Source organism: Dendrobates tinctorius, unplaced genomic scaffold (assembly GCF_039654945.1).
Source record: "Dendrobates tinctorius isolate UK_male_01 unplaced genomic scaffold, ASM3965494v1 ptg000035l, whole genome shotgun sequence".
NCBI lineage: Eukaryota > Metazoa > Chordata > Amphibia > Anura > Dendrobatidae > Dendrobates > Dendrobates tinctorius.
Window position 1 is genome coordinate 50463327 of NW_027361703.1, and position 144179 is coordinate 50607505.

Consider the following 144179-nt stretch of genomic DNA (forward strand, 5'->3'; position numbering starts at 1 on the left):
CCATTAAGCTTGATTTTTATTTGGGTACACATAATTCTCTTTGTTTGTCTGTGCTAATGAGTCTCTTTCCTAAAATGTTCTTTGCTTAGCAATTAGTAATGTTTTTTCGTCTTCCTACTTTTAGGACTAAATCAGAAATTTTGTCATTAACATTTATGGATTCAATTAAAACTAACTCCAAGGTAATGTATGTCCTGATTATAATTTCATGATAAATACTGTGCTGTAGTCATCTTCTTTAATAACTGTGACTTGCCAGTAATTTAGAGATTGAAATAAAGTTTATATGCATTGTTGTCCTCCAACAATTAGAACCCTAATAAAAACTTTAATAGGGTTTAATGTTATGGACAAATGATATGCAGAGTATCATGAGAATTGTTATTTTACGCAGTTGACCTTTACCAATGTTCTAGTCATTTAGAAAGTTACTGATGAAATATATTTGATTTTATTGAAAATGAAATATGAAAGAACTACAGCTGAAAAATATCAGATAGGAAAATAATAATCAGAATTGCTGGAATTTGCCCTGAAAATGCAACCCTTTCATCTGACCAAATGTTTAAAGAGGACCTGTCGACACCGTTGTATTTTTAAGTTATGTTGTCCTATAAATAAATAAATAAACTCACTTTTTCTTTAAAAAAAAATTCAATAAATTGTCACAGCTCATAGAATAAAGGGGGGTTGTATAAGATTTTAATATTTACTAAGGGCAGGGGATTTTGTAAAATAAGAATAGCAGTTTGTTCTCACAAGGTAATTCCCCTCCTGCACCAACTTCATTACTCAGGGGTAGGTAACCAGTCTTATTGACTTCTGTAGAAATAACATGCTGTACTCTTCAAGGGATCTAAGGGGTAAAGTTTCTCCTTGTGGAGAGTGACATGCCTAGCATGTCAGTGTAAGTAGGCTTATACCCCATGCAACGCTCCTCTGGGAAATCATATATACAAATTGCCTTTTCAGAAAGGAAGAAGACTTGAAGTCTAGTACCACCTATTGGAAGTTGCAATCCTAAAAGTCAATATGTCAATATTGATCTTTTAATGAGCCTTGCCTTATGTCTTAGGATAAAAGCTAAACTAGAATTTGAATTTACAGACATGGTGTTTCGGGGAGTTACCCCTCATCAGTGCAAAGCATGAGATGTAAAGAGGCTACTGACTGGGATCTAAGGGTTTGTCCTTGTGGAGAGTGACATGCCTGGCATGTCAGTGTGAGGATGCTTATGAGTCATGCAATGCTCCTCTGGGAAATTAGATATGAAAATTGCCTCTTCAGAGGGGAACAGTACTGGAACTCTAGTACCAACTATTATCCCAAAACACTGTATCTGCAAATTGAGATTCTTATTTGGCTTTTATGCCAAGTCAGATGGCAAGGCTTAAAGGGTCGTTATTGACCTTTCTCTCTGAAGAGGCAATTTGCATACATACTCTACATGTGCACATGGCTATTTCAATCAAAACTAGCCTCAAAGTTGATGCCTGCATGTAGACAAAAAACTGGGGTGTGCCAGTGCAAAGGCTGGGAATACACAGCAATTTCAGACAGAGACGTGGCTAATGAGATCCAAACTCGCTCTAAGCCACTGCAATATTTCAAAGTAATGCTGGTGCATCAGGTCACATTGTGAATCACAAGGTATTGTGTATGACAAAAAAATTCAACTGGTTCTAATTTTTTGTAACTTACTTGTTGTTGTCTTGGTACCCTGTTGGTTGCAAAAAGAGTTCATTCACTGGTATCATGCTGCAATGTAGCAGCAGTGTAGAGCGATTTTTGCCTAGGTAACCTGTGTTAAGGTCAATATTGCCAGGTAACTGCAGCCATAATCTGTTACTGGCAGCACTGATGGAATTTGCAGTTACATACATTCCCACAGTTGAAAATAATTCATAAATTTCAAGCATAAATGTCATAAATAGCAGCTAAATGGTATAAAGAAACTTATCAAAAAATGTTCTAATGTTGTAGCATTAGGCAAAAAACATTATTTACTAAAACAGACATGTCAAGGGAGCTGACAGGCCTTCTAAAAGTAAGGACCACCATTACAGGGGTATATCCATCTCAAAGATCCTATCCCAATATGTAGTAGGTGTAAAAATAATAATAAATGCAAATACTTCAATTATAAAAATAGTATAGTTTTTTTTATTCACTATGTCTCTTTCCTCATGTGCAGGCATTGCAGGTCCTTAGGTATCCATGGTTGCTACCACTGATAAAGTGACTAAACTGACTAGCTACTTGCTAGTGGTCATGACCATGGATACCTAACGTATTGCAATGCCTGCACTTCAGGAAAGAGACACATCGAATTAAAAAATCTATACTACATTTCTAGTTGGAGGTAATTGCTAATGTTATTACAGTATTATTACACCTACTACATACCAATCAGTATAGGGGCCAGCCAACCAGTAAATAAGATAGGGGCCAGCCATTTTATGCTCTCACTGTGGAGGGAAAGGAATTAAGTATGCACAGCATAGGGACAGAAAGGCCTAATGTGATTGTAGTATAATACTTCAGTGCTGATGTACCAGATTAATAATGGTAGCTATATAATGAATGATTGTAGCTGTAATGCCACTGTGTGACTGTAAATTGATTGTTCTGAGATATACTGCAATAACAGCACTTTAATTGCTGTATTTTTTCACACAGTGCAAAATGGGTAAGGCTGGAGTCACTCAAGCATAAATTCTCTCTGCGAGAGAATCGGATCAAATATGTAACTGACACTCAGATCAAACTCTGATCTGAGTTTACTCAGTGTCAGCCAAGTGTGGTCCAATTCTCTTAGATGGGTAGGAAGCAGAGAGAGTAAAGGAGCATATGTTCCATCAAGCATCTCAATCACAACAGGATGTTGTAGCCTCTGACAACGACATAATCAACTGGAGTCAGTGTTCTGCTCAATTCAGCTCTTCCACCGCCATAATAATTTAACGTTTGTACATAGCAGAGTTTCCAATCCACCTGATTCTGTTCTTCCCCATAGGTCTCTGACAGAATATTTAGGGTAAAGGAACACACTACGCCAGAAAAGCATCTTACAGTTGCTTTTTGGAAGAGATGAACAGTTATCTTTTGTTTTCAGAAGAAATGGTAGCAGAGGAAATAGAGAACACCATTCTAACAACAATGTCATGCTACTGCAGTGCAGTATAGCGCAACCTCCACCAGCGAGTGCTGTGATGGAGGAGAGGTTGCACACACAGCGCAGCAACCCTGAGCAGCAGCACATGCGCCACCAGGTGGTGAAAAAGTGGTCAAATGTGCTGAGTCAGAAACAGTCAGGAGCAGAAGTACCAGAGGTCACAGTAGTACACGTGGTCAGAAACAAGTCAGGGGATCAGCAATGGCCGGAAGCAGATAAGACAAATACAAAAGACAGAAGCAGGTCCGAATGCAAGGCAAGTCAAAACCAGGGAGTCAGCACACTAAAGGGAAACACTGAGTCAGGACAGACAGAGGGAATAAACAGACACGGGGCAAGTCAGGGATCACAGCAGACCAAATCAGGATATACGAGTCAGATACACACGCCGAAGGCAGAACTATAGCTGACACCGCCTGCAGGATGCAGTAGAGCTAAATAGCAAACCTGAAACCAGACTGAGGCTGAGAAAAGTTAATCCCTGAAATGACCAGACCGGGAACATGGAAAGACAGGACTCAAAACCCGGTCTGGATCATGACAGTACCCTCCTCTCAAGGGGGGCCACCGGACTCCCAGGCTTCCCAGGAGAAAGTGTATGAAACACCCAAACCAATCGATCAGCATGGACAGATCTCGTCAGGACCCAAGATCGATCATCAAGACTGTAACCCCTCCACTGGAACAAATACTGAAGTGAACTGAGGACCATGTGAGAATCCACAATCCGTTCCACTTCATACTTAAAAATATAAGAGGGGTGCTCACTGCAATAGATAGTTGCTCTGGAGAAAGTAAAATAATTGCATATAGTAAACGCCGACAGACTAAAAGTTCAAGAAAATATCCAATTTATTGAAAAAATGTTTTCAACTCGGTACAGGTACATAAATCAACCTGTACTACCTGTATTTTTTGTTGTTGCCGAGTTTAAAACATTTTTTCAATAAATTGGATATTTTCTTGAACTTTTAGTGTGCCAGAGTTTACTATATGCAATTATTTTATTTTCTCCAGAGCACCTATCTATTGCAGTGAGCACCCTTTTATATTTCTGCTTATTGTTTTTTTGGGTTGTTTGTTCCTGCTCATCTGAAGTAGATCAATAAAAAGCTGGAAGGAAAGTAAAAGCGCAATAGGGTCTTATCTGGGTATTAAGAGATACCTCTAATCAGATTTTACTCACCAGATAGAGCCCAAACACAGGCTCATAGAAATATTAGCTGCTGCAGATCCACCAGTCTCCTCGTGACCAGCCAGAGTAAAAAAATGGGATAAAAAGGTGGATTAACTCAGCGCAGCTTGAAAGATAGAAGTCCAAATGGATATTTAGATGAAAAAGTGACTTTATTCAACGCATTTCAGAGTACTATGACTCCTTCATCAGGAAACTACAAAAGTATATATGTTCTTGAAAGATAGAAGTCCAAATGGATATTCAGATGAAAAAGTGGCTTTATTCAATGCGTTTCGGAGTACTATGACTCCATCAGGAAACAACAAAAGTATATTTGAATAAAGCCACTTTTTCATCTGAATATCTATCTATTTGGACTTCTATCTTTCAAGCAGCGCAGTGTTAATCCACCTTATAATCCCATTTTTTTATATCTGAAGTAGATGTCTTTTTCAATGCTATTGTACAACCTTGAGGAAGCATCCAGCATCATTCCACAGGTCACGACCCAGGGACCTTTTTGCATACTCCATCCGAAGAAATACGGACTAGAGACTTTGAAAGGGATCTACGGAGATTAACTGCACTTGATTTACATTATCATAACATTGGCGGAATATCACCAAGTGCAACGCATCCCACGAGGTCTGAGGGTTCCTTTAAGGCCTACTTTATTTCAAGATAATATTGATTATTGTGTCAAATTTGAATCTATTCTCAACAAATGTTCCATGGACCTTATTGTTTTGATCATTGATTATTTACACAGAGAAATTACAGAACTTAAAACTTAGATCACTACGACCGAACAAGAGTTAATTAATACCACTTCATCTGAGGACTTTAACCCCTTAAGGACCGGGGTTATTTTCGTTTTTGCGTTTTTGTTTTTCGCTCCCTTTCTTCCCAGAGCCATAACTTTTTTATTTTTACTTTTTTATTTTTCTGTCAATATGGCCATGTGGGGGCTTATTTTTTGAGGGACGAGTTGTGCTTTTGAACAACACCATTGATTTTACCATGTCATGTACTACAAAACGGGAAAAAATTCCAAGTGCGGTGAAATTGCAATCCCACACTTGTTTTTTGCTTGTCTTTTTTGCTAGGTTCACTAAATGCTAAAACAGACCCACCATTATGATTCGCCAGGTCATTACGAGTTCATAGACACCAAACATGTATAGGTTCTTTTTTATCTAAGTGATAAAAAAAAATTCTAAAGTTTGCTAAAAAAAACAAAAAAAAACCACCATATTCCGACACCCGTAGCGTCTCCATTTTTCGTGATCTGGGGTCGGGTGAGGGCTTATTTTTTGCGTGCCGAGCTGACATTTTTAATGATACCACTTGTATGCAGACACGTTGATTTGATCGCCCATTATTGCATTTTAATGCATTGTCACAGAGATTAAAAAAACTTAATTCTGGGGTTTTGACTTTTTTTTCTCGCTATGCCGTTTAGCAATCGGGTTAATGCTTTTTTTTATTGATAGATCGGGCGATTACTGTTTTATTTTGATTGGGGCGAAAGGGGGGTGATTTGAACTTTTAGGTTTTTTTATTTTTAAACATTTTTTTTTTACTTTTGGCATGCTTCCATAGCCTCCATAGGAGGCTTGAAGCATGCACAACTCGATCGGCTCTGCTACATATGGGCGATGAGCAGATCGCCCATATGTAGCAGATTTACCTCTGTGCTTTCAGCGCCGACCACCGGGCGGCGCTGAAAGCCATCAGCCTGGAACAACCATAGAGGTCTCTATGAGACCTCTGGTTGTCCAGGCAACATGACGCCAACCCCTGATCACGTGACGGGGGTCGCCGATAAGCTCACTTCCGGCCCGGCGGCCGGAAGTTCTATTTAAATACCCATTGTCTGCTTTGACAGTGGGATTTAACTAGTTAATAGGCGCAGGCGGACGGCGATTCTGCTCACGTCTATTGCGGGCACATGTCAGCTGTTCAAAACAGCTTACATGTCCCGGCTTTGATGCGGGCTCAGCGCCGGAGCCCTCATCAAGGCATGGAAGATGTCTGATGACGGACTGTGCCCGTCATTGGACATTAAGGGGTTAAGTCACTTAAAACCAAACTTGATAAAACTATCTCTGATTTTCGCAACAGCCTGCAAAATAAAAAGCGGACCAAGTTTTTAAGGGACACGTATGATTATAAAATTAATCAAGTCTACCGATGGCGTTCTACCTGCTTTTTCAGTAATCAAAGATCATCTCAAAAGGATTACAGTTCTTTTTTTACAAGTTCAGACAGCGATCTTGGAGCTCCACATTCTTCTTCTTCTTTTTTAGAAACATGCTGGGCTCACCAGTATCATAGAAAACACAGAGGGGGAAGAGACAACAACGCGATCAACCGTCAGAAACTGATGACGAGATCTCAGGTAGGAAGATTTCCACCAACCTTGTTTACAACATCTCGTCACAGATTCTCTCCCCTGCAGAAATTACTTTGTTACAGAAAGGCCTATCTTTTTGCCTGGTTCCCAGTTTTGATACTTTTCAAGTTTACCAAGAATTGCACCGCTTTTATAGAATTTTGAGACTCAAAGCACATTTTTCTAATTAACCCTTGGATGCAGTTCCTGATCAGCCATTATCACAATCTTGTTTCTCACTGAGAACATTGGGTTTATGGATTCCTAGTACTTTTCAGCCTCCCCAAACATATCACTCTATTGAAACATATATTGAGTTGGTTCAAAGAGTTGTTAAAGTTCAATTGGAATCCAAAGTTAGGGGACAACTTAAGGTCAAGAATAATTGAACAAATGAGGAATATAGATCACTACTAACAATTGACCAGAAATTGGGGGAATTTCTGATTAACTCACACCCGGTTATGCCGGTTTTTTATAGCCTCCCTAAAATTCATAAGAATTTATTAAAAACCCCCGGTAGACAGATAGTTGCTTCTACTAATACTATCTTGTGCCCTCTAGCAATAACGTTAGAAAAAATCTTGTCTCCTTTGGTCCCTCTCATGGAATCATATTTAAAAGATACTAAAAGGTATAGGCACACTCTCACAGGTTCCTTGTTAGTGACTATGGACGTCAACAGTCTGTACACTAGCATTGGACATCAAAAAGGTATAGAAGCAGTGATCAAGTTCTTCAGGAAGCACACTAATTTCAGTGATTACAAAATACATTTCTGAGGACCAATTTTACATATAAAAGAGGAGTACAGCTATGGGGTCGAATATGGCACCTGCATATGCTAATATGTATATATGGACTTCTTTGAGACATCCTTTCTATACTCCCACCCTCTATTTGCATCTAATGCGATTTATTGGAGGCGTTATACTGACGGCATATTCCTGATTTGGATGGGTAATGTGGAAACCTTTCTCCTTTTTCACAAGGACCTAAATTCCTATATTCCTGGGATTACCCTTTCCATTCAACATAGTAATAATTCTATCAACTTTCTGGATACATTGGTTATTATCCAGAATGAAGGTGTTATAGTAACTGATTTGTATGTCAAACCCACTGATAAAAACAGTCTCCTTCTGTATACCAGTAGTCATCCACTACATATCAAAAAAGCATTACCCAAATCGCAACACGACAGGATCAACAGAATCGTTTCTATTGAGTCAACCAGTCACCTTAGACACATTGAAATGGATACAAAATTACATTAGCTACTACTTGAGGTAATGTAGGCCACTTTATTTTCCATCATTTGTTTAGGTCACCTTATTCACTAAGTGTTTGTTGGGTTGCCAGCCTCAAGGATTTTTTTTCCTCCTTACTCTTGCTTACTTAAGCTGTAAACAACACGCTTTCAGCCTATACTCTTATGTTTTTGATGTATTTATATCTGGGACCTATTTTTCAATATTGTAAAAAGGGGGGTTATTTCCCATCCATTTTGATCCTCTTTTTCAAGCCTATTTTGTGTGCACATATTGCAAGTGAGGTTTTTCCCACAGTTTACCTAAATATTTATGGGCTTTTTTATGACGGCTTAGTGGCTAGCTTACTTCAGTTGAGTGGTTCATTTGCACATTATGTCTCCATTCATGATATTTTTTATGTACTTCTTTTAATGTTGTCTCAATAAAATTTTGCTGTTTTATCATTTTTTGACACATAGCTTCTTTCAGCTTTTTGGATATACACTTTCAGTAGTAGTTGCACTCTGACAAAAAAGACAGCTGACATACGCTGCAAACCTATTACCCCACTTGGCACCACACCAGGGCAAGTTAGAAGAGCCGGAATAATTGCCAGAATTTGTGCATGTAAGATATGGTTCTTTTCTGAGGCGGCTGCCAGCTGCAATTTTTAGGTTAGGGAAGGCCAATATCCATGGCTCCTTCACAGTCTGAGAATAACAGTGACCCGCTGTCTGATTTAACTTGGCTGGCTGTCAAAAATGGGGGACCAATGGCATGGGACCCCTCTCTTCTTGATAATCAGCCATAATTAAGCCGGCAGCTGGTGTTTGCAGCCCACAGCTGTTGGTTTTGCCTGAGCTTGTTATCAAGCATAGAAGAGACCTCACGTCATTTTTGTATTTATTTATTGCACATGTGCCACCTGAAGAATACTCTTACCAGCCTTGTCTGCTCTCGATATTATCTGTGATAGTGTTGATCTTTTTTTCTGTCATTTCTTTAAGGAGGTGATTAAGCATCTTAACCCTTTGATATGGAGTTTAGTGTTTCACCATGTTCGCGTGCTTTCAGATGTGATGTTTTCTAGCATTTTTTATACCAAAGCAAATAGTGGATAGAAACTGGCCAAGGATTATTTAGAAAATCTGTTTTTTGTCATTGTCTATCAAAAAGCAAATACGTATCACTATATATACCTTTAGGAGGCATTACAAATGTCATTAACATGAAGCACTGTGGCTAGTACTCTAATTGGAAATAAGGATAACACTGATTCAGTAACATAAGTGCTTCAGTGTAAGGAGGGTAGCAGGATAGTATGTGTCTCTATGCCTTAAAAGCCTACTTTAACACTTTAAATATACTCTGCAATATATTTTAGGATACATTTTACTCACAATAAAGCTACCACCTCTAAAAATCTTGCAATTACTTCAACTTCATTATTTAACCACTCCCGATATGTTGATTATTTGTCTTTGCATTTTTAATTTTGCATTGACAAAACTGGTTTGGATTTTATGGGACAAGTTGTGTTTTTGAATGACACTATTTTATCATGCTATGTAATGGAAAGTGGAAACAAATTTCAAGTGTGAAAAAAGCACAATTTTGCAATTGTTTTTTGGGGGTTTGTTTTTACAGTGTTCATTATAAAGCAGTATGAGTTTCTGGTCAATTCGGTGATGCCAAACATGTATAGTTGAAAATCTATGTTGGTCACCATTCCAGGACCAGTAATGTTTTCAATTTTTAGTCAGTGGTATGTATAGGGGCTTTTTTTTGCATCCTTAGATGATGTTTTTACTGATACCTTTTTGGGGTAGATGCAATGTTTTGATTGCCTCTTATTGCATTTTTTTCAGGTATTGTGGCGATCAAAATACTACATTTCTGACATTTTGAGTTTTTTCTTATTACATTCTTCAGCAATTGTGTTAATTAATTTTGTATTTTGATAAATCAGACTTTTATGGACGTAGCAATGCCATGTACAGTTGAAACCAGAAGTTTACATGCACTATATTAAAAGACACATATGCATGTTTTTCTCAATATCTGAAATCAGAATAAGCCTTTCCCATTTTAGGTCAATTAGGATTACCATAATTAATAATAATTGCCAAATGCCAGAATAATGAGAGAAATATGGGCTTAAAGTTTTTGGCTGGCAAACCATGAGACAACAGCATGAAGATAATTGCAAAGAGAGAGAAAGGAGGTTCCAGCACTTACTATGCTAGTAGAACTTTGATGAAGAGTATCCTCTCACCCAAAAAAAATAAATAAATGGAAAGTTACAGTCCAAGAGAATAAGTTCAGCTTTTTATCATATTAGACTGATGTTTGCACAAAAAAGTTTTAATTTTTTGTGAGGGGTAAGGGTAAAATAAACATGTCTTTACTGTAACGTTGAATGAAATGAGAGGTGCACTTTAATTTTCAAAGATTTCATCTTTAAAAGTGCAATTATTGCATATTTCAGTATCCCATTTTCCCTAATTCAACATATATAGTTACATAAAATCTAAATAATTCAAGATGCACTAAATGATATACTATAAAACAGTATGATTAAAAGTAAAGAAGAGTTCAAAAAAGTAATTTCAGAAAATATACTGTAAAAATAAACTGTCTACCCATCAAAGCTTAAAAAACATTTCTGAAGCTAAGCAGAATAAGCAAACACATGGTAGACTCATAAGTCAACACATGGTGAGAAAATATGCTTCTGTTATAGGTCATAGAACAGTCACAAGTGTAAAAAAGCAATTATGGAGAGAAAAAAGCTTGCGCATGATTATGTAATTGATGAATTTATTCACATGATACAAAACATACAGTGCACAGTAGAGCTCAAAATCAAAGAAATATATTTTATATAGAAAGTTTTTTTTAGTACATTAACAAATATGAAGATGCTTTTTGCAAAAAAAATCAAATGCAATAGTTGAAATTTGTTCAGCAAGGCTTTAGAAATAACAATGTAACATTAAAAATGTCTTCTGTGTAGTGTTGAGCGATACCTTCCAATATCGGGAAATATCGGATCGGATTGGATAGGACTGATACCCAAAAAATATCGGGTATCGCCAATTCCGATACCGGAAACCCATGCAAGTCAATGGGGCACAAATATCGGAATAAAAATAAACCCTTTCTTTCCTTGCACATCCAGTTCGGGAGGGGGAAGAGTGTGGGCGGTGCATGGGCGGAGACTGTGCGTGTCTGTGTGGGTGGGGTCTGTACGGGCCTGCCGGGGGTCTGTGTGGGCCTGCCGGGGGTCTGTGCGGGCCTGCCTCGGGTCTGTGTGGGCAGCCAGGGGTCTGTGTGGGCTGCCAGGGGTCTGTGCGGGCCTGCCGGGGGTCTGTACGGGCCTGCCGGGGGTCTGTACGGGCCTGCCGGGGGTCTGTGCGGGCAGCCGGGGTCTGTGCGGGCCTGCCGGGGGTCTGTGCGGGCTGCCGGGGGTTGTGTGTGTGTGCAGGCATCGTCCGATGGGACTACAAGTCCCATCAGGCTATGCCTGCTACAATGACAGTGATTGACACATTATCCAATGATGGGACAGTAGTAGTCCCATCATCCGGCTAATGTGTTGAATGTAAAAAAAAAAAACCATACATACTACATACATACTACATATATACAACATTCATACAACATACATACATACTACATACTGCATACATACTACATATATACTACATTCATACAACATACATACATACTACATACATACTTCATATATACAACATTCATACAACATACATACATACTACATACATATTTCATATATACTACATTAATACAACATACATACATACTACAAACTACATACATACTACATATATACTACATTCATACAACATACATACATACTACATACATACTTCATATATACTACATTCATACAACATACATACATACTACATATATACTACATTCATACAACATACATACATAGTACATACTACAGTACATACATACTACATACATGCAACATACATAAAACATGCTACAGACATACATCATATATACTACATACATAGGTAAAAGGTAAGGGAGAAAACAAGGGGAACTGCTACCTTGGATCTAATCCTTATAAACAGGGAGGAAATGGTTGAGGAGGTAAAAGTGGCTGGGACCCTAGGAGGTAGCGACCATGCTATTTTAGAATTTTGGATAACAAGAGACGGAAGACCTGTGAAGACTCAGACGTCAAGGTTAGATTTCAGAAAGGCAGATTTTAAGGGATTCAGAAAGAGAATTGGAAGGATCCAATGGCTGGATATCTTAAAGACAAAAATGTCCAGGAAGGATGGGAAATCTTGAAAAATGAAATTCTCAAAGCACAGTTGTTAACAATTCCGAAAAGAGGGAAGAATAGGAAGCAGTTAAGGAAACCAGGATGGATGAACACAGAACTTAAGCACATGCTAAAAAGGAAGAAAAAAATGTTTATAAAATGGAAAGAGGGAGGCATATCTAAAGAAGAATATAATGCTGTCTGCAGAACCTGCAGGGCACAAATCAGATTAACTAAAGCTGAAAATGAATTGAGGCTTGCAAGAGATGTCAAAAGAAATAATAAAGGATTTTGGGGATATGTCAAAAGTAAAAGAAAAGTCAAAGATGCTATAGGATTTTTACAGGATGAAAATGATGAAATGGTAAGACAGGATGTTGAGAAGGCTGAACTTTTAAATTCCTATTTTGCATCTGTTTTCTCTCAGAAAGGAAATGTAACATCAACTGTTATTCACTGTCCTATTAAGGGAATAGAAGATTCCAGGATATCTATAAACAGAAAGATAGTGAGGAAACACTTAGCTAACCTAAATGAATTCAAGTCTCCAGGTCCAGATGAATTACACCCCAGAGTACTGAAGGAGATAGCAGAAGAAATTTTTGAACCCCTCTCCATAATCTTTGAAAATTCTTGGAGAACAGGAGAAGTCCCAGAAGACTGGAGAAGAGCGAATGTTGTTCCTATCTTCAAAAAGGGGAAGAAGGTGGACCCAGGCAACTATAGGCCGGTGAGTCTGACTTCTATACCAGGAAAGATCTTTGAACAAATTATTAAACAACATGTATGTCAATACCTGGATAAGAATGAAGTGATTAAACAGAGTCAGCATGGGTTTGTAACTAATAAGTCATGTCAGACTAACTTAATTTCCTTCTATGACGGTATCACTGATTGGGTGGATCAAGGAAATGCTGTAGATATAGTATATCTTGACTTCAGCAAAGCATTTGACAAAGTCTCTCATACAATCCTTATTGAAAAAATGACTAAGTATGGAATGGACAAGGCAACTGTTAGGTGGATTCATAACTGGCTTAGTGATCGGACCCAAAGAGTGGTCGTAAATGGCTGCACATCCAGTTGGAAGAATGTCTCAAGTGGGGTACCACAGGGCTCTGTCCTGGGCCCTGTATTGTTCAACATCTTTATCAACGATTTAGATGAAGGAATTGAGGGTAAACTGATTAAATTTGCTGATGACACAAAGCTAGGAGGGATAGCTAATACTAGAGAAGAGAGAGAGAGGATTCAAAAAGATTTAAATAAACTGGAGCAGTGGGCAGCAACTAACAGAATGGTTTTTAACAGGGAGAAATGCAAAGTACTACATCTGAGCAATAAAAATGAAAAAAGCATATATAGAATGGGAGGAATAGGGCTAAGTGACAGCACATGTGAAAAAGACTTGGTTATACTAATAGATCACAGACTGAATATGAGTCAACAGTGTGATGCAGCAGCAAAAAAGGCAAATGCAATTCTAGGATGTATTAACAGAAGCATACAGTCTAGATCACGTGAAGTCATTATTTCCCTCTACTCCTCTTTGGTAAGACCTCATCTGGAATATTGTGTCCAGTTTTGGGCACCACATTTTAAAAAAGACATCAACAAACTGGAGCAAGTTCAGAAGAGAGCGACCAGAATGGTGACCGGTCTGCAAACCCTGTCTTATGAGGAAAGGTTGCAGGATTTGGGAATGATTAGTTTGCAAAAGAGAAGACTGAGAGGAGACTTAATAGCTGTCTACAAATATCTAAAGGGCTGTCACATTGTAGAAGGATCAACTTTATTCTCATTTGCACAAGGAAAGACTAGAAGCAATGGGATGAAACTGAATGGGAGGAGACACAGATTAGATATTAGAAAAAACTTTTTGACAGTTAGAGTGATCAATGAGTGGAACAGGCTGCCACGAGAAGTGGTGAGTTCTCCTTCAATGGAAGTCTTCAAACAGAGGCTGGACAGACATCTGACTTGGATGATTTAGCAAATCCTGCTTTGAGCAGGGGGTTGGACCAGATGGCCCAGGAGGTCCCTTCCAACTCTACGTTTCTATGATTCTATGATTCTATAGTACATACATACTAAATACAATACATTCATACAATACATTCATACATTCATGCAGTACATACATATAGACATACAGTACATATAACATAGAGTACATAGTCACCATCACTTGTCACTTTGATCCCCGAAGCCAGTGTCATCTGTAAAAAATATTAAAATAACAAACAACCAATATACTCCCTGATCCGCAGAAATCCACGAGTGTCCCACGATGATCTCCCGTGGAGAACAGCAGCATCAGCTGATGCGACCGCTCTCTAGGGGCCCCAGGAATACAATGACGGGAGGTAGGTATCCTTCCGCACTGTATTCCTCCGCCACTGTAAAAATAGTCCCTAGTCTCACTTTTGGCATTGCTGTGTGAGAAAGTTCCCACGCAGCTTTTGCCATAAAGTGAGACCAGTGAACTATAGTAACCTCTCAGTGATGCACTGCAGGAAATTGTCATGGGACACTCGAGGATTTCTGCGGATCAGGGAGTATATTGGTTGTTTGTTATTTTAATATTTTTTACAGTGAGAATGACACTGGCTTCGGGGATCAAAGTGACAAGTGATGGTGAGTATGTACTCTATGTTATATGTACTGTATGTCTATATGTATGTATTGAATGTAGTATGTATGTAGTATGTACAGTGGGACTAAAAAGTATTTAGTCAGTCAGCAATAGTGCAAGTTCCACCACTTAAAAAGATGAGAGGCGTCTGTAATTTACATCATAGGTAGACCTCAACTATGGGAGACAAACTGAGAAAAAAAAATCCAGAAAATCACATTGTCTGTTTTTTTTTCCTTTTATTTGCATATTATGGTGGAAAATAAGTATTTGGTCAGAAACAAAATTTCATCTCAATACTTTGTGATATATCCTTTGTTGGCAATTACAGAGGTCAAACGTTTTCTGTAAGTCTTCACAAGGTTGCCACACACTTTTGTTGGTATGTTGGCCCATTCCTCCATGCAGATCTCCTCTAGAGCAGTGATGTTTTTGGCTTTTCGCTTGGCAACACGGACTTTCAACTCCCTCCAAAAGTTTTCTATAGGGTTGAGATCTGGAGACTGGCTAGGCCACTCCAGGACCTTGAAATGCTTCTTACGAAGCCACTCCTTCGTTGCCCTGGCGGTGTGCTTTGGATCGTTGTCATGTTGAAAGACCCAGCCACGTTTCATCATCAATGCCCTTGCTGATGGAAGGAGGTTTGCACTCAAAATCTCATGATACATGGCCCCATTCATTCTTTCATGTACCCGGATCAGTCGTCCTGGCCCCTTTGCAGACAAACAGCCCCAAAGCATGATGTTTCCACCACCATGCTTTACAGTAGGTATAGTGTTTGATGGATGCAACTCAGTATTCTTTTTCCTCCAAACACGACAAGTTGTGTTTCTACCAAACAGTTCCAGTTTGGTTTCATCAGACCATAGGACATTCTCCCAAAACTCCTCTGGATCATCCAAATGCTCTCTAGCAAACTTCAGACGGGCCAGGACATGTACAGGCTTAAGCAGTGGGACACGTCTGGCACTGCAGGATCTGAGTCCATGGTGGCGTAGTGTGTTACTTATGGTAGGCCTTGTTACATTGGTCCCAGCTCTCTGCAGTTCATTCACTAGGTCCCCCTGCGTGGTTCTGGGATTTTTGCTCACCGTTCTTGTGATCATTCTGACCCCACGGGGTGGGATTTTGCGTGGAGCACCAGATCGAGGGAGATTATCAGTGGTCTTGTATGTCTTCCATTTTCTAATTATTGCTCCCACAGTTGATTTCTTCACTCCAAGCTGGTTGGCTATTGCAGATTCAGTCTTCCCAGCCTGGTGCAGGGCTACAATTTTGTTTCTGGTGTCCTTTGACAGTTCTTTGGTCTTCACCATAGTGGAGTTTGGAGTCAGACTGTTTGAGGGTGTGCACAGGTGTCTTTTTATACTGATAACAAGTTTAAACAGGTGCCATTACTACAGGTAGTGAGTGGAGGAAAGAGGACACTCTTAAAGAAGTTACAGGTCTGTGAGAGCCAGAAATCTTGATTGCTTGTTTCTGACCAAATACTTATTTTCCACCATAATATGCAAATAAAATGAAAAAAAAACAGACAATGTGATTTTCTGGATTTTTTTTTCTCAGTTTGTCTCCCATAGTTGAGGTCTACCTATGATGTAAATTACAGACGCCTCTCATCTTTTTAAGTGGTGGAACTTGCACTATTGCTGACTGACTAAATACTTTTTTGCCCCACTGTATGTTGTATGTATGTTGTATGTATGTAGCATGTTGTATGTATGTTGTATGTAGTAAGTATGTAGTATGTATGTATGTATGTTGTATGTATGTTGTATGAATGTAGTATGTATGTTGTATGTATGTAGCATGTTGTATGTATGTTGTATGTATGTAGTAAGTATGTAGTGTGTAGTATGTATGTATGTTGTATGAATGTAGTATATATGTAGTATGTATGTAGTATGTAGTATCATAGAATCATAGAATCATAGAATCATAGAATCGTAGAGTTGGAAGGGACCTCCTGGGCCATCTGGTCCAACCCCTTGCTCAAAGCAGGATTCGCTAAATCATCCCAGTCAGATGTCTGTCCAGCCTCTGTTTGAAGACTTCTATTGAAGGAGAACTCACCACTTCTCGTGGCAGCCTGTTCCACTCATTGATCACTCTAACTGTCAAAAAGTTTTTTCTAATTTCTAATCTGTGTCTCCTCCCATTCAGTTTCATCCCATTGCTTCTAGTCTTTCCTTGTGCAAATGAGAATAAAGTTGATCCTTCTACAATGTGACAGCCCTTTAGATATTTGTAGACAGCTATTAAGTCTCCTCTCAGTCTTCTCTTTTGCAAACTAAACATTCCCAAATCCTGCAACCTTTCCTCATAAGACAGGGTTTGCAGACTGGTCACCATTCTGGTCGCTCTTTTCTGAACTTGCTCCAGTTTGTTGATGTCTTTTTTAAAATGTGGTGCCCAAAACTGGACACAATATTCCAGATGAGGTCTGACCAAAGAGGATGTTGTATGTTGTATGAATGTAGTATATATGTAGAATGCATGTATTATGTAGTATGTATGTTGTATGAATGTAGTATATATGTAGTATGTATGTAGTATGTATGTATGTATGCTGTATGAATGTAGTATATATGTAGCATGTATGTTGAATGTATGTAGCATGTTGTATGTATGTTGTATGTATGTAGCAAGTATGTAGTGTTTAGTATGTATGTATGTTGTATGAAAGTAGTATATATGTAGTATGTATGTATGTTGTATGAATGTAGTATATATGTAGTATGTATGTAGTATGTATGTTGTATGAATGTAGTATATATGTAGTATGTATGTAGTAGGTATGTTGTATGAATGTAGTATATATGTAGTATGTATGTATTATGTAGTATGTATGTATGTTGTATGAATGTAGTATATATGTAGTATGTATGTATGTTGTATGAATGTAGTATATATGTAGTATGTATGATGTAGTATGTATGTTGTATGAATGTAGTATATATGTAGTATGTATGTATTATGTAGCATGTATGTATGTTGTATGAATGTAGTATATATGTAGTATGTATGTATGAATGTATGTATGTTGTTTGATTGTAGTATATATGTAGTATGTATGTATTATGTAGTATGTATGTATGTTGCATGAATGTAGTATATATGTAGTATATATGTAGTATGTATGTATGTTGTATGAATGTAGTATATATGTAGTATGCATGTAGTATGTATGTTGTATGAATGTAGTATATATGTAGTATGTATATATTATGTAGTATGTATGTATGTTGCATGAATGTAGTATATATGTAGTATGTATGTAGTATGTATGTTGTATGAATGTAGTATATATGTAGTATGTATGCAGTATGTATGTATGTATGTTGTATGAATGTAGTATATATGTAGTATGTATGTTGTATGCATGTAGTATATATGTAGTATGTATGTATGTTGTATGAATGTAGTATATATGTAGTATGTATGTATTATGTAGCATGTATGTATGTTGTATGAATGTAGTATATATGTAGTATGTATGTAGTATGTACAGTATGTATGTATGTATGTTGTATGAATGTAGTATATATGTAGTATGTATGTTGTATGAATGTAGTATATATGTAGTATGTATGTATTATGTAGTATGTATGCTGTATGAATGTAGTATATATGTAGTATGTATGTATGTTGTATGAATGTAGTATATATGAAGTATGTATGTAGTATGTATGTAGTATGTATGTTGTATGAATGTAGTATATATGTAGTATGTATGTAGTATGTATGTATGTATGTTGTATGAATGTAGTATATATGTAGTATGTATGTTGTATGAATGTAGTATATATGTAGTATGTATGTATGTTGTATGAATGTAGTATATATGTAGTATGTATGTATTATGTAGCATGTATGTATGTTGTATGAATGTAGTATATATGTAGTATGTATGTAGTATGTATGTATGTATGTATGTTGTATGAATGTAGTATATATGTAGTATGTATGTTGTATGAATGTAGTATATATGTAGTATGTATGTATTATGTAGTATGTATGCTGTATGAATGTAGTATATATGTAGTATGTATGTATGTTGTATGAATGTAGTATATATGAAGTATGTATGTAGCATGTATGTATGTTGTATGAATGTTGTATATATGTAGTATGTATGGAGTATGTATGTTTTTTTTTACATTCAACACATTAACCGGATGATGGGACTACTACTGTCCCATCATTGGCTAATGTGTCAATCACTGTCATTGTAGCAGGCATAGCCCGATAGGACTTGTAGTCCCATCGGACGATGCCTGCACACACACACAACCCCCGGCAGGCCCGCACAGACCCCCGGCAGCCCACACAGACCCCCAGCAGCCCACACAGACCCCTGGCAGGCCCTCACAGACCCCCGGCAGCCCGCACAGACCCCTGGCAGGCCCGTACAGACCCCCGGCAGCCCGCACAGACCCCCGGCAGCCTGCACAGACCCCCAGCAGGCCCGCACAGACCCCCGGCAGCCCGCACAGACCCCCGACATGCCTGTACAGACCCCCGGCAGGCCCGCACAGACCCCCGGCAGCCCGCACAGACCCCCAGCAGCCCACACAGACCCCTGGCAGGCCCTCACAGACCCCCGGCAGCCCGCACAGACCCCTGGCAGGTCCGTACAGACCCCCGGCAGCCCGCACAGACCCCCGGCAGCCTGCACAGACCCCCAGCAGGCCCGCACAGACCCCCGGCAGCCCGCACAGACCCCCGACATGCCTGTACAGACCCCCGGCAGCCCGCGCAGACCCCTGGCAGGCCCGTACAGACCCCCGGCAGGCCCGTACAGACCGCGCATCATGATGACATCATTTCAGCAGCCAATCACAGCCATGCCATTAGTTAACATGGCTAACACAACTGGCTCATTGCATTATGGGAACTTCCAATTCCGGTATTCGATATTGTAAAAATATCTGTACTCGGTATCGGAAATCCGATACAGCGAATATCAGCCGATACCCGATATTTGCAGTATAGGAATGCTCAACACTACTTATGTGTTATAATAAGGTGACGAGACAGCAAAAATTTCAAACAAGGTTGATAAATTATAAAATTTGCTTATAATTGACTTACATAATTATGAATAGAACAGACATGAAATAGTAACGATAGGTTTTTATGGAGATTCACTATACCCCTGTATGCCTGTCGTTTTATAAGTAGGTTCTAGTGTTGATCGGGCACTTAAATGCTCAAGTGCTCAGTACTCGAATTCAGCACATCAGACGCTCGGACGTGCTTGACTCAAGTAGCGAGCATAATGGAGTGAATGGCATTTTTCTGCAGGAAATAAAATTTTTCTCTCTATCACTAGCTCTCTCTTGCTCTCTGCGCGCTGCACAGATAATTCACTTACGGGACCCTCAAGCACCACGCTATGCTTGGCACTTTTCACTACACGATTGAGCACCCAGATGCTCGATAGAGTATCAAGCAGTATCTATTTTTCTCGATAAACTTTGGGAGATATTTATCATTGTGTTTGCTTCACAATGTTTTCATAAATTGAGACATTTCATTGTCGTGCATTCCCATAAAAAAATTCAATTTCTTAAGGGAAAATAATAGCTCATTTACATGAAAGTAAAATGTGGTTTTCGATGGAATAAGACATCAGATTGCAGATATCAAGGTATCATTTTACTCAGCTTTGTATGACCTATATACCCATATCTATATGCCCATATAGATAGCTTAGGAGGATTAATCCTACTGATGGAGTCCTTTTAAGTCATTTCCACACCAATTTTTGTACCTATGCCAAAAATTGTATTTTTCTAACACGTTGGCCCTATCTCATAAATTTTAGGACTGCATTTCTACATAAATGTTGGAAAAACTTGAGTAATCTGTAAAGGTCAAAGATGTCTTAAAAAGTCATCAAATACAGTTATATTGCTACTGTACAAGAAATTGATGTGAGTAGTCTTGAAAGCTTACAATTTGTTACCATCTTTTCAGTTAGCCATTAAAAGGTATCACGCACTGAGGACTCTCAATTCTGAATATTTTTCTACAAGAAAATTGATGATTTTTTGAGTTAATTTTTCCATGTCAATTCTTGCTGAAAATTTTTCACAGACTTGCATCTCTTTTCCTATTATGTTCAATGCAAAAGTAAATGTCCACAACAAACCACATTGTTTAAAATTTTCTGATAGCAGAATCAGCAGGTCCTAAAAAAAGCAACTTTCCAGAAATGTTAAAAATGAAAAAAATGAGTCCAATGTATCAAGATTGGCTTAGCGTTCTCTCATGCAATGCCAGTCATGCTAGAGTAAAAGGTGCCAAATTCATTAAGAGGTGCATGCCACTTTATTTAATTCAATTTGGCATCTCTTCTGAGCTATATGCACCTATGTACACCAAGTCAGAAATGCTCCTCCAGTCAGGAGTAAAGCCCCTGTCACACATAGTGATTTCGCTAGCAAGATCGCTGCTGAGTCAAAAGTTTTGTGATCGCTGATCGCTGGTGAAGCTGCCTGTTTGACAGCTCACCAGCGATCATGTAGCCACTCACCAGCGATCCTGACACGTTGATATCATTGTCGGGATCGCTGGTGAGTCGCTATGTGTGACGGGGCCCTTACACTTCTGATATACAAACGTTGACTCTCTAGATAAACTCAGCCCGGCTCCTTCCTTGCTCCACCCATTTTGGCAGAGCTGTCTCAAACGGGCATGAAAATGTCTCCCGTTGCACAAGAATAATGAGACTTTTTAAATCTTTTAGGCTAGTTTCACACTAGCGTTTTTTGCCATCAGCGCACGCCGCCGCTAAGCCCCGCCCCCTGCCAGCCTCCTTCGGTCATCTCCGCCTAGTATTGCACACAGCTGCATGCGATCTGCACACCCTATCTTTAGCATAGGGTGTGCAGACCGTGCGCTGACCATGCGCTAGTAGAATTTAGCATGCGCTGCGTCCTTTTGATGGTGCGCTGGTGTATGCCGAACGCACCATGTTGCATTTTGGTGCTCAGAGCACGTGTCAAAAGGGTGCAGCGCACGCTAAATTCTACTAGCGCACGGTCAGCGCACGGTCTGCGCACCCTATGTTAAAGATAGGGTGTGCAGATTGCATGCAGCCGTGCGCGATACTAGGCGGAGATGACCGGAGGGGGTGGGCAGGGGGCGGGGCTTAGTGGCGGCATGCACTGCTGGCAAAAAACGCTAGTGTGAAACTAGCCTTATATCAGTTATCTGGCATAAAAATTGTGACGAATCAGCCCATACACCATACCCCACCAACCCCCACCAGAGCTTCCATGACTTTTTTGACTGATGATCTGTATGATCTGCGCTGATGTTTTTCATCTCATGAGACAACAGCAATCAATCAGAAGCTGCACCAGTCACATTAAACAAGATGGGTAAGACTTCATAAGAGCATATTGATTCAAAGAAAATCAAACTTGTTACAATTTTCCCACAAATTCAGATTCTGTTGAAACTTTTGGGATTTGATTTCCATGAATCTAGGAAAATGGCAGCCAACCAGTATAAGAAGTGGAAAAAATAGTAAAAAATTATACTCACCTGTCATAGTCTAGCCCGTCGTGAACATCTGAGACCTCATCAGTGTCTCATGAACACTGACAACACTGAAGAAGGTTAGGTCAAAGAAACGATCAATCTGACACAGACAACTGTATGGTGAGTTATGGCTTAAAGACAAGTATGGGGTGTTCCGAGGACAGGTGTGTAAAATCTCCAATTATTTTAACCCCTTCTTGGGGTCAAATGCTTTAGGGTTTAGAGAGACTTAGGAACATAATAGAAATATTTTAATTTGCTTATTTAAGCAGATTGAATTCCCCTGATTGTACCTGGAACAAATTGTGGCCAATTAACTCAACCATAGAGGAGAAATCATTGCAGTAGGCCAGGTTTTACAGATACCTATGGGGATTCAAGCAAAAGTGCCAATGAACAACCAGTGAACATAATTATACTTGTACTTGTTTAATTTCCCATGCTGTTGTTTTACACAGGAAAATCAGCATAAAGGTAAGCATGTTTACAATGAATTTTCATCCATGTTTTAAATATTCAATTCAGTTGTTTGGGGGAAACATTGCATACATTAACCTTTCAATAGAAAGTATACTCGAATAAGTAGAAACTAAACCAATAAAAGAATCTATCAAAGTATTTTACATTTCTATTATACAGGGTGGGCCATTTATATGGTGTGGTGTAGTGACCACTGTGTCCGCTAGGGGGTGCTGTGTGGATGTCCGAGGAGAGAGGATGAATGGCAGAGTCATGAATGACCATTATGTATCTCAAGGTGGGTGGCCTTGAGCTGGAGACTGATGTGTGTGTTGATCAGCAGCAGTGATACTGCTGACGTGTTGTGTTAATGTGTCCTGGAGAAGACTTCAGGTAGCTGGGGAGACAGGCGGTCCCAGTTACCTACAAACCCACCCAGGGGGTGTGTTTAAGAACGCTGCTGCAAAGTGTGTGTGAAGGGTTCAAGGACCTGTGATGAGGTCACAGCCATGTGACCTGGTGGGCATGGCTACGGACCATATAAGGTGGCCAGGGTAGGTCACATGTGGTGAATGCAGGGACCTGGTTGGTCCGTTGTGAAAGGTCCCGCTGGGAGATGTGTCTCCTGGCTAACAGCATGTGGAGTGGCTGTGTGTAATGGCTGCACATGCCTGGTGATTCCCAGGAGGGAATGGATGTCTGCAGCATGGATAAATAGCCATGAGGAAACCCGGATGTGGGTGAGATAACTATGAGGCTGAAGAGCCTGTGTATGCCAACCTGTGTGACCACAGGTAGAAAAGAGAGAAGCTCTGTCAAGGACGCTATGCTGATATGAACTTTATGTTGCTTGCTTTGGTTTATGCTGCATAAATAAACCACATGGACTATAATGGTTTTATGGAAAACCCATGCCGGATCTGGTTTTGTGGCGGCTAAGTGAGTGATCCCCTATGTGAATGACAGCGCTACCTCACAATGGATACACCTAAATAAAATGCGAATGGTTGGTGATGTGAACTTCCTGTTTGTGGCACATTAGTATTTGGGAGGGGGAATCTTTTCAAGATGGGTGGCCATTTTGAAGTCGGCTATTTTGGATCCAACTTTATTTTTTCAATGGGAAGAGGGTCATGTGACACATCAACCTTATTGAGAATTTCACAAGAAAAACAATGGTTTGCTTGGTTTTAATGTAACTTTATTCTTTCATGAGCTATTTACAAGTTTATGACCACTTATAAAATGTGTTCAAAGTGCTGCCCATAGTGTTGGATTGTCAATGCAACCTTCTTCTCCCACTCTTGACATACTGATAGCAACACCACAGAAGCAATGCTAGCACAGGCTTCCAGTATCCGTTGTTTCAGATACTGCACATCTTGTATCTTCACAGCATAGACAATTGCCTTCAGATGACCCCATGGCCAAACTTGAACATTTCTATTGGTGGATAAGGTGAAGACAATACACAGAAAAAGAAGACTTTTGAGATAAGCCTGTTGACCTATTACTTCTTTGGATATATTAGGTGGTCTAAATTCACTTTATTCCACAGCCAGTAAATGAGGTAGTGTGAATTATTCACAATTACATTTCCACATTGCACCCTGAAACATGGACTGTATATTTTTAAACATCTATTATTACATCATCAAAACACTGAAACCAATGCATGCTAATGAATTCTTCATTGAGAATCCTTGCCTGACTTCACATTTATCACACGCTGCTGCATTTGCTGATTAGGTAATTTGCATTCATTTGAACCAGGATAATTATGAAACTTTAAAATGTCAATCATGTTCAAAGTAAACAAATACAATTTCTAACTGACCTTTGTGTAAGCAATTTAGACAGATAAGAAAAAAAATGTAACATGTTTAGAAAATCAGCTAAATTGCAAATATTACAAACATTCTAATTAACTCATATTATCCATGTCTGAAAAAGACCCAGACAGCAAGGTGTATTTAATAAGGTCCAATACAAATCATGTATATTTGTATCAAATCTAACATAATATTTATAGCATAAGCCTAGCATGCATTAATATATAATTAGTGGGTGATTTGCCACTGAGAACCCCATCAATCATTATTGTCATATCCAAGAAATATACCATAAATAATATATCTCATAAACACTATGAATGATACCAGCTACAAGGAAGATGTGCTCAGAAACTTATCTGTGTGTAGAGTATTGTTATCCTGCATTATTTAGGCCTTAGGTAGTACAATAAAGCATGTTATTAGATTTCCTGCCCTCTACCAACCCTATCTCAGTATGCACAGTTAGGCCTCATTCAGCCGTCAGTGATTTTTAACTCTTGCAAAAAAAACAGTCTGAGTTTTTCACTGTTTTTATCAAAGTGTCATCACTTTGGTCAATTTGTCAGTTTTTACTATCAGAGTTTGGTCAAAGATTCTTCTGTTTAACTAGGATGAAAAAAAAACCATGGAAGAATTTCAAAATTTTCAGAATAAATAGTCCGTGAAAAAGAATATACTGCACACGGATAGCACATGAGTGCTGTCTGACTTTTTTACGGATCCATGGACTTACATTGGCGAGCGTGAACCAAGACTTCTATCAAAACCAGATTTGATCTTGTGCAGTTTACTCAAGCCAAGAATACACTGACTTGTGAACAGATCCATAGAGTGTAATAGGTACAACTGCTATCTATAAAAACTACCGATGGAACTGGAATGAGAACGTGCCATCTCAATGCTCTAGCGGCCATCATAAAATCGGAAAGTATTTCAATTGTTTTTGCACTGTAAAAAAAATGCTTAAAATATGCAAGCTTGAGTCATAGAATATGTCAGTTTTTAATTACACATTTCTCTTAAAGCTGAGTGTTTTAGGTACTCAGTCATAACTTGTGTACAGTATTTATTTATATACTTCTGCATGGGAATCATTGCAGGTCCAAAATTTGCCAGGAAAAAGATATGAAAGGAAATATTGTGAAATCTCAGTGTCATATGTCCATTGCAATGATTTTCCAATGTAAAGGGGCAATAATTGCAAATACAGTATGGATACAAAAGGCAATGACGCTTTCTGGGACCCATCAGTGCTGAGATGACTTTAACACATTCGCCTGCACTGTAAACAAAGCACGGACAGTTATACGCAAAAATATACACACAAACTGCACACAAAGTATGTTTTTAATAGTGGTCTATGGAAGACAAAAGCTATTTTATGCAAGTATATATTTAGAACTCAATGCGTGACTCAACTTCAGCCTTAGAGTAAGAAGGCAAGTTTTACACGTCGCAGAGAAGCCATTATCATCCACGTTCATATGCTTAAAGGTAATGTATCAAACTGTAAAATGTTAGAAATATTCGATGACGGTATGCCTTTTCCCAAACTTCAGCGCCAACAATTCTTTTCTACACAAAGAATGTTGCGAAATGAGATTATGCCGCTTTCTCCCATACCCAACCTTAATTAGCACAGATCCTTTTTTATCCCTGGCACTACAAAGAAGGAATTGCTGCTCTGATTTGTAACAAATTGCTCTGACATTTTTGGTAATAGCACACTAGTTTCTGTAATCCTTTTATTGAATGAGCCTAAGTAAAAGCGTTACCTGAGCCTTTGAAATATTGACAAATGGAAAAGAAATCAAACCTTTGGAGAATCTTCAGTTGTTAAATGAGGCAATGTGCTATGAAATAGATTGAAGATATTTGCTCACTGAATACAAAATAAATGTATGAGTCTACATTTCATTACAAATATTTTACTTCCAAGGTCTTGAAGAAATTGCATATACCTCTACTTTAATAAATGACATCAATTTGATTTTTTTATATAAATGCAAGATGTTGACAAGATCACCAAAGCTGACTTAGTCATTCATTCAGAAGCAGAAATTCTTGTCTAGCTCTAAAAACGGTAATTTTATTATTTTTTTTACTCGGTGCCCACAAAAAATATACTATGTTTTTATTAAGTTCTGAGCATGGGACATTGTGAACACAACAGATTCCAATAAACAGTAATATATAACCTAGAGATGAGGAAAACATTGTTTCTGATATGGCAATTCTAAAGTGACAACTAATATGTCTACAGCTCTTGATCACTTTCTAGAAATAATTGTCACAGCTGAATAAGAGAATGTCAATTTCTAAAAGAATAAGCAATAAGCTTCTGATATACTATTATTTTATAGTTTTACAATTTGGATAAAAATCATCTTTAGATATCGAAAAAAAGGAAGCACAACTGATCACAGCAAACAACTGAAGAGGATTCCCTCCTCATGTACAAGAACTGAAGGATCTGCAAATAGCCACCAATTTGATTAAAGCTTTAATCTCTACAAACCACTAGTGATGAGCGAGTATACTCATGACTCGAGATTTCCCGAGCATATGCTCGGGTGATCTCCGAGTATTTGGATGTGCTCAGAGATTTAGTTTCTGCCGCCGTAGCTGCATGATTTGCAGCCGCTAGACAGCCTGAATACATGTGGGGATGGCCTATTTGTTAGGAAATCCCCACATGTATTCAGGCTGTCTAGCAGCTGCAAATCATGCAGCTACGGTGACAGAAAATAAATCTCCGAAAACATCCAAATACTCGAAGATCACCTGAGCATGCTCAGGAAATCTCGAGTCATGAGTATACTCACTCATCACTACAAACCACGTCTGAAAAAGAATGCACTTATGAATTGAGTGGTAAGAAAGGAAAACAATATATAAAGAAGCTGTATCATCAGTAAAAATGTATTATTTAATGATTGTGCAAGGGCTCATAGTTGCCACATGATTGATTTTGATCCCTGCGTAGCAAAACTCCATAATCATGATATAAATCCTTCTCTTTCTTTAACTACCCAATGTCTAGTGTAATTCAAGTTCTAAATTTTGCCTTAAAAAACCCCAGAACATAACATTAATCAATATGATCTATTTTACAAAGTTACGACCCATTTTTCTAGATATTGTTTTCACAATTGTTCAGGTAGATGTCTAAAACATACTATGCATTTTGGCACATTCAAAGTGCACCATTTTCTAGAGTGTGCATGCAATTTATACAGTTTTTATTATGGAAATCGTATAATTGCATAGCTCTGAGAATTATGTACGGTATGTATATACAGTACTATACAAAACTATAGTATTTAGGTAGATATGAAAAATGCTGCAAAATAGAAGTGACTATAGTTTATTTTTATAAATTAGCAAAATGCAAAGTGTACGAACAAAAGAGAATTCTAAATTAAATCAATATTACTACCTTTTGTGTTCAAAACCGCATCAAAGCATCAATTCTTCTAAGTACACTTTAACACAGTTTTGGAAGGAACGCAGTAGGGAGATTGTTCCAAACACCTAGGAGAACTAACCACAGAGCTTCTGTGGATGTAGGCTTGTACAAATTCTTCTGTCTCTTCATGTAATCCCAGACAGACTCAATGATATTGAGAACAGGTGCCCTGTCTGGGTCATATCATCATTTTCAGTGCACATCATTCTCCTTTATGCTGAAGATAGATCTTAATGACATTGGCAATATCTTTGGGGTTATTGTTTTGCTGCAGAATAAATTTGGAGCCCCAATGGCATTGCATGATGGATAAGCATCTTTCTGTATTGCTCAGTAATGGAGACATCAAGGATTAGGAAACATGGAGGATGATGAAAGACACATCTTGCTTGCTTCCCTTTGCATTCAGAAAATGTCCAGGAGTAACATCAGCTCAGAACTGGCTACAATCAATGGGAGTCAGTTACATTTAACTACCCTTCTGAGAAGTCTGGCCAGAAGTGTTTTAAGGAAAAATTTTGACCAAAGCCATACCTTTGACCTGAAGCCAAGTAGCTCAACTATTCATGAAAGCTTCGGAACTGAAGGTGAAGTAAACTGGCAGCAGGTGATTTGGGCTGATGAGCCAAGCTTTTAAATGTTTGGTAGTAACAGAAGGGAGCTTGTCTGCTGGAAGGCTACAAAGTAGCACAATAATGAGTTTCTGTAAGCAAGAGTGAAGTTTGTGTCTGCATTTCAACAAATGGTTTTGGGAAATTGCTCAAGATTAATGTGTATCAATGCTAAGAAATACAAGCAGATTCTTATCAATCATGCAATACCATCAGGGAGACATACGATTGACACCAAATAAATTCTCCAGTAGTAAAATGACCCTAAACATATAGCAAACGATCTTCGGCTTAAAGGTTTTATCTGAGCACTATAATAAAACAATACACATTTAAATATTAATCATTTTTCGAACTATCCTCAAAAGAAAATAAGTTAGTATAATAAAAAATAACCTTTAATATCATTCCATTAAAATCTCATAACTAACCAGCTGCAAATCTAAAACTTGGCAACAAAATGTGATTCAGACAGATAGGGACACAATAGATGCAAAGGTGAATAAAGTAGTGGGATCTAATATATAGAATACTCCACTGATTGTGGTCAGTCCTTGTCAAGGTGGTCCGCGTAGGAAGAGACCCATGTGAGACAAGAGACCCAAATATAATCCACACCAATATTATAATACAATTAGCATAACCACAATGGAATAAGAAAATAGAACAATCTCACCCATCAAGGAAGTTCAGCACATTCATGTCATATAAACTCAAGTGATGTTGACTCCTGTTCCTCATCCTTGATGGAACAGGCCCTATTAGAGCCCTATCGGCTATTGTCAAACTGGTCAATCTCAAAACTCTCGCCCTGTGTGAATCACATTATTGCTGTGAATTTGTAGATTTGAAGCTGCTTATAGATGATATTTTAATCTGATTATATGAAAGGCTATGTTTTACAGTATTACACCTGCTTATTTGCTTTTATACGCTTGAAAAGTAGTTGTATTTTGTCATTAGGGGAGACTGGTTTCCTTCTCCATTGTGTTTCTAGTAGTGATGAGCGCGTGTACTCGTTGATCGGGTTTTCCTGAGCATGCTCGGGTGATCTCCGAGTATTTTGGCATGGTCGGAGATTTAGTGTTTGTCCACACTGCTGCATGATTTGCGGCTGCTAGACAGGCTGAATACATGTGTGGAATTCCTATCAAACAGGCAATCCACACATGTATTCAACCTGTTTAGGAGCCACAAATCATGCAGCTGTGCTAAAATACTCGGCGATCACCCAAGCAACGAATATACTCCATCTTTGAGTCTGTCTGGGATTAACTGAATAGATAGTAGGATTTGTACAACTACATCTACAGAAAATCTGTGGCTAGTACTCCAGGATATTTGGAATAACCTTCCTGCATAGTTAATTCAAAATCTATGCAAGTGTACGTAGAATTGATGCTTTGATGCTGTTTTAAAGACAAAGGGTGGTCACACAAGCTATTGATTTAATTTAGATTTCCCTTTTGTTTGCTCACGTCACATTGTGTATATTGACAAAAATAATCTAGTGATACATCTATTTTTGTAGTTTTGAAGGCATCTTTACTTGCAGCATTTTTTACACACCTGTCTAAATCTTTTGCACAGTACTGTATATATAGATTCTTATATATAAAGTGACTTGCAAAAGTATTCGGCCCCCTGGAACTTTTCGACCTTTTCCCACATATCATGCTTCAAACATAAAGATGCAAATGTAAATTTTTGGTGAAGAATCAACAAGTGGAACACAATTGTGAAGTTGAACAAAATTTATTGGTTATTTTAAATTTTTGTGGAAATTCAAAAACTGAAAAGTGGGGCGTGCAATAATATTCGGCCCCTTTACTTTCAGTGCAGCAAACTCACTCCAGAAGTTCATTGTGGATCTCTGAATGATCTAATGTTGTCCTAAATGACTAATGATGATAAATATAATCCACCTCTGTGTAATCTAGTCTCCATATAAATGCACCTGCTCTGTGATAGTCTCAGGGTTCTGTTTGAAGCACAGAGAGCATCATGAAGACCAAGAAACACAACAGGCAGGTACGTGATACTGTTGATGAAAAGTTTAAAGCCGGATTTGGATACAAAATGATTTCCAAAACTTTAAACATCCCAAGGAGCACTGTGCAAGCGATCATATTGAAATGGAAGGAGTATCATACCACTGCAAATCTACCAAGACCCGGACTTCCCTCTAAACTTTCATCTCAAACAAGGAGAACACTGAACAGAGATGCAGCCAAGAGGCCCATGATCACTCTTGATGAACTGCAGAGATGTACAGCTGTAGTGGAACAGTCTGTCCATAGGACAACAATCAGTCGTGCACTGCACAAATCTGGCCTTTATGGAAGAGTGGCAAGAAGAAAGCCATTTCTCAAAGATATCCATAAAAAGTGTTGTTTAAAGTTTGCAATAAGCCACCTGGGAGACACACCAAACATGTGGAAGAAGGTGCTCTGGTCAGATGAGACCAAAATTGAACTTTTTGGCAACAACGATATGTTTGGCATAAAGGCAACACAGCTCATCACCCTGAACACACCATCCCCACTGTCAAACATGGTGGTGGCAGCATCATGGTTTGGGGATGCTTTTCTTCAGCAGGGACAGGCAAGATGGTTAAAATTGATGGGAAGATGGATGGAGCCAAATACAGGACCATTCTTGAAGAAAACCTGTTGGAGTCTGCAAAAGACCTGAGACTGGGATGGAGATTTGTCTTCCAACAAGACAATGATCCCAAACATAAAGCAAAATCTAGAATGGATTGGTTCACAAATAAACGTATCCAGGTTTTAGAATGGCAAAGTCAAAGTCCAGACCTAAATCCAATCGAGAATCTGTGGAAAGAGCTGAAAACTGCTTTTCACAAATGATCTCCAACAAACCTCACTGAGGTCAAGCTGTTTGCCAAAGAAGAATGGGCAAGAATTTCAGTCTCTCGATGTACAAAACTGATAGAGACATACTCCAAGTGACTTGCAGCTGTAATCGCAGCAAAAGGTGGCGCAACAAAGTATTAAGTTATAGGGGCTGATTAATATTGCACGCCCCACTTTTCAGTTTTTGATTTTCCACAAAAATGTAAAATAATCAATAAATTTCATTCAATTTCACAATTGTGTTCCACTTGTTGTTGATTCTTCACCAAAAATTTACATTTTGTTTCTTTATGTTTGAAGTATGATATGTGGGAAAAGGTTGAAAAGTTCCAGGTGGCTGAATACTTTCGCAAGGCACTGTATACTGTATGTATATATACAGTATATAGATACACAGCTCTGGCAAAAATTAAGAGACCACTGCACAGTTTTATAAAAATCAGATTCTCTACATGTCTGACAACCATTTCTGTTATGGATAATTCACCGAAGGAGGAAAAAACAACAATACAAGCTAAGTCCAGAAAACCGGAGAGGTTGGTAGCTATCAGATTGCAGACCCCTGATCCTATTCACACAACTAACAGTAGCCATGGGGGGTTCCTACGGTGCCCTAGACCCCTCGTTCACAGCCGGAGAACTAAATAAGCCTAAAGAAAGAAAGGGGAAATCTAAACTGCCCCAGAGCAGACCTAAAAGCAATAGACAGCCCCCAACATGTATTGTCGGTGAAAAGCAGATGAAAACACAAACACAGACAGAAAGACAGGTTGAGCAAACAATGGGGCCCAACTAACTAAATAGGAAAGGACAGAAAAGATACTGGCTGCAATCCGCAAAAATTCTGCCAAAATAATGTCCAACACGTCTGATAGAATAAAGGCCCTGAAGTCACTAGACTTCAAAATCACTATATCAGCACTCAGGAATATTCTGAAGACTGAGCAAAAGATCTACTTGACCAGAGACAAAAATGGAGCTCAGCCTGTACCAACAAGGGCAGGTAGAACACAAACACTAAGAAAACAGACAATATCTCATGGAAAAATAAGAGAGCAAATACTTAGCTTTCAGAAGACAGGTACTGAACTGGTTTGCAAGAGCTCAGAGCAGAAAGGATCACCAGCACCCCTGTAAGGCGTCGGCTTCCTTATATCCACTCAGTGATTCCGGGTGTCCAATCAGGCTCCACCTGTTCAAGTGACAGGTTCTTCCCAACCCAATCAATTTCACTACCTCTCTTCACCATCAGAGGGAGTTCATCAGACATCAATGGTGAAGGGGAAAATGAACTCACAACAGTACCTCCCCCTTGAGGAGGGGTCACCGAACCCTCATCCACGCCACCAGGACGATCAGGATGGGCCCGATGAAAAGCACGAACCAATCTTTCGGCATGAATATCAGATGCAGGGACCCAAGAATTATCCTCCTGGCCATAACCCTTCCATTTAAACAAATACTGGAGTCTCCGTCTAGCCAGGCGAGAATCCAGTACCTTCTCAACCTCATATTCCACATTACCTTCCACCAATACAGAGTCAGGAGGTGCCACCACAGGAACTATTGGCTCAACAAACCTCTTTAACAGAGACTTATGAAACACTTTATGGATCTTAAATGTAACAGGAAGAGCTAATCGAAAAGAGACTGTATTAAGAATCTCCAAAATCCTGTAAGGTCCAATAAATCTAGGTTTAAACTTTGGAGAAGCCACCTTCATAGAGATATTCTTTAATGACAACCAAACCATATCACCCACCTTAAACTGGGGACCAATGGTCCTATAACGGTTGGAAATCCGCTGTGCCTTTTCCTGGGAGAGAGACAACCTATCCACCACTTGGTCCCAGATCTGGTGCATTCTCTCCACCACAGTGTCAACACCTGGGCAGGCAGAAGACTCCACCTGCCATGAAGAGAATCGAGGATGAAACCCAAAGTTACAAAAAAAAGGTGACATCAAAGTGGCAGAAGTAGTTCTATTATTTAAAGCAAATTCGGCCAAGGGCAAAAACGAAACCCAATCATCCTGATCAGCAGAAATAAATCATCTCAAATACGACTCCAAAGTCTGGTTTGTTCTCTCCGTCTGCCCATTGGTCTGAGGGTGAAACGCAGAGGAGAAGGACAACTGAATTCCCAGCTTGGAACAGAAAGTCCTCCAAAATCTAGAAATAAACTGAACTCCTCTGTCAGATACAATGTTCTCAGGAATCCCGTGCAAGCGAACCACCTGTTGCAAAAACAAGGGCACCAACTCTGAGGAAGATGGCAACTTAGGGAGTGGTACAAGATGGACCATCTTATAGAATCTATCACAAATCACCCAAATAACAGTCATTCTCTGAGAGACAGGCATATCAGAGATAAAATCCATTGAAATATGGTCCATGGCCTCCTGGGCACCGGCAAAGGCATCAGCAACCCACTAGAGCGAGAACAAGGTTTAGACCGGGAGCAAGTCCCACAGGACTGCACAAAACCCATGACATCACGAGACAAGGCGGGCCACCAAAAAGACTGACTCACCAAATCTCTAGTACCAAAAATACCTGGATGACCAGCCAATGCAGAGCAATGAACTTCAGACATTACTCTCTTCCTCCACTGGTCAGGAACATACAATTTTCCAATGGGACAACGCTCAGGTTTGTCCTCCTGAAACTCTTCCAGAGCACGTCTCAAATCGGGCGAGATGGCAGAAAGAACTACCCCCTCACCTAAGATGGTAGCAGGCTTGGTCACAACAGGAGAATCAGCAAAGAAACTCCTAGAGAGGGCTTCTGCCTTGACATTCTTAGTGCCCGGAAGAAAAGAGACCACAAAATCAAAACGTGTGAAAAACAAGGCCCACCTAGCCTGTCTAGGATTCAAGCATTTGGCCGACTCCAGGTAAATCAAATTCTTGTGGTCAGTAAGGACCACGACTTGATGTTTAGCTCCCTCCAACCAATGTCTCCACTCCTCAAATGCCCATTTCATGGCTAACAGTTCCCGATTCCCCACATCATAGTTAAGTTCAGATGGGGAGAACTTTCGGGAAAAGAAAGCACAGGGATTCATCTTAGATGTTACCAGATCTTTTTGGGACAAAACAGCTCCTGCACCAATCTCAGAAGCGTCCACCTCTACCTGAAACGGGAGTGAGACATCAGGTTGCCGCAAAACCGCAGCAGAAGTGAACCTTCGCTTCAGCTCCTGAAAGGAAGAAACAGCCTCCGGAGACCAATTCAGCACAACAGCACCCTTCTTAGTCAAATCAGTCAATGGTTTGGCAATACCAGAAAAATTAGCTATAAATTTACGATAAAAATTAGCAAAACCCAAAAACTTCTGGAGGGCCTTCAAAGAAATGGGCTGAACCCAATCATAAATGGCCTGTACCTTGGCCGGGTCCATTTCAATAGTTGACGGAGACAAAATAAATCGCAAAAATGAAATCCTCTGTACCCCAAAAAGGCATTTCGATCCCTTGACATACAGGGAATTCTCCCTCAAAATCCGGAACACAATCTGAACATGTTCCACATGAGAGTCCCAATCCTTGGAAAAGATCGAAATATCATCCAGATAGATGATCAAAAATTTATCCATAAAGTCTCGGAAAATATAATTCATGAAGCACTGGAAGACAGAAGGGGCATTAGTGAGCCCAAAAGGCATCACCAGGTACTCAAAATGTCCCTCTGGAGTATTAAACGCCGTCTTCCATTCATCCCCATGCTTAATGCGAATAAGATTATACGCCCCCCTGAGGTCAAGCTTGGTAAACCAGCAAGCACCTTTAACTCTAGAGAATAGATCAGAAATCAGGGGTAACGGATACTGATATTTAACAGTAATTTTGTTGAGGGAACGATAGTCAATACAAGGCCTTAATGAACCATCCTTCTTGGCCACAAAAAAAAACAGCACCTAAGGGTGAAGAGGATGGTTTAATATGACCCTTCTCCAAAGCCTCCTTAATATAGGATCGCATAGCCTCGTGCTCGGGTACAGATAAATTGAAAATTCGACCCTTGGGAAATTTACACCCAGGGCTCAGCTCAATTGCACAGTCATAACTCCTATGAGGAGGCAAAGACGCAGACTCATTCTCACTAAATACATCATAAAAATCAGCCAAATAGTCAGGAACATCATGCGACTGGGGAGAGGTGGAGAAAACAGGAGCGTCACTAAGGGCACACCGACAACCCCAACTCACCACAGACACAGATTTCCAATCCAAAACTGGATTATGGATTTGTAACCAGGAAAACCCCAGAACAATGGTATCATGCAGATTATGCAACACCAAAAATCTGCAATTTTCTTGATGATCTGGGGCGACCCGCATTATCACCTGGGTCCAAAACTGAGATTTATTCTTCGCCAAAGGAGTAGCATCAATACCCCTCAAAGGGATAGTGTCATGTCGGACGCTGTTCACACCACAGCATCCGGCAGGCAGAGGTAGTTCCACCTCCAGCCACTATAGCCTCAGTGGCGCCGGCCTGATCTTCAGGCTCTCGGGGGTTAATCCTGCTGGAGACCAGGTTGGATGGTTAGTCACGCCCACGGTCTTTAAATAGTCATGCTGGCCTATGGGCGTCGCCGATTATAGCTTGTGTTTCATACCAAGTGGTTCCGGTCTGGAGTGGAGGTGTTCAAGAGAGAGAGATTCATATCTGGTGTCGTATGATCCGTCGTTATCCTTTCTCCTTCCCATATTTGTGTTTAGTTGTGCCCTGTTCACATTACTGTTTATTCCTGTGTGTGTGCGGCGCAGTGCAGTTTAAGTTCTCCCTGTCTGTCATTATTTGTGTGGGAGCTTTGGTGGTGACTTCTCACTGGGTGGAGGGTGGAGGGTTAAGTGCAGGGCTGAGCAGGAGATAAGGAAAGGTCGGAGGCTCAGGCATTTGCACCTTCAGCAAAAACCCTGGGTTGAGGGTCAGACAGGGTTTCCCCTAGTAAAGGGACACCACAGGGGCCCCGGGTATTTCAGCCTTAGTTGAACTAAGCCCCCGTGACAGATAGGCATCCACAGAGGTGTCATAGGAAATCCACAACGTTTATCAAAATCCAAGTCCATCAGGTTCAGAGCTGCTCCCGAATCCACGAAAGCCTTAGCGGAAAATGTGGACAGGGAGCAGATCAGAGTAATTGCCAGAAGAAACTTAGGTTGAACACCGCCCACAGCAAATGTGTGTGCAAAACGTTTCTCTCGTTTAGGGCAGACAGAAATAATATGCGAGGCATCTCCACACAAAAAACACAGCTTATTACACCTTCTGAACTCCTGACGTTGCGCCCTAGACAAAACTCTATCACATTGCATAGGTTCAGACATTTGTTCAACAGGTGGCAACACCTCTCGTGCAGTTTTGCGTTCACGCAAACGCCGATCAACCTGAATGGCTAATGACATAGAATCGTCAAGACCAGAGGGAACAGGAAATCCCACCATAGTATCTTTTACGGTTTCTGACAAACCCTTCCGAAAGAGAGCTGCCAAGGCACCATCATTCCAAGTAGTAAGGACCGCCCACTTTCGGAATTTTTTACAGTACAACTCTGCAGAATCCTGACCCTGGCTCAATGCCAACAGGGCCTTTTCAGCCTGATAAATAGCATTAGGTTCATCATACAACAGCCCTAAGGCTTGAAAACATGCGTTCACATTAGCTAGAATAGGATCATCAGGTTTCAAAGAAAATGCCCAATCCTGAGGATCGCCGCGCAGCAAAGAGATGACAATTTTAACCTGCTGCGCGGAGCTCCCTGATGAGTTAGGCTTCAAGGCAAAAAATAATTTACAATTATTCTTAAAGTTCAAAAATTTAGACCGATCCCCAAAAAACACATCAGGAGTAGGGATCTTTGGTTCAGCAACATGTGAATGAGCAAGATAGGCTGAAATTCCCCGCACTTCAGCAGTGAGCTGCTCCACACGATCAGACAATTGCTTCATCTCCATTGAGAAGAAAAAATTTCCCCCTACGGCCTCAAAGACAGAGAGGAAAAAATATGCAAAAAAAAAAAATTCTGACACTTTTTTTTTTTTTTTTTTTTACAATTCTTTCCTGCTATTGAGTACCCTAGAATCTACGGTATGGCTGGTGATTCTGTTATGAGTCACCGATGGAGGAAAAAACAAAAATACACGCTAAGTCCAGAAAACCGGAGAGGTTGGTAGCTATCGGATTGCAGACCCCTGATCCTATTCACACAACTGACAGTAGCCGTGGGGGGTTCCTACGGTGCCCTAGACCCCTCGTTCACAGCCGGAGAACTAAATAAGCCTAAAGAAAGAAAGGGGAAATCTAAACTGCCCCAGAGCAGACCCCAAAGCAATAGACAGCCCCCAACATGTATTGTCGGTGAAAAGCAGATGAAAACACAAACACAGACAGAAAGACAGGTTGAGCAAACGATGGGGCCCAACTAACTAAATAGGAAAGGACAGAAAAGATGCTGGCTGCAATCTGCAAAAATTCTGCCAAAATAATGTCCAACACGTCTGATAGAAAAAAGGCCCTGAAGTCACTAGACTTCAAAATCACTATATCAGCACTCAGGAATATTCTGAAGACTGAGCAAAAGATCAACTTGACCAGAGACAAAAATGGAGCTCAGCCTGTACCAACAAGGGCAGGCAGAACACAAACACTAAGAAAACAGACAATATCTCATGGAAAAATAAGAGAGCAAATACTTAGCTTTCAGAAGACAGGTACTGAACTGGTTTGCAAGAGCTCAGAGCAGAAAGGATCACCAGCACCCCTGTAGGGCGTCGGCTGCCTTATACCCACTCAGTGATTCCGGGTGTCCAATCAGGCTCCACCTGTTCAGGTGACAGGTTCTTCCCAACCCAATCAATTTCACTACCTCTCTTCACCAGCAGAGGGAGTTCATCAGACATCAACGGTGAAGGGGAAAATGAACTCACAACACATTTCATTCCAGAACGGCAGAGGGCGAAAACGACTCTCCACTGACCTTGATGACCATCATCTTATTCGAATGTCACGCAGCAACCACAGGATGACATCAAGTGACCTATAAAAGGAATGGCAACCCCATTGAAAACCTCTGGAATGTAATCAAGAGGAAGATGTATAGTCACAAGCCATCAAACAAAGAAGAACTTCTTAAATTTTTTTTTACCAGGCTTGGCATAAGGTCACCCAAAAACAGTGTGAAAGACTGTTGGAAAGTGTAACAACCCTGTCAGCACTAGCGACTAAACATGGCTGAGCAGGGTAACTCACCCACCAATACGAGGGGGCCCGAGGTCTGTCATCACGGAGGAGTATAGACGGATGAGACCTAAGGAGAGCGGTACGTTGGGTTGCTGTGAGGTACTGGGAGTAACAAGAACTGTAGTCATGAGACTGTGTGTTAGAAGAGTGGGCGGAGTCCCTACTGCGGTACAGGAGGGACAGACAGAGAATGGTCAAGACGTAGCCAAGAGGTCATACACAGAGAGGGCAGCGCAGCACTAGAGGGACAGGCAGAGAATTGTCTGGACGTAACCAAGAGGTCATACACAGAGAGGGTGGTGCAGTACAGGAGGGGCAGGCAGAACTGTTGTGAGTTCATTTTCCCCTTCACTACTGAGGCCCGAGGAACTCCCTCTTCTGGTAAAGAAAGATAGTGAGCCTGATTATCAAACACCTGAGTCTGATGATGATGACTGGCTGAGTGGAGTTACTGACTGGATATAAGGCTGCCGACGCCCTTCTGCCCTGCGGGTGATTTCTCTGTGGGATCCTTGGAGACCAGTCTGAATTCCTGCTCCTCTAAAGCTAAGTTTTCTGCTCAGCCTTTTGCATTTGTGCTTAGACTTTGTTTTTCTGGATTTCTGCCATTCCCTGCTGGGGTGTGCTGAATTCCTTTAGCTCTGTCTTCTGAAAATACCTGAGTGCTGATTTAGTTTTTGAAGCCTAGCTGCTTCAGGGTCTTTTTCATATCAGCTTGTTGGCTTATGTCTTTGATAGGGTTTTGGCAGATTGCAGACAGCAACCTTCCTTTCCTGTTCTGTTTAACTAGCTTGGGCCCCATCGTTTGCTCAGCCTATCTTTCTATCTGTGTGAGTGTTTTTTCATCTTGCTTCACCGTCATTATATGTTGGGGGCTGCCTTTTACTTTGGGATCTGCTCTGGGGCAGTTTAGATTTCCTTTTCTGTCTTTAGGCTATTTAGCAGTCCGGCTGTGATCGAGGGGTCTAGGGCATCGTAGGAACCACCCACGGCTACTGCTAGTTGTGTTGATAGGTTCAGGGGTCTGCAATCTGATAGTTGCCAACTTCTCTGGTTTTCTGGACGTAGCTTCTATTTTTGTGTCTGCCTCCTACGGTGACTCAATCATAACAGAATCACCTGCCATACCGCAGATCCTAGGGTACTCAATAGCAGGAAAGAATTGTAAAAAAAAAAAAAAAAAAAGTGTATATTTTTTCCTCTATATCTCTGAGGCCGTAGGGGGAATTTTTTTTTTCTCTCAATGGAGATAAAGCAATTGTCTGATCGTGTGGAGCAGCTCGCTGCGGAAGTGCGGGGAATTTCCGCCTACCTTGCTCATTCACATGCTGCTGAACCAAAGATTCCTACACCTGATGTATTTTTTGGGGATCGGTCTAAATTTTTGAATTTCAAAAATAATTGTAAATTATTTTTTGCCTTGAAGCCTAACTCGTCAGGGAGCTCCGCGCAGCAGGTTAAAATTGTCATCTCTTTGCTGCGTGGCGATCCCCAGGATTGGGAGTTTTCTTTGAAACCAGATGATCCTATTCTGACTAATGTGAACGCATTTTTTCAGGCCTTGGGGTTGTTGTATGACGAACCTAATGCCATTGATCAGGCTGAAAAGACCCTGCTGGCATTGAACCAGGGTCGTGATTCTGCAGAATTGTACTGTCAAAAATTCCGAAAGTGGGCAGTACTTACTACCTGGAATGATAATGCCTTGGCTGCTCTCTTTCGGAAGGGGTTGTCAGAAGCCGTAGAAGATACTATGGTGGGATTTCCTGTTCCCTCTGGTCTTGATGAATCTATGTCATTAGCCATTCAGGTTGATCGGCGTTTGCGCGAACGCAAAGCTGCACGAGAGGTGTTGCCACCTGTTGAACAAATGTCTGAACCTATGCAATGTGATAGAGATTTTTCCAGAGAGCAGCGTCAGGAGTTCAGAAGGCGTAATAAGTTGTGTTTTTTCTGCGGAGATGCCTCGCATATTATTTCTGTCTGTCCTAAACGAGAGAAACGCTTTGCACACACGTTTTCTGTTGGTGGTGTTCAACCTAAGTTTCTTCTGGCTATTACTCTGATCTGCTCCCTGTCCACATTTTTCGCCAAGGCTTTTGTGGATTCGGGAGCAGCCCTAAACCTAATGGACTTGGATTTTGCTAAACGTTGTGGATTTCCAATGACACCTCTGCAGACGCCTATCCCTTTGAGGGGGATTGATGCTACTCCTTTGGCTAAAAATAAACCTCAGTTTTGGACCCAGGTGGTAATGCGGGTCGCCCCAGACCATCAAGAAAATTGTAGATTTTTGGTGTTGCATAATCTGCATGATACTATTGTTCTGGGGTTTCCCTGGTTACAAATTCATAATCCAGTTTTGGATTGGAAATCTGTGTCTGTGGTGAGTTGGGGTTGTCGGTGTGCCTTTAGTGAGGCTCCGGTGTTTTCCACCTCTCCTCAGTCGCATGATGTTCCTGATTATTTGGCGGACTTTTATGATGTATTTAGTGAGAATGAGTCTGCGTCTCTGCCTCCTCATAGGAGTTATGACTATGCAATTGAACTGAGCCCGGGGTGTAAATTTCCCAAGGGTCGGCTCTTCAATCTATCTGTACCCGAGCACGAGGCTATGCGATCCTACATTAAGGAGGCGTTGGAGAAGGGTCGGTGCCGGTTTTTTTTTTGTAGCCAAAAAGGATGGATCATTAAGGCTACTTTCACACTTCAGGTTTTTGGCGTCAGGCGCGATCCGGCGTCGTGCCGGAACGCCGGATCCGGCAAATGTTTAGTAAAACCGGATGTGACGGATCCGTTTTTCTGCCGGATCCGTCTTTTTCTTGACAGACAAAACCGGATCCGTCTCATCCGGTTCATCCGTTTTTCTATCCGTTTTTCGACGGATTACAACGGATCCGGTTTTTAAAATTGACCCTTGTGGCCTTCCGAACGGGATTGGCTACTGGAAAACTATATATAGCATGTTCCTACAGCCCTTCTTTGACAGGTTGTAGAGGAGAAAGTGCAGGTTGGAGAGAAGAGCAAGTTATTGGCGAAGATGGATGTTGTCATTGGAAATATTTTGAAGAATTTGGCGGATTTTATAGCGGAGGCGAATCGTTTGAGGGTGATTGTTCTGGAGAAGGAGAGAGCGAGACAGCAGCGCATCAGGCATCGTAGACGACGTTTGTGGATCCACCCCATCACAGCCAAGAGAATGACGCGTGGGGTCTATTCTACACTCTGCATGGACCTTCGACGAAACCCGGATAAATTTTTTGGATATATTAGGATGAAAATGGAGAATTTTGATTACTTGGTGGAGCGCATTGCACACCTCATAAGAAAAGTGGACACCTATTGCCGCTTCTCTGTTTCACCCACAGAGCGTCTGATGGTGACTTTAAGGTAAGCCACATTTATTGGATGTGATCGCATCAGAGCACACTTTCACTGCAATCTTGTTGGTGGTAGTTTGTATCTCCAAGTGTTATAGCTCAGTTTTGGTATGTAATGCTGTGATTTAAAACTAATTTATTCTTTTTTAATTCCCCACAGATTTCTTGCAACTGGAGAATCCCTTTCGTCACTGCATTTCCAGTACAGACTCGGGATTTCCACCATATCTGGAATAGTGAAGTACACATGCCGTGCACTGTGGGACTCCTTAGCTGAAGAGTTTTTACCAGAGCCCACAACAGAGAGGTGGATTGAAATTGCTGACAAGTTTCAACAGATATGTCAGTTTCCCAACTGCTTGGGCGCTGTGGATGGGAAACATATCCGCATTGTAAAGCCAGCTGGATCGGGATCGGAATATTTCAATTACAAGAAATATTTTTCAATTGTCCTCATGGCCATCGCTGACGCGGAATACAAATTTATTGCGGTTGATATTGGGGCCTATGGCCGCTCCAATGACTCTCAAGTTTTCAAACTGTCTGCCATGGGGCGTAAACTGTATGGAAACACCTTCCAGTTCCCACCACCTAGACCGCTGCCGCAAACATCTGGTCCACCTATGCCATTTGTCTGTGTAGGGGATGAAGCCTTCCAGCTGTCAGAACACCTTTTGAAACCGTACTCTAGCAGAGGATTGACAAGACCAAAACGCATTTTTAATTACCGCCTCACAAGAGCAAGAAGAATGGTTGAATGTACCTTTGGTATTCTGACAGCCAAATGGCGGGTCCTATTGACTGCGATCAACCTCAAGACAGAAACTGTGGACGAGGTGATCAAAGCGTGCGTGGTACTCCACAATTTTGTTATCTGCAAGGAACCCATTTCCATTGAGGACACCTCTGAAGAAACCACCTTGCAAGATTACCATGACATTACCACTAGAAGTTCTGTGACGGTTTCAGTAATGAGGGACAATTTTGCACTATACTTTATGTCACCTCAAGGCAGAGTACACTGGCAGGATGACAGAGTGTGAAAGATTTGTGCCCAACCAAACTTGTGTACCTTCTGTACCAACAGTATATACCTTTGCCAACCAAAGTTGGCTATCTTGTCATGGTCTCTATTTTTAGCTTTAGGCCACAGGTGTGTACCTGGTTGTGTTTTATGCAAAGTATTTCACCTTTTAACAAAAGTTGTGTACATTGTTAGGAAATCACCAACAATAAACACAACTTTTTAGGTGAAATACTTTGCTTCAAACACAACCAGGAACACAACTGTGGCAAAAAGCTAAAATTTACCCACATTTATATACCTAGTTTTGAATACCATTTCACCTTTTAAATACCCTGTATTTAACCTTTTTCGCCGCAGAAAGAAATGACAGACAACCAGTGTAAAATAATTTAACTTTTATTGAAAAATGTTTTTTTTAACTTTTTTAAAATTTTAATAAACTTGTTTAATAAAGCTTTGAAACTATAAAACTGAAACCATAAAACTGGTCATTTTTATTTAAATACACACATTATAAATCTGTGTAGTGTGTGGTGGAAATACTGCTGTAGGGGCTGCGGGACACTTCGACACTGGGAGTGTGGAGAGAGGACTGGGATCGTGGTGGGGAAGGAACAGTTAGAGGTGAAGGTGTGGAAAAAACTACAGAATGGGTGGACATGTGGGAAGCAGAAGAGGTGGTGGGTGGTGGAGTGGAGGGTTGGGCAGGGACTGTAGGAGCAGATGATGTTGATGGCAAGTTGTATGGGGAAGGAGTTTGGTACGGGGCAGGTTGCTGGAAGTGGGGAGATGTCTGGTACGGGGCAGGTTGCTGGAAGTGGGGAGATGTCTGGTACGGGGCAGGTTGCTGGAAGTGGGGAGATGTCTGGTACGGGGCAGGTTGCTGGAAGTGGGGAGATGTCTGGTACGGGGCAGGTTGCTGGAAGTGGGGAGATGTCTGGTACTGGGGAGGTTGCTGGTACTGGGGAGTTTGCAGTTACTGGGGAGGTTGCTGGTACTGGGGAGGTTGCTGGTACTGGGGAAGTTGCTGGTACTGGGGAGGTTGCTGGTACTGGGGAGGTTGCTGGTGCTGTGGAGGTTGATGGTGCTGGGGAGGTGGATGGTGCTGGGGAGGTGGATGGTGCTGGGGAGGTGGATGGTGCTGGGGAGGTGGATGGTATGTAATAGGAGGGGGAGGATGGAAAGTGGCTGGAGGGGGTGTAGATGTAATAGGAGGGGGAGGATGGAAAGTGGCTGGAGGGGGTGTAGATGTAATAGGAGGGGGAGGATGGAAAGTGGCTGGAGGGGGTGCAGGTGGAGGAACTACTGTGGTGGGAGGAGGAGGTTGGGAGGTAACTTGCTGGAGAGCAGCGTGGCATGAATGCATTACATGCATCTGCTGGGCAGGAGAGAGCGTTTCCATGTGCTCCACAACAGACCTGAAAAAGGTGTGGTTTGGCGAAGATCTTGCTTCTGAATGCATGGTTTGCAGAAGTGTCTTCACCTCCAGAATGCTGGAGTTGATCTGCTGATAGCCTGCGGAGATTTGCTCTGACAAGACTTTTAGACAGTTCTAGAAAGATGCATTCAGATGCAAGAACTCTGGCGCATAAGTCTTTTCCTGACCCCTCTGCCGCTGCCGCCCAGTACCCGCAGGTGTACTAGAGGTGGCAGGGGCAGAAGGGTGGGGTAAAGGGAAAGCGATCTCCTCACCAGCAGCTTCATGTAATGTAGGCGGCCACGATGCTCCTGTGCTGGTGGATGGGACTGATGGGTCGAATGTGTGGGAAGGCTGGGAAGGTGCAGATGTACCGGGGTGGTCGAAGTCTCCCTCGGTGCCGGTCTCCTCAGGGATCGCCTCAGAAGGGTCCAATCGTGCAGGCTCCCGAGTGCTGCTCACCGTGCTGTGGAATAAAGAGAAAAAAAAAACAATTAAAATAGTGACATGGTATGGCCCTGGCTGAAAAAAAAAAGTTACATCTAAACATTTTTTTGTCACATGTGGTGTGTAATATTTACCTTCTGGTGAGCATTGTCTCCCGGAGGAACGACAGGGCTCGTGCGTACTTGCTCCTGCGTCCTCCAGATCCACTCGGGGCCCGCATCTCTTTATTGAACTCCTTCTTGAAACGATCCCTCACAGACCGCCACCGCTTCACAATTCTCTCCCCTGAAACGAGAAAGGACAAAGTGGTTAGTATACAACATCAGTGTTTCCCAAACTCCAGTCCTCATGGTCCCCAGGGGTCATGTTTTCCGGATTTCCAAAGTAAATAGAAATCCTGAACACATGATCCGTGGGGACCACGAGGACTGGAGTTCGGGAAACACAGGTTTAAATCAAGCAACCGGTACTGTATATACTTACGCTCTTTAATCTGTGCCCGAGCTTCGAGGTCCTCCCAGCGGTCCACAAGGAGCGAACAGATTTCCTCCCAGAGTCATCGGGTAACGATCAGGTCAGCGTGGCGTTGGTCAGCCATATTCCAGAGCGGCTCCCTTTCTCTGACGAGATCGATGAGGCGGTCGACATCAATCCCTCCATCCTCACCGTCAGTCGGGAGCACGCTGTGAAGGCTGTTAAAGAAAAAGACAAAAATAACATAATTAGCCTCCACAAAAGAAATGAAATAAAAAGTGCAAAAAAAACAAAGCAAAAATATTTATACTTACACGCCGGTGACCGCCGCGTTGCTGTCGCCGACGACCCTGGGAGACACTGCGAGGACCTCTTGGCCGAGCACCAGATTGGGAAGACTAGAGAAGAAAACAAAAAATGTTATGTCTTTGGATGTAGGCATTTGTTTGCTGTGTGTGGTCTGCAGAACATTGTTTTCTATGTGTTGTGTGTAGTGTGATGTTGTGTTTCTGCGTTTGATGCAAAAAACTTACCAATTGTGAGCCCACTCCAAGTGTCTGTCCACCCCTTCCTTCTTCTTCTGGGAGCTCCTCTTCATCTTGTGATTCCTGTTTTGAAATAAAAGGCAATGAATACACATATATTACAGAGATGATGGATTTTGGAAATAAAAACTTACCGTCAAACGCTGACGATGCGAGGGAGGGCTCCCAGAAGATGTGCTGTCTTCCTCATGGCCAGACTCCATGGCTGTGGGTGGTGTTTCTGCTGCTGCCATTGCTGCTGCTGCTGCATCTATTGGGTGGCTGTTGAATAAAGAGAAACAAAGGGCCAATGAATATCTTGATATTCCATAGCCCTAGTTTGGAGGAATGGGGGATTTGATAATTACCGTCTCTCATCTGCTGCTGGACTCCCCTCCCGTTGTTCAGCATGCTGCTCCATTTGGGTGCTGATGGTGCTGCTGCTGCAGATGTCTGCTGCCTTCTCCTGCTCCTGGTTCTTGGCTTGGGTGGCATGTTGGGTGTGGCTGAGGGTCCCATTGTCTTGCTTTTATATATGTTCTGTGGGCAGAGCTACTGAGCATGCTCAGACCAAAAAAACCAGATCCGGCGCATTGCGGCGCTCATAGGCATTCATTGTATGAAAAAGCCGGACACGCCGGATTCGGCGTGTCCGGCTTTTTCGACGGATACAAAAAACGTTACAGTCACCATTTTTTCCAGACGCCGGATCGCGTCACATTGCCGGATCCGGCGAAAATCGGATGAAACGCATGGCCATCCGGCTCGATCCGGCTCTAATGCAAGTCAATGGGGGGGAAACCGGATCCGGCATTGCATTTCGACGGATCCGGTTTTAGTCAAAAGCGCCGGATCGCGCCTGAAGCAGAAAACCTGATGTGTGAAAGAGGCCTAAGACCTTGTATTGATTATTGTGCCCTCAACAAAATTACTGTTAAATATCAGTATCCGTTACCCCTGATTTCTGATCTATTCTCCAGAGTTAAAGGTGCTTGCTGGTTTACCAAGCTTGACCTCAGTGGGGTGTATAATCTTATTCGCATTAAGCATGGGGATGAATGGAAGATGGCGTTTAATACTCCGGAGGGACATTTTGAGTACCTGGTGATGCCTTTTGGGCTCACTAATGCCCCTTCTGTCTTCCAGTGCTTCATGAACGATATTTTCCGAGATTTTGTCGATAAATTTTTGATTATCTATCTGGATGATATTTTGATCTTCTCCAAGGATTGGGATTCTCATGTGGAACATATTCGGACTGTGTTCCGGATCTTGAGGGAGAATTCCCTGTATGTCAAAGGATCTAAATGCCTTTTTGGAGTACAGAGGATTTCTTTTTTGGGATTTATTTTGCCCCCGTCAACTATTGAAATGGACCCTGCCAAGGTACAGGCCATTTACGATTGGGTTCAGCCCACTTCTTTGAAGGCCCTCCAGAAGTTTTTGGGTTTTGCTCATTTTTATCGGAAATTTATAGCAAATTTTTCTAGTCTTGCCAAGCTATTGACTGATTTGACTAAGAAGGGTGCTGTTGTGCTGAATTGGTCTCCGGAGGCTGTTTCTTCCTTTCAGGAGCTGAAGCGAAGATTCACCTCCGCCCCGGTTTTGCGGCAACCTGATGTCTCACTTCCGTTCCAGGTAGAGGTGGATGCTTCTGAGATTGGTGCAGGAGCTGTTTTGTCCCAAAAGGATCCTGTAACATCTAAAATGAATCCCTGTGCTTTCTTTTCCCGAAAGTTCTCCCCATCCGAACGTAGCTATGATGTGGGGAATCGGGAACTGTTAGCCATGAAATGGGCATTTGAGGAGTGGAGACATTGGTTGGAGGGAGCTAAGCATCAAGTCGTGGTCCTCACTGACCACAAGAATTTGATTTACCTAGAGTCGGCTAAGCGCTTGAACCCTAGACAGGCTAGGTGGGCCTTGTTTTTTACACGTTTTGATTTTGTGGTTTCTTTTCTTCCTGGAACTAAGAATGTCAAGGCAGACGCCCTCTCTAGGAGCTTCTTTGCTGATTCTCCTGTGGTGACCAAGCCTGCTACCATCTTAGGCGAAGGGGTAGTTCTTTCTGCCATCTCGCCCGATTTGAGACGTGCTCTGGAAGAGTTCCAGGAGGACAAACCTGAGCGTTGTCCCAGTGGAAAGTTGTATGTTCCTGACCAGTGGAAGAAGAGAGTGATGTCTGAAGTTCATTGCTCTGCTTTGGCTGGTCATCCAGGTATTTTTGGTACTAGAGATCTGGTGAGTCGGTCTTTTTGGTGGCCCTCCTTGTCTCGTGATGTCAGGAATTTTGTGCAGTCCTGTGGGACGTGCTCCCGGTCTAAATCGTGTTCTCGCTCTAGTGGGTTGTTGATGCCTTTGCCTGTCCCCAAGAGGCCATGGACCCATATTTCAATGGATTTAATCTCTGATACTCCTGTCTCTCAAAGGATGACTGTTATTTGGGTGATTTGTGATAGGTTCTCTAAGATGGTTCATCTTGTACCACTCCCTAAGTTGCCGTCTTCCTCTGAGTTGGTGCCCCTGTTTTTACAACAGGTGGTTCACTTGCACGGGATCCCTGAGAACATTGTATCTGACAGAGGAGTCCAGTTTGTGTCTAGATTTTGGAGAACTTTCTGTTCCAAGCTGGGAATTCAGTTGTCCTTCTCCTCTGCTTTTCACCCTCAGACCAATGGGCAGACAGAGAGAACAAACCAGACCTTGGAGTCATATTTGAGATGTTTTATTTCTGCTGATCAGGATGATTGGGTTTCATTTTTGCCCTTGGCCGAATTTGCTTTAAATAATAGAGCTAGTTCTGCCACTTTGATGTCACCTTTTTTTTGTAACTTTGGGTTTCATCCTCGATTTTCTTCAGGGCAGGTGGAGCCCTCTGCCTGCCCAGGTGTTGACATTGTGGTGGAGAGAATGCACCAGATCTGGGACCAAGTGGTGGATAAGTTATCTCTCTCCCAGGAAAAGGCCCAGCGGTTTTCCAACCGACATAGGACCATTGGTCCCCAGTTTAAGGTTGGTGATATGGTGTGGTTATCATCAAAAAATATTGCTATGAAGATGGCTTCTCCTAAGTTTAAGCCTAGATTTATTGGACCTTACAAGATTTTGGAGATTATTAATCCGGTCTCTTTTCATTTGGCTCTTCCTGTCACATTTAAAATCCATAATGTGTTCCATAAATCTTTGTTGAAGAGGTTTGTTGAACCTGTTGTCCCGGGGGTGGCACCTCCAGACCCTGTATTGGTTGAAGGTAACATGGAATATGAGGTAGAGAAAGTAGTGGATTCCCGTCTGGCTAGACGGAGACTCCAGTATTTGGTTAAGTGGAAGGGTTATTGTCAGGAGGATAATTCCTGGGTCTCTGCCTCTGATATTCATGCCAAAAGATTGGTGCATGCCTTTCATCGGGCTCACCCTGATCGCCCTGGTGGCGTGGTTGAGGGTTTGGTGACCCCTCCTCAAGGGGGAGGTACTGTTGTGAGTTCATTTTCCCCTTCACTACTGAGGCCCGAGGAACTCCCTCTTCTGGTAAAGAAAGGTATTGAGCCTGATTATCAAACACCTGAGTCTGATGATGATGACTGGCTGAGTGGAGTTACTGACTGGATATAAGGCTGCCGACGCCCTTCTGCCCTGCAGGTGATTTCTCTGTGGGATCCTTGGAGACCAGTCTGAATTCCTGCTCCTCTAAAGCTAAGTTTTCTGCTCAGCCTTTTGCATTTGTGCTTAGACTTTGTTTTGCTTTGTTTTTCTGGATTTCTGCCATTCCCTGCTGGGGTGTGCTGAATTCCTTTAGCTCTGTCTTCTGAAAATACCTGAGTGCTGATTTAGTTTTTGAAGCCTAGCTGCTTCAGGGTCTTTTTCATATCAGCTTGTTGGCTTATGTCTTTGATAGGGTTTTGACAGATTGCAGACAGCAACCATCCTTTCCTGTTCTGTTTAGCTAGCTTGGGCCCCATCATTTGCTCAGCCTATCTTTCTGTCTGTGTGAGTGTTTTTTCATCTTGCTTCACCGTCATTATATGTTGGGGGCTGCCTTTTACTTTGGGGTCTGCTCTGGGGCAGTTTAGATTTCCTTTTCTGTCTTTAGGCTATTTAGCACTCCGGCTGTGATCGAGGGGTCTAGGGCATCGTAGGAACCCCCCACGGCTACTGCTAGTTGTGTTGATAGGTTCAGGGGTCTGCAATCTGATAGTTGCCAACTTCTCTGGTTTTCTGGATGTAGCTTCTATTTTTGTGTCTGCCTCCTACGGTGACTCAATCATAACACAGAACTCTTAACGGGGACAAAGCCAAAACAGAACCGAACAGACACAAAGAAGCACAGGCACAAAGCATGGGCACAAGCACAACAGGGTCACACACACTCGGCCAAGGGTCAGAGTATAAGTGACAAGGAATGGCCCCACAATGAGGCTATAAGAAGCCTCCCAGAATCCCAGAGTGAGGCCAGACAAACTGAAAATTTGCAGTGGTCTCTTAATTTTTGCCAGAGCTGTCTATATATATATATACAGTGGGGCAAAAAAGTATTTAGTCAGTCAGCAATAGTGCAAGTTCCACCACTTAAAAAGATGAGAGGCGCCTGTAATTTACATCATAGGTAGACCTCAACTATGGGAGACAAACTGAGAAAAAAAAATCCAGAAAATCACATTGTCTGTTTTGTTTTCATTTTATTTGCATATTATGGTGGAAAATAAGTATTTGGTCAGAAACAAAATTTCATCTCAATACTTTGTGATATATCCTTTGTTGGCAATGACAGAGGTCAAACGTTTTCTGTAAGTCTTCACAAGGTTGCCACACACTGTTGTTGGTATGTTGGCCCATTCCTCCATGCAGATTTCCTCTAGAGCAGTGATGTTTTTGGCTTTTCGCTTGGCAACACGGACTTTCAACTCCCTCCAAAGGTTTTCTATAGGGTTGAGATCTGGAGACTGGCTAGGCCACTCTAGGACCTTGAAATGCTTCTTACGAAGCCACTCCTTCGTTGCCCTGGCGGTGTGCTTTGGATCATTGTCATGTTGAAAGACCCAGCCACGTTTCATCTTCAATGCCCTTGCTGATGGAAGGAGGTTTGCACTCAAAATCTCACGATACATGGCCCCATTCATTCTTTCATGTACCCGGATCAGTCGTCCTGGCCCCTTTGCAGAGAAACAGCCCCAAATCATGATGTTTCCACCACCATGCTTTACAGTAGGTATGGTGTTTGATGGATGCAACTCAGTATTCTTTTTCCTCCAAACACGACAAGTTGTGTTTCTACCAAACAGTTCCAGTTTGGTTTCATCAGACCATAGGACATTCTCCCAAAACTCCTCTGGATCATCCAAATGCTCTCTAGCAAACTTCAGAGGGGCCCGGACATGTACAGGCTTAAGCAGTGGGACACGTCTGGCACTGCAGGATCTGAGTCCATGGTGGCGTAGTGCGTTACTTATGGTAGGCCTTGTTACATTGGTCCCAGTTCTCTGCAGTTCATTCACTAGGTCCCCCTGCGTGGTTCTGGGATTTTTGCTCACCGTTCTTGTGATCATTCTGACCCCACGGGGTGGGATTTTGCGTGGAGCACCAGATCGAGGGAGATTATCAGTGGTCTTGTATGTCTTCCATTTTCTAATTATTGCTCCCACAGTTGATTTCTTCACTCCAAGCTGGTTGGCTATTGCAGATTCAGTCTTCCCAGCCTGCTGCAGGGCTACAATTTTGTTTCTGGTGTCCTTTGACATCTCTTTGGTCTTCACCATAGTGGAGTTTGGAGTCAGACTGTTTGAGGGTGTGCACAGGTGTCTTTTTATACTGATAACAAGTTTAAACAGGTGCCATTACTACAGGTAATGAGTGGAGGAAAGAGGAGACTCTTAAAGAAGAAGTTACAGGTCTGTGAGAGCCAGAAATCTTGATTGCTTGTTTCTGACCAAATACTTTTTTTCCACCATAATATGCAAATAAAATAAAAAAAAAACAGACAATGTGATTTTCTGGATTTTTTTTTCTCAGTTTGTCTCCCATATTTGAGGTCTACCTATGATGTAAATTACAGACGCCTCTCATCTTTTTAAGTGGTGGAACTTGCACTATTGCTGACTGACTAAATACTTTTTTGCCCCACTGTATATATATATATATATATTTATATATATATATACGTACATATACATATATACACTCACTGGCCACTTTATTAGGTACACCATGCTAGTAACGGGTTGGACCCCCTTTTGCCTTCAGAACTGACTCAATTCTTCATGGCAGAGATTCAACAAGGTGCTGGAAGCATTCCTCAGAGATTTTGGACCATATTGACATGATGGCATCACACAGTTGGCGCAGATTTGTCGGCTGCACATCCCTGATGCGAATCTCCCGTTCCACCACATCCCAAAGATGCTCTATTGGATTGAGATCTGGTGACTGAGGAGGCCATTTGAGTACAGTGAACTCATTGTCATGTTCAAGAAACCAATCTGAGATGATTCGAGCTTTATGACATGGCGCATTATCCTGCTGAAAGTAGCCATCAGATGTTGGGTACATTGTGGTCATAAAGGGATGGACATGGTCAGCAACAATACTCATGTAGGCTGTGGCGTTGCAACGATGCTCAATTGGTACCAAGGGGCCCAAAGAGTGCCAAGAAAAAATTCCCCACACCATGACACCACCACCACCAGCCTGAACCGTTGATACAAGGCTGGATGGATCCATGCTTTCATGTTGTTTACGCCAAATTCTGACCCTACCATCCGAATGTCGCAGCAGAAATCGAGACTCATCAGACCAGGCAACGTTTTTCCAATCTTCTACTGTCCAATTTCGATGAGCTTGTGCAAATTGTAGCCTCAGTTTCCTGTTCTTAGCTGAGAGGAGTGGTACCCAGTGTGGTCTTCTGCTGCTGTAGCCCATCTGCCTCAAAGTTCGACGCACTGTGCGTTCAGAGATGCTCTTCTGCCTACCTTGGTTGTAACGGGTGGCAATTTGAGTCACTGTTGCCTTTCTATCAGCTCGAACCAGTATGCCCATTCTCCTCTGACCTCTGGCATCAACAAGGCATTTCCGCCCACAGAACTGCCGCTCACTGGATTTTTTTTCTTTTTCGGACCATTCTCTGTAAACCCTAGAGATGGTTGTGCGTGAAAATCCCAGTAGATCAGCAGTTTCTGAAATACTCAGACCAGCCCTTCTGGCACCAACAATCATGCCACGTTCAAAGGCACTCAAATCACCTTTCTTCCCCATACTGATGCTCGGTTTGAACTGCAGGAGATTGTCTTGACCATGTCTACATGCCTAAATGCACTGAGTTGCCGCCATGTGATTGGCTGATTAGAAATTAAGTCTTAACACACAGTTGGACAGGTGTACCTAATAAAGTGGCCAGTGAGTGTATATATACTGTACATATATTAGCTCAAGAGGCCGGCATTGCCCCAGCATAGTAACTAATCACGCATCCTCCATCCCATAGTCCCATGCCCATATACCCATCATACATATCCTCCATCCCATAGTCCCGTGCCATGGTGACTGTGATGTCATAAAAGGTTGCAACCATTCTGACATCATGTCGCCATGGCAACCTATTATGACATTGCTGTCACCATGGCAACCTATCACGTCATCATCGTCGCCATGGCAACCTATTATGACATCATTGTCACCATGGCAACCTATTATGACATCATCATTGCCATGGCAACCACTATGACATCATCTTCGCCATGGCAACCTTTATGACTAATCGTCGCTATGACAACCTATTATGACATCATTGTCACCATGGCAACCTATTATAACATCATCGTTGCCATGGCAACCATAATGACATCGTCGGTACACACATACACTTGTTTTTATATACATAGATTTATTTGCTCTGAACAAATAAAAAGGTTTAACATATACGGTATACATTATGTGGAAGCAGCAGCAAGAGTATTTGTTTCACTCAAGACAAACTTGCGTAATAATTGTAAACACAAATAGAATGACTAGAGTTAAAGACTTAACTGGAAAATAAGAAATGTGAGAAAACAAACTTTTAGAGAGAAATCAGTGAAGTACAGGTAATGCAACCCTTGAGTAAAGGAAAAGTAATATTTAAAACATATTTTTATAGTGTGGGCTGCTAAAAATTTTCTCTTTTTTCATCTATAAAATGGAGAGAAAGCACTAATAATAATCACGCTTTTTAACATTCAGCATATTTTCTGAGAGCATATACCCATTGCAAAGTGGGAATTTATACCACAAAAGCTTTTTAGAAGGATAAAATTTAAAGTTAATAAGTATATAACAAAATTTGGGAACACATGATATAATTACAAAAGTAATGTTTAAGTTTGCATGCTGTCTAGAATTAAATATGCATTTAGATACCAAAATGAAATATAAATTACTATGCATAATTTAAATAGACAGTGAACATAACGATGGTGATATCTCAACAGTCAAATCGAAAAAGAAAAAAATAGAATGGCACTAAGAAACAGTCTACTTACTGGTGAAGTGGGTGGACTCTGAGTCAGTGACATTTTGCAGGGTGAAAGCACGGTAGTGAAGGTGCTTGCTTGAAAAAGCACACATGAGGCAATCAAAAAAAATAAGAAAAAAGCAGCAGATCTGTACCTGTGGAGGCGTGTGTAGCGCGAAATGGCTGTAGTGCCTGCACTTATCCTGCCCTCACAAACTTTGTCCATGTATGCTTTTCTAAAATATAGGACTTAGGTTTTTTATGATACTGTAAACGGAGTGTGCTGCTTTTTTTCTTATTTTTTTGGATAACTTTGTTGATGCCAGTGGTATGTAGCCAGGTTTGCATTTTTTGACCTTCTTGCATTTTTATTTTTGCTCATGGCAAAGACTTAATGAAATGAAACTGATGCTGGAACAGATCTCATAATTTTCTATGGGATTGCTCACATTAATCCTGTGCATCACTTGTTGCCCCAGAGTATTCTATAAGCTGGATCATGGAATGCTACATGTTGCTTTTTTATCTGACTCACTCAAGAATCTAGTAAAAAAGCTGGACAACTGATACAAAAAAAACTGACACTGGTGGACAAGATATATAGAAGCCTGGCCTTACTCTTGTACTAAAAAGTCTGGTTAATTGAGAATAAAGAGAATCTTCAACCTATTTAAACCCTTAATGACTGCTGATATGCCTTTTAACAGCTGCAGTTAAGGATACTTATTCCTCAGTGCTGCTTCTTAACGGTGCTGAGAAATAAAGTTAAAACGCCCTAGCGTCAAAAAATCTCTGGGGTCTCAGCTATTGGGGCCGAGACCCCAGAATACATGATTGGGGTTGGTTTTTACTGTTCCCAGTCTTGTTATCGCCGTCATTCACCGAATAACGGCAATTGAAAAAAAAGACCAGATGAAAGAGAAATGGGGTCACCTGAGCAGCCTCCCTGGTATCTCCACCATCCCTGGAGCATCCGGCTTTGTCCCCTGGCCTTTGGCATCTTCTTACTGAAAGAACATGGCAGGCGTATGCGCAGTGCACCCGCCAAGATCTGCCGGCCGGTATTGGCAACAATAGGAGATGTTTCCTATTGCTTCATTTTGATCACTCTGATAGACCCGATCAGAGTGATCAAAATAAAAAAAAATTAAATCGAACCCCCCTTTGTCACCCCCTTAGTTAGGTAAAAGTAATAAAATTAAAAAAATATATTTTTGCCATTCTTTGCAATAAGGGTTAGGGTTGGCGCTAGGGATAAGGTTGGGACTAGGTTCAGGGTTGGGGCTAGGGTTAGGCATGGGGCTATAATTAGGGTTGGGGTTAGAGTTAGGGTTATGGTTGGGAAATGGTTATGGTTGGTGCTAGGTTTAGGGTTGTGTTGGGGTTAGGGTTGTGATGGGGTTACGGTTGGGGTTACGGTTGTGGTGTTGGGGTTAGGGTTGGCTTGAGGTTAAAGTTGTGCTAGGGTTATAGTTGTGTTGAGGTTACAGTTGCGTTGGTGTTACGGTTGGGGTGTTGGGGTTAGATTGGTGTTGGGGTTAGGATTAGGGTTAGGTTTGGGATTAGGGTTGGGGGTAGCACTATGTTAGGGGTGGAGTTAGAATTGGGGATTCCCACTGTTTAGGTACATTAGAGGGTCTCCACATGCGACATGGCACCGGCCATTGATTTCAGCCAATTTTGCATTCAAAAAGTCAATTGTTGATCCCTCCTTTCTGAGCCCTGTCATGCGCTCAAACAGTGGCTTTCCCTTACATACAGGGTATCGGCATGCTCTGGAGGAATTGCACAGCAAATTTTGTGGTCCATTTTCTCCTGTTACCCTTGTGAAAATAAAAAAGTTTGGGTCAAAAGTAATTTTTTGTGAAAAAAGTTAATTTTTTCCTTCCACATTACTTTAGTTCTCGTGAAACACCTGGAGGGTTAATAAACTTCTTGAATGTGATTTTGAGCACCTTGATGGTGCAGTTTTTAGAATGATGTCATTTTTGGTATTTTCTGTTATATTTACCCCCAAAACTCACTTCAAATATGAGGTGGTCCCTAAAAAAATGTTTTTGTATATTTTGCTGGAAAAATGAGAAATCGCTGGTCAACTTTTAACCGTTACAACTTCCTACCAAAAAAATAGTTTCCAAAATCATGCTGATGTAAAGTTGACATGTGGGAAATGTTATTTATTATCAATTTTGTGTGGCTTGACTCTCTGATTTAAGGGCACAAAAATTAAAAGTTTAAAAATTGCTAAATTTTCAAATTTTTGTCCACATTTATGTTTCTTTTCATAAATAAATGCACATCATATCAAATAAATTTTACCACTATCATGAAGTACAATATGTCACGAAAAAACATTCTCAGAATTAGTAGAATCCGTTGAAGCATTCCATAGCTATAACTTCATAAAGTGACAGTGGTCAGAATTGTAAAAATTGTCTTGGTCATTAAGGTCAAAATTGGCTATGTCACTACAGGGGTTAATTTCCCTTTAAAGATATTAGAAAAAAAGTTAACTTTTTTGGGCTGTGTCCTTTATTGATACTCATCTGCATTAGTCTGAATGGGATAGAGCTGCTATTTTAGACAATTTTGAAAGAAAAAAGAAGACTCTTTTTTAATCCCAGATTATCCCTTTGTGAATATGATCAACAAATAGCATTGATGCTGGTTTCAGAGCATTGGTTTTGCCAAAAGTTCAATTCAGTTACAGTGCTTTGTTATAAGTCAGCAAACTCAACTAAGAGCAATCTATGTGTCTATGAGAATTTCATGGATTTGTGGGAAGATGTAAAGTACAAAGAAAACAGATCAAGTAATTTAAAGTTCTATTTTATGAGTACTGCATATACTAATAAAGTTCTCATCAAGTATTTCAATCTCTGCTTTCCTTTTCATTAGTCCGGAGTAATTTTACAATAATTTCATGCTCTTGTCTTACCTATAACCTAAGGCAGATTTTTATTACTTGTGATATAAATTGATTACTGCTTAAAGTCAAAGTAGCATGCATCTCCTAAATTAAGGTAATAGCACAACATAAAATTTTGAAATACAAAAAAAATGAAGAAATATATCAACTAATTTTAAAAGCACCTCCATTATTCAAAACTATATAACTTAACTTTGTTGTTTACCTTCTTTATTTTGTGGAATTTACAGCACTTAATGAATAGTATAAAAATTAATTAAAAAGAATAAAAATAAAATTTTAATCATTAGGAAGATGGTAGTTGAAGTCTATATATAATTTTCTCTATGATAAGATGATCAAAAAAAGTTTTCTGATTGAAGAGATGGGAATAAAGCTGTTAAAATGAAATAGTGACTGTGAAGTCAGATATTGAACTAATGATTATCTGCAAATAAAATATGACCACACACTAGAAGATAAACTAGTTACTTGAGGGAAGACACTGCACCCATATTAATTGTTCACTACGTAGTCTACTGGGATTGAACACTGTTCTACCAGGAATTGAATTCAGTTATTAATTACTGAGATGTTCTTACCAATGGTTAATTTTAAACTATTAAGAAAGAAAAGATCAGACAGTAAAGAATAACACATGCAAAAAAGAAAAAAAAAATTGGGCAATACGCCCCAGCCAGCTCACCGACAAGCCATGGAGCTCGGAACCCCGTCCGGACAAGACGTGCAGCATCCAAGAAAATGAAGAGTATATGATCCTGCTTCCTAAAATTGCAAGTTATTTATTGATCCATAAAATAGATGAATTCACTAAATTCCTCAATAGTGAGAGAGCACATGTAGCATACAACGACGTGTTTCATTCTCAAAGCTTGAGAACAAAACGCGTTGCTGTATGCTGCATGTGCACTCTCACTATTGAGGAATTTAGTGAATTCATCTATTTCATGGATCAATAAAGAACTTGCAATTTTAAGGAGCTGGATCATATACACTTCATTTTAATAAAGAACAACACACACATAGATCTAATAGCATATGATATTTTACTTCTGTTGAATAGTTACCTACATTCTAATAATCCTGCTGATCTAATTCACCATGAACATTGCTAAATGTAAAATTCTTTCAGTTTAACTTTTGTACAAGCAGTGGGTCATTTTCAGTTCTGCCAGCCATGCAATGTCTATAGGTACTAGATCACCCCACTTTAGATGAGTGGCATCCACATACACATATAATCAAGCTGAATGTGATTACTAATCATGGATTGGCACCATTTACTTGCTGATGGAAAAACTTTCAGCTCTCAGTTATGTAATTTCCATGGCCAAATTTAGGAAGTATAAACAGTCTAAATTGTTTTATCTGCTCGTTAGACTGTTTTCACACTATTTTTTCTTCCCCTTTATTGAAAAACATAATCTACTAAGCTCCAATAAGAGGGCAACTTGTAAAAATATATATACTGCATTATATATATAAATATATACACAGCTATATCTATATTTACATAGATAACCTTTGAACACTTAATAGCCGTTAAAATAGGATTTAGGTAGTGTAAGGTAGCGTTCACTGAGTGCATTGGGGAACGCCCACTTGGCAGCGCTATAACATACAGGAAGACTCAATTTCCTTAAAAGTTTTCCTGGGTTTATTGCTCCATATCCCCAGCAACCCAAACACAGAGTAGTCAGCCTTTAGGTCCGGCAACATAAAATAATAATGTCCATAAACAGGGCTTTGCTCCCCTCAGACCCTGTTCACACACAGGCCAGGGCAATGTCCGTTAAACATTCAGTTCCATAGGACAGTACAGTCTCTTACTGACCCGGGTCAGTGCCAATCACGGTTGTCCGACAGTCCACTCTGGAGGTATCTCACAGACCTCAATTCTCTGGTTCAGGAAAGCCAGCACTGCTTCCCCAGGCTGTGCAATATCCAGAAAGCAGGGTTGGCCTGGAGCCACACACACAGGGGGCCTTCTACCTCCCAGGTCACAGACAACTCTGTAGTGTCCCACCTGGACACATGGAAATCTGTGCACAATCCAGACTCCCAACACTCTCTCATGTGCTAAACACATCTTCATTATGTAGCTGTAACCCCACCCCCAGGTGAGGTATGGATCACATGGCTGGTCACCTGGTCATGACCTCACAGCAGGTCCCGAATATACCTGCATCTTCTGAAGGAAAGCAGGGGTACAGCCAGCACCCTCACCCAAAGGTGAGGTCATATGGGTAGCCTGACCCTCCCATCTCTCATAGCTACCCGTAACCTGGACCCAGGTGCACTAACTGTTATCTTAGTGCTCACGTGCACTAATAATAAAACACTCTGGGTTGCATTTCAGGGAGCATCCATCCCTGTGACATATATCGGCCATTCGCAATCCTGCCAGTCACTGTTTCTGCATCACCACAGAGGGAACACCTGTATGCATGACCTGGGGAGCCCATACAGCGCCCCCTAGCTGTCACAGGGGTCACTGCATCACAGTAGTTTTAATATAGATGAGCAATAAGGGCCCCCTCGCTCCTTGAAACTCTTTCCAATGTACTTATTTATAAAAAATATTTAATATTATTAATATTCGTTTATATCTCCTGTTTCAAAGTAAACTTGCCAGATTACAGACCACATTCAGTATTATTCACTGTTTTTGGTAAGTCTAATCTCTAAATATTTGCACAGCAGCCTACACCACTTCCATGTATGTTTTACTGTCTAATTAAATTTTTGCCTGAAATTCACTTAGTTTAATTTATAATAGTAATTGGCAAGTGCTGATGAGTGAATATTAGGGTTATATGCAGCAACTAGGGATGAGTAAATCCCTGTATATTTAGCTTGGTCCACATTAGGCCCCTGTCCAGCCTGCACTGGAAGTGAATGGAGTGGAGGGTGAGCATGCACAATATCACACACTCACGGTGCATTCACTGTCCCAGCTTCTGTCCCGGACAATAAAGTTTGCTGAAAGACTGAATGCAGGGCAGCCAATCAACAAAATTTGCAGCTGTTGCCCCTCCCTCAGTCATTAGCATAGGTTGCTAATGACGAATGGAAAGATGCACAGCCAAAAACGCATGGGTTCGCTCATCCATATAAGCAACATATCAAACTTTATTGAATATGGTTTTATGCTTTCTATTTAGGCCTCTCACAGGTTTAAACAATGTGGTCAGAAAAAAATGATGTCTTCAATTTGCAGTGTTAGAGGAATATGGTTAATTGGAGAAAGAGCAGTCAGTATGATTGGTTCTAAGCTGCCCTCGAATCAGCAGGTGGTAGCCAGGCTTTATTTCCTGCACTGTACAGAATCGCAACCAACATGTACCAGTGCTGCCATCACAGCCAAAGAAGTACTTCAGTTCTGGAAAAAAGTGAGAATTCCGACAAGGGAACAATATCACATGATCAATAAAGTGAAGAGGCTGGTCAATGCAAGAGTCTCAAGAAGAATGCTAAACGGAGCACCAAAACCGAAGAATCCAAGGAGAAGGAATTTGTTAATAAACTTGATGATTTGTTTGATATCACTCATACTGCTGCCATGAAATTTATAAAACGTCAGGAAGACCGTGAATTCTTGCTTGCTCAAAGAGAAAAGGGTCATAAGACGATTAGACAGAAAGCTGGCAAAGGTTGAGGAAAGAATATTTATGAGAGAATTACAGGCAGAGAAATGAATAAAAAAGGAAACTAAGTGAGTTCAGCATCAACTGACCTTTGCAGTAGTTGCAGTGACAAACCAGCTACTGACAATGATAGTGATGAGGGCAAAGGGCATTTTAGTCCCAAGAAATGTAAGTCAGTAAGATCTGTCAACATTGTGGCTCCGGAAGTTGCTGCAGCTCTAGATAGAACTAATACCAGTAATAGGATAGCGACCTTCCTGCTTACTGTTGCTTCAGAGTCTTTTGGCCATGATCCAGACAGTATCATGTTTAATAGGGAATCTACCAGACAGTCTCATTGCCGGCATCGAGAGATTGTATCAAATGTATTATCAAAGCTTCCTTTGATAACAGTGGCACTTTCACTGTACACTGGAACAGCAAAAGGTTTGCAAGACAGACATGCAATGAAACTGCTCAGTGACTGGCAGTACTAGTGTCAGGAGGAGAAACTGAGAAGTTGTTGGTGGTCCCTGAGATACCTAACAGCACAGGAGCACAACGAGCTAAGGCTGTAGGTCGAGGTTTTGCAGGATTGGCAGCTCTTGGATAAAAGGAAGTTTATGTCATTCGACATGACCAGTAGTAACACTGGTACAAAGGCTAGTGCATATGTCTTCTTGCAACAGAAACTGCAAAAAGAACTGCTGAGTTGCCACGTAGGCACCATGTTCAGGAGCTTATTATTGCAAGCAGGTTTTAGAAATTGTGGCTGGTATCAACTGGTCCAAATGTAAAGTTGTTTAAGAGATTTTCGGCTGCATGGAATCAACTGGATTAAACCAAGTTTCCAGCTGGAATGGAAGATGACAAAGTTTCAATTGAACCAAGTCCACTTAAGCAATGTCTACTTGAAATTTGCACCAACCAGCTCCCACAATGCCATGCAAAAGATGATTACAGGGAAATGTTAACACTGGCACTCCTGTTCCTTGGTTCGCCAGCAAACCCAGATGTCCACATCAATACTCCAGGCACCTACCACTGGGTACAATGGATGCTCAAAGAGATATATGCTCTGAAGTTCTTCATGTTTCATCACCAATTTTGGTTAACTTTCACAGGGTTAAAAAATCTCTGGTAATTTAGCACTTTTACTGTCCATTTATACTTGAAGGCTTGGTACCTCTGTCAGATCCCAGTCACATAGCCACAAAATGAATTGACATAACTGCAAGAAGTCATAGCATACAAAGGAATCAATGCACCTGTTACAGAGGCAGCAATAAAAATTTTCAACCGTCACCTGTGGTCATAGAATCATAGAATGGTAGAGCTGGAAGGCACCCCCTAGGTCATCTGGTCCAACCCCCTGCTCAAAGCAGGATTCACTAAATCATCCCAGACAAATGTCTGCCCATCCTCTGTTTGAAGACTTACAAAGAATGAGAACTCACCACCTCTCATGGCAGCCTGTTCCACTCATTGATCACCCTAATTGTCAAAAGTTTTTTCTAATATCTAATCTGTGTCTTCTCCCATTCAGTTTCATCCCATTGCTTCTAGTCTTTCCTTGTGCAATGAGAATAAAGATGATCCTTCCACAATGTGACAGCCCTTGAGATATTTGTAGACAGCTATTAAAGGGAAGGTGCCATCCAAAAAATTTTTTTTCAGCAATTGAAAAAATGTAAAGAATTAATGTTTACATTTTCTTAAAAAATATTATCATTTGTTTTTAATTTTACAAAATATGAAAAATAATTGTAAAAAGTTTGGCATTTCCACTTGTTAACACTAGGGGGAGCAGCTACTGAAATTTGGCACAAAAACCTAGTGTACAACTAGCTCACATTACTGCACTGCAGTAATTATGGGCGGAGTCTGCTGACATGGTGTGATGTCACTCCTCTCCTCCCCTTCTGGGTGCTTGCTTCTGGATCAGAACAGGTCACCAATCAGCAGAATTTTTTTCTGATGTTCTGTGGAGCAGACAAGTAGACGGTCCATCCATGTGTATAAAACACAGCGCTCTATGTATAATCCCTGGAACCGAACAGGGTGCCATAGACCAGCACACTGCTCTCCTGAAATACTCTGTGCTGCTGTAACCCTGCTCCCTCCACCATGTATCTCCCTCTGTGCCCCCCATAGACTGCTGATTGATGGCCTGTTCTGATTCAGACTTTGCAGGCAAAGACCCCATTCCCCTCCTCAGATCCTGTCCTGGCGATGTGTGAAAGCGAGGCGACAGGCGCAGTCCGGGTTGACGCTGGGAAGCAGGATGGGGGAAATGTAGCCATATACCGTAGTAACGATAAAAATGAAACCTCTCTCTTCAGCTGCCTCACCAGCCCTCCCCTGACTGCACCTAACTATTACCCCTGATCCGTGTGCAGGTGTTCAGCCAGAACCACCCTAGAATGGATCCCCTTTTAGCAGATAATACTGCCATAGAGTTCTCACACAATACCGCCATATACTTCACACATAATACCGCCATATAGATCATACACAATACAACCATGTAGATCACACATAAAACCAGCAGGGTGAAAGCAGCACAGAGTATTTCAGGAGAGCAGTATCACACGGGATAGGATTAGATACACGGCTCAGCAGTCAGTATCACGCAGGATAGGATTAGATACACGGCTCAGCAGTCAGTATCACGCCGGATAGGATTATATACACGGCTCAGCAGTCAGTATCACGCCGGATAGGATTATATACACGGCTCAGCAGTCAGTATCACGCAGGATAGGATTATATACACAGCTCAGCAGACAGTATCACACAGGATAGGATTAGATACACGGCTCAGCAGTCAGTATCACGCCAGATAGGATTATATACACGGCTCAGCAGTCAGTATCACGCAGGATAGGATTATATACACGGCTCAGCAGACAGTATCACACAGGATAGGATTAGATACACGGCTCAGCAGTCAGTATCACGCCGGATAGGATTATATACACGGCTCAGCAGTCAGTATCACGCAGGATAGGATTATATACACGGCTCAGCAGTCAGTATCACGCAGGATAGGATTAGATACATGGCTCAGCAGTCAGTATCACGCAGGATAGGATTAGATACACAGCTCAGCAGTCTCTCTCTCTCTCCCCCCTGGACGGCACTTACGATAACTTCAGCTGCTGCGACATAGCCCTCCTTCTCCTCCCGGCAAATTCCTTCAGCTGCTGCGTCTGCCGTAAATGAAGCACGAGGTCGGGAGCCGACCGTTACACTTATGCCCCACTGCTGCCGTCAAGAGGCAGAGGGGTGTGTCCTTCACCAGCCACAAAAAAAACATGGAGGCCTCCAGTCACTGCATTCCTCAGGTATACTATCTGAACAACACCCTCCCCGTACTGCAGCTTACTGGACAACATTGTTTTATACTGTTTTATCTTTGACATGTAATTATAAAAAACCACGGCACCTTCCCTTTAAGTCTACACTCAGTCTTCTTTTTTGCAAGTTAAACATTTCTTATATTTTTTTTTGCACTTTTTATTCAGGGTGCAGTTGGGCCCATTTGGTCTTGTAAACTGCGGTGTCTGTTCACATGGCATGCATTTTGATAGCGCTGGGCCAGCCCGCTTGAGCTAATAGAAGGGTGTCACTACTAGGCTGTTAACCTGGATGCTATGCATTGCCACAGTGTGAACAGCGCTGCATACAAGTTTTTATTGTGCATCAATATACCAAGCAACCGCCCCCTCCATGCATTGGTAGGCTGTGAGAGGTTGTCTTATCTGTATTCTTGCACCTGTGTTGCCATCTTAATTATATGGGTCCACTGCATCCTGATAGTGCATTTGTCTGGAGGCCTGGACGGGTAAACCTCTCTGCTTTTTTGCTGTTTCTTATATTATTGGAGGATTTTTAAGTCCTCTTGTTGTTCTATTTCAGTGTTTGGATTTAGTGTTAGGGACCCGTAAATGTGGGGACCTTTGAATCAGGTTACGGGCTCACATATTTTGGCCAAAATATCAGCTAATACCTCACATTTTTTATGTAGTTTTTTTGCACTTTTTATTCAGGGTGCAGTTGGGCCCATTTGGTCTTGTAAACTGTGGTGTCTGTTCACATGGCATGCATTTTGACAGCGCTGGGCAGCCCGCCTGATCTAATAGAAGGGTGTCACTACTAGGCTGTTAACCTGGATGCTGTGCATTGCCACAATGTGAACAGTGCAGCATACACGTTTTTATTGTGCATCAATATACCAAGCAACCGCCCCTCCATGCATTGGTAGGCTGTGAGTGGTTGTCTTATCTGTATTCTTGCAACCGTGTTGCCATCTTAATTATATGGGTCCACTGCATCGTGATAGTGCATTTGTCTGGAGGCCTGGACGGGTAAACCTTTCTGCTTTTTTGCTGTTTTCTTATATTATTGGAGGATTTTTAAGTCCTCTTTTTGTGCTATTTCAGCAAGTGAAACATTCCCAAATCCTGTAACTGTTCCTCATAGACATGGTTTACAGACTGATCACCATTCTAGTCACTCTTCTCTGAACTTACTCCTGATTGTTGATGTCTTTTTTAAAAGGTGGTGCCCAAAACTGGACACAGTATTCCAGATGAGGTCTGACTAAAGAGGAGTAGAGGGCAATAATGACTTCACCTGATCTAGACTGTATGCTTCTGTTAATACATCCCAGAATTGCATTTGACTGTTTTGCTGCTGCATCACACTGTTGACTCATGTTCAGTTTATGATCTATTAGTATACACAAGTCTTTTTCACATGTGATGTTGCTTAGCACTATTCTTCCTATTCTGTATATGCTTTTTTCATTTTTATTGCCCAAATGTAGTACTTTGCATTTTTACCAGTTAAAAACCATTCTCTTAGTTGTTGCCCACTGTTCCAGTTTATTAATATCTTTTGGAATCCTCACTCTCTTCTCTAATATTAGCTATCCCTTATAACTTTGTGCCATCAGCATATTTAATCAATGTACCCTGAATTCCTTCAAGTAAATCATTGATAAAGATTTTGAAAAATACAGGGCCCAGGACAGAACCCTGTGGTACCCCACTTGAGACATTCTTCCAACTGGATGTGCAGCCATTTATGACCACTCTTTGGGTCCAATCACTAAGCCAGTTATGAATCCACGTAACTGTTGCCTTGTCCATTCCATACTTAGTCATTTTTTCAATAAGGATGGTGTGAGACACTTTGTCAAATGCTTTACTGAAGTCAAGATATACTATAGCTACAGCATTTCCTTGATCCACCCAGTCAGTGATTCTGTCATAGAAGGAAATTAAGTTAGTCTGACATGACTTATTGGTTACAAACCCATGCTGACTCTGGTTAATCACTTCATTTTTATCCAGGTACTTACATACATGTTGTTTAATAATTTGTTCAAAGATCTTTAATGGTATTGAAGTCAGACTCACCGGGCTATAGTTCCCTGGATCCACCTTCCCATTTTTTAAGATAGGAACAACATTTGCTACTCTCCAGTCTTCTGGGACTTCTGTTCTCCAAGAATTTTCAAAGATTATGGAGAGTGCTTCAAAAATTTCTTCTGCTATCTCCTTCAGTACTCTGGGGTGTAATTCATCTGGACCTGGAGACTTGAATTCATTTATGTTAGCTAAGTGTTTCCTCACTATCTTTCTGATTATAGATATCCTGGATTCTTCTATTCCTTTAATAAGACAGTGAAGATCAGTTGTTGTTACTTTTCCTTTCTTATAGAAAACAGATGCAAAATAGGAATTTAAAAGTTCGGCCTTCTCAACAACCTTTCTTACCATCTCATCATTTTCATCCTGTTTAAATCTTACTGCATTTTTGACTTTTCTTTTACTTTTGACATATCCCCAAAATCAGTTTTTATTGCTTTTGATGTCTCGTGCAAGCCTTAATTCATTGTCAGCTATAGATAATCTGATTTGTGCCCTGCAGATTCTGAAGACAGCATTATATTCTTCTTTACATATGCCTCCCTCTTACCATTTGATAAACATTTCTTTCTTCCTTTTTAGCATGTTTTAAGTTCTGTGTTCATCCATCCTGGTTTCCTTAACCCCTTTCTGACATATGACGTACTATCCCGTCCATGTGCCCTGGGCCTGTATGTCCATGGACGGGATAGTACATCATCGCAATCAGCTGCGCTCATGGGGGGGCGCAGCTGATCATGGCTGGATGTCAGCTGATTATCACTATGTGCCAGGATTGGTCACGGGCTGCTCCTTGCACATTAATCCCCTGCACACTGCGGCAAACATGATCGCAGTGTTCCGCAGCATAGGGAGGCATCACACAGGGAGGGGGCTCCCTGCATGCTTCCCTGAGACCCCGGAACAAAGCGATGTGCTCATGTTGTTCAGAGGGCCTCCTCCCTGCAGGCCCCCAGATCCAAGATGGCCACGGGGGCCTTCCGGGTCCTGCAGAGAGGTGGCTTTCTCAGTGTCTGCTGAGAGCAGGCTCTGAGAAGTCGCCTGCACTGCCTGTCAGATCACTGATCTGACACAGTGCAGTGCAAAGTGTCAGCGATCTGACACTATATAATAATGTCCCCCCCGGGACAATGTAATAAAGTTAAAAAAAATCATATGTAAAAATAATTTTTGAAAAATATATAAATAAATAATAAAAAAAATTCCCTAATAAATTCTTTTTTTGTAAATTAAAAAAACAATAAAAGTACACATATTTAGTATTGCCGCATCTGTAACGACCCGCCCTATAAAACTGTCCCACTAGTTATCCCCTTTAGTGACCCCCTTCAAAAAAAAAGCAAGGCAAAAAACAATGCTTTATCATCATACCGCTGAACAAAAAGTGCAATAACACGCGATCAAAAAGACGGATATAAATAAACATGGTACCGCAGAAAACGTCATCTTGTCCCGCAAAAAATGAGCCACCATACAGCTTCATCAGTGAAAAATAAAAAAGTTATAGCTCACAGAATAAAGTGATGCAAAAATAATTATTTTTTATATAAAATAGTTTTTATTGTATAAAAGTGCCAAAACAAAAAAATTACATAAATGAGGTATCACTGTCATGCTACTGACCCGAAGAATAAAACTTCTTTATCAATTTGACTACGCCTGGTACGGTGTAAACGTCCCCCAAAAGAAATTCAAGAATTGCTGGATTTTGTTCAAAAATCGGAATAAAAAGCGATCAAAAAATGTCATATACCCGAAAATGGTACCAGTAAAAATGGCAACTCATCCTGCAAAAAATAAGACCAACCATGACTCTGTGGGTAAAAGTATGGAAAAATTATAGCTCTGAAAATGCGGCGATGCAAAAACTTTTTTTTGCAATAAAAAGCATCTTTTAGTGTGTGACAGCTGCCAAACATAAAACCCGCTATAAATGGTAAATAAAACCCCCCTTTATCACCCCCTTAGTTAGGTAAAAATAATAAAATAAAAAAAATGTATTTATTTCCATTTTCCCATTAGGGTTAGGGCTAGGGTTATGGTTGGGATTAGGGTTAGGGGTGTGTTGGCGTTAGGCTTGGAGTTAGAATTAGGGGGTTTCCACTGTTCAGGCACATCAGGGGCTCTCCAAATGCGACATGGCGTCTGATCTCAATTCCAGCCAATTCTGCGTTGAAAAAGTCAAATGGTGCTCCTTCCCTTCCAAGCTCTGCCATGCGCCCAAACAGTGGTTTACCCCCACATAAGGGGTAACAGCCTACTCAGGACAAATTGCACAACCACTTTTGGGGTCCAATTTCTCCTGTTACCCTTTGGAAAATAAAATTGGGGCAAACAGATCATTTTTGTGGAAAAACTATTATTTTTATGGCTCTACGTTATAAACTTCTGTGAAGCACTTGGGGGTTCAAAGTGCTCACCACACATCTAGATAAGTTCCCCCGCACCACCCTTCTAGTAGCCTGGGATGGGACTCGAAGCATCACACATCGTTGCACCTGTGAACAACTCCTGTAACCCTGCTTCACTCCCGACACCACCACCCCTGCTGATAAGCTCAATTTGGACTGTAAGATGGACCCCCATTTGACGCATTTTTTTGCAGTGCATCTTATAGTCTGAAAAATGCAGTTTCTATATTTTTTAATGTTAGTTAATGACTGACATATTTTATATGGTTCATGCAGCTGATTGGTGTATTTTTGGGGGTTTGTCACAGTATATACACTAAGCATTGCATGAGCAGACCCTTAATATTCCTTCTTGAATACCACTATATACTGTTTATTATCCTGTAGAATGTAAGCTCAAAAGGGCAGGGTCCTCTCCCCTCTGTATCAGTCTGTCATTGTAAGTTTGCTTACTGTAAGTGATATCTGTACTTTGTATGTAACCCCCCTTCTCATGTACAGCACCATGGAATCAATGGTACTATATAAATAAATAATAATAATAATAATAATAATAATCTAATCTTTTTCTGATCTCCAAAGAACAACATAGCTCTATAATTCTAATTATATAATTCTATGTAAATAGAATGACAAATATTATTTCATAAAATAAAAAAAATGATCATTTGGGATTTAATGACTATAAATACACAAAAAAGACAACCATATTGCTCATTTCTTTCCATGTTAATGTCTGTATTGAGTGAGAAAAAGGTTAATTATTTACCTATCATGTCCAATGTATTTATTTAGTTCACAGACGCTACGCGTTTCTTCTATACAAAGCTGGAAATGAGATCATATAATTTCAGAGTATCATATCCTGATAATATATATCTTACACTAACTCTTTGCTTTTACTTTTGATATTCTAAAAGCAGTAGCAGCAATACAAAGAAGATGTTTTGACCAATAGCAGTAAGTTTTAGTTTTTATAGTCATATTTTTATATTCATTCTAATTTTATTTATTCCTTGTAGAAAATATATAATGAGTTTAATAACCCTGCACATGCAACTATTGGGAAAAATGATGCCAAGTCCTAATGATTAAAGAAGAAAATTAGTCAGTAGGGGAGAATATGACACATTTAATTGCTGAGACTGATGAAGAAAGCTTACAAACAATTTTTCATCAAATAAAGCAGGCCTTGAAGCATCTGGAAACTACCTTTTATTGCACCATCTGCACTTAACATTTAAGTTAAAATCCTATTGTGATACTGCAACATTAATAGAAATATCTATCAGACCTATTTATGTATTTTGAACACTTTATTTAAATGAACAAAACAAAGAAATAATACAATGTAATAAAAAAATAGAATACATTACAATATGTATAAAGGCTGAACAATAATAATGATAGCATCCTAGAAAGGGGATAGATAGGAAAATACATACCAGTAAATACAAATATATATAAAGGCATATTAGAAACTAGACTTCATTATATGTTTCATTGTGGGTTTCTTAGGAAAGCTGGTCATGGACAACTTGGCTAATCCTTTTTAAATTAAAAGAATAAAGTATTAGCTGGGTTACAATTCCTTTTATCTTGAATACTTTAGTATTAATGTTTAGTAGACAATGATGAGTAACTTAGCATGGTATTTTTAAAGAGGATAGACATTGATAGCATGTATGGCTGCGCCCTCTAGAGTTGAGCGACTTTTGCTTTTTTAGGGTCGCGTTTCGTTTCGTGAAACCCGACTTTTCCAAAAGTCGGGTCGAGCAAGATCGTCCGATTATAGGGAAAAGTCGGGGTCGTCCCGAAACACGAAACCCAATGTAAGTCAATGGGGAATAAAAGTCGGCAGTGAGAGGAGGACAGGAAACACACCTACAGTGCCCATTTGAATGCCAAAAGCATCAATTCTTCTTACTTAAGCTTGTCAACCTTAATTAACTTCATAATACAAGTTACGCACTGAAAAATGGGGGTTATTTGGCTAAATTTGTGGGGGGGAGGGCTGGCTGCAGGTTTTCATGTGCCCTGGGCGAAAGAGCGCCCCTTTAACACATACCACAACTCATCATGCTCCGATACGGCAGAGAAATAGCGGTATAGTACAATGAAAAATACCTCACTTTTTACATCTCATGACGAGGCCCATCTATTTCTCCATACAAAATCATTGGTCCCATATAATGTTTGAAACAGTATATGATGAGCTCCACATAATGCTACAGTATATGTTGGTCCCCATGGATGAAGCTCCACTGTCTTATGGGCCCAAATAATGCTCCAAACATAATGGGCCCCATTTCTAATGCTCTAGTGTATAATGGGCCCTGTAAATGCTGCTCCAGTGTCTGATGTCCACCTTTGGAATGTTCCAGTGTATGGTGGGCCCCATCTATCATTCTCCAGAGTATAGTGCTCCCCAAAAATTGCTGTCCCAACATAGAAAACAATCAAATAAGTCTACTCGCTAGGGAATCCCTGTACTTGTCTGGACAGGTGCTGTAGCTTGCTTAACAGCTCGCCAGTCGTTCTCACGCCCAGTATGGATTGCACGTGATTGCACAAAGGTTAGAAAGGGTACCGTATCCCTGCATAACATGTATGGATAGCGTACACATTCAAAATATATGTCTATACAGCATGAGGCAGGCTCAGACGGTGTTAGGCCCAGTATGGATTGCACGTCATTGCACAAAGGTTAGAAAGGGTACCGTATCCCTGGCTAACATGTATGGATAGCGTACACATTCAAAATATATGTCTATACAGCATGAGGCAGGCTCAGACGGTGTTAGGCCCAGTATGGATTGCAGGTCATTGCACAAAGGTTAGAAGGGGTACCGTATCCCCGGATAACATGTATGGATAGCGTACACATTCAAAATATATGTCTATACAGCATGAGGCAGGCTCAGACGGTGTTAGGCCAGTATGGATTGCACGTCATTGCACAAAGGTTAGAAGGGGTACCGTATCCCCGGATAACATGTATGGATAGCGTACACATTCAAAATATATGTCTATACAGCATGAGGCAGGCTCAGACGGTGTTAGGCCCAGTATGGATTGCACATCATTGCACAAAGGTTAGAAGGGGTACCGTATCCCCGGATAACATGTATGGATAGCGTACACATTCAAAATATATGTCTATACAGCATGAGGCAGGCTCAGACGGTGTTAGGCCCAGTATGGATTGCACGTGATTGCACAAAGGTTAGAAAGGGTACCGTATCCCTGGATAACATGTATGGATAGCGTACACATTCAAAATATATGTCTGTACAGCATGAGGCAGGCTCAGACGGTGTTAGGCCCAGTATGGATTGCACGTCATTGCACAAAGGTTAGAAGGGGTACCGTATCCCCGGATAACATGTATGGATAGCGTACACATTCAAAATATATGTCTATACAGCATGAGGCAGGCTCAGACGGTGTTAGGCCCAGTATGGATTGCACGTCATTGCACAAAGGTTAGAAGGGGTACCGTATCCCCGGATAACATATATGGATAGCGTACACATTCAAAATATATGTCTATACAGCATGAGGCAGGATCAGACGGTGTTAGGCCCAGTATGGATTGCACGTCATTGCACAAAGGTTAGAAAGGGTACCGTATCCCTGGATAACATGTATGGATAGCGTACACATTCAAAATATATGTCTATACAGCATGAGGCAGGCTCAGACGGTGTTAGGCCCAGTATGGATTGCAGGTCATTGCACAAAGGTTAGAAAGGGTACCGTATCCCTGGATAACATGTATGGATAGCGTACACATTCAAAATATATGTCTATACAGCATGAGGCAGGCTCAGACGGTGTTAGGCCCAGTATGGATTGCAGGTCATTGCACAAAGGTTAGAAAGGGTACCGTATCCCTGGATAACATGTATGGATAGCGTACACATTCAAAATATATGTCTATACAGCATGAGGCAGGCTCAGACGGTGTTAGGCCCAGTATGGATTGCACGTCATTGCACAAAGGTTAGAAGGGGTACCGTATCCCCGGATAACATGTATGGATAGCGTACACATTCAAAATATATGTCTATACAGCATGAGGCAGGCTCAGACGGTGTTAGGCCCAGTATGGATTGCACGTCATTGCACAAAGGTTAGAAGGGGTACCGTATCCCCGGATAACATGTATGGATAGCGTACACATTCAAAATATATGTCTATACAGCATGAGGCAGGCTCAGACGGTGTTAGGCCCAGTATGGATTGCATGTCATTGCACAAAGGTTAGAAAGGGTACCGTATCCCTGGATAACATGTATGGATAGCGTACACATTCAAAATATATGTCTATACAGCATGAGGCAGGCTCAGACGGTGTTAGGCCCAGTATGGATTGCACGTCATTGCACAAAGGTTAGAAGGGGTACCGTATCCCCGGATAACATGTATGGATAGCGTACACATTCAAAATATATGTCTATACAGCATGAGGCAGGCTCAGACGGTGTTAGGCCCAATATGGATTGCACGTCATTGCACAAAGGTTAGAAGGGGTACCGTATCCCCGGATAACATGTATGGATAGCGTACACATTCAAAATATATGTCTATACAGCATGAGGCAGGCTCAGACGGTGTTAGGCCCAGTATGGATTGCACGTCATTGCACAAAGGTTAGAAAGGGTACCGTATCCCTGGATAACATGTATGGATAGCGTACACATTCAAAATATATGTCTATACAGCATGAGGCAGGCTCAGACGGTGTTAGGCCCAGTATGGATTGCACGTCATTGCACAAAGGTTAGAAAGGGTACCGTATCCCTGGATAACATGTATGGATAGCGTACACATTCAAAATATATGTCTATACAGCATGAGGCAGGCTCAGACGGTGTTAGGCCCAGTATGGATTGCACGTCATTGCACAAAGGTTAGAAGGGGTACCGTATCCCCGGATAACATGTATGGATAGCGTACACATTCAAAATATATGTCTATACAGCATGAGGCAGGCTCAGACGGTGTTTGGCCCAGTATGGATTGCACGTCATTGCACAAAGGTTAGAAGGGGTACCGTATCCCCGGATAACATGTATGGATAGCGTACACATTCAAAATATATGTCTATACAGCATGAGGCAGGCTCAGACGGTGTTAGGCCCAGTATGGATTGCACGTCATTGCACAAAGGTTAGAAAGGGTACCGTATCCCTGGATAACATGTATGGATAGCGTACACATTCAAAATATATGTCTATACAGCATGAGGCAGGCTCAGACGGTGTTAGGCCCAGTATGGATTGCACGTCATTGCACAAAGGTTAGAAAGGGTACCGTATCCCTGGATAACATGTATGGATAGCGTACACATTCAAAATATATGTCTATACAGCATGAGGCAGGCTCAGACGGTGTTAGGCCCAGTATGGATTGCACGTCATTGCACAAAGGTTAGAAGGGGTACCGTATCCCCGGATAACATGTATGGATAGCGTACACATTCAAAATATATGTCTATACAGCATGAGGCAGGCTCAGACGGTGTTAGGCCCAGTATGGATTGCACGTCATTGCACAAAGGTTAGAAAGGGTACCGTATCCCTGGATAACATGTATGGATAGCGTACACATTCAAAATATATGTCTATACAGCATGAGGCAGGCTCAGACGGTGTTAGGCCCAGTATGGATTGCACATCATTGCACAAAGGTTAGAAAGGGTACCGTATCCCTGGATAACATGTATGGATAGCGTACACATTCAAAATATATGTCTATACAGCATGAGGCAGGCTCAGACGGTGTTAGGCCCAGTATGGATTGCACGTCATTGCACAAAGGTTAGAAGGGGTACCGTATCCCCGGATAACATGTATGGATAGCGTACACATTCAAAATATATGTCTATACAGCATGAGGCAGGCTCAGACGGTGTTAGGCCCAGTATGGATTGCACGTCATTGCACAAAGGTTAGAAGGGGTACCGTATCCCCGGATAACATGTATGGATAGCGTACACATTCAAAATATATGTCTATACAGCATGAGGCAGGCTCAGACGGTGTTAGGCCCAGTATGGATTGCACGTCATTGCACAAAGGTTAGAAGGGGTACCGTATCCCCGGATAACATGTATGGATAGCGTACACATTCAAAATATATGTCTATACAGCATGAGGCAGGCTCAGACGGTGTTAGGCCCAGTATGGATTGCACGTCATTGCACAAAGGTTAGAAAGGGTACCGTATCCCTGGATAACATGTATGGATAGCGTACACATTCAAAATATATGTCTATACAGCATGAGGCAGGCTCAGACGGTGTTAGGCCCAGTATGGATTGCACGTCATTGCACAAAGGTTAGAAGGGGTACTGTATCCCCGGATAACATGTATGGATAGCGTACACATTCAAAATATATGTCTATACAGCATGAGGCAGGCTCAGACGGTGTTAGGCCCAGTATGGATTGCACGTCATTGCACAAAGTTTAGAAGGGGTAACGTATCCCCGGATAACATGTATGGATAGCGTACACATTCAAAATATATGTTTATACATCAGGAGGCAGGCTCAGACGGTGTCAGGCACAGTATGGATTTGATGGCCCAGATTACACAGCGGAGGAGCAGGGAGAGGTAAAGATTGCAAATGCTGGGGCCCTGGCCAAGCAAGGGGGGCACACTCGTGGGCGTCGGTACTGGCACTGGGCCCCTCATAGTACAGCGGTGTGTCTGACGGCGGGTGTGCACCACCACCGTCAGAGACACTTGATTGCACTATGAGGGACCCTGTGCCAGTGCCCGCGCCCAAGAGTCGGCCTACCCACCTGTCCAGGGCAACGGCACTCGCACGGTGTCGTGCGCTAGGTAGTGACCCCGGCCATGGGGGGGAGGCAGCACAGTTAGGGAGTTTTAGAAAGTGGCATATGTTGATGTTGGACATTCAACTGATGCAAAAGGCGAAATAGGTGAAGTACCAGGAAGAGGTGGACCAAAGCAAGCCATTTTTCTGTCACCCTATGTGTCATCAGGGGAAGGTGGGACAAAATCCTTGGAAACCCATGCGTGGTTCATTTTAATGAAGGTTAGATCATCCACATTTTGGGTTGACAGACGGGTCCTTTTTTCTGTCAGGATTGATCCAGCTGCACTGAAGACTCTTTCCGATAGCACACTTGCAGCTGGGCAAGCGAGCTCCTGTAAGGCATATTGGGCCAATTCAGGCCAGGTGTCCAGTTTAGCGGCCCAATAGTCAAAGGGGAATGACCTGTGTGGGAGAACATCGATATGGGAGGAAAAGTAGTTTGTAACCATAGTTGACAACTGCTGTCTCCTGTCACTTTCCATCGATGCAGTATTACCAGTTGTGTGAGCGGTATTTGAAAAATCAGCCCACAACATTGTCATGAAACCCCTGTCTCCAACGCCACTTCTGCTGTGTGCACCACGAACACCTCTGCCAAGCTGCCCCCGGCCCGTATGGCTCGTGTGAGAACCATCACCGCTGCTGTGTGCTGGGAATGCCTCAAGCAACCGATTAACCAGAGTTGCTTGTTTATTAGCCAATATTAGGTCAAGGTTCTCCTGTGGCATGATGTTTTGTAATTTGCCTTTATAGCGTGGATCCAGGATGCTGGCCAACCAGTAGTCGTCATCGTTCATCATTTTGGCAATGCGGGGGTCCCTTTTTAGGATCCGCAAGGCATAATCTGACATGTGGGCCAATGTTCCCGGTGTCAATGATGCACTGCGAGTGCTGGGTGGAGGAGCACTTTCTGGCAAATCCACATCCCTCCAGTCACGCACAAACCCTGTACCAGACCTTGCCACGCCAACATTTTCACTTGCCCCACGAGATGCATCCTCCTCCCCTAAGTAATCATCCCCATCATCCTCCTCCTCCTCCTCCTCTTCTTCCTCCACCTCGTCCAGGAGAGGTCCCTGAGCAGACAATGGCTGAATGTCATCAAGGATTCCCTCCTCCTCTTCCTCCTCATCAACATTGGCTGCAGACGCCTGCTCCTTAAGGTGCGTCAAAGTTTGCATGAGCAGACGCATAAGTGGGATGCTCATGCTTAGGATGGCGTCGTCTGCGCTTACCAGCTGTGTGCATTCCTCAAAACACTGAAGGACTTTACAAAGGTCTTTCAGCTTCGACCACTGCACGCCTGTCAACTCCATGTCTGCTCTCAAAGTGCCTGGCCGTGTATCCTCCCACAAATGCATTATGGCCTGCCTCTGCTCGCACAGCCGCTCCACCATGTGCAGGGTGGAGTTCCACCTTGTTGCAATGTCGATAATGAGGCGGTGGTTGGGAAGGTGGAGCAATCGCTGCAGCTTCTGCATACGAACGGAGTGTACAGGCGACCGGCGGATGTGCGCGCACAGTCTTCGCACCTTCTGGAGCAGGGCTGTTAACTCTGGATAATTTTTGAGGAAGCACTGCACCACCAGGTTCAAGGTGTGAGCCAAGCAAGGTATGTGGCTGAGTTGTGAAAGGGCTATGGCTGCCACAAAATTACGGCCGTTATCACTAACTACCTTGCCTGCCTCAAGATGTACACTGCCCAGCCATGACTCAGTTTGTCGCTTCAAGTACTCGGCCAGCACCTCGGCGGTGTGTCTGTCGCCCAAACACATCATCTGCAACACAGCCTGCTGACGCTTTCCACTAGCTGCTCGATAGGGGGACACATCGTGTGCAACAGTGGCAGCTGCAGATGGAGTGCTCGTAAGACTGCGCTCTGTGGACGAGCTGTCGCTTCTGGAGGAGGAGGAGGAGGGTCGAACACCTACAGCCAACTGTTTCCTAGACCGTGGGCTAGGCAGCACTGTCCCACCACCGCTGTCCCCTGTGGACCCTGCATTCACCACATTAACCCAGTGTGCAGTGATGGACACGTAACGGCCCTGGCCATGCCGACTGGACCATGCATCAGTTGTGAGGTGCACCTTTCCACTCACTGACTGCTTGAGTGCATGGACAATGCGGTCTTTCACATGATGGTGGAGGGCTGGGATGGCTTTGCGAGAGAAGAAGTGGCGACTGGGTAGGTCATAGCATGGTACTGCATAGGCCATGAGTTCGCGGAAAGCTGTGCTTTCCACCAACCGAAAGGGCATCATCTCAAACGAGATTAGTTTGGCAATGTGGGCGTTCAAACCCAGTGTACGCGGATGAGAGACTGAGTACTTTCTTGACCTACTCATAGTGTCTGGGAGGGTGAGCTGGACTTGAGAGCTGCATATGGTGGAAGTAGTGGTGGACAGGGCGGACTGAGAGAGGGTTGATGATGGTGATGGAGTTGGTGTTCTTTCTGATGGCCTAGAATCAGTCTTTCGTTGATATAACAGTGGGATTCCCTGACTGCTGTGGCCTTGCAACGACACCTCAACATTTGCTGCTGTGCTAACCGGTGGGCTTACAGTGGGGGAAACAATGTAGCGTTGCTGACTACCTTCGTTGTGATCAGTTGCACATGTGGCACTTGAGGTTTGGTGTTGTGTCCACGCTTGCAAGTGCATGCTGGTTAAATGTCTAAGCATGCAACTGGTATTCAAATTTTTCAGATTTTTCCCTCGGCTAAAGGTCTTTGCGCACTTCTTACAGATAACCTTGGCCTGATCATGAGGATTTTGTTCAAAAAAGTGCCACACTGCACTCTTCCTACTTTGGCAGACATTTTGCGGCCTAGCACGCTGTGATCTTTTGACCCTCTGGACAAGCTGTCCAGCAACTCTTTTGATGTTTGGAACCTGTCTTTGGAGTGCTCCGGGCCTGCCAGATAACAGCTGTTGCGATGTCGATGTCTGCTGTGGATGCTCCTCATCTGAGCTATTGGAAGCAGCACCCTCTTCCCCCAATGGATGCCAATCTTGGTCAACAACTGGGTCATCCATCACCTCCTCTTCTATGTCATGTGCACCTTTCTCTGTGTCACCGTGTATGGTGGTATAGTGTGCGGGAAGGGGCACCTGAGTCTCATCAGGGTCAAAATCTGGCTCTGTACACTGCGAGGACAATGTAGTGCTCTGAGTGAATGTACCAGCAGAATCATCCATCAGCGGCTGTGCATCAGTGCACTCCATGTCAGATTCATCTTGGCCTGGGTAATTCACCATTTGACTTGATAATCCAGGCATGGTATGTGAAAACAGCTCCATGGAGTAATCAGTAGTATGGCCTGCGTCATCCTTCAATCTTGGTTGGGGTGAAGGACACAAGGAAAGGTGTGGTTCATGAACATGAGCCTCCAATGACGACTCAGTGCTTTTACTTTTTACAACTGAAGAAGAGGAGGCGATAGAGCTGGAGGCTGAGTCAGCAATGTAAGACAAAACTTTTTCCTGATGCTCTGCCTTTAAAAGCGGTTTGCCAACTCCTATAAAACTAAGCGTTCGAGGCCTTATGTAGACAGACGATGACGCAGGGTCAGCACCTCCTGCATTTGGTCCTATTTTGCTCTTGCCACTACCATCAGATCCACCACCAACACCATCATTACCAGCTGCCAACCCCCGCCCAATTCCACGGCCTCTTCCACCAGCCTTCCTCATTTTTGGTAGAAATGTAGACAAAATCCAACAAACTATATAGTAATGTAAAACAAGGTACAAGGTGTCTATAGGACAGGGGAGTTTTAGAATTTCTGCACACACTTGTGGACGGTGGACACTTGTGGATTGTGTGCGGCCCACTGATATCTGAGCGCTATGTGACACGCTCGATGGCACAGCTGCCTGTGACCAAAGTGACGAGAGGATAATGGAGATTTTGAATCTCTGCGTACACTTGTGGACAGTGGACACTTGTGGATTGTGTGCGGCCCATTGATATCTGAGCGCTATGTGACACGCTCGATGGCACAGCTGCCTGTGACCAAAGTGACGAGAGGATAATGGAGATTTTGAATCTCTGCGTACACTTGTGGACAGTGGACACTTGTGGATTGTGTGCGGCCCACTGATATCTGAGCGCTATGTGACATGCTCGATGGCACAGCTGCCTGTGACCAAAGTGACGAGAGGATAATGGAGATTTTGAATCTCTGCGTACACTTGTGGACAGTGGACACTTGTGGATTGTGTGCGGCCCACTGATATCTGAGCGCTATGTGACACGCTCGATGGCACAGCTGCCTGTGACCAAAGTGACGAGAGGATAATGGAGATTTTGAATCTCTGCGTACACTTGTGGACAGTGGACACTTGTGGATTGTGTGCGGCCCACTGATATCTGAGCGCTATGTGACACGCTCGATGGCACAGCTGCCTGTGACCAAAGTGACGAGAGGATAATGGAGATTTTGAATCTCTGCGTACACTCTTGGACACTGGACACTTGTGGATTGTGTGCGGCCCACTGATATCTGAGCGCTATGTGACACGCTCGATGGCACAGCTGCCTGTGACCAAAGTGACGAGAGGATAATGGAGATTTTGAATCTCTGCGTACACTTGTGGACAGTGGACACTTGTGGATTGTGTGCAGCCCACTGATATCTGAGTGCTATGTGACACGCTCGATGGCACAGCTGCCTGTGACCAAAGTGACGAGAGGATAATGGAGATTTTGAATCTCTGCGTACACTTGTGGACAGTGGACACTTGTGGATTGTGTGCGGCCCACTGATATCTGAGCGCTATGTGACACGCTCGATGGCACAGCTGCCTGTGACCAAAGTGACGAGAGGATAATGGAGATTTTGAATCTCTGCGTACACTTGTGGACAGTGGACACTTGTGGATTGTGTGCGGCCCACTGATATCTGAGCGCTATGTGACACGCTCGATGACACAGCTGCCTGTGATCAAAGTGACGAGAGGATAATGGAGATTTTGAATCTCTGCGTAAACTTTTGGACACTGGACACTTGTGGATTGTGTGCGGCCCACTGATATCTGAGCGCTATGTGACACGCTCGATGGCACAGCTGCCTGTGACCAAAGTGACGAGAGGATAATGGAGATTTTGAATCTCTGCGTACACTTGTGGACACTTGTGGATTGTGTGCGGCCCACTGATATCTGAGCGCTATGTGACACGCTCGATGGAACAGCTGCCTGTGACCAAAGTGACGAGAGGATAATGGAGATTTTGAATCTCTGCGTACACTTGTGGACAGTGGACACTTGTGGATTGTGTGCGGCCCACTGATATCTGAGCACTATGTGACACGCTCGATGGCACAGCTGCCTGTGACCAAAGTGACGAGAGGATAATGGAGATTTTGAATCTCTGCGTACACTTTTGGACACTGGACACTTGTGGATTGTGTGCGGCCCACTGATATCTGAGCACTATGTGACACGCTCGATGGCACAGCTGCCTGTGACCAAAGTGACGAGAGGATAAGGGAGATTGGATTGCTTTTAAAAAAGCAGTTTGCGGAGCAGTGGGTAAACAGCAATGCCAGCGTGTCAGGAAGCCTTAGAAGGCAGCCCAACAACCAACACCACTGATACACCACAATATAGCCTCCCCTTGCACTGCACACACAGTGACTTGTGTGTTGTGCAGGCCAAATCGCTAGCAGCAGAAGCAGTTTTTTTGTCTTCTTCCCTGCCTAACGCTCTCCCTACAGAATCAGCAGCAACCTCTCCCTATACTAAGATCGGCAGAAGTAAGATGGCGGTCGGCGTGCACGCCCTTTTATACCCCCTGTGACGACCACCAAAGCAAGCCAATCACTTGCATGCCCTTCTGAAAGATGGTGGTGACCCGTGCCTATGTCATCACGTTGCCCACAGTGTCCGTGGATCCTGATTGGCTGAAAAAGAGCGCAAAACAAACTTTTGAAACGCGACTTTGGCGCGTAAGTCGCCGACCTCGTGGCCGACCTCATCCTAGGGTCGGGTTTCGTTTCATGAAACCCGACTTTGCCAAAAGTCGGCGACTTTTGAATTTTTTCGACCCGTTTCGCTCAACTCTAGAGCCCTCAATGTTAAAATGATGGTGTCCCACAGGTGTAGCACACTGAGATGATTTGATCACATGATCAAAGTCATTTCGTTAATGAAGTTGAAAAGTTTCTTATTTTTTTGAATTTTAAGAACTGCAAGGCTAGCTAGTCCTTTCCTTTAGTAAATATTTAATTGAGGTTGGAAAAAGAACAGCGGATTGTTCGAAATGCGTTGCTTCAGCTATTGTCTTCTCCACTAATGTGGTCTGTCTGGTGACTTTGTTTTTATGCCTGAATAAATTGTGTTCATATTTGGAAGCTGGAATCCTCATCTTTTTAATATTTAATTATAACTGTATACCTAGTCATGTTAGCATCATATATACAGTATATATATATATATATATATATATATCTACTATACAATCTTCTAATTCTGTCTGTCTGTCTGTCTGCAACGGAAATCCTGCGGCACTAATTGGTCACGCCCGGCCGGCCCCGACCAATCGGCACATTCGAACAACGCACGACTCTGTCGGGAGATCTGCAGCACAGAGAGAGACTCTAGAATACCCGATGCATTAGAATCAGGCCACCATCTAGTATATATATATCCTTCCTTCTCATCCTTTGTCATTCTCGGGTCCTCTACCAGAGGCCTCGGAGTTTGAGGGTTTTGAGCAGGATCTTAGTTGTTCCCAATATTACGATTTTCTGGACAGAAAGCTCAGATATTGCTCCTGAGATCTGTTGTAGCCATTCTTCCAACTTAGGGGTCACTGCTCAGAGTGCTCCTATCACCACTGGAATCACTGTTGCTTTCATTTCCACATCTTCTTCAGTTCTCCTTTGAGGTCCTGGTGTTTCTCCAGCTTCTTATATTCCTTCTTTGTTATGCTGCTGTCACTTGGCACTGCCATATCTATTATAATTGCTGTCTTCTGGTCCTTGTCTACTATCACAATGTCTGGTTGGTTAGCCAACACGTGCTAATCCTTCTGGATCTTGAACTCCCAAAAGAGTTTAGCCCTTTCATTCTCCACCACTTCCTCTGGAGTCTCCCAACTGGACTTAGGGGGATTTAGCCCATAAGTTCCTATATGCTATTCCTGCAAGGTTGTGGCATTTGGTTGAGGCTGGTATAGATGGTTAAGTGCACAGCCTACAACATGGGAGACTGGGGTTCAAATCCTGGCTCTGCCCTGTTGGAAATAATATACTAGTAGTGGTCATTGGGCAAGACTACTAACCCTAAAGTGCCTACCTCAATTAACATGAGAGTGTCACAAACAAAGATAGTCATGCCGGCACGGATGTTGCCTGGATTAACAAGGTCTGTATCAGATATCGAGGAACTAGGACAATCTGAAGATAAATGGGCTACTGGATAAATGTATATGTGCCTCCTCTATATAATAATATCTTTACAATAAAACCATGTTACCCCCCTTGTCTGTTTTTCTAATTATGGTATCTTTCCAATTCCTGATTAAAGAAATAGCTTTTTGCTCTTCATGAGTTAAATTTGATGTCATTTTAGCATAAATTAGAACCACCTGTTCTGAAAAAAGGTCAACAACATTCCCTGGTGAAATCGGTAGCATGAATGATGATTTAATTCCCCCAGTGAATGGAGTCAACATCAGAGTGCTTTTTGTAACTGTATGATGTTCTACAGGTTCAGTTAAACTGCATAATAGCGCTGCATCTTCCCTCATAGCACACAAAGGTTCTACTCCCAAACCCGAAACCATGAAACCCAAAGGTCCCACAGAACAAAGTGAATCACCTTCATTAGTATCAATATTAACTGGTTTGGATGCAAACTATTTATATAAATGTATTTTCCTAATGGCTTTAAACATGTCAATTTTAAATCAAAATCCCCCGGTAAACAAAAACCCAGTTCTTTAGATAATACTGAAATACATGCAGTGTCCAATACATGGTCAGTTAAATTGATGATCTGTAAATCAGGAGAATTATCTCTTTCTATCTCCAAGTGACTTGTTTCATCTTGTGATATGAGCTGGCGTTTCTTCCTCCTGCCCCCTTGTCTAGTTTTACTCCTAAAGGGACTGATGAATTATTTGAACTAGAGGTCTTGGGTGTATCTGAGGTTTGCATTTCTTCATTTAAACTAGAGTCAGAGTCTGTTGTATAATAGTCTTTTCTGGACCTTCTGTTAAATATTTTAAAAGAAGAATTTTTATTTTTGTTCTTTAGTCCTGTTTGTTTTTATTCCATGAAAAAATGTTCCCAGAATCAAAATCATTCTTGTCTCTAAAAAATGTAACTCGTTTACATTGTTTTGTTTCCAATTGAATGGGAACAAGCTTTTTATTCAATTTGCTATTAAAGGATAACCATTGACTATCTGTAAACCGGGTCCGTAACTCTTTCTTAGATTTATCTACATCAAGGTTTTGTTCAGTTTAATTAAAATTATTATATTTCAATACCAACTGCAGCAAATTCTTGGAGCATTGTAAAAATATATTGTCCCATTCTGAGATGAACTCCTTGTTATCCTTAAAATATGATCTCCCTTTATAAATCCTTAAGCCGCGAGGTACTCTCCCACATTCATTTTAAGATTTAAGTGAATTTAGTCCAAAACAGTCTTACCTCACATTCAGCCTGGTTCATTACTTTAATTTTTAGAGCTTTAGTGCTCAATGTTTGCAACTCATCTTGTTGCTCACACTCGAGAAAGTACGAATCCACTTTTCCTCTCCCTGCTTGTAGTCCTTCAGACTGGAGTGAAGCCTCTGGTTCCATAATGGACAACACCTGGAGACCGTTATCCACGGTCTAATCCTTACGGAGAATAATCTTGCAGCGTGCTTTGTTCTGAAGACAGTCTGAATAAATCTCAAGCATGTAGATAAAGAAATGTGAACTGCACAGCTGCACAGCTCTGGGGACACAAGACTCATCAAAACTCCAGGGACACGGGTGCTGATCAGCATGGATAGGGCCAGCATCCAAATTCACCATGTAGAAAAAAGAGCATGGCACTCACCGTCCCCAAAAAATGTCCTTTATTGTGGATACATATAAAACAGAGGCAGGGAGGCTTTCAGTTAATAATTTATTAATTGTATATACCAGAGTATATTATTTTAATGATGCTAGTGGATTAGAAAATCGCTCATAGAGTTGTAACATTCTAAAAATAAAGGAGTTAAAGGATTCTATAAATGATAAGCTCACTTTAGAATGTTGCCCTACCGGAGACGACAATGTTCTCCAGCTGCTACTGCCAATCCTGCAGTGACGAATGATGCAACTTGTAGTAGGCATAGGGTGAAGAGGAGTACTCAAGAAGGTAGGATATTCTGGCTGCACTGCTGGTCATGGATATCTAGAGGCCATTGTAAATGCAGTAACTTTTATTAACAATTCATATTTAGCGCTCATGAAAACCCTAGAAGTAATTTATTTAGGATACCGGCAATATTGCAAAAAACAGTGACGTGATGCTCACCACACTGTACCCGGAAACAGAGCAGGGAAAGGAGCTACAGAATGGAAAATTAGCATTACAGGCCTTGTTGAAGAAAGTTAAAACAGTGTATTAAATTTGTATTCTGTCACACAGATTAAAGAGTGGCAATGGCAAACAATAGATGTTTCCCCCCCCCCCCATTAATCGGAATGGTAGCTGAACCAAACTTTTTTTTAGATAGGCCAAGCCCGCTGGACCCAAACATCCACGAGTTCGCCCATGACTATATAAGTGTACCCCCTGGGGTAAATATTTTAATTGCACACATAGAGGAAAAAAAATGGGCTAAAAAAGCCCTAGCCAGCTCACCAACCACAGCCACAGCACAGAACCTCGTCTGGACCCAACGATAGTTGATAGTAGACAAAAACATGAGGGGCATTCCAGCTGATAAAATTTCTTGCTTTATTGAAAAAATTAAAATAGTACAGCGGCTTACTCCTCAAGAATGAGTGGATGTGCTATGAGGCACTGGAATAACAGCTACGCCTTTCGACCCTACATGGGTCTTTATCACAGCTGCAAATTACTAACATAATGCAATCCTTATACTTAGTGCTGACCAATGAGAACTGCAATGTAAAAGGTCCTGTGAGCATTGCTACAATGCCTATGTTCCATAGAGACCAATGACGATATCACCTTCTATCACATGTTCTAATAGAAAGGTCCTGTGTGCAAAACTCCACATTCTCTAGGTTTCCTATGTAGGCTGTACAACAAGGAAACTAAAAACTCGCATCCTTTAGCATATTAGGGATGTAGAAAATAATAGTAGCAATGCACGTAATATTTCTATGGTGTCTAAACATTTTCTAATGCAGCATAATGGGGATTTGGAGGCGATGTCAGTTACAAGAATTGAATGGGTTAAAAATTCAAAGCATGGTGGGGATGGAAAAAGACGTCTCCTTACAAGAGAGACTTTTTGGATATTCTGTCTGGGGTCTAGATATCCAAATGGGTTAAACAAAAGAACGGAGATCATGTATCATTATTGATGGTTATTGCTATATTTTAAGTATTTGTATATATGTTAATTAATTTGTTTTTATGTGGTATCATTATGCAAACCTAGAGAATGTGGAGTTTTGCACACAGTACCTTTCTATTAGAACATGTGATAGAAGGTGATATCGTCATTGGTCTCTATGGAACATAGGCATTGTAGTAATGCTCACAGGACCTTTGGCTTGTTCATGTGATTTACATTGCAGTTCTCATTGGTCAGGGTCGAAACGCATAGCTGGTGTCTCAGTGCCTCATAGCACATCCATCTACTCTTGAGGATTAAGCCGCTGTACTATTATAATTTTTTCAATAAAGCAAGAAATTTTATCAGCTGGAACGCCCCTCATGTTTTTGTAAATATTTTAATCCCTTGCACTCAGTGTATTGGCTTTAGCACTCTAGGTGTCCCGCTCCTTTAATATTGGGAAAAAAAATTCAGAGGCCCTCCTCTGCATGTCTTCTAGGGTGTATTGGAGGTCCTCCATTTTTTGGAAGCGCTTGCACAGAGTACCTATGTTTTACCACTCCTGGAGTCCAACTCTCTTACTAATGGCAAAAAACATACAGGGACCCCCTTCTACATATCTTTCAGGATGTATTGGAGTGCATCCTTCTAATTTTTGGTAGCCCTAGAACATAATGCACACATTTTACTAATCTAGGAGTCCCACTCCTTTAATGATTAAAAAAAAAATGTTTTCTGAGGCTCTCCTCTATGTGTCTTCCAGGATGTATTGTAGTCTCTCCTTCAAATGTTTGGCAGACCTTAGTGCACAGGCTTTATGAGTCCAGGAGTCCCACTATCTAACAATTTTTACAGAATGTGTATGAGATGAGGCTCTCCATTATGTCTAAAACAGGGTGTATCGAAGGCCCTCTTCCTTCTAATTTTTGGCAGTTCTTGCATTTTCTGCATAGGTTTTGTGACTTTGAGAGTTCCTGCTTCATAAATTAATCAGGACGAGTCTAACCACATCAAACACACCACATGCCCAGATAAGGTAGTAAAATCTTAAAATTACATTTATCATTTTTTTCACCATTGAAAGCAATGAGAAAGTGCAAAAATGCAGCAAAAATACTACATGTAAACATATCCTACTTGGCAGAAGAGGCAGGTTTTTTTTAATTATTTCTTAATTTAACTTATATACAAGTCATTATACAGGAACAAATTTTTCCTAACATTTTTTCCTGTAAAATCCTTATTTGCTTCAGCTCTGTATGTTTTATTGACAGTCTGTAAAAGTGGAGTATTACTCAGACAACATTGTACCCAGCAGCGACCAGGGAGTCAGAGATCCGTCCAGGCATCTTCCCCATGCTGTTCCCATTCCAGTTGAGTTCTGTTTCCATACATTTCAGCGATTTTACTGCCCCCCAGACATCCTGGGAGGGTCCGCCAAAGCACTCAAGTTTCCCATTAACTTCCTTTATGCTTGTTACTTGAGTAGAGCACCTGAGCATTACAACCTATTCGTTACAAGTAATGAGCATCTGAGCATTTTAGTGCTCGCCCATAACTAGTCATTATTGTAAAGGAGCACAAATCAATTAAAAAATGTGTTGTAATGTTTTTATCTTTACAAAAAGAAAGTATTTGCCATCTTAAAGGGGTATTCCTATCTCTAAGATCATATTGTAATACGTAATGAGTGTAATATGAATAATATTAGCAAATACCTCCAATTAGAAATGTAGTAGTTTTTATGATTCGCTATGTCTTTTTCCTCACGTGCAGGAATTGCAGGACCTTAGGCATCCATGATTACGACCACTAGCAACTAGCTAACTGTCACTATATCAGTGGTCGTAACCTTGGATACCTAAGGTCCTGCAAGACAACACATAGGGAAAGAGACATAGTAAATCAGAAAAATTAGACTATATTTCTAATTGGAGGTATTTGCTAATATTATTATTATTACACCTAATACATAATGGGTTATGATCTTGGAGCTGGAGATTACCCCTTTAAGAACAAATTAAAATTTTGCTTTTAACCAGAGCCACAGGTATCTATATAATGCCAAATCTGAATGATGGTCTTATAACAATCGCTACTATCCTCTTCTAGGCCTCCATTGATACCTTTACTGCCATAACAGTAGTTATGAGTCAGAAAATATGTATCCAACTGGATCATAAAACTGGATACCGCTCTGATGGTTAATAAACACATAAGAATATAGTAATGATAGGATTTATTAGATTGGAAAACTCCTTTATTTTTGTCACTTTCACATTTTAAATATCTATTTGTTAGCCACATGGTATTACTAACAAAATCAGAAATCTGCTGGTGTCCTTTCATTTACATGCAGTCACCACAAAATTGGGAATGTTTTCCTACTAAAGTCCATTGACCAGGTCAGTAGTCTGTGGCTGCTGGATGGGAGGCCTGCGAATTTCCTTATTTTCTGGCATTCTGAGCTCTTCTTTTGATTAGCCAGAATTGTGCGATGTCATGTGTTTGTCATGCCGTAATGATGATTTCATACCAGCCTGACTGATCAAAAGAAGAGCTGGCAATGCTGCAGGTAAGGAGAATTGAAGGTCTCTCTTCCACTAGTCACAGATTACTTACCTGGCCATCTGACAGTAGTCCTAAGTACCAATTTTCCCATCTCTATTACTTACTAGTAAGGAACATATAAACATCACATTATTTTTGTTGGGAGTGGCCCTTCAATAACCTTAATTTATAAAATCTTTGTATCTACATTTGCTCTGAACTACACTTGGGTGTAACAATTACCAAGCAAAATATATGCCAGGAGGATCTGAAGGTGAGGTAGAGGGCAACAACAATTAACTAATTTAACCTAACTGCTAAGAAAAGACTCATACTTCTCTGTGGTTAACCATTCATGTAAAAGTAATTTAAATATTCTCTGCATGAGTAGCAAAGCATAAAATCTAATAGCTTGCTAATAAATATAAATAATAATGAAGGGATTTAAAAATAGGTCAATTAAATTAGTGCTGAATGATCTGAATGCTGCCAATGAAAAAAAATTAAGATTGTTGAAAAACTTAGATCAGACTATTGCAGCGCATTAAAATAAGATAACGGCTTACAAAGAACCTTTTCTTACGGGCTGGCGGAACGCACCAAATAATAAAGATGGTAATTTAGGTGGTTCGCAGCCTGGGGTCCACTGTGCAGAGGTGTTAACTGCTGCTCGGTAATGGCGGACACTATATGGCGGTATAATAACGGGACACACGGGGTTAACCTCACCCAATGTGTACAGAGGCGGACTCTTATCTCTCAGAGCCGCACAACCACCAAATAATAAATGCCGTAGCCTGTTATTGCTCACAGAGCTCGGCAGTGTGAGCGCTAGCGTATAGTCACAGAACTCAGCCCTTAGACCGCAGGACTGAAGTTCCTCTAGACCGCTAGCGCTCGGCACCGTGACTGCGATGCCAGCAAGGGTTAAATCACGTGTGCAAGTGTGCACAGTGCCACTCAGGTGGACGCCACTAATCGCCCAGGGTTGGGCCAGGTAAGCGCACAGGTTGCGCAAGGCATTGCACTTGCTTGGCTGTCACTTGCCGCGGTTCGATAGTGCCCTGCAGTGGGCGACACCATCGGACACTAGTGTGCAGATGGCTGGTATGCACTGTGGCCTATAGACTAGCCACTGACAGGCGCTGACTCGGACTCTAAACCCTAACCACATTCGTATTATCAGAGGGAAGGGGTTTCATAATGAGTCAGTCACCAGATACATGCATCCATCATCATACACTCCAAACTATTTCAGTCTATACTAGCGCATGGGCGAGCGGCCATGCAAACCTTTTATAGCCACGGGCGTCCGGGACCTTCCTGGCTTCTCGAATGGGCCAATCTGAACACGAGCAGGACCTGAGCACATGACCCTCGATCTCCAATGGGAGATCACTCCACGGGCATGCTCAGTGGCCCGACATGAGGACTTAGTCCCTGGAGAATCTTGCTGCTGAGCAGCATGCATTGTCAGAGCTGTGCCAGAGGTGGCAGCAGCTAGCAAACCCACGGAATTGGCCTGGGCAGAGCGCCGGGACCGATGAATCTGCTGAGCAGGCTCCACTGCGGCTGAAGAAGAATGGGAGACCGCTGGGTGCAAGGCTCTGGATTCATGCTGTGCAGTGGCAGGAACCCGATTTCTAACATTACCCCCCTCCCCTCTGAGCCTTGCTACGCTCAAACGCCGCAATTAGGGGCGGAGCGTGGATGTTCTCCACTGGCTCCCAGGTCCGAGCCTCTGGACCATGACCCTTCCAATCCACCAAATAAAACTTTTTGCCCCGCATCACCTTGCATCCCACGATGGCATTGACCTCAAACTCATCCGAAGACAAGTCTGATGTCCCGGCAGATGACTCGGAGAATCGGGACAAGTGAACAGGCTTAAGGAGGGACACATGGAATGTATCAGAGATAGCCAAGTGTGGTGGAAGGGCCAGATGGTAGACCACAGAGCTGATCTGCTCAAGGACCTTGAAGGGGCCAATGTAGCACAGTGCGAACTTAGCGGACTCTACCCGCAGCCTGATGTTTCGGGCCGAGAGCCACACCAAGTCGCCAGGGGCAAAAGTCGGAGCAGGGCGCCAGTGTGCATCAGCGGAGGTCCTCATTCTCTCCTTGGAAGCCCGGATAGCATCCTGGGTGTGATCCCAAATGTCGCATGCCTCCACCGCCCAGTCTGCCACCCTGGAGTCGGTGGATGACACGGGCATGGGCACAGGGACGCGCGGATGCTGGCCGTAATTTAGGAGGAATGGGGTCTGACCGGTGGAGTCGGCCACATCATTGTTCAAAGCGAACTCTGCACACGGCAGCAAGGATGCCCAGTCGTTCTGCCTGGCCTAGACAAAATGTCGAAGATATGTGATCAGGGTCTGGTTGGCTCTCTCTACCAACCTGTTTGTCTCGGGATGATATTCCGAGGAGAGATTCAGCTCAATTCTGAGCAGGGAACAAAGCTCTCTCCAGAACCGGGATGCAAACTGAGGACCCCGGTAACTGACAATCTTGTCCGGCATGCCATGCAGGTGAAAAATGTGCTTAATGAACAACACTGCCAGGCCCAGCGCAGAAGGTAACTGGGAGAGAGGTACCAGGTGCACCATTTTAGAGAAATGGTCGGTGACAACCCAAATGACCGTGCTGCCACTGGACTTGGGTAGCCCCACCACAAAGTCCATACCGACCATCTCCCAGGGACTGTCCACTACCAGCAGAGGAAAAAGAAGCCCAGCGGGCCGCTGCCGAGAGGGCCTATTCTGGGCGCAAGAGACGCGCGCCTGAATATAGTCCCTGACGTCACGGGCCATATGCGGCCACCAGTACGCCCTCGCCAGAAGCTCAGAGGTCCGTTTTGTCCCAAAATGTCCACCCACCCTAGATAAATGAACCCAAGAGAGGACCTCTGGTCACAGACGGGCAGGGACAAATGTCTTGCCCGGAGGTACTGACTCAAGGGCAACCGGAGCCACAGTCCTCAGGCTCTTGGATGGGATGATCAGCTGAGGCTCCTCCTCCTCTTCCTCCGATGACACCACGGAGCGGGAGAGAACATCGGCCTGGACGTTCTTCTCCCCGGAGAGAAAATGGAGGGTGAATTGGAACTGGGAAAAGAACAAAGACCATCTGGCCTGGCGAGAATTTAGCCGCTCGGCTGTTTGTAAATACACCAAGTTTTTGTGGTCGGTGAACACCTGGAAAGGGTGGCGAGCCCCCTCCAGGAGGTGTCTCCACTCCGAGAAGGCCAACTTCATCGTTAGCAACTCTCTGTCCCCGATGGCATAATTCCTCTCTGCCGGTGTGAAGGTCTTGGAGAAAAAGAAGCATGGGTGCTTCCGACCTTGTGTGTCCTTCTGAAACAGGACCGCTCCAGCACTGACGGAAGAGGCATCCACTTCCAGAATGAAGGGCTTATCTACATTGGGGCGATGTAGAATGGGAGCGCTAGCGAAATGGGACTTAATGGAGGAGAAGGTCTTGGAGACCGGTTCCGACCACAACTTGGGGTTTGCACCCTTCTTGGTGAGGGCTACCAAGGGTGCTACCAAAGTCGAGAAGTGGGGGATGAATTGGTGATAGTAATTTATGAACCCCATAAAGCGCTGCACCACTTTGAGAGAATGAGGTTCCTGCCAATCCATCACCGCCTGTAGCTTGGCAGGATCCATGGCCAATCCCCGGGCGGAGATGATATAGCCCAGGAAAGGCAAGGACTCCTGCTCAAACACACACTTCTCCAACTTGGCATAGAGGGAGTTTGCCCGCAGGCGATCGAAAACTTTGCAAACATCTCTCCGGTGGGAGTCAATATCTGGAGAGTAGATGAGAATATCATCCAGATAGCCTACAACCGAGGTGGTAAGCATATCCTGGAAGATATCATTCACAAAGTCTTGGAAGACGGCCAGGGCATTACAGAGGCCGAAGGGCATCACCAGATATTCATAGTACCCATCCCTGGTGTTAAATGCCGTCTTCCATTCGTCCCCATCACGGATGCGAATTAGGTTGTAAGCCCCCTGCAGATCAAGTTTGGAAAACACCCTTGCTCCCCGTAGCCTATCAAACAGCTCTGATATCAGGGGCAGAGGATACTTATTCTTAACGGTGATGGCGTTAAGACCCCTGTAATCAATGCAAGGACGTAGTTCCCCACTCTTCTGCTGGACGAAGAAGAATTCCGCCCCTGCTGGTGACACTGACTTCCTAATTAATCCTCTTGCCAGATTCTCCCTGATGTATTGAGACATGACCTCTGTCTCTGGGAGAGATAGGGGATAGACTTGACCACGGGGAGGCTCAGCACCAGGCAAGAGGTCAATAGGACAGTCATATGGGTGATGCGGTGGAAGGGTCTCCGCCGCCTTTTTGGAGAACAAGTCTGCATACTGCCGATAGTGTTTGGGGAGCGAGGAGAAATCTGCGGGAACCTCGATGGAGGCAACCTGAATGCACTCCCTTAGACATCTACCCTCACATGATTTACTCCACCCAATAATCCTCCCTGAGGACCACTCTATATGGGGGAGTGGTACCACAACCATGGGACCCCTAGAAGTACCTGGTCAATACCCTCGGGCACGACGAGGAGGGATATCATCTCCTGATGAGATGGAGCCACTGAGAGTAACAAGGGGGCGGTCTGGTGGGTTATCTGTGAGGGTAGAGTGGCGCCGTTCACCACTCTGACGGCGACTGGTGTAGACATCATAACCAGGGGTATAGCGTGCCATTGAGCGAAGGCTGATGACATAACATTGCCCTCTGCCCCAGAATCCATGCAAACCTCCACCGCCAGAGTGGAAGAATCAACCTCAAGTGTCCCCTTAAAGGACAGCTTGGAGGAAAACGCCACTGATTCTAGTGCTCTGCCTCCTACGGCCACTAGGCGCAAGCGTTCTCCCAGCTGCTGTGGGCACCGGTTGGCAAGGTGACCGGACTGCCAGCAAACATGACAGCTCGAGCGGACCGGGGCCTGGATCCCTCACAGGAAGCCCCTTGACACTCGGATGCCCGATCGGAAGATTCCAGAGGTTTAGCAAAGCTTGGTGGCAACCTAAACCTCTGCCTACACTGGGCCCGCTCCAAACTTCGCTCGGCTAAGCGAAGATCCATACGGGTGGAGACAGTGATAAGCTCCTCCAGTGTAGTGGGAATCTCCCTGGTGGCCAGAGCGTCCATCACATGGCCAGCCAAACCTCTCCAGAATGCCTGAATGAGGGCCTTATCTGGTCACTCTAACTCTGAGGCCAGCGTCAGGAACTGGATGGCAAAGTGGCTGACCATGGACGAGCCCTGTGATAATGCCAGCAGCCAGAGCGCAGTGTCATGGGTGACTCGTGGTCCCAGGAAAACCTGCTTCAGAGTGTCCAAGAACCGCGAGACACTCTGCACCACATGATCACCACGCTCCCACAGCGGTGTGGCCCACTCCAAAGCCCTGCCCGACAAGAGGGAAATAATAAATCCCACTTTAGCCCACTCAGAGGGGAATCGTGTGGCCAGCAGCTCCAGCTGTATAGAGCACTGGCTTATGAAACACCTACAAGAAGCACTATCACCCGAGAACTTCTCGGGCAGCGGGAGGCAGGACAAAGTCAGGGCAGAGATGGCTGTGGTCACACGGGAGACAGCCTCTGTGGCTGCCTGAACAGTGACCGCAGTAACATCCGCAGCTGAGGCTGAACTCTTGAGAGCCGCCAACCTGCCCTGCAGCTGCCGGATGTACTGCAGCAGCCGCTGTTCATCCGCCATTATTAGCCAGACCCTGGCGCTAGTATACTTTAATGTTATGGGCTGGCGGAACGCACCAAATAATAAAGATGGTATTTTAGGTGCGATCGCAGCCCGGGGTCCACCGTGCAGAGGTGTTAACTGCTGCTCGGTAATGGCGGATGCTATATGGCGGTATAATAATGGGACACACGGGGTTAACCTCACCCAATGTGTACAGAGGCGGACTCTTATCTCTCAGAGCCGCACAACCAACAAATAATAATGCCGTAGCCTGTTATTGCTCACAGAGCTCGGCAGTGTGAGCGCTAGCGTATAGTCACAGAACTCAGCCCTTAGACCGCAGGACTGAAGTCCCTCTAGACCACTAGCGCTCAGCACCGTGACTATGATGCCAGCAAGGGTTAAATCACGTGTGCAAGTGTGCACAGTGCCACTCAGGTGGACGCCACTAATCGCCCAGGGTTGGGCCAGGTAAGCGCACAGGTTGCGCAAGGCGTTGCACCGGCGTGACTGTCACTTGCCACGGTTCGATAGTGCCCTGCAGTGGGCGACACCATCGGACGCTAGTGTGCAGATGGCTGGTATGCACTGTGGCCTAAAGACTAGCCTCTTGCAGGCGCTGACTCGGACTCTAAACCCTAACCACATTCGTATTATCAGAGGGAAGGGGTTTCATAATGAGTCAGTCACCAGATACATGCAATCATCATCATACACTCCAAACTATTTCAGTCTATACTAGCGCATGGGCGAGCGGCCATGCAAACCTTTTATAGCCACGGGCGTCCGGGACCTTCCTGGCTTCTCGGATGGGCTAATCCGAACACGAGCAGGACCTGAGCACGTGACCCTCGATCTCCAATGGGAGATCACTCCACGGGCATGCTCAGTGGCCCGACATGAGGATTTAGTCCCTGGAGAATCTCGCTGCTGAGCAGCATGCATTGTCATAGCTGTGCCAGAGGTGGCAGCAGCTAGCAAGCCCACGGAGTTGGCCTGGGCAGAGCGCGCCAGGACCGACAAATCTGCTGAGCAGGCTCCACTGCGGCTGAAGAAGAATGGGAGACCGCTGGGTGCAAGGCTCTGGATTCCTGCTGTGCAGTGGCATGAATCTGACACCTAACACCTTTACCCTTTCTGAAAAATGTATGTTGCAACGCCTCAGTGTAAAGTTCTACATTACTTAATAACTTTTTGTTTTACATGTTTAAACCTTTGATACTTCACCTTTCTCTGAAACTTTAGATTTAGAATACTTGTCAAAGTTTTTTATGTAATCAGTCTTGTTTGCTAAACACACACTGTATGAATTTAGTATCCAAATGCCTCGACATATCAAAAATGATAAAGTGTGCATTTGTAATAAAAAAATTGTAACCCATTACTAAAGTTGGAGGGGCAACCCTCACATAGCAAAAAGGTAATATTTAATAAAAAATTGACCTATTGTTTAAATGATGTTTTTATAATTGAATTATTCATTTTGACAGTGTTATTTATTATTTTTAATATTGCTATATAAACAAAAACTTGCAATTTTCACACTGGCCATTTGGCCAAATATTAGACTCCTACTTCCCATTCTTCTTGTGGACTTTAGCAGTAGTTGACTGACTTATAGGGTCCCGTTACAGTAAACTACGCACCAGCAATCCCGACAACGATACGACCTGATTAAAAACACATGTGACATGCACAAATATGAACAAGTCGGTAAGACAACGATACGACCTGGTCAGGATCGCTGGTGGGTCACTACATGATCGCTGGTGAGCTCTCAAACAGGCAGACTCACCAGTGATCAGGACCAGCGAAGACAATGGTAACCAGGGTAAATAGCGGTTAACTAAGTGCGCATGTCCCGAAGTTACCCGCTCTGTACCCTGGATAAAAGCTTGCTCGCACTGGGAGCTGGTATCCAAGGTAAACAGCGGGTAACCAAGCGCGTGCGGCGTTAGTTACCTGCTGTTTACCTTGGATACCAGCTCCCAGCGCGAGCACGCTGGTATCCAAGGTACACAGTGGGTAACTAAGGAACGCGTGCGCTTAGTTACCCGCTATTTACCTTGGATACCAGCTCCCAGCATCTGCTTACAGCGCTGGGAGCTCGCTGATCGTTGGTCTCCCGCTGCCACACGCAGCATTGCATGCTGGCCAGTGGGAGACCAACGATCAAAAAATGGCCCAGGACATTCCTGCATGATCAGTGATACCCGGCGGGGGGGGCGGTCGCTGATGCGTGCTACACACAGCGAGATTGCTTGTGAGATCGCTGATGATGCATCAGCGATCTCGCTTAGTGTGAAGTACCCCATACCCTACTTGTTTGCATTGAAGTGTTATCTGATCATGTTCTAAGGATATCCTATGAGAAAGGAGAGGAGATGCGTGAGCTGTAACAACGCCTGATTGTGAATGGGGGATCCTTTATTATTCATTGTATGAAGAAATGTGACCTTTCATTATAATCCTATCTCTGATATTAATAAGACTACTGAGAAGTCATATGTAAAAAACAGAATGTATGACTCTGGTATAAAAGATGCCGTACACATTAGAAAGCTGTGTGCCGAACTAGAGTTAGCTGACAGATCGGATTAAAGAAGATTTTCACCACAATTTGGGTAAGAATCCTACATAGCTCGAGTTTTTGGTATTTTCTGCTTCTTTTTTGTTTTCACAAACAGCTCTCAATTTTTCTATGGCAATTTTAATTACATTTTGGAAAACAATGCAAATTTATGCTAAAAAAGTAACACAAAGGTTATAGGCAGAAAAAAAATTTTGATTTAGCAAAAATTCATGAACCATGTCTGCTATTTGGACGAATTTCAAGTGATAAACATCAGCAAGTACCATAAAATAGAGAAAAAAGTGACTTTAAAAAGTGCAAATGACATAACAAGTCTATCGTGGTTTGCACCTTATTTTGTTCCCACCAAACTAAACTGTTTATTTGTGCCTTTTTTAAATCTATTTTTATGTGTTTGCCTGATTTTTATTTTTTTTAGTTAACCACTAGGAGTGGGATTTTGTGTTTTCACTTGCAGTTTTTCAAAAAGTTGCATAATTTGTCACTCCAGTTTACCTCCTATTCCTCCAGATTGATTTTATGTGCACCAGACATTTTTACACAACTTCTGTGACATTTTGCACTAGTACTTTGCAAAAATATTTACACACGGATCAATAGACATTTTTTTTTGCAAAATTCATGAACCAATGATAAATTTGGCATGCCAGCAAATTACAACAAGGTAGAGGATAAAAAAAATTGCTTAAAATGGAATCGATGTCATTAAACCAACACATTATAAATAGTAATAAATAGTGTGTGGTCTTCAAGGAGAGGACAAAAAGTGGTTAAACAAAAAAGTAACAGAAAACATCAGGTTGTATATCGGTAATTCAGAAAAAGAAAAATGAAAGTCATATGGTCTCTGTAATGTAGTTGAAGCAAATGGTTAGACTATTTAAAGCTATGTTCCCTAGGTTACTGAGCGGCAGAGAAATTCTGGGACAAAGCATTATTTCCCTAGAGAAAACTGTGTAGTAATCTAACCAAGTTCCTATACCTATGCTATGTATGGTTTTTGCACTACTAACGAAAAATACAAATATTTTTCAACACATAGACAGCATTTACAATAAAAAAATAGAACAGTTTACAAAGTTGCTAGACAAGAAACACACGATCAGGAGGTATATACCATGCCACAGCCAGGATGGTTGCAATTGCCTAGGCACCTGTCTAGTAGAGCAACCCTTTGTAAAAACTATATGCTATGTGATTCATGTTTTTGTGGTGCCTCTCTGCATAGGAAAGAGTATTCCTCTGTGCTTTCTTGTAAAGTTGCACAAACTGTACACTGATATGTACATGCCACAAGTATGCATAAAGGACACACTATTATAGCCCCCTGCTTGGTAAATGGGTCCTATAGGAACAATAAAGTATAGGCTCCCCAGCTTGTACATTATATTAAGTTGCAAAGACTCAGTGTACAGTTAACACAACAGTGTTTGATTTCAACTTGGAATCTGTGTATTTCATATTTTTTCTACACTCTTTAATGTCAAATCAGGCTTATTACCTGACCAAGGTAAAAAAAAAGTGTGAAACCTGACCACTATTGAACAAGACATATATGTACGTTGAAACTTCAAGAATGGGTGAAGAAATATCTGAAGGCAAATTTTTCAAAGGCCAGGGTGCATCGCTGCGTTTGATGCCGACGAGCGACCTCGTTGGCGACGCAGAACTCATGGACACAGGCGGGAGTCATCAGAATAGATGCTGTGTGACAAGGTACCAACGACCGCCGAGGTCATTATACAGATCGCCGGATCGCTGCTGCGCCATTGAGTAGATCTGTCTGTTTGATAGCTTACTAGCGACCATTTAGCGATGCACCAGTGATCCTTACCAGGGCAACCGTTGTCGACATCGCTGTTGCTTAGCTAAGTGTAACGGTACCCTAAGACTCTCAAGCCAGGAGGGCTTAATATTGACTTTAAAGCACATATAATGGTATAAATCCCTCCTTAATATGGGAGCCGTATGGTTTGATTCTCTGTATATGAGGTTGTGCTATATTTTATGCAAAAGGTTTTATGATGTATTTTATGACATATATTCACTTTTTTTTTATTTTTTCAGATATGTGAAAAAGAAATTATCCATGGAAGTATGGTGGGTACTATTATTATGTATATACAGTCATATGTAAAAGTTTGGGCACCCCTATTAATGTTAACCTTTTTTCTTTATAACAATTTTGGTTTTTGCAACAGCTATTTCAGTTTCATATATCTAATAACTGATGGACTCAGTTATATTTCTGGATTCAAATGAGGTTTATTGTACTAACAGAAAATTTGCAATCTGCATTTTAACAAAATTTGACCGGTGCAAAAGTATGGGCACCTCAACATAAAAGTGACATTAATATTTCGTAGATCCTCCTTTTGCAAAAATAACAGCCTCTAGTCGCTTCCTGTAGCTATTAATGAGTTCCTGGATCCTGGATGAAGGTATTTGTGACCATTCCTGTTTACAAAACAATTCCAGTTCAGTTCAGTTTGATGGTCGCCGAGCATGGACAGCCCGCTTCAAATCATCCCACAGATGTTCAATGATATTCAGGTCTGGGGACTGGGATGGCCATTCCAGAACATTGTAATTGTTCCTCTGCATGAATGCCTGAGTAGATTTGGAGCGGTGTTTTGGATCATTGTCTTGCTGAAATATCCATCCCCTGCGTAACTTCAACTTCGTCACTGATTCTTGCACATTATTGTCAAGAATCTGCTGATATTGAGTTGAATCCATGTGACCCTCAACTTTAACAAGATTCCCGGTGCTGGCATTGGTCACCCAGCCCCAAAGCATGATGGAACCTCCACCAAATTTTACTGTGGGTAGCAAGTGTTTTTCTTGGAATGCTGTGTTTTTTAGCCTCCATGCATAACGCCTTTTTGTATGACCAAACAACTCAATCTTTGTTTCATCAGTCCACAGGACCGTCTTCCAAAATGTAACTGGCTTGTCCAAATGTGCTTTTGCATACCTCAGGTGACTCTGTTTGTGGCGTGCTTGCAGAAATGGCTTATTTCGCATCACTCTCCCATACAGCTTCTCTTTGTGCAAAGTGTGCTGTATTGTTGACAGATGCACAGTGACACCATCTGCAGCAAGATGATGCTGCAGGTCTTTGGAGGTGGTCTGTGGATTGTCCTTGACTGTTCTCACCATTCTTCTTCTCTGCCTTTCTGATATTTTTCTTGGCCTGCCACTTCTGGGCTTAACAAGAACTGTACCTGTGTTCATCCATTTCCTTACTATGTTCCTCACAGTGGAAACTGACAGGTTAAATCTCTGAGACAACTTTTTGTATCCTTCCCCTGAAGAGCTATGTTGAATAATCTTTGTTTTCAGATAATTTGAGAGTTGTTTTGAGGAGCCCATGATGCCACTCTTCATAGGAGAATCAAATAGGAGAACTACTTGCAAGTGGCCACCTTAAATACCTTTTCTCATGATTTGATACACCTGGCTATGAAGTTCAAAGCTCAATGAGGTTACTAAACCAATTTAGTGCTTCAGGAAGTCAGTAAAAAGTAGTTAGGAGTGTTCAAATCAAGAAAATGATAAGGGTGCCCATACTTTTGCAGCGGTCAAATTTTGTTTAAATGCAGATTGCACATTTTCTGTTAGTACAATAAACCTCATTTGAATCCAGAAATATAACTGAGTCCATCAGTTATTAGATATATGAAACTGAAATAGCTGTTGCAAAAACCTAAATTGTTATAAAGAAAACAGGTTAACATTAATAGGGGTGCCCAAACTTTTACATATGACTGTAACGTAATAATATTGAAAAAAAAAATTCTCTGTGAAGTTTTTTTTTGGACACTCCCGGGCTGCCTTATGCGGTTGCAGTTTTGTTCTCTAAAGGACCATGACATATGGAAGGCTATGGAGTGGAGTATACTTGCTTTGGAGGCTTTTGCTCATATGATTATACTGTGCATAAGGCTGCTGAGAGATGCGGGGGTAGTGTGGTTGTAATCCATCTATAACATCCTATCCAGCACTCCTAAGGGCTAGTTGCACTCTTAATATGACCTACGTGGTCTATTTGATCTATATCGATATTTATTCTGAGGGTATGTGCACACGTTGTGGATTTTGATGTTTTTCCGCAGCATTTTTGGATGCGCAGAATTGCCTCAAATCCACAGTGCATTGTGCACATAATTTGAGGCAATTCTGCGCATTTGCATTTCCCATTCATTAGAATGGGAAATGCAAAGACGCTGTGCACATGCTGTGGAAAATTCCATGCAGAAACGCAGCGGTTTATTTTCCACAGCATGTCAATTCTTTTTGCGGATCCGCAGCTGCGGTTTCCGTTTTGGCACATAAAAATCTCTCTCTCTCCCTCTCCCTCTCTCAGAGCCACAAGGTAGAAAGTTCAAAAACCAAATCCGCACAGCAAAAGTGCAATGGAATCTGCAGGAAAACCGCAAGGAATCTGCATTAATTCCGCAGGAAAACAGTAAGCATTTTAGCCTGCATTTCCTACCAAGCGATGCGGATTCTTTGCAGAAAATTCCACAGGCTAATCCGCAATGTGTGCACATACCCTAAATGTTTAAGCCTCAGTACGCATGCATGTGAGTTTGAATGTTGTGGGCAAGCTTGCCCTTAAACAAAATGGTGGCCACAGAACATGAACACTGTGCATGTTCATGCACACTGTACCGATTGGTTGGTTCCGAGGAGACGTCACAGACATGCCCAGTGCGGCAGTGAACAAGTCGAATACAGCGTCAGTGAAGGGGGTGTCTTTAACTCCTTTCTGCCAGCTGACAGAATAGTACATCAGCTGGCAGTATCCCCCCCGCTTTGATGAGGGCTATGGCAGTGAGCCCACATCAAAGTCGGGACATGTCAGCTGTTTTGAATCGTGATCTGCCCGTGCCTATTAACTAGTTAAATGCCAATGTCAAACGCTGAAATACGCGCACTGCTGACCCCCATCACGTGATCGTGGGTCATCAGTGTGTTGTCATAACAACCAGAGGTCTCCTCGAGACCTCTATGGTTGTTGATAATGGATTGCTATGAGCGCCACCCTGTGGTGGGTGCGCATAGCAATGCTGTCCATTCTGCTACATAGAGGTGATCTGTGCATCACCTCTATGTAGCAGAGGAGATCGAGTAGTGGCAGCTTCTAGCTTCCCTTGGAGACTATTGAAGCATGCTAAAAGTAAAAAAGTTTTTTAAAATAGGAAAAAATAAAAAAAATAAAAGTTCAATTCACCCCATTCATAATAAAACAATAAAAAAATCAAACCTACACATATTTGGTATTTCCGTGTTCAGAATTGCCCGATATATCAATAAAAAAAGGATTAACCTGATCGCTAAATGGCATAGCCAGAAAAAATCGAAATGCCAGAGTTATGTTTTTTGGTCGCCGCAACATTGCATTAAAATGCAATAACGGGCGATCAAAAGAATGTATTTGCACAAAAGTGGTATCATGAAAACGTCAGCTCGACATGCAAAAAATAAGCCCTCATCCAACCCGAGATCATGAAAAATTGAGACGCTACGGGTCTCAAAAAATCACACAATTTTTTGGGGAATTTTTTTTACCATTTAGATAAAAAAAATCTAGACATGTTTGGTGTCTATGAACTCGTAATGACCTACGAGGTCAGTTTTAGCATTTAGTGAACCTAGCAAAAAAATACAATAAAAAACAAGTGTGGGATTGCACTTTTTTTGCAATTTCACCACACTTGGAATTTTTTCCCATTTTCGAGTACATGACATGTAAAACCAATGGTGTCATTCAAAAGTATGACTGGTCCTGCAAAAACATAAGCCCTCACATGGCCATATTGACGAAAAATAAAAAAGTTATGGCTCTGGAAAGAAGGCAAGTGAAAAACAAAAATGCAAAAACGAAAAAAGCTCCGGTCATTAAGGGGTTAACATAGATGTATAGTAAGATTTTTTTCTGTAATGTGACTGTTTGTTAGTACCCCCATATGAATATGGTATCCTTCTTTATTTGAGCTTATTAGCACTTTATAACACTGCTGCACTTTTGAAACAGATGTAAAGCAGCTGGGTGACTTGATCACATGTATCACTGAATGTGCTGGTATGAGCACCTGATGTATTAATTACATATATATATATATATATATATATATACTAGCTGAAGGGCCCAGCATTGCCTGGGCATAGTAACCATCTGTGGTTAGTTATAGGTTAGTTATAACAAATTATAATGATTATATTGCACATAAAAACCGTGCATCTAATCCTATCCTGTGTGATACTGACTGCTGAGCCACGTATCTAATCCTATTCTGTGCAATACTGTCTGCTGAGCCGTGTATCTAATACTCTCCTGTGTGATACTGTGTGCTGAGCTGTGTATCTAATCCTACCCTGTGTGATACTGTCTGCTGAGCCATGTATCTATTCCTATCCTGTGTGATACTGACTGCTGAGCTGTGTATCTAATCCTATCCTGTGTGATACTGACTGCTGAGCTGTGTATCTAATCCTATCCTGTGTGATACTGACTGCTGAGCTGTGTATCTAATCCTATCCTGTGTGATACTGGGCACCCCCTGCAGTCTGTGTCAGAGGGTGGTCTGTGTTGGCACGGTAATAAATTGTGTTATTTCCAGCTTTACAGAAGGACGATAACACCATAGAAATGTTAAGAATAATTGCCCTCAGTTACCACAACTGTCTACAAAGAAAACTGTTGCTGATAGCAACCAATCACAGCTCATTTTTCATCTTTTAAACAGCTCTGGGACAGAGTGGCGATTTTTGAGTGGCGACTTTTGTGTTTCGACTTTTATGTGGCGAGGTTGATGTATGTGTGGTGAAATGTGTGCTGAGGGTGGTATATGTGTTGAAGCATGTGGTAGTGTGTGGCGCATTTTGTGTGTGTTCATATCCCCGTGTGTGGTGAGTATCCCATGTCAGGGCCCCACCTTAGCAACTGTACGGTATATACTCTTTGGCGCCATCGCTCTCATTCTTTAAGTCTGCCTTGTTCACATCTGGCAGCTGTCAATTTGCCTCCAACACTTTTCCTTTCACTTTTTCCCCATTATGTAGATAGGGGCAAAATTGTTTAGTGAATTGGAATGCGCGGGGTTAAAATTTTGCCTCACAACATAGCCTATGACGCTCTTAGGGTCCAGACGTGTGACTGTGCAAAATGTTGTGGCTGTAGCTGCGACGGTGCAGATGCCAATACATACATACACTTTTGCCCCATTATGTAGATAGGGGTAAAATTGTTTGGTGAATTGGAAAGCGCGGGATTAAAATTTCACCGCACAACATAGCCTATGATGCTCTCGGGGTCCAGACGTGTGACTGGGCCAAATTTTGTGGCTGTAGCTGCGATGGTGCGGATGCCAATCCCGGACATACACACATACATACACACACACACACATTGAGCTTTATATATTAGATATATATAATACTATGTTAAAAAAGTAGGTAGTACTCAACAATTGCAATAAAGATAAGTTATGTTATTATGTTATGTGAGTCATGCTTGAGCTTTTTTATAGATTATACAAATATATTAACTGTATACATAGGTGTGTGTGTGTGTGTGTGTTTGGACTGATAATTATAATGCCCTTGAAATATATATGTATTCCAAGTTTTTTTAAGTTTATATATTTAACATTTTAAAGTATTATTTTCAGTTTTATACAGTTTTTCTAGTTTTAAATTCTCACTGTCTACACAAACTTTGTAATTGAAAAGTAATTTTTTGTGAGTGCCATAAGGGTAAATTGGATACAGGAAGGCTCATTAATATTAGATAACTGTCGATAGTATGGAAAGAACTTTGAATAATTATTTTATAAAAATAGAACTCATCTTATATATAGTTATTATATTTGATATTGGAGTCTACTGGAGCTAATTCAGTGGTTATCATTTCTATTTAATTATAAGGCAGAATATGATCCTCAAAATAGTTACAATTACTTCTGCAAAAGTTTAAAAATCGATAGAGATATTTAAAGTGAATTGATTGTTTCAAGAATAGAACTGAATACAAAAATAATCCATTCTTGTGACAGAGATTATTAAGAGAACAGAAAATTGCCCCTTCTTAATCTATTTCCATGACAAAGATGGTAATGAGACTGGAAAAGGTTAAAGCAATTCATTCTAGTGACAGAAATTATAATGGAAATTCGATGGCCTTCAGATATTGCTAAACCATCATGTTTCTGTGGATACAAATTAATTATGTGTTTTTGTTCCTTACAGCATCATTATGTGAAATTTTGAATCAAACAGGTAAGTTAAAAGTAGAATTGTGCACATTTGTAGCCTCCCAAACTTTTTGTCACATATAATCCACTAAGGATCTGATGTACTATATTCAATAAAATCCATGTTTCTGTTAAATTCTAATTATTCTATTAATTATGTATATGTAATTACAAATCCACTTGTTGTACCATGTCACATCACAACTGTTCACCTTATTTATAATGTGCTCCTATTTGTTTAATTACTCGAAAGATATCAAAAGGTTTAGGGCTAATAAGTGGCATATGTATTTAGGAAGGAACAGTTACATACTGTATGCTTTCTAATTATTCAAACTGTTTCGATATTTTACCAACAACATATAGAATTAATTTGCATAACTACTTAAACAAAATAAAAAAGCCCAGAGCTTCATCAATTAATCTGCACATTTCAAGTCTTAGGCCACGTTCACACTTTCAGTAGTCAGTATTTTACATCAGTAAGCCAAAACCAGGAGTGGTTGAAAAATGCAAAAGTGGTGCACGTGTTTCTATTAGGCCGGAGTCACACTACAGCGAGATATGGCCGAGTCTCGCGGGTTAAAACCAAGCTCTGGCACCGGCACTCCGGAGCGCAGCGTGCAGCTCCATGTATTGCTGTGCGGCTGCACGCTCCACTCCGGAGTGCCGGCGCCAGAGCTTGGTTTTAACCCGCGAGACTCGGCCGTATCTCTCTGTGTGTGATCCTGGCCTTATACTTTTCCTTTCCTGATTTTAGCTTACAAATACTGATGTAAAATACTGACAAAAACCTGAATGTTTGAACATAGCTTAAAAGCGAGTCTATCATCACAGAACGCCTGTTTAAACCAAGTACAGGCGCTTAGAGGCCAAACCTTTAAATTCAAATTCCCACTTACTTGTTTTCACTCTAAATTAATTTCAGCAGAGAACTTATGCTCTGAGATGTCTCCAGACCTCAGAGCATATTAGCCTCTTCAACCACCAGCATGTTTTCACTTTTCTAATTCCGCCAAATTTTGCAATTCTGACCAGTGTTACTTTACGTGGTGTGAAAAAGTCACTGGTAAAGTGCTGAAGGGGAGATATGCTTCACTACGACTAATGGAGTTACTGATATAAAACCTAGAGTTTTTTCCTCCAGCTACTAAGTGAGGTGAGGGGTTAACTAATTTGTATAATGGGCTGACTTTTATGTAAACATCCATACAGTGGGTGGGAGGATGTCCACGTTATCTCCACCCCAGAGTGTGGTCTGGTGCTTAAATAGCTGGACTACAGAGACAGTCTTGGTTAAGCAGGGCTGGAGAGAAGATTTCCAGTGGTTTGTGTCCTGAGGAGGAAAGACTGAATCTGTGTTGCTTCAATTTTATGGACTGTGTTGCAGCATTTTGTTTTATTAGTTTTCCTGTTTTGCCCCAAAGGGCTGTATTTATTTTTCCCTTCATGATGGTTTATGCCATCTGTCTAAGAAACCAACAGAAGATTTAAAGAGACAGTGTTCCTATCGCCATGTATAGCTGAGTGAGCTGAACAACCACAGTGGTAATAATGCTGGAACACTTCATTGTATCCCAGTGATTCTGGGATTGTTTTCTAAGACATATTGTCCTTGATGTTAGTGGTAAATTTAAGTTAGTATTTTTTGCATTTATTTGTGAAAATATCTGAATTTTGGTGAAAATTTGGAAAATTTCTCAATTTTCAAACTTTAATTTTTATGCCCTTAAATAGATAGCTAAATCACACAAAATATTTATTAAACATCATTTACCACATGTCTACTTAACATCAGCATCATTTTTCAAACATCTTTTGTCAGTAAGTTAGAAGGGTTAAAAGTTGATTAGAAATTTCTTGTTCTCCCATCTCATGGTCATGGGTGATTCCTTACTGAGAGGAACAGAAGTCGCTATCTGCCAACTGGACATTACCTCACGAGAAGTGTGCTGTCTTGCTCAAATCAAAGCTGTGTTTGCTAGCATATCAAGACTCTTCAGTGCTACGAATGACTACTCATAACCACTAATACATGTATGAACAAATGGCACAGCAAGAAAGGACCTGGAAACTACAACCTCTGGCAAAATTTATGGAATCACCGGCCTTGGAGGATGTTCATTCAGATGTTTAATTTTGATGAAAAAGAAGCAGATCACAGACATGGCCCAAAATTAAAGTCATTTCAAATGGCAACTTCCTGGCTTTAAGAAACACTAAAAGAAATCAAGATAAAAAAATGTTGTAGTCAGTAATGGTTAGTTTTTTAGACCATGACACCTGTAGAATCTTGTTCAATCTCCATTTTCCAAGTCCATCCACCAGTTCCTTCATTTTTCTGCCAAGGTCTTCAATGTCTCTGTGTATACAACCCCTGGCAAAAATGTCGCGGAGTCATGTGAGGTCTTGTTTTTTGTGGGACGAGTTGACGTTTTTATTGGTACCATTTTCAGGCACATGACATTTTGTGATCACTTTTTTACGATTTTTGGGAGGCAGAATGAACAAAAACCAGCAATTCATGAATTTCTTTTGGATGGGGCGTTTATACCATTACGTGTGTGGTAAAATTGATAAAGCAGTTTTATTCTTTGGGTTAGTACGATTTCGGCGATACCTTATTTATATTGTTTTATGTTTTGGCGCTTTTATACAATAAAAACTATTTTATATAAAAAATAATTATTTTTGCATCGCTTTATTCTGAGAGATATAGCTTTTTTATTTTTTTGCTGATGATGCTGTATGGCGGTTTGTTTTTTGCGGGACAAGATGACGTTTTCAGCGATACCATGAATATTTATATCCGTCTTTTTATTGCGTATTATTCCACTTTTGTTCGGATGATAAAGCATTGTTTTTTGCCTTGATTTTATGTATTTTTATACGGTGTTCACTGAAGGGGTTAACTAGTGGGACAGGTTTATAAGCTGGGTCGTTACGGACGAGGTGATACTAAATAAGTGTACTTTTGTTGTTTTTTTATTTACATAAATGTATTTATTGGAAAAATATGTATTTTTTCTTTATTTAGGAATTTTTTTAAACAAATATTTTTACACAGTATAACATTTTTTTAAACTTTTTTACATTGTCCCAGGGTGGGACATCACTGTATAAAGTGAGATCGCTGATCTGACACTCTGCACAGCACTGTGTCAGATAAGCAATCTGACAGGCAGAGAAGGAGGCTTATCAGGTCCTGCTCTCAGCAGGCACTGAGAAGCCACTTCCCTGCAGGAACCGGAAGGCCCCCTTTGGCGATCTTGGATCCAGGATCTGCAGGCAGGGAGAACCTCAGAACAACACAATCACATTGCGCTGTTATGAGGGTCTGAGGGAAGCATGCAGGGAGCCCCCTCCCTGCGCTTTGCTTGTCTATGCCACTGGAATGCTGCGATCATGTTTGAATGCAATGTGCTGGGGTTTAAAGTGCTGGGAGCGGTCCGTGACCACTCCCAGAACTTTAGTGCCGGGTGTCAGCTGTGGTAATCAGCTGACACCTGGCTGCGATCAGCCACGGTCCCCCGTGAGTGCAGCTGATCGTGTATGATGTACTATCCCATCCATGGGCATTAAGGTCCAGGACACCTGAACGGAACAGTATGTCATATATCAGAAAGGGGTTAAGGTTGGACTTCATAAAGGCACTTTTTAATGGAGCCAGAAAGAGGGTAGGAAAGGTCCATTGGATGGATGTCCTACAGGACAGAAATGACCAAAAAGGATAGGAGATTTTTCTAAATGAAAATTTCTCTGCATAATTAGTAACAATTTTGAAAAGAAGGAAGAATTGGAAGCATTTAAAGAGACCAGGACGGATGAACACAGAACTTAAACACTTGCTGAAAAAGAAATGTATATCAAGAGAAAATAGCGGGGCATATTTAACCCCTTTACCCCCAAGAGTGGTTTGCACGTTAAAAACCAATTTTTACAATTCTGACCACTGTCCATTTATGAGGTAATGACTCTGGAACGCTTCCATGGATCCTGGTGATTCTGACAATGTTTTCTTGTGACATATTGTACTTCATGTTAGTGGTAAAATTTCATTCATATAACTTGCGTTTATTTGTGAAAAAAATGGAAATTTGGTGAAAATTTTTAAAATTTTGCAATTTTCCAACTTTGAATTTTTATTTCCTTAAATCACAGAGATATGGTAACAAAAAACTTAATAAATAACATTTCCCACATGTTTACTTTACATCAGCACAATTTGGGAACCAAAATTTTATTTTGTTAGGAAGTTACAAGGGTTAAAAGTTGACCAGCGATTTCTCATTTTTAAACCACCATTTTATTTTTAGGGACCACATCACATTTGAAGTCACTTTGAGGGGTCTATATGATAGAAAATGCCCAAAATTGACACCATTCTAAAAACTGCACCACTCAAAGTGCTCAAAACCACATTCAAGAAGTTTATTAACCCTTCAGCTGCATCACAGGAATTTTTTGAATGTTTTAAAAAATGAACATTTAACTTTTTTTCACAAAAACATTACTTCAGGTCCAATTTGTTAATTTCACCAAGGGTAACAGGAGAAATTGGACTGCAAAAGTTATTGGGCAATTTGTCCTGAGTATGCTGATACCTGATATGTGGGGGGAACCACTTTTTCGGCGCATGGCAGAGCTCAGAAGGGAAGGAGCACCGTTTGACTTTTTCACGGCAAAATTGGCTGGAATTCAGATCGGACACCATGTCACGTTTGGAGAGCCCCGGATGTGCCTAAACAGTGGAAACCCCCCAAACTGACCCCATTTTGGAAACTAGACCCCCCAAGGAACTTACCTAGATATGTGATGAAAACTTTGAACCCCCAAGGGCTTTACAGAAGATTATAACGTATAGCCGTACAATTAAAAAATTATTTTTTCCACAAAAATGATCTTTTCACCCCCAATTTTTATTTTCCGAAGGGTAACAGGACCCCAAAAGTTATTGTGCAATTTTTCCTGAGTACGCAAATACCCCATATGTTGGGGTTAATGACTATTTGGGTGCATGGCAGAGCTCGGAAGGGAAGCAGCGCCATTTGACTTTTTTGGCTGGAATTGAGATCGGACACCATGTCGAGTTTGGAAAGCCCCTGATGTGCCAAAACAGTGGAAACCCCCTACAAATGACCCCATTTTGGAAACTAAACCCCCTAAGGAACTTATCTAGATGTGTAGTGAGCACTTTGAACCCCCAAGTGCTTCACAGAAGTTTATAACGCCCGGGCATGAAAATAAAAAAATCATATTTTTTCCACAAACATGATCTTTTAGTCCAAAATTTTTTTATTTTACCAAGAGTAACAGGAGAAATTGTACTGCAAAAGTTATTGTCCAAATTGTCCTGAGTACGCTGATACCCCATATGTGGGAGAAAACCACTGTATGTGCACACGTCGGGGCTCGGAAGGGAAGTAGTGATGTTTTGGAATGCAGACTTTGATGGAATGGTCTGTAGGTGTCATGTTGCCTTTGGAAAGCCCCTGATGTGTCTAAACTGTGGAAACCCCCCACATGTGACCCCATTTTGGAAACTAGACCCCCAAGGAACTTATCTAGATTTGTGGTGAGCACTTTGAATCCCCAAGTGCTTCACAGAAGTTTATAACGCCCGGGCATGAAAATAAAAAAATCATGTTTTTTCCACAAACATGATCTTTTAGTCCCCAATTTTTTTATTTTCTCAAGGGTAACAGGAGAAATTGGACCCCAAAAGTTGTTTACCAATTTATCCTGAGTACCTTGATACCCCATATGTGGAAGAAAATTGCTGTATGGGCACACGTCGGGGATCGGAAGGGAAGTAGTGACGTTTTGGAATGCAGACTTTGATGGAATGGTCTGCGGGTGTCATGTTGCCTTTGGAGAGCCCCTGATGTGCCTAAACTGTGGAAACCCCCCACATGTGACCACATGTGACCACATTTTGGAAACTAGACCCCCCACGGAACTTATCTAGATGTGTGGTGAGCACTTTGAGCCTCCAAGTGCTTCACAGAAGTTTATAGCGTAGATCCATAAAATAAAAAATCATATTTTTTTCCACAAATATTATATTTTTGCCCCCAATTTTTCATTTTCCCAAGGGTAACAGGAGAAATTGGACCCCAAAATCTGTTGTGAAATTTGTTCTGAGTAGGCTGATACCTCATATGTTGGGGTAAACCATTGTTTGGGCGCATGGCAGAGCTTGGAAGGGAAGGAGCACTTTGACTTTTTGAACGCAGAATTGGCTGGAATTGAGATCAGATGCCATGTTGCGATTGGAGAGCCCCTGATGTGCCCAAACAGTGGAAACCCCTCCAATTCTAACTTCAGCCCTAACCCCAACACACCCCTAACCATAATCTCAGCCCTAATCCTAGCCCTAACCCTAAGGGTGTGTGCACACGTTGCAGATTCTGCTGCGGATCTGCATGCAGCAGATTTGGCCCTGCGGATCCGCAGCAATTTCACTGCATTGTACTGTATCTTTATATTCAATGGCAAATTAAAAACGCAGTGCACATGCTGTGTATTTTTCCACATCGATTTGCTGCGCTTTTAAATCCGCAGCATGTCATTTCTTTGTGCGGAATCCGTAGCAGTTTGACACCTGCTCCATTATCAGGTGTCAAAATGCAGGGGAAAAACGCAGGCTAATCTGCACTAAATTCAAAGGTAAAACACAGGTCATTTGACCTGCGGAGATAGCCAAATCGTCGTAGAAAAATCCACAGCAGAATTTGCATCGTGTACACACAGCCTTACCCTAGCCCTAACCCTAGCTCTAACCCTAGCCCTAACCCTAACACTAAGCCTAATAGGATAATGGAAATAAATACTTTTTTTTATTTTATTATTTTTCCTAACTAAGAGGTGATAAAGGGGGGTTTGATTTATTATTTATGGAGGGTTTTTATGTTTGGCAGCTGTCGCAAGCTAAGAGATGCTTTTTATTGTAAAAAAGTTTTTGCATCATCACATTTTGAGAGCTATACTTTTTCCATATTTTGACCCACATGTGTGGTCTTATTTTTTGCAAGACGAGTTGACATTTTTATTGGTATCATTTTCGGGCACGTGACATTTTTTGATCACTTTTTAGTCCGATTTTTGGGACGCAGAATGAACAAAAACCAGCATTTCATGAATTTCTTTTGAGGGATGCGTTTACACCGTTTCTCGTGTGGTAAAATTGATTAAGTGGTTTTATTCTTTGGGTCAGTATCATTACAGCGATACCTCATTTATGTTTTTTTATGTTTTGGTGCTTTTATGCAATAAAAACAATTTTATATAAAAAATAATCATTTTTACATCGCTTTATTTTGTGAGCTATAACTTTTTTATTTTTTTCCCTAATGACACTGTATGGCAGCTCGTTTTTTGCTGGACAAGATTACATTTTCAGTGGTACCATGGTTATTTATAGTCATCTTTTAGATTGTGCGTTATTGCACTTTTTGTTCGTCGGTATGATAAAGAATTGTTTTTTGCTTCGCTTTTTTGAAGGGGTTAATTAAAGGGGTTAACTAGAGGGACAGTTTTATAGGGCAGGTCGTTATGGGCGCGGCGATGCTAAATATGTGCATTTTTATATTTTTTTATTTACAAAAAAATAATTTATTGGGGATTTTTTTATTTTTTTTAAAATTTATTTGAGGATTTTTTTAAAATTATTTTTGCACTTTTTTTTGCTTTATTATATTGTCCGGGAGGGGACTTCACTATAAGGTGTCAGATCGCTGATCTGACACTTCACACAGCGCTGAGTCAGATCAGCGATCTGACAGGTGCTGCAGCAGGCTTCCTCATGCCTGCTCTCAGCAGGCACTGTGGAAGTTGCCTCTCTGCAGGCCCCCAAAGGCCCCAGTGGCCATATTGGATCTGGGGTTTGCAGAGAGGAGACCCTCAGAGCGACGCAGCACATCATGTTGCTCCGAGGGTCGCAGGGAAGCATGGAGGGAGCCCCCTCCCTGCACGCTTCTCTCCTATGCCCCCGGTACACTGCGATCATGTTTGATCGCAGTGTGCCAGGGGTTAATGTGCCGGGGGTGGTCCGTGACCGCCCCTGACACATAGTGCCAGGTGTCAGCTGTGATAATCAGCTGACACCCAGCTGCGGGGGGAGCGCCGCTCATAGCTATGATGTACTATCCAGTCCATGGGAATTAAGTCCCAGGTCACATGGACGGGATACTATGTCTAATGGCAGAAAGAGGTTAAAGAAGAATATAGTGCTGCCTGCAGAGAATGCAAGACAAGCAAAAGTCTAAGGTGATATAGGATTTTTACAGGATGAAAAGGGTGAAGTGGTCAAAAATAATGTTGAGACGGTCAAACTTGTAAATTCCTATTTTGCATCTGTGTTATCTAAGAAGGCAAATGTAATATCAACTGATCTTTACTGTGCTATTGATGGAATAAAAGAATCCGCATTATCTATAAACAGAGAGAAGGTGAGGGACTACTTAGCTAATTTAAATGAATTTAAATCTCCGGATGAATTACATCCTACGGTACTGAAAGAGATAGCAGAGGATATTGCAAAACTACTAGTCAGAATTTTTGAATATTCCTGGAGAACAGGAGAAGTCTCAGAAGATTCGACAAGAACAAATGTTGCCCCTATCTTCAAAAAGGAAAGAAGATAGAGCCATGAAATTACAGGCCAGTGAGCCTTACTTCTACCAGGAAATATCTTTGAACAAATTATTAAACAGCATGTATGTAAGTATTGGATAAGAATACAGTAATTAACCAGAGCCAGCTTAGTTTTGTAGCAAGCAAGTCATGCCAGACTAATCTAGTTTCCTTCTACGATGGAATCAATAACAGGGTGGGTCAAGGAAATGCGGTAGATATAGTATATATAGACTTCAGAAAAGCAATTAAAAAAGTATATCATACTATCCTCATTGAATAAATTACCAACTGTGGGATTGACAAAGCTGCGGGGTTCTTTTTTGTCCAGAGTAAGGATGGGGGTTACATCCTTGCCTGGATTTCCAGGAACTGAATGTTATCACTATCAGTGGTCCATATCCACTACCTCTGATCCCCGACCTCTTTAATTAAATTGTGGGGGCAAAATGGTTGACTAAAATGGACCTCAGGGGGCATACAACCTCATCCGCGGATGAGTGGAAGATTGCGTTCAATACGCCAGAGGGTCCCTACGAGTGTCTAGTGATGTCCTTTGGATTGACAAACGTGCCCGCCGTATTTCTGCACTTTATTAATGACATCTTCAGTCACCTAGCAGGTAGGTTTACTGTTATTTACATGGATGACATCCTTGTTTATTCATGACCTTTAATCACACCAGCAACATGTCAGGCAAGTCCTACACATTCTACGTGACAATAAGTTGTATGTCAAACCGGAGAAGTGTATGTTCTCAGTTGAGGAGATCCTGTTTCTTGGATATGTATTATTCTCCACTGGTTTTCGCATGGATCCAGCGAAGGTCCAGGCGGTATTGGAATGGGATCGTCCTGAGGACTTGAAGGCCTTACAAAGGTTTTTAGGTTTTGCCAACTACTACCAAAAATTCTTTAAAAAATTTTCTTTAGTAGCCAAACCGCTCACTGATATGACCAAAAAGGGGACAGACTTCTCCAAGTGGTCCAGTCCTGCCAGGGAGGCGTTTGACACACTGAAGGGGTGTTTTGCTTCTGCTCCGATTCTTATTCAGCCTGATGTCACTCAGCCTTTCATCATAGTGGTGGATACATCCGAGGTCGGAGTGGGGGCTGTATTGTCGCAGGGTGCGTCTCCTGGTAAATGGCAACCATGCGCATACTTCTCTAAAAAACTTTCCCAGCTGAGAGAAACTATGATATTGGTAATAGGGAACTCTTGGCTATCAAATGGGCATTTGAGGAGTTGCGTCATTTTTTGGAGGGAGCAGTTCACCCTGTGATGGTGATCACTGATCTTAAGAATCTGGTTTACTTGGAGTCGGCAAAACATCTTACACTGCGTCAGGCAAGATTGGCGTTATTCTTTACCAGGTTTAACTTTTTTTGTTACTTTTAGGCCGGGGAGTAAGAATGTTAAAGCCGATGCTTTGTCCTGTTGCTTTCCTGGGGGAGGCGATAAGTGCAAACTGGTACCTATTCTACAAAAAGGGGTAGTGATGGCATCAATATGCTCCGATCTTGAAAGAGAGATTTCTGATGCTCAGGGGGATGCCCCAGCTACCTGTCCTCTGGGTAAACTGTGCCGCTCTATCTCTGTCTGAGAGTCCTCAGTGAACACCATGATACAGTGCTGGCTGGACATCCGGGGAATAAGGCCACTGCAGATCTACTTACTAGGCGTTTTTGGTGGCCAGGTGCTCATAAGGATATTCGAGAGTATGTGGCCACCTGCAATGTCTGTGCACTTTATAAGACTTCACATACGTGTCCATCTGGGGCTCTCCAACCATTGGAGATTCCTAACAGACCTTGGACTCACTTGTTGGTTGATTTTATTACTGATTTACCTGTGTCTGCAGGGAACGCTGTGATCTTGGTGGTGGTGGAAAAGTTTAGTAAGATGTCTCATTTTATTGCTTTACCAGCTTTGCCTAACGCCAAGACTCTGGAGCAAATCTTCATCAGGGGAATAATCAGACTGCATGCGGTTCCTACCAATTTTGTCTCAGATCGGGGGGTGCTGTTTATCTCCAAATTCTGGAGGGTGTTTTGCAGCCGTCTTGGGATCCATTTGTCGCTCTCTTCGACTTTTCACCCACAGTCCAATGGGCAGACTGAACGGATTAATCAAAATTTGGAAACATATCTAAGATGTTTTGTGTCTGAGAATCAGGAGGACTAGGTGACCTACTTACCCTTGGCTGAATTTGCAGTTAATAATCGCTGTCAGGAATCAACCAGTAAATCCCCGTTTTTCAGGGCATATGGGTTCCATCCACAGTTTAGTTCGTTCAATGGTGATCACCCCCTCTGGTTTACCGGAGGAGGAACAGTTTTCTTCTTCCATATCTACCATATGGCAGGGGGTGACTAATAATTTGCGAAAGATAGGTTCCAAGTATAAGAGTGTGGCTGATCGGAGATGTATGGTGGGTCCGGACCTTTGTGTTGGTGACTGGGTATGGTTGTCCTCAAGGAACATTAATATTGCATTGTTCCAGGGAGCTAGTCTGATTGCCGTATGTGGAGTCGGGAAGGAATTTTTTTCCCCAATGTGAAGCTTACTGTTTGCCACATGGGTTTTTTTGCCTTCCTCTGGATCAACATGTTAGGGCAAGTTAGGATAGGATATGGGTTGAACTAGATGGACTTAAAGTCTCCCTTCAACCTTAATAACTATGTTACTATGCTGCTATGTTAAACTGACATCACAAGCAATAAGAGCACTATTTAGAGAAGCAGGCAAGATACCCAAGGCCTCACTGGAGGAGGTGCAGAAATCTACAGCTCAGAGCAACTATTAAGGCCCCTTTACATTTAGCGATGCACCAGCGTTACCGACCACAATACGACTTGGTCAGGATCGCTGGTGCATCACTAAATGGTCGCTAGAGAGCTGCCAAACAGGCAGATCTCACTAGCGATGCAGCAGCGGTCGCGGTCGTACTTACCTTTCAGATGTGGCGAGGGTGTCCGTCGTCCGCCTGCATCCATGGCTCGCTCGTCGGCGCCAGCAGACAGCCGACGACGAGAAATGGACCTGGCCGATCTCGCGCGATCGGTGATAGCCAGCGGGGGAGCCGGTCGGAGGTAAGTATCACATGTAGCGATATCGCTAGCAATAATGCTGCTGTGTCACAAAGTCGGTGACGCTTTAGCGATATTGCTAGCGATATCGCTATGTGTAAAGCCCCCTTTAGTCATATACACCACAAGCCTAGCCTATATGGAAGGGTGGCAAGAAGAAAGCCATTTTGAAAACAAGCCATAATAAGTCCCATTTGCAGTTTTCAAAAATCCATATAGGTTACTTGTTGAAGAAGGTGCACTGGTCATGTGAGACAAAAGTAGAACTTTTTGGTATAAATGCAAATGCTATGTGTGGTCAAAAACTAACACTGCACATCACTCTGAAAGCACAATCCCAACCTTCAAACGTGATAGTTTGTGGATGATTTTCTTCACCAGGGACATTGAAGCTGGTCACAGTTGATGAGAAGATAAATGAAGCCAAATACAAGGCTATCCTGGAGGAAAACCTGCTGTAAAATACTTGAGACTAGGATGTAGATTAACCTTCCAGCAGGACTTCAACAATAAGCATATATTTAGGCAATGTGAACACAGTGCATTTTTTATGCATTTTTGTGGTAATTTTTCAGTGTGGAAATGGGCTAAAACCACTATGGAAACTTTATGCAAGCTAATTGTCACGTCGCCGTCAGACTCGGGGCCTGCTGTTCCACCCCCAGCCACTAGGAGGCGAGGGACTGTCACGCCGCCCTCGGGCTCAGGGCCTGCTGTCCAGGCCTCGGCCACCAGGAGGCGCCGGACTGACATGTCGTCGTCGAACTCGGGGCCTGCTGTTCCACCCTCAGCCACTAGGAGGCGCCGTGGCTCGCGCCCGAGTGATGGCGGCAACAGTGAAAGGGCTTCTGCGCAGGCGTCTAGTGGACGCAGACTCCGCTCCTCTGTCAGTCATGAAGAGGTTGGTGCATCGTCATCAGGTCTGGTCCTGGGGGCGGTCCTGATGACATCATCAGCCCGGGAGCCTGTGAGGGATGACCTGATCCCTCAAATACCTTGGGACTGGGCTTGCAAGCCGCCGGATATATTCTTGGTTCCCCTGCGTGTTACTGTGTGAGTTGCTATAGTTGACTGACTCTGACCTTGGCCTGGACTTCTGACTCTGCTTCTGCCTAACGATTCTGTACCTCTGCTGCCCTCCTGGTTTATGACTCTGACCTTGGCCTGGACTTCTGACTCTGCTTCTACCTAACGATTCTGTACCTCTGCTGCCCTCCTGGTTTATGACTCTGACCTTGGCCTGGACTTCTGACTCTGCTTCTGCCTAACGATTCTGTACCTCTGCTGCCCTCCTGGTTTATGACTCTGACCTTGGCCTGAATCTGACTCTGCTACTGTCTACTGTTTTTGTACCTTGCTGCCCGACTGTTTTAGACCCGGATACCACTACGTTTTTGTCCTGTTTTGGAACACCTTTCTGGCGACCGTCCTGCTCTGGCCACTGCTCCTATTCAGACAGCGCCTCCTGGGCGCTGCTATAAATCCAGATCCCTGTATAGGGGTAAAGGGTATCAGTGTTTCTCGGGGTGTTGGCTGGCTGCAGCCCAGACCGCAGACGGACGTCACACTAATTCAATGACACATCTGAAGTGTTGTGCGCATGATCAGTAAATTTCCTTAGCGCATTTGGAGTGCAATTTTTTTCTGCAGCATTTCAATTCTTTGTGTGGATTTTTAGCATCTTCCACACATTGACTTCAACTGAGTCAGTCAAATCCACAGCAAAAATGCAGGTCTAAAAACGTTTGTGGATTTGCTGAGTTTTCATTTGCATTTTTACCGACTTCCTATGGTGCTTCATCTGTGTGACAGTGTGGGAAACACCGGTGCGGTGGATCTTTTTGGCAGTAACGCTACCGCCGATAAGACTGACGGTCATAGAGCTGTGGGGTCATGCTGTCAGATGTCAGCATGACTCCACATCTGTGACTGTGACCCGCAGTGGTTACCCATAGTAAAATGCTTACCACAGATCAGCCTAAGTCTGCTGTCGCTGGTGCCGCTTATGGGAGACGTAGTCTCTTGTAAGCTGGCGCCTGTGCTCACATTTAAAAAAAGTACAAAAATGACATACATATTCAAATAAAAATAAAAAAAACACATTATACTCACTTTAACGCCCAATCTCCAATGCTCCAAAAATAATAAACCACCATATACTCATCTGTCTGCCATAGTCCATGTAATCCCAAGTGTCCCATGGTGATCTCATGTGTAGATTAGTCACATCTGATGAACTCTTGTGAATTCTCTCAAGGAAGAACAGTGATACAATGTGGGAGCGATTACCTCCTGTCAGTGTATCGCCTGTGGCTATAAGTGACTGCTCTCAAAGTCATCAGGATTGTCATGGGACATTATGAATTATCTTCTCTGTAGACAGGTGAGGAACATTGTGGTTTATTATTTTATCTTTGTTGCAGGAAACGATGGCTTCAGTGGATTAGGCGTTTGGCAAGTATGATTTCATTTAGATTCAATAAATAAGTAATGAGATTATTTTAAATAAAATGGCTTAATTCTGGGTGTATGTTTTAATAATGTCACTAAGGGTTAGTAATTGGGGAGTCTTATAGATGCCTCTCCATTACTAACCTTGGGGCATGATAATGCAAAGATGACATCAACCCCACAACCATTACCCCACTTGCCACTGCTACAAGGCAATTGTGAAGAGCAAGGCCAAGTGCCAGATCTTATCTGGGATGGCTGAGAGCTGATTTTTTTAATCTGGGGTAGAGTATCCATGTCCCCTTCGTAGACTATTAATGTCAGCCCACAGCTCTCTGCCTAGCCTTTCCTGGTTAGATTTTATAGGGGAACCCTATGTCTATTTTTTTCTGGGGTCCCCCTGTAAACTAGCCAGTAAATGATAAGCTGGCATCTTGGAGCTAATATTAATAGCCTGGGAACCTTTATGGCTATTGGCTCCTTCCCAGAATATTAACATCAGCCCTCAGCCATCGTCCTTCCCTCTGTTGGTTGTGAAAATTACTTGGGAGTTGAGCGAAACAGGTTGGTCAGATGAAAAAAAATCGCCAACTTTCGTCAAAGTCGGGTTTCGCCGATTGAAACCCGACCCTAGCGTGAGGTCGGCCATGAGGTCGCCGATCAGCGCGCCAAAGTCGCGTTTCAAATGATGCTTTCAGCACCTTTTCTCACCCAATGATTGAGGATGCACACTGTGGGAAACGCGATGACATGCGCAGCGGCCAGCACCATCTTAGAGAAGGGTATTGAAGTGATTGGCTGGCTTTCTGTGGTGTCACAGTGGGTATAAAAGGCTGTGAATGCCGACCGACATCTTACTTCTGCCGATCTTACAATAGGGAGAGGTTGCTGCTGCTGCTGATTATGAACAGGGAGAGCGTTAGGCAGGGAAGAAGAAAAAAAAACAGCTTCTGCTGATAGCGCTTTTCACTGTACAGTGAAAGGGGAGGATTTTTGTTGTGTGCAGCAGCGCTGGTGGTGATTAGGCTGCCTTGTAAGGCTACCTGCTATTTTATCATTTTTTCACACACCGTCTAGCGGTGTACGCTCCTCACACACTACCGTGTACCAGCTGGTATCACAGACAAATAGAAGCTATCTGGGTGTGACTATAGAAGAAAAACTGAGGAGTTTGTCCGCTTTTCCCGAACAACACCTTAGAGTTGTGTCCGTTTTTCAAACAGTTTCGTATATCTGCTGTTTGATGACGGTCAAAACTAGACAGTTACAGCGTGTGTCAGTCCATATACAAATACACGGAGCTTAACAATTTTCCATACAGACACCGTCTAGCGGTGTAAGCTCCACACACACTACCATGTACCAGCTGGTATCACGGACAAATAGAAGCTATCTGGGTGTGACTCTGGAAGAAAAAGCCGAGGAGTTTGTCAGTTTTTCCAGACCTACACCTTAGAGTTGTGTCCGTTTTTCAAACAGTTTCGTATATCTGCTGTTAGATTATGGTCAAAACTAGACAGAGACAGTGTGTGTCAGTCCGTATACAAATACACGGAGCTTGACAATTTTACATACACACACCGTACAGCGGTGTACGCTCCTCGCACACTACTGTGTACCACCTTCTAGCATGGAAAAATAGAAGCTACCTGTGTGTGACTCTGGAAAAAAAAGTTGAGGAGTTTTTCCGTTTTTCCAGACCTACACCTTAGAGTCGTGTCCGTTTTTCAAACAGTTTCGTATATCTGCTGCTTGAATATGGTCAAAACTAGACAAAGACAGCGTGTGTCAGTCCGTATACAAATACACGGAGCTTGACAATTTTACATACACACACCGTACAGCGGTGTACGCTCCTCACACACTACCGTGTATCGCCTTCTAGCACGGACAAAAGGAAGCTACCTGTGTGTGACTCTGTAAAAAATAAACAAAGAGTTTTTCCATTTTTGCAGACCTACACCATAGAGTCATGTCCGTTTTTCAAACAGTTTTGTATATCTGCTGTTTGATCACGGTCAAAACTAGACAGAGACAGCGTGTGTCAGACCGTATACAAATACACGGAGCTTGACAATTTTGCATACACACACAGTACAGCGGTGTACGCTCCTCGCACACTACCGTGTACCGCCTTCTAGCATGGACAAATAGAAGTTACCTGTGTGTGACTCTGGAGAAAAAAGCCAAGGAGTTTTTCCGTTTTTCCAGACCTACACCTTAGAGTCGTGTCAGTTTTTCAAACAGTTTCGTATATCTGTTGCATTTTAATTACTGTCAAAACTAGGCAGAGACAGCGTGTGTCAGTCCGTATACAAATACATGGAGCTTGACAATTTTCCTTACACTCACTTGAGCTGTCCAATTCTCCAACAGTATTGTTTATCTGCCGTTCACATTACAGTCACTTTTATACCTAGTCAGCGTGTGTATGATACTCCGTAAATACATATACGGATTTTGTTAGTTGCTCAAATATCGTATACAGCTGTACACTTCCACCGTCAGAGACACTTGATTCTACTATGAGGGACCTTGTGCCAGTGCCATTGCCAAAGAGTGTGCCCACCCACCTGTCCAGGGCAACCCCCTGTGGGGGGAGGCAGCCCAGTTAAGGAGGTGGAAAAATGGGCATATGTTGATGTTGGACATTCAGCAGCTGCAAATGGAGTAATTGGAGAAGTCCGCGGAAGAGGAGGACAAAAGCAAGCCATTTTTCTGGCAAACTACGTATCAGCAGGGGAGGGTGGGACAAAAACCTTTGAAACCCATGCATGGTTCATTTTAATGAAGGTTAGATTATCAACATTTTGGGTCAACAGACGGGTCCTTTTTTCTGTCAGGATTGATCCAGCAGCACTGAAGACTCGTTCAGATAACACACTAGCAGCAGGGCAAGCGAGCTCCGGTAAGGCATATTGTGCTAATTCAGGCCAGGTGTCCAGTTTAGAGGCCCAATAGTCAAAGGGGAATGACCGGTGAGGGAGAACATTGATATGTTACCATAGTTGACAACTGCTGTCTCCTGTCACTTTCAATCGATGCAGTATTACCAGTCGTGTGAGCGGTACTTGAAAAATCATTCCACAACATGGTCATGAAACCCCCTGTGTCCAATGCCACTTGGGCTGTGTGCACCACGAAGACCTCTTCCATGTTGCCCCCTATGACTCGTTGGAAAAACATCACCACCGCTGTGTGCTGGGAATGCCTCAAGCAAACGGTTTACCAGAGTTGCTTGTTTGTTAGCCAATATTAGCTCTAGGTTCTCCTGAGGCATGATGTTTTGGAATTTGCCTTTATAGCGTGGATACAGGAAGCTGTCCAACCAGTAGTCATCATCGTTCATCATTTTGGCAATGCAGAGGTCCCTTTTTAGGATCTGCAAGGCATAATAAGACATGTGGGCCAATGTTTCAGGTGTCAGTGATGCACTGCGAGTGCTGGGTGGAGGAGCACTTTCTGGCAAATCCACATCCCTCCAGTCACGCACAAACCCTGTACCGGACCTTGCCACTCCAACATTTTTTCTTGCCCCCTGAGAAGCATCCTCCTCCCCAAAATAATCATCCCCATCATCCTCCTCCTCTTCCTCTTCTTCCTCCACCTCATTCATGAGACTTCCCTGAACAGACATTGGCTGACTGTCATCAAGGCTTCCCTCCTCCTCTTCCTCCTCGGCTGCAGACGCCTGCTCCTTAATGTGCGTCAAAGTTTGCATGAGCAGACGCATAAGTGGGATGCTCATGGTTATGATGGCGTCGTCTGCGCTTACCAGCCATGTGCATTCCTCAAAACACTGAAGCACTTTACAGAGGTCTTTCAGCTTCGACCACTGCACACGAGACAACTCCATGTCTGCCTGCAAACTGCCTGCCCGTGTATCCTCCCACAAATGAATTACAGCCTGCCTCTGTTCGCACAGCCTCTGAACCATGTGCAGGGTGGAGTTCCACCTTGTTACAAAGTCAATAATTAGGCGGCGTTTGGGAAGGTGGAGCAATCACTGCAGCTTCTGCATACGACTGGAGTGTATGGGCGAACGGCGGATGTGCGAGCACAGTCTTTGCACCTTATGGAGCAGGGGTGCTAACTCTGGATAATTATTCAGGAAGCACCGCACCACCAGGTTCAAGGTGTGAGCCAGGCAAGGTATGTGTCTGAGTTTTGAAAGGGCTATGGCTGCCAAAAAATTCCAGCCGTTATCACTAACTTCCTTGCCTGCCTCAAGATGTAGACTGCCCAGCCATGACTCAGTTTGTCGCTGCAAGTAGTCGGCCAGTACCTCTGCAGTGTGTCTGTTGTCGCCCAAACACATCATCTTCAACACAGCCTGCTGACGCTTACCACTAACTGGTCGATAGTGGGACATCTCGTGTGCAACACTGGCAGCTGCGGATGGCGTGCTTGTGCGACTGCGCTCTGTGGACGAGCTTTCGCTTCTGGAGGAGGAGAAGGGTCGAATGCCTACAGCCAACTGTTTCCTATACCGTGGGCTAGGCAGCACTGTCCCACCACCGCTGTCCCCTGTGGACCCTGCATCCACCACCTTAACCCAGTGCGCAGTGATGGACATGTAACGGCCCTGGCCATGCCTACTGGACCATGCATCTGTTTTGAGGTGCACCTTTCCACTCACTGATTGCTTGAGTGCATGGACAATGTGGTCTTTCACATACACGTGGAGTGCTGGGATGGCTTTTCGCGAAAAGAAGTGCCGACTGGGTAGGTCATAGCGTGGTACTGCATAGGCCATGAGCTTGCAGAAAGCTTTGCTTTCTACCAACCGGTAGGGCATCATCTCTAACGAGATTAGTTTGGCAATGTGGGCGTTCATAGCCAGTGTACGCGGATGAGAGGATGAGTACTTTCTTGTCCTACTCAGAGTCTCAGGTAGGGTGAGCTGGACTTAAGAGCTGCATATGGTGGAACTAGCGGTGGACATGGTGGACTGAGAGAGGGTTGGTGATGGTGTTGGTGGTGTTGCTGATGGCCTAGATTCAGTCTTTCATAGCAATAACATTGTGATTCCATGGCTGCTTTGCCCTTGCGACGACACCTTGACATTTGCTGCTGGTGGTGGTGTGCTAACCGGTGGGCTTACAGTGGGGGAAGTGATGTAGCATTGCTGACTACCTTCATTCGGAGCAGGTGCACATGTGGTGCGTGAGGTTTGGTAGTCAGTCCATGCTTGCAAGTGCATGATGGTTAAATGTCTAAGCATGCAACTGGTATTCAAATTTCTCAGATTTTTCCCTTGGCTAAAGGTCTTTGCGCACTTCTTACAGATAACTTTTGCCTGACCATTAGGATTTTGTTCAAAAAAGTGCCACACTGCACTCTTCCTACTATGGAAGACATTTTGAGACCTTGCACATTTTGAGACCTTGCACATTTTTGAGACCTTGACTAATTTGACCGTCTGGCCAAGCTGTCCTGCAACTCTTTTGGTTTTTGTAACCCGTTTTTGGACTGCTACGGTCCTGCCAGATAACAGCTGTTGCGATGTCGTTGCCTGCTGCAGATCCTCCTCCTCCTCTTCTGAGCTATTGGCAGCAGCAGCACCCTCTTCCCCAATGGATGCCAATCTGGGTCAACAACTGGGTCATCCATAACCTCCTCTTCAATTTCATGTGCACCTTCCTCTGTGTCACCGTGTAAGGTGGTATAGTATGCGGGAAGGGGCACCTGAGTTTCATCAGGGTCAGATTCTGACTCAGCACACTGCGAGGACAATGTAGTGCTCTGAGTAAATGTACCAGCAGAAAAATCTAGCAGTGGCTGTGCATTAGTGCGCTCCATGTCAGATTCATTTTGGACTGGGGAATTCACTATTTGACTTGCTAACCCAGGCATGATATGTGAAAAGAGCTCCATGGAGTAATCGATAGTGTGGCCTGCCACATCCTTCACTTTTGGTAGGGGTGAAGGACACAAGGAAAGGTGTTGTTCCTGACCAGGAGCTTCCACTGATAACTCAGTGCTTTTATTTTTTTGAAACTTCAGAAGAGGAGTCGAGAGAGCTGGAGGCTGTGTCAGCAATATAAGCCAAAACTTGTTCCTGAAGCTCTGACTTTAAAAGTGGTTTAAATACTCCCAGAAAAGAGAGCCTCTGTGGAGCCAGACGATGACGCAGGCTCAACACCTCCTTCCTTAGGTGTTATTGTACTTTTGCCACTACCAACAGATGCAACACCACCACCACCACTATCCGGAACCAGCTGGCAACCCCCGCCCACTTCCATGGCATCTTCCACCATACTTGCTCATTTTTGTGAAAATGTACCCAAAATACCACCAGCTATATGGTACTGTAAAACAAGGTAGAAGGTGTATCTACTGTTGGTGAGAATTTGAATCTCACTAGAGATTTGAGGATGCAGAACTATTGTCTCTGGCCCAGTAGAGATTACACCTCAATGTAACACGCTGAAATTGAATGGTGTATGACAAGGTGTAGGGTGTCTATAGGATTGGTGAAAATTTGAATCTCACTATAGATTTGAGGACGCTGAACTATTGTCTCTGGCCCAGTAGAGATTACACCTCAATGTAACAGGCTGAAATTGGATGGTGTATGACAAGGTGTAGGGTGTCTATAGGATTGGTGAGAATTTGAATCTCACTATAGATTTGAGGACGCTGAACTATTGTCTCTGGCCCAGTAGAGATTACAGCTCAATGTAACAGGCTGAAATTGGATGGCGTATGACAAGGTGTAGGGTGTCTACAGGATTGGTGAGAATTTGAATCTCCCTAGAGATTTGAGGACACAGAACAATTGTCTCTGGCTCAGGAAAGATTACACCTCAATGTAACAGGCTGAAATTGGATGGTGAATGACAAGATGGAGGGTGTCTATAGGATTGGTGAGATTTTGAATCTCACTATAGATTGGAGGACGCAGAACTATTGTCTCTGGCCCAGGAGAGATTACACCTCAATGTAACAGGCTGAAATTGGATGGCGTATGACAAGGTGGAGGGTGTCTATAGGATTGGTCAGAATTTGGATCTCACTAGAGATTTGAGGATGCTGACAATGATGCTGTCAGTCCAAGTATGGATGCATCAGCCTAATAAGCAGGACTGCTGCACAGTGCACACACAAAAGGGTGGAAAAATGAACGCTTGGTAACTGTGCAGAAAGGAGGAAGAAAAGTATTTGTGCTTTTAAAAAGCAGTTTGCACAGCAGTGTGCAAACAGCAATGCAGCTATCGGGGAGCCTTAAAAGGCAGCCTTATAACCAACAGAGCTGATGCACAAAAATATAGCCTCCCCTGTCACTGCACACAAAGTGTTGTGTTGTAAGTGGAAATCGCTAACAGCAGAAGCAGTTTTTGGGTTCTTCTTCTCTGCCTAACGCTCTCCCTACAGAATCATCAGCAGCAGCTCTCCCTATGCTAAGATCGGCATAAGTAAGATGGCGGTCGGCATTCACGCCCTTTTATAGCCCCTGTGACGCCACACAAAGCCAGCCAATCACTTGCATGCCCTTCTCAAAGATGGTGGTGACCGATGCCTATGTCATCGCGTTGCCCACAGTGTGCATCCTGCATCATTAGCTGAAAAAGGGTGCTGGAAGCATCTTTTGATACGCGACTTTGGCGCTCTGGTCGCCGACCTCATGGCCGACCTCACACTATGGTCGGGTTTCGTTTCATGAAACCCGACTTCAGCGAAAGTCGGCGACTTTTGAATATGACCGACCCCTTTCGCTCAACTCTACTGTACCCTTTTTCAACTTGTTATTTTATTGGGTAATCCATACTGAGCCTGTGAGCGTCTGTGTATGCCTCATTAAATATATACGGAGATTTACTGTAATCCATAGACTGTATAGAGCTGTACACTTCTGATACAGTACCGTATATCTGCTGGTATTTTGGGTCCATTTTCAAAAACATGAGGAAGTATGGTGGAGGAGGATGCGGATGTGGGCGTGGAGGGCCACCTGGTACTGATGGTGGTGGTGGTGCATCTGCTGGTAGTGCCAAAAACACAATAGCAGCTAAGGCAGGAGGTGTTGAGCCAGCGTCATGGTGTAGCTCTGGAAGACCTGTAAGGCTCCCTTTTCTGGGAGTAGGTAGACTGCTTTTAAAGCTGGAGTATCAGGAACTGTTTGTGGCTTACATTGCTGATACAGCCTCCAGCTCTATTGCCTCCTCTTCTGAAGTTGTAAAAAATGCAAGCACTGAGTCGTAACTGCAGGCTTCTGGTCAGGAGCAACCCCTTTCCTTGTGTCCTTCACCCACACCAAAAGTGAAGGATGTGGAAGCACGCACCTCAGATTACTCCATGGAGCTCTTTTCACATACCATGCCAGGGTTAATTAAAAATAGGGCCCATCATGTACTGGAGCAATGTAAATGTGGCAGATCAGACACTGGAGCAGCATCTAAGGGGCACATTATACACTGGAGCATTACAAATGGGGCCCATTATATATGGAGCATTATTGGAGCCCATCATACACTGGAGCATTATCCATGAGGCCCATCATGAACTGGAGTAATGTAAATGGGGCAGATCAGACACTGGAGCAGCATCTAAGGGGCCCATTATACACTGGAGCATTACAAATGGGGCCCATTATATATGGAGCATTATTAGGGCCTATGATACACTGGAGCATCATCCATGAGGCCCATCATGTACTGGAGCATTGTAAATGGGGCAGATCAGACACTGGAGCAGCATCTAAGGGGCACATTATACACTGGAGCATTACAAATGGGGCCCATTATATATGAAGCATTATTGGAGCCCATCATACACTGGAGCATCATCCATGAATCCATGAGGCCCATCATGTACTGGAGCATTGTAAATGGGGCAGATCAGACACTGGAGCAGCATCTAAGGGGCACATTATACACTGGAGCATTACAAATGGGGCCCATTATATATGGAGCATTATGTGGAGCTCATACTATATGGAACATTATAAGTGACTAATTATCTGGTATGGAGAAATATATGGGGCTCATTATTCTGTATGGCGCACAATGTGGTGGCCATAACACTTTATGGAGTAATATACTGTCCTGCTTTTGAGCTATTGTACAATTTAAAATAGATCAGTCCTGTCATGTAAGCAGTGAAGTATGTGTCATTGTACTATACCTATATTTCTGTGGCGTATCGGAGCATCATGAGTTGTGGTATGTGTTAAAGGGGCGCACTGACACTCTTTGGCCCAGGGCACACGAAAACCTGGAGCCAGCCCAACCCCCCCACAACTTTAGCCAAATAACCCCCAGTTTTCAATGCGTAACTATTATTAGGACGTAATTAAGGTTGACAAGCTTCAGTTATAAGAATTGATGTTTTTGGCATTGAAATGGGCACTGTAGGTGTGTTTACTGTCTTCCACTCCCTGCCGACTTTGCTTCCCCATTGACTTGCATTGGGTTTCGTGTTTCAGTGGGCCTCCGACTTTTCCCTGTAGTCGGCCGATTTCGTTCTACCCGACTTTTGCGAAAGTCGGGTTTCATGAAACCCGACTCGACCCGAAAAAAGGCAAAGTCGCTCATCTCTTCTCGGGAGACCACACATTTTTTTTTCATTTTTATTCTTTAAATTAAAAGTTGCTGTTTGGTTACAGCCTATGTAGGTTCATTCTGTTAACCCTCCTACATAGGCTGGTGACAATGTGTTTGTGTATACTTACCAGCTTAGTAATGAGTATGTCTGGCTGACACTTCTTTTCTTTACTAAGCCTAGGGCATGGACAATGACAGCTGCTGACAGCAAGCCTTAATCCTATTACTCTGATGCTATTGCATCAGAATAAAAAAGATGGTGTTGAACCAAGAAATTACATCCCAAAACGTTTATTTAACCCCTTCACCCCCAAGGGTGGTTTGCACGTTCATGACCGGGCCAATTTTTACAATTCTGACCACTGTACCTTTATGAGGTCATAACTCTGGAACGCTTCTATGGATCCCAGTGATTCTGACATTGTTTTCTCGTGACATATTGTACTTCATGTCAGTGGTAAAATTTCATTCAAATAACTTGCGTTTATTTGTGAAAAAACGGAAATTTGGCAAAAATTTTGAAAATTTTGCAATTTTCCAACTTTGAATTTTTATGCCCTTAAATCACAGAGATACGGCACACAAAAAACTTGATAACTAACATTTCCCACATGTTTACTTTACATCAGCACAATTTTGGAACCAAAATATTTTTTTGTTAGGAAGTTATAAGGGTTAAAAGTTGACCAGCGATTTCTCATTTTTACAACACCATTTTATTTTTAGGACCACATCACATTTGAAGCCACTTTGAGGGGTCTATATGATAGAAAATACCCAAAAGTGACACCATTCTAAAAACTGCACCCCTTAAGGTGCTCAAAACCACATTCAAGAAGTTTATTAACCCTTTAGGTGCATCACAGGAATTTTTTTGAATATTTAAAAAAAAATGAACATCTAACTTTTTTTCACAAAAAAAATACTTCAGGTTCAATTTTTTTTATTTTACCAAGGGTAACAGGAGAAATTGAACTGCAAAAGTTATTGTGCGATTTGTCCTGAGTACGCTGATACCTGATTTGTGGGGGGGAACGACTGTTTCGGCGCATGGCAGAGTTCAGAATGGAAGGAGCGCTGTTTGACTTTTTCAATGCAAAATTGGCTGGAATTCAGATCGGACGCCATGTCACGTTTGGAGAGTCCCTGATGTACCTAAACAGTGGAAACCCCCTACAAGTGACCCCATTTTGGAAACTAGAGCCCCCAAGGAACTTATCTAGATATGTGGTGAGAACTTTGAACATACAAGGGCTTTACAGAAGTTTATAACGTACAGCGGTACAATTAAAAAATCATATTTTTTCCACAAAAATGATCTTTTCACCCCAATTTTTATTTTCCCAAGGGTAACAGGACCCTAAAAGTTATTGTGCAATTTGTCCTGAGTATGCTGATATCCCATAATGTGGGGGTAAATCACTATTTGGGCGCATGGCAGAGCTCGGAAGGGAAGCAGCGCCATTTGACGTTTTTGCTGGAATTGAGATCGGACACCATGTCGCGATTGGAAAACCCCTGATGTACCTAAACAGTGGAAACCCCCCACAAATGACACCATTTTGGAAACTAGACCCCCTAAGGAACTTATCTAGATGTGTGGTGAGAACTTTGAACCCCCAAGGGCTTCACAGAAGTTTATAACATAAAGCCGTACAATTAAAAAATCATATTTTTTCCACAAAAATGATCTTTTCACCCTCAATTCTTATTTTTCCAAGGGTAACAGCACCCTAAAAGTTATTGTGCAATTTGTCCTGAGTATGCTGATACCCCACATGTGGGGGTAAACCACTATTTGGGTGCATGGCAGAGCTCGGAAGGGAAGCAGCGCCATTTGACGTTTTGGCTAGAATTGAGATCGGACACCATGTCGCGATTGGAAAACCCCTGATGTACCTAAACAGTGGAAACCCACCACAAATGACACTATTTTGTAAACTAGACCCCCCAAGGAACTTATCTAGATGTGTGGTGAGCACTTTGAACCCCCCAGTGCTTCACAGAAGTTTATAACGCCCGGGCGTGAAAATAAAAAAATCGTATTTTTTCCACAAACATGATCAATTATTCCCCAATTTTTTTATTTTCCCAAGGGTAACAGGAGAAATTGAACCCCAAAAGTTGTTGTCCAAATTGTCCTGAGTACGCTGATACCCCATATGTGGGAGAAAACTACTGTATGGGCACACGTCGGGGCTCGGAAGGGAAGTAGTGACGTTTTGGAATGCAGACTTTGATGGAATGGTCTGCGGGTGTCATGTTGCCTTTGGAGAGCCCCTAATGTACCTAAACAGTGGAAACCCCCCACAAATGACCCCATTTTGAAAACTAGACCCCCTAAGGAACTCATCTAGATGTGAGGTGAGCACTTTGAACCCCCAAGGGCTTCACAGAAGTTTATAATGCCAGGGCATGAAAATAAAAAAATCGTATGTTTAACACAAACATGATCAATTATTCCCCAATTGTTTTATTTTCCCAAGGGTAACAGGAGAAATTGGACCGCAAAAGTTGTTGTCCAATTTGTCATGAGTACGCTGACACCCCATATGTGGGAGAAAACTACTGTATGGACACACGTCGGGGCTCGGAAGGGAAGCAGTGCCATTTTGGAATGCAGACTTTGATGGAATGGTCTGCGGGTGTCATGTGCGTTTGGAGAGCCCCTGATGTACCTAAACTATTGAAACTCCCCACAAGTGACCCCATTTTGGACACTAGACCCCCCCACGGAACTTATCTAGATGTGTGGTGAGCACTTTGAACCCCCAAGTGCTTCACAGAAGTTTATAACGCTCGGACGTGAAAATAAAAAAATAATTTTTTTCCACAAAAATGATATTTTTGCCTCCAATTTTTTTATTTTCCTAAGGGTAACAGGAGAAATTGGACCCCAAAAATTGTTTTGCAATTTGTCCTGAGTAGGCTGATACCCTACATGTGGGGGTAAAACACTGCTTGGGCGCATGGCAGAGCTTGGAAGGGAAGGAGCACCATATGACTTTTTCAACTCAGAATTGGCTGGAATTGAGATCAGACGCAATGTTGCATTTGGAGAGCCCCTGATGTGCCCAAACAGTGGAAACCCCCAATTCTAACTCCAACCCGAACCCCAACACACCCCTAACCCTAATCTCAGCCCTAACCCTAGCCCTAACCCAAGCCCTAACCCTAGCCCTAACCTAGCCCTAACCCTAACCCTAGCCCTAACCCTAGCCCTAACCCTAACCCTAATGGAATAATGGAAATAAATACATTTTTTAAATTTTATTATTTTTCCCTAACTAAGGGGGTGATAACGGGGGGTTTGATTTACTATTTATGGCGGTTTTTATTTTTGGCAGCTGTCGCACGCTAAAAGACGCTTTTTATTGTAAAAATAGTTTTTGCATCACCACATATTGAGAGCTATAATTTTTCCGTATTTTGACCCACCGAGCCATGTGAGGTCTTATTTTTTGCGGGACGAGTTGACGTTTTTATTGGTACCATGTTCGGGCACGTGACATTTTTTGATCGCTTTTTATTCCGATTTTTGGGACGCAGAATGAACAAAAACCAGCGTTTCATGAATTTCTTTTGGGGGAGTGCATTTACACTGTTCCGCGTGCGGTAAAATTGATAAAGCGGTTTTATTCTTTGGGTCAGTACGGTTACAGCGATACATCATTTAGGTCTTTTTTTATGTTTTGGCGGTTTTATGCAATGAAAACTATTTTATATAAAAAATAATTATTTTTGCATCGCTTTATTCTGCGAGCTATAACTTTTTTATTTTTTCGCTGATGATGCTGTGTGGTGGCTCGTTTTTTGCAGGACAAGATGACGTTTTCAGCGGTACCATAGATATTTATATGCATCTTTTTGATCGCGCGTTATTACACTTTTTGTTTGGCGGTATGATAATAAATCATTATTTTTTGCTTCGTTTTTTATTTTTATTTTTTAAGGGGTTCGCTAAAGGGGTTAACTAATGGGACAGTTTTATAGGGCGGGTCGTTCCGGACACGGCGATACCTAATATGTGTACTTTTAATGTTTTGGGTTTTTTTTATTTTCAAAAAATGAATTTATTGGGGAATATTTTTTTTTTTTTACTAATTTATTTGGCGATTTTTAAAAAATTATTTTTACACTTTTTTTAATTTTTTTTTACTTTATTACATAGTCCCAGGTGGGACATCACTGTCCTGTGACAGATCGCTGATCTGTCACATCACAGATCACTGTGACAGATCAGCAATCTGTCACAGGCATTGAAGAAGACTTCCTCTTGCCTGCGCTTTGCAGGCACTGAGGAAACCAGCTTCCTCCAGGCCCCCGAAGGCCCCTGTCGCCATCTTGGATTCGGGGGCCTGGAGGAAAGGAGCCCCCCGCAGCAGCGCTGCACATTGCGCTGCCGTGGGGGGCTCAGGGAAGCACGGAAGGAGCCCCCTCCCTGCTAATGCTTCCCTTTAACTCCCGGTACACCGCGATCATGTTTGATCGCGGTGTGCAAGGGGTTAACGTGTCAGGGGTGGTCCGTGACCGCCCCTGACACATTGTGCCGGGTGTCAGCTGTGATAATCAGCTGACACCCGGCCGCGATCAGCGGCGCTCACCACGTGTGCGCCGCTGATCGCGGTAGACGTACTATCCCGTCCATGGGCATAGGGGCCCGGGTCCCATGGATGGGATAGTACGTCGGATGTCAAGAAGGGGTTAATATCTTTATTTAGCTCAAAAAAGCCTTTATTGCTGCACAAAATAGAATGCAAAAAATGCATACAAATCTGCCTCAAAGACGCACCAAAAATCGCCACAAAATGCACATTTTTGTCGCAGTGTTTTTGCTGCCAAGAGATGCAGTATCCTTGCAGAAATTTCTGCAAGTAAATACTCAATGTGCACACATAGCCTTAGAGCTACAATAGAGTGGGTGAGATCAAAGCATATTCATATGTTTTAATAGCCCAGTCACAGTCCAGACCTAAATCTCATTGAGAGTCTGTGGCAAGACTTGAAAATTTCTGTTTACAGACGTTTTCCATACAAACTCACTTTGCTAGAGCCAATTTGCAAAAATTTCAGCCTCTATATATGCAAAACTGGTTGAGACATACCACAAAACACAGGAGTAATTGCAGCAAAAGGTGATCCTACAAAATATTGAATCAGGGTGACTGAATACTAATGCAAGCCATACTTTTCAGATTTATATTTTGAAATATTTGGAAAACTATGTATAATTTCCTTTACACTTCACAAATACTTGACACTTTGTCTTGGTATTTCATATACAAATTTATGGCTCTAACATGGAAAAATGTGGAAAAGTTCACGGGTTACGAATACTTTTTCAAGGCACTGTATATACATATGCTATGCATATACTATATATGTAGAACTTTTGCACAGTGCAGTTAATATAAATATACTACATGCAAAGTATTGAAAAAAGTATTAGGCAGTTGTGCAGAAAGTGCTGAAAATTCTAAATGTTTTGAAAAGTAGAAATGTTAATAGTTTGTTTTCATGAATGAATAAAATGCATGTGCTATGACTGCACAACCACACAGGTAACATACAACACAGGGAGACAAAAACCTAAACCTGACTGATCCCTGTCCAGACTATCATAGAATGGGAGATTTGGAAGGGACCTCCTAGGTCATCTGGTCCAACCCCCAGGCCAAAGTCGGATAAACTAAATCATCCCAGACAGATGTCTGTCCAGCCTCTGTTTGAAGACTTCTATTGAAGGAGAACTCACTACCTCTCGTGGCAGCCTGTTCTACTCATTGATCACCTTCACTGTCAAAATGTTTTTTCTAATATCTAATCTGTGGCTCCTCCCATTCACTTTCTTCCCATTGCTTCTAGTCTTTCCTTGTGCAAATGAGAATAAAGATGATCCTTCTACAATGTGACAGCCCTTGAGATATTTGTAGACAGCTTTTAAGTCTCCTCATAGTCTTTTTTTGGCCAGCAAAACATTCCCAAATCCTGTAACTGTTCCACATAGGACATGGTTTGCAGACCGGTCACCATTCTGGTCACTCTTCTCTGAACTTGCTCCAGTTTGTTGATGTCTTTGTTAAAATGTGGTGCCCAAAACTGGACACAATATTCCAGATGAGGTCTGACCAAAGATGAGTAGAGGGGAATAATGACTTCACGTGATCTAGACTGTATGCTTCTTTTAATACATCCTAGAATTGCATTTACCTTTTTTGCTGCTGCATCACACTGTTAGGTTCAAAAAATTCCCTACTACTGGAAAATAGCACAACTCAAATACAATGCATAACCAACATATGCTCACAATTCCATTAAGAAAGAGAGATAATTAAACAAGAAACAGAGCATACAAACACAGGGCACAGGGCAAATTTAATTAACCTTGTAAAACACAATTGAAAAGAATAGCACTTGATAATGAATAAATTAAGCCCATAGAACTTATGAAACTAGTGCATAATGCCCTAATTAGGGAAAAGTGCTATAAGGTGCCATAAATGTGCTAAACTTACATGAAGTATGTCGTAACGCTGACTCGGCCAGCCGCCCCTACGCGCGTTACGCCGCAGCTTATTCTGTAGTGCACTTATATTCAGAGCCCAATTCCTTTTGGCAGCTTTTTAATAGGCAGACAGCCAGGTGTATTGATTATAGGGATGAACTATTACACTTTATATTTAGCATAAGTACATGTGGTTACTGTTTCGGCTTATTATAGCACAAATGCACTTTAAACACTGCATTCTTATGCATATTGATATTTTTAAGATTTATTCAAGTGCTATTCTTTACAATTGTGTTTTACACAATTAGATTGTATGCTCTGTTTCTTGTTTAATTATGTGTAATAAAAATGTGTCATTTTAGCTACAAAAACTCTATTATCTCTCTTTCTTAATGGAACTGTGAGCATATGTTTGTTATGCATCACACTGTTGACTCATGTATAGTTTATGATCTATTAGTATATCCAAGTCTTTTTCACATGAGCTGTTGCTTAGCCCTATTCCTCCCATTCTGTATATTGCCCAGATGTAGTATTTTGCATTTTTTCCTGTTAAAAACCATTCTAGATAAAGCACTTCCCTGACTCTTGTCTGTCCCTGCCTTACCACGGAGATTGGCATCCTAAGATAATGCAATGGTGTCCCCACTTGACTGCAGCTTACCATGAATGTCCTTAGCAGTTCCTAGAATAGTTAAGAGCAGCAGTTCCTAAGAAATAAAGGAATCACTTACAAAACAACTGTAACCAACGCAAACTACAGCTAAGTGAATGAATCCAGCAAAGTCTGCCATTAGCAGAAAACATCAGTAAAGCTCCACCAAAAAAGTGATAGGACAAACAAACAGAGTAAATGAAGAACATCTGTGTAAAACTAGACAGGCTGCAGCCATAGATTCAGAACCCAAACACCCAGAGAAAAAGGTGTGTCTCCTGTGGCTCAGCAGAAGGCTGCTGGAATTGAATCTAGGAACATGACAGCATGCTTGTGGTATACTGCTAAAATTCCAAACCTGTAAATATTAACTGTTTCTTGATATTAATATGTGATAAAAAATATTTAGCCTGATTTATCAGGTCATTTGTTGGTCATATATTTATGGATGAAATGTAGGACTGCAAATAAGGAATGGAAATATGCAAAGATTTAAGACTGACTCATGGTGAAATGAATAAATACAGTAGTGGATAAATAATGTTTCCATAATAACAAGTTTCGAGTGTCTGAATAATGCACAGTAATATAAATGTAAGTGAAATTTAAATGACCGGATTTGACAATACAATAATAAGAAGCAAAATATTTGAAGACATACATAGCATAGACAATAGAACAATATTCTGTACTATATGTCTCAACTTATAGATCCGTAGATCCAGAAAATCATAGTACGTACAAACCAAAAAAATGAACTGGAGTACAAGTTGGTATGCATGCAAAATAGGAGCATGTTCACACTGGCCATAAAACAAACAAAACCCAAGACAGAAACAAAATAAACAAATACCCTGGTGTAAAGGCCCCATCACACACAGCAAGATCACCAGCGAGATCGCTGATTTTGTGATGCCACAGCGATCTCGCCAGCGACATCGCTGTGTGTCACATGTATCAGTGACCGGCCCCCCTGCCGGGTATCGCTGATCGCACTCAAACGTCATGGGCCATTATTTGATCATTGGTCTCCTGCTAGCCATCACGCATCGCTATGTGTGGCAGCGGGAGAGCAACGATCAGCGATGCTGTGAGCTGGTTTCCAATGTAAACAGCGGGTATCTAAGAGCCGCGCGGCTTAGTTACCCGCTGTTTACCTTGGAAACCAGCATGCACGCTTGTCCTGATCAGTGGTGGGTCTGTCTATGTGACAGCTCACTAGCGATCAGCTGTCACGTGCCCCGTCCTGAGTGACACGGCCAGCAGGCCGGTAACTGATACAACAGAACGCGGCACGTGTAATTGTCCTATGTGACGTGGCCCGCAGGCCGGTAACTAATACAATAAGACAAGGGAATAGGGAAAATCTGGGTAACAATACCAATTGTGGCCCTGCGATAGGGAACGGGGACATGGAGACCTCCTGCACTCCCCTGAGTCAGTGTCTCTACACTCCTAACGTTCCCTAGGCCGGTTCCGCATCGGGCGCCGATCAGGAACCTAAAAACCCTGACTCGCCCTGCACCTAAACCCTCGCTAGGGAATTGGTCAGTGCAGAAACTAATCCCACTACTGCACTAAACACACATAAGGAAATGAGACAAAACAGGGGAACACCACTTAGCTTTGCTCTGCCACCCATGCTCCCAGCAATAGAGCCCACCACCCACGTGCATCTTTTCCTCCACCGAGTCCAACATCTGGGTGCACTGTCCAGCAACGGAGTCCAGCACCTGAGTGCAGCTGTCCAGCAACGGGGTTCAGCACCTGAGTGCAGCTTCAGCAAAAAAGTCCAGCAAGTGAGTGCAGCTCTACACCATAGCTGCCATCCACCAAGCTTTGCAAGAATTCTTCACTGACACCATAGCTGCCACTCCACCATGCTTTCCACGAACTCCTTGCTGACACCATAGCTGCCACTCCAGGACTCTGATTGAGTTGTCCTGGACTCTTCTCAGCACCATAGTGCAGCCTTGGAGAAAACAGCCTTGGAGTCCACACCTGCGTGCAGCTGTCCAGAAACAGAGTCCAGCAAATGCGTCCAGCTTTTCTGCCAAAGAGTCCAACATTTTGAGTCCAGCTTTCTGCAACCGAGTCCAGCATCCTGAGTGCAGCTCTACACCATAGCTGCCACTCCACCAAGCAATGACAGCCCTCCTTGCATACACCATAGCAGACACTCCACCAATCCATGCCAGCCCTCCTTGCAGACACCATAGCTGCCACTCCAGCACTCCGACCGACCGGGCTGCCCGTGACCCTCCTTCAGTTCCATTCTCCACCCAGGCTTGCCTGCAAATGAGGAACTATCACCAATCATCATTAACACACCTGATACTCTTTTATAGAGCAATCACACCTGTTACATAATCACGTGCACAAACTAAGGTAACCAGAGTGCAATGACCCTAATGGCCACCGGGGGTAAACTACAACTGAAATCACCAAGTGCAATGACCCTAATGGCCACCGGGGGCAAAACAACCTTTGGCACACAGTCAAAGGAAAAAAAAAGGTTACTTTGTGCATTTAATCTGTCAGATCCAACCTGGATCGTGACATCAGCTAGCTATGAACCAGTGATCCCATCCACGTCAGATCATTGGTGGGATCGCTGGGACATTGATGCATGTAACGGGGCCTTTAGTGAATAAGTAAAAATCTGCTGCATTTTTGGCACCAAATCCACATCAAATCCACACCAAATCTGCAGTAAATCTGCAGCAAATCAGCAAACCTTTTAACACCTGCATTTCTGCTGCAGATTTGAGTGACTCAATGGAAGTCAATGGGTGAAAAATGCTGAAGATCCACAAAAAGAATTGACATGCTGCGGAAAATAAAACACTGTGAATAAGGAATGAATTTTCCACATCATGTGCACAATAATTCTGGATTCCCATTGATTAATCCTTTGCATTTTTGAAGGATTTCTGTGCAGAAAAAAACACTGCGGAAATGCTACAAATCCACATCATGTGCACATAGCCTTAGTGTTGTGTTAGGGTTAGGTTTGGCTTTAGGGTTGTGTTAGGGTTGGGGTTAGGGTTGTGTTGGAGTTAGAATTGGGTTTTTTCAAAAGTAGAAAAAAAAGTGATGACGATATTAGTGCTAATGTTAAGTGCAAGTTCCACGTTTGCATTGGGTGCTCTGGTATACAAGGAGTATCGCTGAACCCTGCATGCTTTTTTAGGGTGTCACAAAACATGCAGGACAAGGACTCAAGCATTTGTTGCATACCCAAGCATTTGATGCATAATGGAGTAGCGAGCAATTGCGCTAAACACTAATGATGACATATTCAATATTATGACCTAATTTTATCAAATTCTGTGTAGTACCTGTGGATTAACCCCTTAGTGATGGAGCCAATTTGCAGCTTAATAACCAGGCCAATTTTTGCATTTCAGACCACTGTCACTTTATGAGGTTATAACTCTGGAATGCTTTAACAGATCCTGAGATTTTTTTTCGTGACATATTGTACTTCATGCTAGTGGTAAAATTTCTTCGATATGACGTGCGTTTATTTATGAAAAAAATGAAAACATGGTGAAAATGTTTAAAATTTTGCAATTTTCAAACTTTTAATTTTTATGCTCTTAAATCAGAGAGATATGTTGTGCAAAATACTTAATAAATAACATTTCCCACATGTCTACTTGACATCAGCACCATTTTGGAAGCAAAATTTCTTTTGCTAGGAATTTGTAAGGATTTCTCATTTTTACAGCAAAATTTACAAAACTATTTTTTTGAGACCACATCACATTTGAAGTCACTTTGAGGGGTCAATATAACAGAAAATACCCAAAAGTGTCACCATTCTAAAAACTTCACCCTTCAAGGTGCTCAAAGTCACATTCAAGAAATTTATTAACCCTTTACGTGCTTCACAGGAATTGAAGCAATGTGGAAGAAAAAAATTAACATTTAACATTTTTTTAAAAACATTTTACTTCAGAAGCATTTTTTTATCTTTACAAGTGTAAAAAAGAGAACATTAACTACAAAATTTGTTGTGCAATTTCTCCTGAATACACCGATACCCCATATGTGGAGGTAAACCACTGTTTGGGCGCACAGAAGGGTTTTTAAGGGAAGCAGCGCCGTTTGACTATTTCAATGCAGAATTGGCTGGAATTGAGATTGGATGCCATTTCGCGTTTGGAGAGCCCTTGATGTGCCTAAACAGTAGAAACCCCCCACAAGTGACACCATTTTGGAAACTAGACCCCCCAAGGAGCTTATCTAGATGTGTGATGAGCACTTTGAACCCCCAAGTGCTTCACAGAGGTTTATAACTTAGAGCTGTGAAAATAAAAAAAATAATTTTTTTCTGCAAAAATGATTTTTTTAGCCCCCATTTTTTTATTTTCCCAAGGGTAAAAAAATTAGACCCTCAGCGCTGTTGTGCAATTTGTCCTGAGTAGGCTGATGCCCCATGTGTTGGGGTGCACGTTGGGGCTTGTATGGGAGGGAGCACCGTTTGACTTTTTGAACGCAAAATTGGCTGGAATCAGTGGTGGCGCCATGTTACGATTGGAGACCCCATGATGTGCCTAAACAGTGGAATCCCCTCAATTCTAACTCCCACCCTAACTCCAACACACCCCTAACCCTAATCCCAACCCTAACCATAACCCTAGCCACAAACCTAACCTCAAGACACCTCTATCCCTAATCCCAACCCTAAAACTAATTCCTATCCCTAATCCCAACCCTAACACTAATCCCTATCCCTAATCCCAACCCTAGCCCTAATCCCAACCCTAACCATAACCCTAACCACAACCCTAACCTTAATCCCAACCCTAAACATAACCTTAGCCGCAAACCTAACCCCAACTCCCCCCTATCCCTAATCCAAACACTCTCCCTAACCCTAGTCCCAGCCCTAACCCTAATTCAAACCCTAACCCTAATTCCAACACTAACCCTAACACTAATTCCAACCCTAACCCTAATTCCAAACCTAACCTTAGCTTTAGCCCAACTCACTTTAGCCACCTCTAACCCTCATGGGAAAATGAAAATAAATATATTTTCTTTATTTCATTATTTTTCCCGAACTAAGATGGTGATAAAGGGGGGATTTATTTACTATTTTTTTATATTGATCACTGTGTTAGGGTCTATCACAGTGACCAAAATAACCAATAAGAAAAATCTTCCTATTGTTGCCGGGTGCCAGCTGGCAGATCTCATTGGGTGCACTGCACATGCGCCTGCCATTTTCTTATGGAAGAAGACAGTGGTGGCCTTGGGGGGAAGCCTGGAGACAGAGGGACACCGGGAGGTATCGGGGGGATCGGGGACCCTTATTTTCTCTCCTCTGATGTGCGATCACATCAGAGGAGAGGGAAATTAAATGGCACATTGGACTTTTTTTTAAAAACGACTGTCGCAAAGTCGGGGTTGGTAAAAACCGACCCAAATCATGTTCTCTGGGGTCTCGGCTACCCCCAGCAGCCGAGACCCTGAAGAAAATCTGATTCTGGGGGGTGCTATACACTTTTTCCCCAGAAAAATCTTCCTATTTCCAGGTGCCAGCCGGCAGATCTCAGTGGGTGCACTGCATATGCGCCTGCCATTTTCTTACTGGAAGAAGACACTGGTGGCCTTGGGGGGAGGCCTGGAGACAGAGGGACACCAGGAGATATCAGGGGGATCGGGGAACCTAATTCTCTCTCCTCTGATGTGCGATCACATCAGAGGAGAAGGAAATTAAATGGCACATCGGGCTTTTTTTTAAATGGCAATCGTAATGCCGGGATTGGTACTAACCGACCCAAATCATGTTCTCTGGGGTCTTGGCTACCCCCAGCAGCCAAGACTCCAAAGAAAATCTTATTCTGGGGGGTGCTATACACTTTTAATGGCGCTGTGGTTTAAGTACCCTTAACTACAGCCATTAAAAGGCGTATCAGAGGTCGTTAAGGGGTTAAAAATGCTTACTATACCCCTGGATAAAATCCTTAATATCCAAAATGAGGTCACTTGTGGGGGGTTTCCACTGTTTAGGCACATTGGGAACTCTCCAAATGCAACATGGTGCCCACTATCCATTCTAGCCAATTTTTCCATTCAAAAGTCAAACAATGCTCCTTTCCTTCTGAGCTCTGCCATGCACCCAAATAGTATTATTCCCCCACATGTGGGGTATTGGCGTACTCAGGAGAAATTGCACAAAATTTTTTGTTTATTTTCTTCTGTTTCCCTTGTAAAAATAAAAAAGTTGGGGTCTAAGGTAATTTTTTGTGAAAAAAGGACCCTTGACATTGGGTTGTGAGCTTGCATATCTTGGCCAAACTATTGACCAATACCTCACATATTTATATGTATTTTGTGCACTTTATTTTTCAGTGTGCAACCAAGCCCAGCACATTGGGTCTTGTATACTGGGTTCACATGGGATGCTGGCCAGCCCATTTAATCAAATAGTTTGGGCATGACTAATTGGCTGTGAACCAGACATTATGCATTACCTGCATGTGAACAGAGCCCTATACAGGCCTCTATTGTGCAAACATATACTAAGAAGTCACCCCATCTGTGACTGTGGCTGTGAGTGTCTGTCTATTTAGCATTTTGCACCTGTGTTGCCAACATATTTGCTATATGGGCTGGCAGCATCCTGTAGTGCATTGGTTCAGAGACCTGGGTAGGTAAACGGTGCTGCCCCTTTTTGTGCCATATTTTTGAATTTTTGGAGCATTTTCAGTCCTCTTTTGTGGCTTTGCAACTAGTTTAATGATAGGACTCGCAAGCGTGAGGACCCTTGACATTGGGTTGCGAGCTAGCATATCTTGGCCGAAATATTGACCAATATTTCCCACACAGCAATGGCATAAAGTGAGACTAGGGACTTTTTTTTTTTTTAAGTGGCGGAGGAATACAGTGCGGAAGGATACCCACCTTCCGTCATTGGATTCCTGCAGCCTGTAGAGAACGGCAGCAACAGCTGATGCTGCAGTTCTCTACCCAAGATCGTCGTGGGACACACTCGTGGACTGCTTTGGATCGTGGGTGAGTATTTTTGTGGTTTGTTATGTTAATATTTATTCCGTAGACGACAATGGCTTCGGGGAACAATGTGACAAGTATTGGTAAGTATGTTACTCTATGTTATATGTACTGTATGTCTATGTATGTATTGTATGAATGTATTGTATGTAGTATGTATGTAGTATATATGTGGTATGTATGTAGCATGTAGTATGTATGTAGTATGTATGTAGCATGCATGTAGCATGCAGTATGTATGTAGCATGCATGTAGTATATATGTAGTATGTATGTAGCATGTAGTATGTATGTAGCATGCATGTAGTATGTATGTAGTATGTATGTAGTATGTATGTAGTATATATGTAGCATGTAGTATGTATGTAGTATGTATGTAGCATGCATGTAGTATATATGTAGTATGTATGTAGTATGTATGTAGTATGTATGTAGTATATATGTAGCATGTAGTATGTATGTAGTATGTATGTAGCATGCATGTAGTATATATGTAGTATATATGTAGTATATATGTAGTATGCATGTAGTATGTATGTAGTATGTATGTAGTATGTATGTAGTATATATGTAGCATGTAGTATGTATGTAGTATGTATGTAGCA